Source organism: Stegostoma tigrinum, chromosome 22 (assembly GCF_030684315.1).
Source record: "Stegostoma tigrinum isolate sSteTig4 chromosome 22, sSteTig4.hap1, whole genome shotgun sequence".
Taxonomy (NCBI): Eukaryota; Metazoa; Chordata; class Chondrichthyes; order Orectolobiformes; family Stegostomatidae; genus Stegostoma; species Stegostoma tigrinum.
The window spans coordinates 35,693,433-35,812,439 of NC_081375.1; the positions used below are offsets into that span (position 1 = coordinate 35,693,433).

Genomic DNA, 119,007 nt, shown 5'->3' on the forward strand with positions numbered 1-119,007 from the left:
AAGTCACATCTCATCCTTCGTCGTTCTAAAGAGAAAAACCCTAACTCTCTCAACCTTTCCTCATAAGACCTTCTCTCCATTCCAGGAAACATCCTGGCAAATCTCCTCTGTACCTCTTCCAGCGCTTCCACATCTAGCAACATGTAATTCTCCCCTGGCTCAACAAAGCCAAGGCACAGGTCTGCAATGTGGTGGAAAAGTCCTCATTTGCTTGGACTTGTGCAGCTCCAGGAACACTCAAGAAGCTTGACACCATCCAGGACAAAGCAGCGCGATTGGCACCACATCCATGAGCATTCATTCCCTCGTCACTGACACCCAGTAGAAGCAGTGTGTACCATCTACAAGGTGCACTGCAAAAATTCCCCCTTCTAGAAGGATAGGGCAGCAGTTACATGAGAACACTACTACCTGCAAGTTCCCATTCAAGCCACTCACTATACTGACTTTGAAACATATCACTGTCATATATCTGTAGTCATATTATATATCAGTGTCTCTAGATCGAAATCCTGGAACGCCCTCCTTAACAGTATAATGGTGTACTTACATCACATGGACTGCAGCAATTTAAGGAGGCAAATCATCTTCTCAAGGGCAACTAGGGATGGGCAATAAATTCAGACAGTAACACCCATGACCCTGAGTGAATAAAAGTAAATATTTTTTAGTCTGTCACTAGGTTTATGCCATTCAATATTTTACAATATTTCCTCCCTAATTATAATATCTTTACTATTCCCATTCAGACACATAGCATTCATTAAGAAATATGCTAATTTCTTTATCCTCCACACACTTTCCTTTTAATCCCTCTGATAGACCTTGCTTTCCCCTTGGTTACCCTCTTTGTCTTTTGATATGGCCCTGCAGAAACTGGAATATAAAAAGATATTTGAACTCCCAGTGACTGAATTAAACTAATTGCAGCACAAGTTTCCAAGTTTAAGACTTTTACTTTAACAGAAATAACTAAATATATTGTGTACTAAACACTATAGGCAACTAATAATCTCCAGAATTAACTATTCTCATCAGTATCTTAATATTGATCAATGTTTCCATGCTATATCCATACTTTACTGCACACTGTCCCTGAAATTGCTGCCTATTCAGGAAACAGTCTGAGGTCAAACTAAATTCCAACAGATTCAGTTCTCCCAATTTGCTGAGTCTTAATGTCTGTCATTTGTCAAAAATTGTTACCCTCCCTCCACCATCTTCCAAACCAGCAGCAGCACAGGTCACCCCATCAATCCCTTTCTCCAGATCCACTGGAATAAATCTGAGTTCAAATATTCCTGCTGTTCCCTTGCATGGATTAGAGGACCTGTTGCCATCGGCATTCTGTCTGATAGAAATAACAGCAGCTACAAGCAGCAGGGATGAGGTTGTTTTGTGTTAGCTCTTCATATTCTCTGAGACACAAGGTCTGCAATAACAAGGACATCTGCTGCTTCAGTTGTTGAACCTGGCTGTTCCTAGTCTCTAAATGGGCAGGCCAGAACAGTGACCAATGAAAATTAATTTGAAAAGTGTGTAGTAATGCATTTTGGGAGGATGAACAAGACAATGGAGTACATGTAGAATGGTAGGACCCAAGGAAGTAAAAAGGATCGGAGGGACTTCGGTTAACCTGCCCACAGATCTTTGAAGGCAGCAGGACACACAAATAAAGGTGGGTACGAATGCACATGGGATTTCTGCCTTTATGAGTCAAGGCATTGAATACAAGGGCAAGGAGGTAATGATGGGCCTGTGTATAACTTTAGTTAAGCTACTGTGTACAATTCTGGTCATCACACCGTAGGAAGGATATAATTGAACCAGAGAGGGTACAGAAGAGATTCACCAGGATCTCACTAGGGCTGGGAGCAATTTAACTATGAAGAGGGACTAGATAGGCTGGGACAAAAACAGAAATAGGTGGAAACTTAGCAGATCTGGTAGCAGAAGTGAAAGCAGAGTCAGCATTTTGTTCCAATGACCCTTCTTGAGAACATTTCCAGCACAGATGCTGCCAAACCTACTGAGTTTCTCCAGCTATTTCTGTTTTTGTTTCAGGTTTTCAGCATCTGGTGTTTTTGTTTTGGTCTAGGTAGGCTGGCATCATTTTCCTTAGAGAAGAGCAGGCTGAGGAGGGATCTGATTGAGGTGTACCAAGTGTTCTGAGGGACATTGGCAGTGTAGGTAGGGGAAAATCTTTCCTCTTCATAGAGAAGTTAATAACCATAGGCACGATTTTAAAGTAAGGAGCAAGAGGCTTAGAGGGGAGATGTGGAAGAAATAATTACCCAAAAAGTTGTGGGTATCCAGAATTCACTGCCTGAAAGGATGGCAGGGGTTTATAAAATATTTAAAATCTATTAGAATGAGCACATAAACTGTCATAACACACAGGGCTATGAGCCAAATATCAAAAAATGGGATTAGAATAGATGGATGTTTGATGACTAATGTGGACATGATGGGCCGAAGGGCCTGTTTCTGTGCTGTAAAATCTCAGACACCAGTCTACTATGGCTAAATCATATCTTAGTATATCTTTATAACATTGACATTTCCACAATTGAATACTTTTACACTTGGTTTAAATTGATCCTATTTCCATTCCTGCATTAAATGTAAGTGAATTATGATCAATATCAGCGAAATGCTCTCCCACTGATACCCCTTCCACTTGTCCAACTACTGTCCCAAAAAAAAATCCAAACATGTCCTTTCTCTTGTGGAGCCTGCTATGTACGTACTAAAAATATTCTCCTGAAAGAATTTTAAGAATTCGGGGCCCTTTCGACCTTGCTTCTCTGTCAGTTGATATGATGGTAACTGAAATTTCAAGCTATTATTATCCCAATGGCTCTGAACTTCTCAAAATTGTCTGTCCTATTTACTGTTCTAGCTCCCTCTGACTGTTGAGCATATGTAGTAAACTCTTAGCAATATGACTGCTCCTTTTTCTACTCTACTGTCAATCTAAATGGCTGATGCCATGATCCTCATAATATATGTTCAACCTCATGAGTGTAATGGTTTTTTTTAGCCAACATCATGACTGTCAGTTTTTGTTTTAAATTGGCCTTTTTAGCTCTGCTGTAAAACCTATACACAGGAATGTTGTTCCTCCAATCCAGCCTGTTAATAATCTATGTTTCAGAAATTACATATATATATTTAAGCATATATTTGTTTTCTGTCTTCCAGGTCTGGTTTTGCTTCTCTCTCTTTTGAATCTACCCCCAGCTTCCTATTCTCCTGATTTGCACATTCCACTAACAATACTAAAACCTCCCACAAAGATTTGAATTCAGGTTCCATTGAGGTGCTTCTTCCAGCAGAACCAGTTCCACTGCACTCAATGTGAAGTCCCCACCCCTACACCTCCCGCCACTGCACCATCTCTCCAAACTATTTGCACTGTTCCTATATCCACAAGTGCATAGTCCTGGGACTAATTTCTGGATGAATGCCACAAGGGTCACTGTCTTTGCTAGTATCTGGAAGGGTTTGCCTGCAGCATTTTATTCGTCTTTTAATCTGTGTTGTTGGTGCCAACATGGACCATTACCTCTGATTGTTTGTACTTCCCTTCCCATAGTTTTCCTTGACCTCAGAACTGAGGAAGTAAACCGCCGTATTGGATTCCCCTCTGTGCACATAGGCATGTCTATCTGTGCCTCTACCTATTGAAACACCTGTCAGTATTACTTTTTGTAACTCTTGTCCTTCCCCTCCACTCTCTGTGCAGCTTTTTTTTAATCCAAAGGGTGCTGGGTTTCTGGAATTCTCTGCCCAGTTTGGTAGCTAAGACAAAAACTTTCAATTCATTTAAAACGGAATTTGGATCTGTACCTGGAGTGCTGTTACCTGCAAGGCTACAGACCCAGGTGCTGGTAAGCGGGATTATAATTGACAGCTACTTTATTCAATGGCACAGATGTGACAGGCTGAACGGCGTCTTCCTGTGCTGTAAGTCATCTGTGCAGGTTGACCCTTTGTCTTCACTTGGGTTTAGCTGTGTGCCCCAAGGGAACCATCACAGTTGTTTAAAACTGAATATTGGTTGGAGGTTCCTGCCCAGCCCTCTGTTTGGCAGTCAAGCACTCCCATGCAACCTACACACTCACAACATGCATGGTATCCACCAAATGAAATGAACATCCATGTAGCGCTCATCCTTGTGGATATACCATCAGGTTGCCATTTGCTTCTGGAGCTCTGAAACCCAGACTGAGGCTCCTCCAGCTGATGACTCTTCCTCAATATCTGGTGTCTAGGATTTCAGGAACATTCTGGACTTCCCACGTGTGACAGAATGTGCATTTGATGGGGCTATGGTGACCTGCTATGCCTCCTGTTACTCAAATAGTCTCTAAATCCTCCAAGAAACAACAGAAAGACATGCCTTTGTCCTTTGGGCTCTCTAGTTTGGCCTACTGTCAGGGATGCACTACTTATAATCTGCTGCAGCTTGAAACTCTATTGTTGAAGTCTCTCAGAATCATTTTCACTCCCGTCCAAGTTATTTAATGATGTAACCCCTGTAAACGTGTTGGTGTCTAGTACTATTTGCCTTCAACCTCACCCTGCACTCAGACTGATTCCCTGCAGTTGTTGATGCATGTTAGCCTTTCTTTCCGATTCCCTTCAGGCCTACACATTCTCTGAGTTTCGAAGGTTTTGGAGTAGATTTGTATCTCGGGTTGTGGATGTTGTGGTTGGTTGGCTCGCTGAGCTGGTTTGTTGTTTTTCCTGCTGTGTAACATCATCAGTGCAGCCTCCAATGAAGCGCTGTTGTGTTTTCCAGCCTGTTATTTAAACTCTGGTGTCTGTTGAGCTGGATTACCTCACTCCCAGTTTTCCTTCACGATAGAGTATGTATGGAGTCCACCTCTATGTGTTTATTGATGGCTTTCTTCATGGAGAACCAGGCCTCTAGGAATTCCCATGCTTGTTTCTACTTTGCCTGTCTTGGTGTTGTTCCAAACGAATTGGTGGTTTTCATTATCTATGCGGGTGGAGATGAGTGAGTATTGGTCGTGTATTTTTTGTGGCCAGTTGATGTTCATGTCCTCTTGTGGTTAATTTCCTTCCTGTTTGTCCAAGGTAATGTTTGTTGTAGTCTTTTCAGGGAATCTTTTATATGACATTTGTCCTGCCCACAGTGAGTAGTGGGTCTTTGGTTCAGGTGAGCAGTTGGCGTAGGGTTGATGTCAGTTTGTGTGCCAATCTGATGCCCAGTGGTCATAGGAGTCTTGTGGTCAGTTCAGATGTGTTCTCATTGTAAGGTAATGTGATGAGTGTGTGGGGGCATGTAATAGGAAAGCTGACAGACTCAGAGAAAGCTGTTCTAATTCACGGACTCAACTACAACCACAGAGATGCTAACAGGATAGAGTTCCTAGCGACACTGGAAGACCATCGGCATCAATGCAGAAACACAACAAGCCATAAGACAGATAGCGATCCTGACACTGACCAGAAAAAGCGAACTTAACACTCTCAACGCATAAGAAAGGAAGGCGCCAGAAGGACTGAAAAAGGACAAGAACATCATAATACTACCAGCAGACAAAGGGCGCATGACAGCAATACTAAATAAACAGGACTACCTCTCCAAAGCACATGCACTATTAGCCGACGAGAACACATACTAGCAAGTGTAGGCTGACCTGATGCCATAACTAGGCAACAACATTCTCAACGCACTAAATAGACTCAAACAGACCAGACAAATCAACAAAACAGACTACCTAAGATTGAAACCCAAAGGAACCAACACTCCCTGATTCTCTGGCCTCCTGAAGGTACACAAACTAGAAGTACCCTCAGACCCGCAGTCTCCCTGCCAGGAGCGCCATCACATAGATTAGCCAAAGAGTTACAAAGGAGACTAAAGCATTTCATCGGCAGGTCACCCCACTCAATCCACTCAGTCCAAGCGTTCCTCAGTTCCATCAAGGACATAAGAATAGATGATGACAAGACCACGGTATCGTTTGATGTTACTGCCCTATTCACATCGATAGACATACCACTAGCAAGGGAGACACTGGCGACACTACTAAAACAAGAACAAGACCCTAGTGACACCATCTCCACGGACAACATGCTGAAGCTACTGGACCTAGGCCTCATCACCTACTTCACCGTTAAAGACCAAATATATGAACAGATCAATGGGATATCCAGGGGATCACCTGTCTCTGGACTAATAGCTGAAGTGGTGATGCAGAGACTTAAAAGAATGGTCCTTCTGCTAATCCAACCAAAACTATGAATAAGATACAACACCTTCATCATTATTTAACAGACCAAACCAGAGGGGACACACGAGCTAATGAACAACACCCTCACCGGGATCAGGTTCACCAGAGAAGAGGAAATGAACAAACAGCTCCCATTCCTGGACATCATGGTAGAATGCAAGACCAATGGGGAATTCACAACAAAGGTACACAGGAAAGCCACACACACTGATCAAATACTGAATTTCAGCAGCAACCACTCTAGTACATGCAAACAAAGTTGCGTGAGAACATTATTTAAACAGGCAACAACACTGCAGCAGCACAGAGCTGACAAAGAAGAAGAGCACCTCTTCCAGGTATTGAAAGACAATGGATACCCGAAATACTGGGTCAGAAGATGCCTATTACGCCAATGACACCAGGAAGATACTACACGCCCTGACACACTCATCACACTATCTTACATCAGGAACACATCGAACTGACCACAAGACTCCTAAGAGAACCGGGCATCAGAGTGGGATACAAACCCACATCAACCCTATGCCAACTGCTCACCTGAACCAAAGACCCACTCCCCACTATGGACAGGACCAGTGTCATATACAAGATTCCCTGCAAAGACTGCAATGAACATTACATTGGACAAGCAGGAAGGAAATTAACCACAATAGTACAGGAATGTCAACAGGTATCAAAAAGACATGGCCAATACTCACTCAATTCCATCCACATGGATAATGAAAACCATCAGTTCAATTGGGACAACACCAAGGTCCTGGAACAGGCGAAGCAGAGACAAGCATGGGAATTCCTAGAGGCCCGATCCTCCATGAAGAAAGCCATCATTAAACATTTCGAGCTGAACTCCATATACACCCCAGTGTGAAGGAAAACTGAAAGTGAGGTAATCCAGCTCAACAGACACCAGAGTTTAAATAAAAGGCAGGAAAACACAACAGCGCTTCATCGGAGGCTGCACTGATGATGTTACCCAGCAGGGTAATGAAACATCTGCAGAAACAACGAACTAGCTCAGTGAGCCAGCCATCCACGTTCTCTGAGTTTCCTCTCTATGTCAACACAACAAAGGTAAGAAAAGGTGTTAGTCAGTATTTGGAAGATTTTTGCACACTAAATTCTAGTTTGTGCGCAATCGTATCACTTCCAATACTATGAGTCAGCCTTTTGAGTAAATTACTATCATTAATGCAGATAAAGGAGATATTTATTGTACAGCTGGATAAAATAAATGATTTCCAACTTGTGGAGTAAGATGTGCAACGTAACCCAGAAAGGGTTATTTTGTGGATTTTCTGTGGATTCTTCATAGTGTTTATTAGAATATACTTACAAAGCACAATTACAAAATTCCTGCTTAGAATATCCCTTGTTATAGCTTTTTAAGCTTCTTAAACAGATCCACAGGATCAAGAATGACTTGCTTCCACTTCATCTCAAAGGGCTCTGAGATGGATAATATACTGCATGCAGATCATGCATTACATTTAGGGCAGGTAGTGTTTAAAGTGCCAGAAGACTGCATTGTGTGGAGGTTTGTGCATTCTCTCCAATGTATCAGCATCATCTCTGCACATTCCCATTCAAGCCTCTCAATATATCTGGCTCCTACCACTATTTTGGCGAGCCACGAGCCAGGGATGCTTATAAGTCTGTCAGGATGTCTTATCTCTTCAAGGGATGTTTTTAGGGCATCTCTACTGTCCTCCTGGGCGCCTTCTCCTATGCCTAATTCTAATCTGAGAAGTTGATTCAGGGGTCTGGTGTCAGTCACATAAATCTCCTGCCCAGTGGATTTGATTTTGAATGGTTAGCATCTTGATGCTAAGCATTTTAGTCTGCGTGACGATGCTGTTGTTGGACCATCTTTCTTATCACCAGATTTGGAAGTTCCTAAAGGCGCTACCGGTACTTCTTTGAAAGGCTTGGTTTAAAAACGCTAAAACTCGCTAGGCTTGGTTTAATAAGTAACTCATTGCATACTTTTTTTGGTTATAATGTTGAGGTACATTCAAAATATAATGAAAATTTTTCAGCCACAGGTTTCATTTTACTACATAACAACCTTTAATTATCTGCTCTCCACAACAGCATGCAAACTAAAACATCCATTGCAAAAATTGATTCATATGAAAAGCAAGTACAACATGATTGGATCAGGACCGCAAAACTCCACTCCTCTTTCTGTTATTTCCAGCCTCCACGCCCCCTCCCCGCTATTTCCTGTAGAGAAGGCTATATATGTTCTCAGTTCCTGTTTGCTCTAAGTGCGTACATATCAGACAAACTTACAAACCTTGGATTTCAATTTCTGCCAGCATCTTTTTTGTTAAAAGAAATTCAGTATCTTCTTAATCAAGGATGTGGTTAAACTCCAGCACTTGGGGTCTCTACAACTGTCTGAACATATGTTGCAATCAAACAGAGCATTAGAGAGAACTGACCGACTGGGAATGGGAAGTCTCCTGATGTTTTCAAAGGAAAAGGTAACTTTGACATACTCTTTTCTACAGTTTCTTATTACAGTGAATGATTTAAGTTTACAATAATGATAAATCAATTGCTGGTGGTTGGTGTTCTTGCATAAATGTGTTCAACCAGCTGCATTTCTATTCACCTGTTAATCTGTGATTATCTGCAAAACACCATCTAAATACACTACTGAACTAAGTCATTCTGGAAAATTTGGTAGAATCTTAAAAGACGTTGCACTGTAGAATTGATAATCTTACAAAATTGCCTGAATTTAGTCCAAAATATAAATATTTTTATTTAGTTTGGCACCTTGAAGCATCATTTTAGACTTGCAACCCCAGGCAGTAGGAAATAGGCTCAGACAATGAAGTGGAGAAAAGGTGTGCTGGGTTCATAATACTTTCATTATCAGGTCCTAAACTTTAATCCTGCCTGGTCTGAAGGAATGAGAACATCATTTCTCTATCTATAATCATTCTAAATGAGGGAATCTCAGTTTAAGACGTATAGGTATGAAGGTGTTGATGTGCTGGAAACTGCGCATTTTCATTGCAGTCAGGATGCATTTGTCTCAGCAGCAGTCAATCATTGAATTCATTGCACGAAGCAACCCATAATTTACCACAATTTTGCACACAATTTGTTAGTCGTGAATTTATGTGTTATAAAAACCAAATAATGACCTATCAGTGGGTGCTCTTCCTAGATAAGTTCATTATATGTGGTCTGCCTGAAGGGAGTTCCTTGTCTCATTGTCTGTTTTTGTCCATGGTGGATTGCTATTGCATCAGAGAGAATGCAAGGTGGCAAATCAACGTCCCTATTGGTGTTGCATCTGAACCACCATTTAGCCAACTAGTCAATCATGCTATCAGCATTCTGCCCAACATTTACTGAACTAGATCAGCAATTGGTTGATTTTAAGATTGGCTTCATATAGTCTCAAGAGGCCAAGTAGCATATTCATTCTCCACACTGACAACCCTCATTTTGAAACTCGGAATGAAAGTGCTGCCATTATGACAGAAAACAAAACAAGAATGCTCTGTTCTGCCCAGTTAAATTGTTATGATTATTAATGTGTTTGTAAGTTGGAAGATCATATTGTGGTTGTACGGGATGTTTGGAGTATTGCGTACAGTTCTGGTTGTCCTGCTATTGGAAGGGTGTTATTAAATTGGAGAGGATGCAGACAAGATTTACAAGAATGTTACTGGGACTGGAGTGTTTGAGTTAGAAGGAGAGGTTGGATAAACTGGGGCTTTTTCATTGGAGCATAGAAGGTTGAGTGATGACTTTATAGACTTTTATAAAAAATATGAGGGGTGTAGATAAAGTGACTAGCGAAGGTCTTTTTCCTCAGATTGGAGAGCTCAAAACTAGAGGGCATAATTTTAAGGAAAAGGGAGAATGATTTAAAAAGGAGCAAATTTTTCACAAGATGGTTGTTCGTAAATGGAATGAACTGTCAGATAAAGTAGTAGATGTAGGTATAGTTACAACATTTAAAAGACATTTGGACAGGCACAAGCATGAGAATGGTTTAGAAGGATGTGGGTGAAATACAGACAAATGGGACTAGTTTAGTTTGGGAAACTTGGTAAGCTATATGACTCTGTGAGTCTTATTGTAAATTATTTTGTGAAAAAAGCCAATGACTATAGGCAGGAGAGATTACAGCAATATTTCAGTGACTAGTGTATCATCCCCATTCATTGGAATAATATTCCCAGCAAATACTAGAGAAATGTATTTTGAACATTAAATAGGAAAGTGAGGATGTGTGCTGTTTGAAAGTTAAAGTTAGTTATTTCCTGAATGGTTGACATATTTCTGCACAGGTACTGGATCTTGAAATAATTTGGAAAGGCTAGTGAGGGCTGTTCCTATTCTGTTTAGCAGAGACCATGGCTGTGACCCTTTGCACGTAAGATCAGAGAGTTTTCAGTGATGAATTGACTCTTGTTAAAGGCAAACTACTGAACACAATTAGACCAAGAAATAATTCGTCCTTTGGAGAGGCTGTTGAAGGTATTCTTTGATTGTGCAAAGCAAAAAAGTTACTAACATATCAAGATACTGGATTTATCAGTTAGATAATCATCACACAAATATGCAGATGCATGTCTATAAAGTAGACCAGATGCAAAAATTTCATGTGAATGTGACCAGAGACACATTTGAGGTGCCTTGTTTTGCATCTACAGTACACTGTGATGGCTAATGATAAATTGGTTTCCTATGTGATCTTATACTTTGTGACTAAAGAGTAAACAGTTGCTTTGACAAATCAAAGTGAATTTAAGTGTTGATTTTGGGAACAGAAGCAGCTGCATGAAAACACATGCTATTTCCATCAGCCTTGGCTCTTTGGTAGTGTCATTACCTCAAAATCAAAAGCTATGGGTTCAGATTCCGTTCAGCAGATTTCTTTATAAAACTTAGTGCTGGTCTGAAGAGGTGTCATTTTGCTGGTGGTACATCTTGGCTAAGTTTCTAAATCAAGGTTCCATCCATTTTCTCAGATGAACATTAATGATTCCATGACGTTATTTCAAAGAAAAGTAGGAGGGTTATTCTCGGTGTCCTGGCTAATACATTTCCCTCAATATTATTTTAGCACCGTTTATTATCTGATGGATATTATATCCCTGTTTGTGGAAACTCACTATGTACAAATTGACTCCCAACATTTCCCATATTGCAACAGTGATTACACTTCAAAGGTACTTCATTGTCTGTGGTGGTGAGAAGCTCTGTATAAACACTAGCCTACATTTCTTAATTTTCTTTCAGCATAACAGTGAGGAATAAGTTTTTAAAGTTCTAGCGGAGAAATTTTGTGGCACCTGCGCCAACATCTTTGATAAACAAATTTGTGCCAACTGGGCTTTGGGATAGACCTATTCTCTACTGTCAATTGCAACACGTATCATACATTTTACTTGCCTCTAAAGCATTGGGAATTCAGTCCAATGTGAATGGCTGTCTCCCATTGATAGCATGTCTTCTGTGCTGCCAGAGTACATCAGGATGGTGACTTTGCAGCTGAGGCCATGAGGTAATTGACCATGAATATTATAAGTAATTTTATTATAAAACACAAAAATCTGTGTAGACATGTTATGTCGCACCTCTGGGGAAGGTAGGATTTGAACCCAAACCTTCTGGTCCAGACGTTGGGACACTACCTCTCTGTCACAGGACATTTTTATCTCTGCTGCAATGTCTGCATTGGCAACCTTCCATCCTGATGCTGACGCTACTTACAGATCACTAATATAAAAGTGATTGAGTTCAGTAAAAGCGACATTGAAATCAAGTTGAAGTGAGTGGAAATAAAAGTCAGGGAGTTAAGTCATAGCGTCATATAGCACGGAACTAGACCCATAGGTCCAACTAGTCTATGCTGAACATAATTCCAAATTAAGCCAGTCCTATACCTGCCTGTTCCTGGCCCATATCCCTCCAAACCTTTCGTATTCATATGTTCACCCAAATGTCTTTTCTAACGTTGGAATTGTCCCTGCATTCACCAATTTGTCAGGGAGTTCTTTCCACATGTGAACCACCCTTTAAAACTTTTTAAAAACCTCTCTCCTCTCACCTTAAGTCTTGAAATTTTCCATCTTAGGGAAAAGACAACCATCATCAACTCTATCTCTCCCTCTCATTGTTTTATCAACTTCTATAAAGGCCACCTTTCAACCTCCTATGTTCCAGCCTTTCCTTATAACTCAAACCTTCCATATCCAGCAACATAGTGGTAAATCTCTTCGGAACTCTCTCCAGTTTGTTAATATCCTTCCTATAACTGGGTATAGTGCTCCAGAAGAGGCCTCACCAATGTTCTGTACAACCTCAACATAATGTCCCAACTCCTACACTCAAAGGACTGAGCAATGAAGGGAAGGGTGCTAAACACCTTTTTAGCTATCCTGTCTCAATGTGATGCACACTTTAAAGAATTATGCACCTACACACCTAGGTCCCTCCATTCTACAACACTACCCAAGGCCCTACCATTAATTATATAAGTCCCATCCTTGTTTGTTGTGTCAAAATGCAACACCTTGCATTTATCCAAATTGAACTCCATCTGTCAATTATCAGCCCATTGACCCATTTCATCAATGACACTAGTAACCTCCCAAAAGCCCATAAATGAGGCTGCATTAGGAGACTCTTTAAACAAGCCACAACACATTGCAGCAACCCAGAACTACACAAAGCAGAACAGGAGCACCCATACGGAATCTTCAAAAGAAATGGATATCTGAAAAACACAATCCTCTGTTACCTCCACGGCAGAACACACTCAGGAAGACACAATATGACCAGACTCACGTATCACTCTACTGTACATCAAGGACATTTCAGAGATGACCGCAAGACTATTCAGATCCTTAGATATCGGGGTAGCCCACAAACCAACAACCACTCTACGACGGCCACCAATGAATGTGAAGGATCTCATACCCAAAACCAGCAAAACTGGTGTAATATACAAAATAACATGCAAGGACTATGAGAAACACTACATAGGCCAGACCAGAAGAAAACTGACAATACAGATACACGAACATCAACTGGCCACCAAGACAGAAGACCAATTTTCACTTTTCTCACTATACATGGACAATGAGGGGCACAAATTCAACTGGGATAATACATCCATAATCACACTAGTTAAATAGAGACGGAATTCCTGGACACCTGGTATTCTAACCAGAACTCCATCAACAAGCACGTTGATTTAGACCCTGTGTACAAACCAGTGAGAAACAGAACTGGAAATGGTACCAAGCATGCCAACAAGCTGAGGCATATAAATGACAATCAAGATAGAAGAGCGAAGCTTCACCAAAGATGATGTTACTCAGCAGGGTGACAAAGCATTTACAACCAAACCCATCGACTCGGTGAGCATGCCTACAAACTCATCCACAGCCCGAACTACAAACCTTCTCAAAAATTTTAAGCTCCCTTTGTAATTTGAGAAAACCTTCTTCACTGACTACAATGCTACCAATTTTTGGTGTCATCCACAAACTTACTAATAATGCCTTCTATATTCTCATCCAAATCATTTATAAAACTGGCAAACAAAAGTGGACCCAGAACTGATCCATATGGAACACCGCAGTTCAAAGGCCTCTAGTCTGAAAAGCAACCTCCACCATTACACTCTGTCCTTTTAAGCCAATTATGTATCCAATTGGCAAGCCTACTCTAAATCCCATGTGACCTAACTTTACTGATTAATCTACCATGCGGAACCTTGTCAAAGGCTTTACTAATATCCAAATAAACAACACCTATGGCTCTGCCATCAAACACCTTTTCAGTAACTTCCTCAAAAAGCTCAGATCAAGTTTGTGAGATATGATTTTCCTTGCACAAAACCCCTAATCAATTTTTGCCTCTCTAAGTGTCCATGAATCATACATTTTGTAATCACCTCCAACAGCTGCTGATTCATAATGTTCCATTTTGTCTTTTCACACAAAATTAAAGTTGTCCTTTGGAGAACTGTATGCAGTTCTGGTCGCCCAGTTTAAAGGAAGGATATTAAACTGGAGAAGGTTCAGAAAAGATTTACAAGATGTTCCAAGGAATGACAAGTTTGAGATATAAAAATCGACTGGAAAAACTGAGATTTCTCACTGGAACATGGGAGGTTGGGGGTGATCTTAGAGATTCATAAAATCATGAAGGACATAGATAAGTTGAATAGCAAGGGTCCTTTTCCTAGGGTGGAAGGGCGGATTAGTTCAAAACTAGGGTGTCTATTTCTAAAAGAGAGAGGAGAAAGATTTAAAAAGGACATAAAGGTAACTTTTTCACAGAGCATGGTTCGGTGTGTGGAATGAACTGCCAAAGGAAGTGGTGGATGCAGGTAGAGTTTGATAGTTAAAAGACATTTGGATAGGTTCATTAATAGGGACGGTTTGGGGGGGATAGGATCCAAGCGCAGGCAGGTGGGACGAGTTTAGCCTGGGCACTTGGTCAGCATAGACTCGTTGGGTTGAAGGATCTGTTTCCACTCTGTATGATTATGTGTCCTTTCAATTTCACGTTCCCAAACTATATCTGCAGTAGGTGTGAATTCAGGAAAGTCACTAACAATTGCATCACATGGAGCTTTGCAGAGATCATATACTGTTTATCAGAACATTATGAACAAGAGGTTTTTGAAATGTTTCATTCTATGTTTACAACTCTAGCATCAGATTTCTCCTTCATTATGTCACAGAAAGACCTCTTCACCTGTGGCTATTTCTCCTGTACCGCAAAGTCATTGTTGTGACCAGCCAGCCTTTGTCTCCTTATCAAAATTAATGTCAAGCTGCAACAAGATGTAGATATCACAGCACTTGCCTGAAAAGTATTGCCAATGGTCACAGAACAGCGAGACTTCAAAGGAGTAAAATTCTTTGTGGTGACAAGTCTTTTATTGTTGACTCCTGGTGTCCTTGGAGAACGCAAAGAAACCTTTGGAAAAATTGAGTGTCAGAAATGTTTGATGTTTGTAAGTTGGCTTGATTTTCCAGATGCCTCCAGTTTCAGACTGAAATGAGCATGATAGATCGAAACCCAGAGCAGTAGTTATTGAAACTACCACTGGAAAAGCTCTGACAGCTGGGTTTGAGACCTGCAGGGCCCTGCTATTTTATTCCACAATGTTGCACATTGAGAAAATTGTCAGTTTCTCCTCCATCATCCTCACTGAGTTCAGATAGCTCCATTTTAACCTGTTGACCCCATGATTAGGGTTATGCTGCCTGCAAGTGGTCCTCTTCTTTCAACCCCTCTATGAAGAACTAGTTGCTCCATCTTGAAGCAAAAAATACCATGGATAGTCAGGCAGTGGCTGCCCAGACCTATATGCATATAGTTGTGACACATTGGTTCTTATTTGAGAAGGTGGATGAATTATAGGTTTCTAGAATGGTTACAACACTGAAAGAGGCTATTTAACCATCATGTCAATGCTAATTTTCTGCAAGAGATTTACCTACTGCCATTCCACCAACGCATGATTTTATCCTGAAAGAAAGCACAATCTTGTTTATGGTATCTTAAATTTATACTGATGTTGAACATCCCTCCAGTGTCTGTTTGCAAACAGATCATGAGATTGTTTGGAAAATTGCTGCTAGATTTAGTTCACCAACAAGGGGAATGAGTCTAAAGCAAATTGATAGATTAGAGCCCAAGGTGTCTAAAGTCTCAGTCAAAGCCTGCATAGGGAGATTTGTTCTGGATTGTGAGACCTCAACCAGGAAGAGGTTTCAGTGCACTGGTCTCCGAAGTGAGGATGCTCCACATTGTTGTCCAAAATCTTTATCAGTCCATCCTGCAAAGCTATGAGCTCTCAATGTCTTTAAAAATGCTTCTTTGTAAATTGGTTGTTTGTTACACTGAAAAATTGATATTGAACTAACAAATTGTATTTGTTGAGCAGGTACTGTGTTGTTCGAATTCTTGGGTTCTGTAGCAAGACACAATTTTGCTAGCCCTCCCAGAAGAGGAAGAAACTTGCTGGGTTGGGTAGAGTTGCCAAGGGAGGTCTGTTTACATTTGGCACAATTTAATAATGTTGCCTTACAAGGTACAAGTTTATTGCGTTTGGTTTCAAAGTTGGAGCATTCAGAGGGAACATATTGAGGGATGTTGGCAACTGTTCATCTACTTTCCAAATGTGCAGATGTTTTCAGCAAGTTACTTTTCTTCCATTTTCATGAGTGCTTTCTCTTCCACAATCTTGTTCTGTATTTCAGCCAATGGTCGTCGGAACAGTTCAGTAACTAACTTTGTGAATTCATTTGTGTGCGCTGGTTTTTGCCAAAGTTGGAGGAAGGTCAATGGTGGCAATAGATCATTGTTGGTCTGTTGATTCAAGGATGATGTTGACTCAGGGTTACAGCTTACTTCATGTGACAATTAAGTTGATTCTCAAACCCCAGGTCCCAGAACGTCCCATGGCATAGGGATCCGGGCTGCAGGATTTATTTCTTTTCTTTCTTTCTCTGCTAGTGTTCTGCCTCATCAATAGAGAGTGCAGGAGGGCATGCCAGGAGCAGCACCAAGCATAACTGAAGGTCAGGTATCAACCTGGTGAAACCACCAAACAGCGAAAGCAGCAAGAGATAGACAGAGATAACAAGGTGTAGAGCTGGATGAGCACAGAAATCCAAGCAGCGTCATAGGAGCAGGAAAACTGACATTTGCAGTCTAGACCCTGCTGTGTACATCCAGCTCTACACCTTGTTATCTCAGATTCTCCAACATCTGCAGTTCCTACTATCTCTAAGTGATAGAGAGAGCTGAGCAATCCCAAGACCAACAGATCAGTTCTGTGCTCTGCAGTCCTGCCACATCCAGTCATGAATGGTGATAGATAAGTAAACAACTCACTAGAGGAGGAGGCTCCACAAAAATTCCCAACCTCAATGATGGAAGAGCCCAGCACGTCAGTGCAGAAGATAAGGCTGAAGCATTCGCAACAACCTTCAGCCAGATGTGCGAGTGGACGATCCATCTCTGCTTCCTCCAGTGGTCCCCAGCATTACTGATATCAGTCTTCAGCCAATTCGATTCACTCCATGTCTTATAAGAAATGATTGGAGACACTGGATACTGCAAAGGCTATGGGCCCTGACAATATTCCAGCAATAGCACTGAAGACTGGTGTTCTAGAACTTGCCACACCCCTAGCCAAGCTGTTCCAGTACAGTTATCTACCCGACAATGTAGAAAATTGTTAAAATAGGTCCTGTTTGCAAAAAACAAGTCAAATCCAACCCAGCCAATTACCGCCCCATCAGTTTACTCTCAATCGTCAGTAAAGTGATGGAAAGTATTATCAACAGTGCTATCAAGCAGCACCTGCTCAGCAATAACCTGCTCAGTGACGCCCAGTTTGGGTTCCACCAGGGCCACTCAGCTCCTGGTCTCATTGCAACCTTGGTTCGAACATGGACAAAAGAGCTGAATTCCAGATGTGAGGTGAGAGTGACTGCCGTTGACATCAAGGCTGCATTTGACTAAGTGTAACGTCAAGGAGCCCTGGCAAAACTGAAATCAATGAGTATCAAACTGTCCGATAGTTGGAATCATACCTGATACATAGGAAGATGGTGGTGGTTATTGGAGGTCAATCATCCCAGCTCCAGGACATCTCTGCAGGAGTTCTTCAGGGTAGTGTCCTAGGCCCAACCATCTTCAGCTGCTTCATCAATGACCTTCCCTCTATCATAAGGTCAGAAGTGGGGATGTTCACCGATGATTGTACAATGTTCAGCACCATTTGTGACTCCTCAGATACTGATGCAATCTATGTCCAAATGGAGAATATCTAGTCTTGGCCTGATAAGTGGCAAGTAACATTTGCACCACACAAATGATTATCGCCAATGAGAGAAAATCTAACCACCGTGCCTTGACATTCAATGGTGTTACCATCACTGAATCCCCCACTATTAACATCCTGGGTGTTGTCATTGATCAGAAACTCAACTGGACTCACCACAACAACAGAGGGGAGCGGGCCAGAAGCTAGGAATACTGTGGCAAGTAATTCACCTCCTGACTCCTCAAAGCCTGTCCACCATCTAGTAGGCACAAGTCAGCAGTGTGATGGAATACTCCCCACTTCCCTGGATGAATGCAGCTCCAACAACACTCAAGAATCTTGACACCATCCAGGGCAAAGCAGCCCGCTTGTTTGGCACTACATCCACAAGCATTCACTCCCTCCACCACTTCAGTAGCAGCAGTGTGTACTATCTACAAGATGCACTGCAGAAATTCACCAACGATCCTCAGTCAGCACCTCCCAAACCCACGACCACTTCCATCTAGGAGGACAAGGGTATCAGACATACGGGAACACCACCACCTCCAAGTTTCCCTCCAAGCCACTCACCATCCTGACTTGGAAATATTTTGCCGTTCCTTCACTGTTGCTGGTTCAAAACCCTGGAATTCCCTTCCTAATAGCATTGTGGGTCAACCCACAGCAGGAGGACTGCAGCAGTTCAAGAAGGCTCACCACCACCTTCTCAAGGGCAACTAGGGATGGGCAAGAATTGCTGGCCAGCCAGTAATGCCCACATCCCACAAGTGAACAGAGAATAAAAAGAGATTGTGACTCAAAGCATAGTGCAACTTGGATGGACAAGTTGTAGCCAGCTCCTCCCATCCGTTAATGTCAATGCTGCCACGTTCCTAGAAAAGCGTGATTCATTTGCTTTATACTCCCTTTGAACATTAGCCATTTGAGAGTTGAGACAACAGGACCTGGCAGTGAGATTTCTTTTACCCATTCAGATACAGGGCAAATCTTACATAACTTAAGATGGCTAATGGACATTTATGTAGTCGTAGATTTAGGTCCTTAATATCAATTATGACATGTCATATAAATGAGATAACTACCAAATTGGGACAGAAACACCAGACATTGTCATCTAGAAGTTAAGTGTGATCTGTATATATCAGTATGCTGTAGTTTGATTAACTGAGATTATCCAACCTCAATCCATGGACTTATTCCTGAGCAATTTCACAAAGGAGTGTATATTAAGCCAGATTGTAATTTTGGATAGGAAACTACACAACCCAAATAACAAAAATGCACCATTCTTAATAAAATATTATATCCATGAAAAAGGAAGTTTTCTTATAACTTCCTCTTGGAACAAAGGACACTTCTTCTTTCCAGCTAGCAGAGTACTCAACAGGCTCTGTAGTATACAAAAGCAGAAGTTGGTGTGTGTACAAAACAAGTATTAAAGCTGATTCCTTTTTGTTGTTTTACTTTAACAAGTTGTGTTGATTTCAATGTTTTCACGTTACCACCACCAGGAGAGGTGGTCATTTTAATCATTATCCACAAGGGGCCTTCACAATAGCATAATTAGCCAGCAAGAGTTATCAATAAATCTTTAATCTACAAAGTGAATCTTGAGTAGGGTTTTAACAAGAATAGGGAAATGAAAGAGTTAGCAAGACAATTGCAGGATGTATGGCCCAGGCAGCTGAAATTATTGCCATTACATTGGATCAAATGGAAGGGTGCAAGAAGTTATAGCCAAAGAAATTGAGCGTTTTGGTGAGTGCAGTAAGTGTCATTGCTCACTAGGGGGTTGGAAAGATAAGGCTATAAAAACATCGAACTGTGAGGATGTGAATTTTATACTGAATGATTGAGAACCAAAGTGAGTGAGTGCTGTTAGGGGTTTGGTGGGTTTGGCGGGGAGGGGCAGTGTTCAGTGGGCAGGACAAGGATGAGTTCATTTAGTGTGATCAAAATATGATTGGTAGTGTTTGGGATGAAATTAAATCTTTCACACACAATGGATGAAATACCAGCCTGAGGATCATTAGAATACTTGAGGAGGAGCCCTACGAGATGATTGGATATATATGATGGATGTCATATGACAGCGATAAAAGAAAGGCATTTAAGGGAGATAATCCATATGAAAGATTGACAAAGATGAAGGGAAACTGCAACACCTATTAGAGGATGTCATGAGTATAGCTGCCTAATGTATTGTGTGAAGAGGAGAAACCCAACTGAAAAGAGGAACACAGTGTCACAGGAATAGGCATGGATTTGGGAGAATGACAAAATCTTTGAGGGTTTCAGGGTGAAAAGAAGAGGATAAGGATTTGTATTCCCTTAGATTTCTCCAGCCACTGCATGAACCTCCAGTGTCTATGTGTGACTGCCTTTGGAGAAACCGCATGTGAATGTGTCCTCACGCTGATAAATGTGCATGGGCCATCAGCTGGGCAGTCACACATCTTAGTGGGAACGTTGATTGGGATGGAGTGGTAGCTTTTATAGACAATGGTACCAATAGTTGGTTTTATGTGTAAATGAATCATGGCCGGTATTTTAAAAGGGTAGAGAATGGTACCCAAGAAAAGGAAAAGCATTTCTAATTTCAGTAGGCATGATGGTCATAAAGGAAGCTAATCAATAGAAAGACGAAAGTTAGAGACATGAGAGTTTGAAACACCTTGCAGGACAATGTTTTTCTTGAGTAACAGTTCAGAAGAATGAGGTATATAAATTGATTGAGGTATATAAAATTCTAAAAGGCGTTGATAAAGTGGATATTAGATATCAAACAGTGTTGTTCAGTCTAGAACAAGAGATTTTAGATATAGAGTGAGAGGCAGTAGGTTCAAAGCTGAGATGAGGAGAAACTACTTCTCTCAGAGGATGGTGAATCTGTGGAACATACTGCCCCAGAGTTCAGTGGAGACAGAATCAATCAACAGATTCAAGAATGAAATGGATGTGTTTCTGATGAAAGTGGGATAAAAGGCTGTGGGGAGCAGGCAGGAAAGTGGAGTTAAGACTAGGAGAAGATCAGCCATGATCGTGTTAAATGGCGGAGAAGGCTCAGAAGGCTGAATTGCCTACTCCTACTCCTAAATGATGCTGGAATGCCAAGGGGTTGTGAGATGTGGGTGGTAAGGGATACAAGGAATTGTTCAAAAGGTTGTTTTATATGTGACTGAAACCATTAGAGTAGGGCTTTTGAGATAACAATATCAAGGAGATGGCCATGGTTATAGCTTTACATAGTTTACCTAGAGGGAGAGGCTAAGGGAGGAATAAAGCCCATTAACATAGAATAATTGACTGCATCCAAGCTCCCCATGTTTCCAACTTTCACACACCATCACCAGCCAATTTTTTTTTCCAGTATCTGCACTCCTTTCTCCCGCCTTGTTTTTCAAGCACACATCCCAGACACTGTTGACTGAAGCCAGCTGTATAATCCTGGCCATCCAAATGGCCTGGGAAAAATAATAAGATCTTCATTGAAGGTGTATAGATCCCAAACGTCTTGCTCCTGTTGAAAGCCCACACAGGAAAGGTTCCCATCTTATCATTTTTTCATTCTTTGATTTTATTTTAACTTTACCGTTTTAATTTTTTATCATAATGCATCAAATTCTTCATTACAACAAAATTTACAGAACGCACCACAATTCCATGAAATAACCTTGTTCGTTCGGTAAGTTGAAACATATTTTGTTGTAACCAGTTATTTATATTTCCTCTAACCTCTCCGTAACTGCCATCCCTTTCCTACCCACAGTTCTCTCTTTGGTCCAAGAAGCCTTTGTGTCGAATACCCTCATGGCCTGCCCCAGAGGGGTGGCCTCGATGAAGCATGTAGTCTTCCACTATGGTGGGGGCTATCCTGCCATTGACAAAGTACCTGTGGCCTTTTGCAATTGACCCTAGTTGGGGTTAAAATTATGCAAATTGGTGGAAGCCTACACTCCATTTTGCCAGCAGCTGGAACCTACATCAATGACAAGATGGTGTTGCAACTGCTTCCACGTGCTCAGCCCCAACCACACCCAACTATTTGATCACCCTCCTGCTTTGCTTCCATTCTCTTGTGGACCTTTGTTACTGCAGACTGTGTAACATAACACCATTATTTTGTATCTAAATTGGAAAAGACTTAGGAAATTAAATGAGTTGTTAGATGAGAAAACCAACCATAAGTGATTGTAAAGGTGGAGGACGAAATGTGAGCTGTTTATTCAGATGGATTCATACAATATTGCATTGACATTGAGTGCAAAATCTGAAATTACTCCAAAATCAAGATGATTTTCATCAGGGAGAGTGCGACTCTACTTCATTCTAATGTCAGCTCAAGATCTGCCCTGGATTCAGGCTGTATTTACTCTATTGTATCCAATGTACCCTCAGTTAAACTTCAGTGATTGAATATCTGCTTGTAATCTGCTATTTACTCCAACTTTCTTTTAGGTCATACTGATTTTTCTTTCATTTTTTCTCAAGGTGCAAAAATAACCTTAAAGAATATTGAGTCATGTTGCACCAGGACCTTACAGAGTGAGTTATTTCAAGGAGTAAACTTGAAACAATTCGCCCTCCTTCATAAAATATTCCACAATTACATGGAAAGATGTTATACAGTACAGGGCTACATTTGTGAAAATTTGTATCAACTTGCAGTAAAGTTACTTTCTAACTGCAGTAACAGTGTAAGAATGTAGGTAGAATATATAATTCAAAATATTTTTTAGTCACATTACATGATTAAACCTTCAAGTTGTACAACTGCATGATCTATCAAAGCATCTTTCACACATATTGAAAACAGACTGTTGCTCGACAGCAAAATGTTCCTTCAGACTAAATGAAACTAAATGAGCGAATCATAGAATCATGCAATACAGAAGAGACCCTTCAGCCCATTGAGTCTGTACCACTTAAAAAATACACCACGATCTACACAAGTTCCATAGCCTTGAATGTAGCATTGAACAACATTTACAATTATAAGATAATAAAATGTGAGGCTGGATGAACACAGCAGGCCAAGCAGCATCTCAGGAGCACAATTATTCTGTTTATTAAGAAACGTGGTTGATAGATTCTGTTCAAAATCTAATGTAGATAACACATATAAATTGACCACCAAAAATACTTCAGGTTATGTTGTGACCATAGGAGTAGTGGCATTAGTGTTGGTGGCCTCCTCTATCCTCAGTTATAACAATAGCAATAGGAGTCAAATTAGCTGAAGATTGAGTTCCATGAGGAGGCGTTCAGGAGGAACAATTAAAAAATTAAGAAATTTTTGTAATGGACACTGTATATGAATGTTGCAGATCAGAATTTTTATTACCAGCACCAGTTGTGAAATGCAAACCTTCCCGCATATTTGAATTCTGGAATTGTTTCTCCGTTACATTTTTTAAAAATTTTGTTCAGAGCAAATTGATCTTTGCTAAGACTGGTATTTCATTTCTGAAACATACGCCCACATCTAAATGCAGTAGTTCAGATGGGGTCTGGCCATTAAACTCTACGTAATGTAATTACAGGTTCCTTCACTTTTTCTTCAAAGAAATTGGAATACTGCCAAATCTTCAACAATTCATTTTGTTTATATTTTATATCTGTGTATGAGTTTATTTTTAATGATTTGTGTGCACAGACACCTAAATCTTTTTGATCCATTACTATTCCTGATGCCTCACCTTTATGAATATGTTGTGGTTTGTTTTTGTTCTATATTAAGTCAGTGATCTCATGCTTCCACTCAGTGTACTTCTGTTAGTGAAGATTTGCCAACTTCCTTAATGAAATAACCCCAGTGGCAGGTGTCCTGTCATCAAGTTACCCTTTCTTTACACTTGAACAGTCCTTGACTTCTGTATTGCCTCTTTAGAGCAATTTATCACACAGTGTCAGTATCTCTGATACGCCCATTTTTTCTGATAGCCAGGGGTCCCTGATTGGGCCAGATTAACAGACCCAATCAGGGAACTTATTCTATGAGGTCTAGCTGGCTGACCTTGTTACAATAACTACATCCCCCATTAAGCCCAAGGACATAGGTCAGTCTTTTTTCTTGGCAAGCCTCCTGGGGCATTTTAGCACTGGGTCAGATACTTCCGACTCAGTGTCCAATATAGATAATGTGTAGTGTGTGGGAGCTTGCCTCCTGTGCCAGGAACACCTCAGTAGAATTTCAATGTCTTCCTCCAGCAGGAAAGCCATTGAAGTGGATACATCCATCACATCGATCTTTGTGAAAGTTTGCCCCTGCTAGCTTTGCGTATAAAGCCTCAATTTGAAGGATTGGGTATTTATCCAGCTGCGACAAGCAGTTTACCGTTTGTTTAGAATCCCCACAAAGGCAAGCTGTGATGATGTGTTTCAGAATCAGTACAACTGGTGCTGCCCATTCTGCACATTGGACTGGTTTGATGATGCCTTCACTTTCCAGCATCCTGATCTCTGCCTCTACTTGTAACCGTAAGACAAATGGCACTGGGTGGGCCGTGCAGAATTGTAAAATTACATCCTCGTCAACATGCCTTCGCTCCTCTGATAGTCCGTAAACCTTCCTGGGAGACTTCTAAGTATTTAATTTGAATATCACTCAGGCAGACATTTTCTAATCAAAAAAATATTGAGCAATGTACGTGAATCTCTCACAACCAATTTCACCCCGTCAAGCTTGGGCCTGAGCCTTTTACTACAGGCAATGGTAATTGAACCAGCTGCTTCTCACAAGATACTGTAATCAAAGTTATACCCTTAATCTAAGAACCTAGAAGAGAAGGTTCCACGGTCTAGGTTCTCAGCCTAGCCAAGGGGAAAAGTGTTAGTATCTGGTACCTCAGGGAAAGTTAGGCTCCTAATAACCAAAAAAGCCGCAGGTATACAAGCTGTCAGGAAAGAATTTTCATCTGCCCCAATGTCATTTGCCTAGAAAAAAATCAAGTATTTTTGCACAAAAAATGTGCCTAGTCTTTGATTGCAGGATCAAGCAAGTCACGCTTCCCAAACGAAGGCATAATGTAAGAAATGCTTACTCCAACTCAAAGATGACTGTTGCAAACAAGTTTCTTCAGGATCATGCTTTACTCTAATCACAACTTAAATAACTCCACAGAGGCTGGTATCCCATCACCAAGTCACCCTTTATTTACACATGAAGAGTCCTTGACTTATTACTGCCTCTTCACAGTCAGCTACCAGAATGCCAATATTTCTGACCCACTCCCTTTATCAGTCTACCAGAGCTCTCTGATTAGACCAGATTAACGGCCCCATTCAGGGAACTCATATTCTATGAGGTCCGGATGGCTGACCTCGTTACCATCACTACACTTAATCTATTTTGTCCTCTCATAATTTCTATCTTGCATAAATACACTTCATTGTGACTACAAAGAAAAGGTGTTTGGGAAGGACCCACCATCCATGGTTAACTAAAGAAGTTAGGAAAATGATCAAACTGAAGCAAAAAGCATATCATTGCACAAAGGTGAGGGACCTCAAAGGTAAAATCAGATGATTGAATAGAATATAAAACAGAACATAAAATATAAACAGAAGGAAATGAAACTAGAAAATCTATCAAATGAGACATACAACCTGCCGTATGTTTCAAAATGGAAGTCCAGTATGACCAATACATTTATTTTCAGAACACGCTAAGATTCTAAATCTTTTTCATCTAGGCAAAGAATGAGGGAAAGATTTATTAGGAGATTAAGTATAGAATATGACTATAAGAAGCTAGGTAGAAATATAAAAACAAAGAGCAAGAATATCTACAGGTGAATGGGAAGGAAAAGAAGATGCAAAATGTTGCTGATAAAGTGGAAGAAAAAATATCAGGAAGTGAGCATCTTAATCCTTTAAAACTTTTCTCATATCCCAACACATGATGTGCTGCAGCAAAGGAGTGAGTCTCTAGCTTAATAATAACCAACAAGCTGAGTCCTGAATGGACTTTTTTTCTAGATCATGGATCAGTATCAAAGCTCTTCAGTCATGTAACATTCAGTCATGCAACATTTGTCATGTGTGATCATGAACAACAGACAACTAATCTGCAGGGGAGCCGACGCATCCCCATCATTGAGGAAAGGAGACCCCTGGGCATTGGCACAAAAGGCAAGGTTGAAGCATGTAGCCAGAGATACTAAATGAGTGATCAATCTCCACCTCCTCCTGAAATCCCATTCCCTGCCCACCTCTACCCCCACCCTGTGATCATCAATCATCAGCTAGTTTGATCGACTCCAATTGGTTTGGTTATGATCGAGGCTGGAGGAAAGCACCAACGCTCCGTCTCCACTACTCCAGTGTCACAACAGAAAACAACAATAATTTATTCTCCTACAAAGATGACAAATCATACAACTTTCTTATATCAGGTTTTAAATTTATCAACTATGTTTCGTAAGAAGCAAAATTATGAGTTTATTATCATGACAAAACCTCTTCAATAAGGATACACTAATTGGTGTGGGAGTATATAAGCTTATCCCTCTAAATATCCACAAAACTCACACACACTCTATTTTTGAAGACACAGGGATAAACGGTAGACTGTTCCAAGTCTGAGTACTCTGATGTTCTGGCACGTGAGGTCAACTTATGAAGACACAGTTTGCTCAGGAAATACAACCTATTCTTTTAAAAGAATAAATAAGCTTCAACCTGAACTTAATCAAAAGGGTTTTATTCTCAGAAATGAGAGAGATCAGCTGCGCAACCCTGCTCCTGGCAAGCTTTCCTCTAAAAGAAATTGTTGGAGAATCTCAGCAGGTGACTGGACTTGAAACATTAACTCTGCTTTCTTCCCATAGATGCTGCCAGACCTGCTGAATTTCTCCAACAATTTCTGTTTTTGTTTCAAATCTCCAGCATCCTCAGCTCTTTGTTTTGTTTCCTCCAACCTATTTTGTTTTAAGTAAACTTTCGGCTAACTGAATCAAAATAAAGCAAGAGTGTTTTTTTCAAGCCAGATACTTCTCACATCAGTTCCATTGGGGGTATACAATAAACAGAGAAATTATCCATGATGATGCTGTTTCTAGGCAGCCTTGTTAAATAAAAATCATCAATATCCACACTGAGCACTCAGTGATCTCTCCTGAAGAAATTGTCTGCAAACCTTGAAATAAATTCCCTCTTTCAGAATTTGAGTCCTCTATGAGAATATTCAGAAGTGTCTGAGTGCACTGGTTGTAGTTAAGGCCACAAGGTCTGACAGTATTCCAGCAGTAGTGCTGAAGACCTTTGTTCTAAACTCACAACTGGGGATGTTTGCTGATGATCATAGACTATATAGTTCTATTTGCAACTCCTCCGATACTGAAACAAACTAAAACTGCATTCAACAATATCTTCTCAACATTCAAACTTTGACTGATGAGTTGCAAGTAACATCAATGTCACATATTAGCAAGGCAATGACCATTCCAACAAAAGAGAAGCTAACCACGTTCTCTTAACATAACAGCACTATTATTGCTGAAACCTCATTTATCAACATCCTGGAGCCAGCGCTGGCCAGAAACATGCAACAAAGCACAACTATCTTCCTTTATGCTGGGTGTGGCATCAGACAGAAATGAGTTTCACCCTGATTAACATTGAGTAAATTTTACTAGGGATGCTTGATGCTAAGAATAGTCAAATTCTGCCTTGATGTGAAGGGAACCAGATTTATGTAGATCAAAGGTTGGATATTCTTTAGTAAATAACTCACTTTCTAACTCCTTAAAGCCTGTCCAGTATCAACAAGGCAGGTACAATGGATTGCTTGCTAATTGGCTGAATCAGAGCAGTTCAAATAACCATTAGAAACCCTGATAACATCCAGTATAAAGCCACCTCCCGGATGGGCACACAATCCATCATTTTAAGAGATAGTAGGAACTGCTGATATTGGAGTCTGAGATAACAAGTTGTGGAGCTAGACCTGCTCCTCTGATGCTGCCCAGCCTGCTGTGTTCGTCCAGCTCCACACCTTGTTATCCATCATTTTAACGTGTACTTTCTCCACCATCAGCACGGAACTCACCAAGTCTCCTTTGATAGCACCTTTGAAACTGCACACTCTGACTCAAACATTTGGGATCACCACCAACTGCCAGATCACCTGACTTGGAAGGTTTTCAACACTTCTTCATTGCAGAGGACTCAAAATGCTGAAGTAACCTCCCTGACGGTGCTATCATTGTACCTGTAGCATATGATCTCCAGGAGAGCAACAAGACCATCAAGTACCACCTTCATTAGAGACCAACAATAAATTTTGGCTTTGTCAATGATGGCCACCAATCGTATATGAATAAAACGCAACTTGTTTGTCAATAAATTAGTATCACCAGACAGGACCAGAAAAGATAAAGTTTTCAATAGGAATATGAATTTTTAAAAAGCCTGTTGGGCTATATCTTATTGTTGCTACACAAATGCCAATCACGAGCCGATGTTGTTTTTCTGTCTGCAGCTTACATTGTACATTTGGATGTTAACATAAAAACCACATGAGCGAAATAGACTTTAGTCATTTTGAGGAAATTAGTACATATCCTCCAAACAAAGGAAAAACCAGTCTGTCAAGATTGTGGTAATGGTCAGCAACATTTGAGATGAGTCAGTTGATTGCCAAACATGTGGGATGACCCTTGTACCTTTGAAACTTTAGTGCTGTCCGTTATTCTGAACCATTTTAACATCCATTCGTCTTGAAAATAAAATGCAACAGACAACTTGGATTCCTTTTGAATATCTGTGTTCATACATATAGTCTGAGGAATATGACTGGGCCTCACTTGCATCGGAGATTTTTTAGATTTAGGTTTTATTGTCACATGTATTCGAGTATGGGGTACAAAAGTGGAGTGAAAAGTGTACAATGTCACCACACTAGGTACTGTCTTAGGTACAAAATCTTCATTACAGAAATAGAAGAGTAAAGTATAAGCCTTTCATGAGGTAAAGAGAGAACCTATTACCTTATGGAAGTTAAGCTCAACACAGAATCAAAGCTCAACTGGTTAGAAATGTCTTCCTCTGCATGTGAAACTAGCAAGATTACATGTAAAGAAGCAACAAGCTGCAGTCAGCATCATCTGTTCTTGAGTTGTGCTGAGATCAGGTGATATAGTAAGATTTGTGTTGTCAGCATAATTAGAAACTATTACTTTAAACTCAACATATTCCTACTGTGAACAAAATAAATAAGTAAAATTATTCAGTAATTTAAACTAATGGGTTTCAAATGAATAGAAACAGAGACTGTTTGCTTCAGAGATAATGAAATGTCGAATGAATTGTTTTGTACAGGTGGAGGTGAAGTTTTTGTGGGAAAACTTAAGTTTTATTATTACCGTAAAACCTTTCTCAGTGACACAAAATAACCCCAATATTCTGTCATGATCATGAAGGCATTGTTATGGAATTTATCTCTGATAATAACAAGGGAGCTTCCCAACCAGGTACTTTTGAAAAATGAAATTATTTTGACTGACAATCACCTCCTTTAATTTTGCACTGTCCATTTTTTTTTCATTTTAAACTTTTAAGTCTAAAAAGGTTGCCATTTTTTCTTTATTCTTTCATGTGACTTGATTGTCACTGGCAAAGTCAACATTTGTTGACCATCCCATTTGCTCCTGAACTGAATGGTTTGCTAGGCCATTTCAAGAACAGTTAGGAGTCAATTGCATTGTTGTGGCTATGGAGCCACATGCAAGATGGCAGACTTCCTTCCCCGAAGAACACAGATTTATGACAACCAATGATCATGGCTCCATTACTGAAGCTACCTTTCAATTCCAAATCACCCGCTATGGTGTGATTCGAACCCAATTCCTCACAGCATTAGCCTGGATCTCTGGATTAGTAGTCCAGTGATGTTACCATAACAATACTATCTCCCTAAGGATGTTAAGGCTTTACTTTGAAAGGAAGCTAAATTGTCATCAGTGAAGGTACAGTATGAGCACTGTGGGATCAATAAGTCAAGGTCAAAAATCATTTGCTACCAGGTCACCTGATGAAGAGCAATGTTCCGAAAGCCCGTGTTTTCAAATAACCTTGTTGTACTGTAACTTGGTGTCATGTGATTTTTGACCTTTCCAACCCAGTCCGGCACTGGCACCTCCACATCAGGTCAATAAATCAACAATTCTTCTCAACCAATGTTCCTAACCAAGTCATCAACATTATTGTGTTTAAATGGTGTTGTTAAAATTATCTTATTGGATAGATCAAATCATAAATTTCTAACACTTATCAACATCTTTTTGCAAAAGTTTGAATTTTAAAAGGGGTCATCCTGTACCTGGTCTTATTGAGGAACTGTGATACAATAGAAGCTGAACAAAGTCTTGTGGGAATTGTGCATGCTGCTTGGGTTTACAGTTACTTATATGATGATGAAATGTCATTCACATCCAAACGTACAACTATGTTAAATGCAGAATATTTCAAGAATTTCAATTCTTAATTTACAACTATATTGTGGGTGCATTTCTTCATTATGGGCTAAGTTTAGTGATATCTGGTTAGAAATTCTTTAGCTAATAAATTCTTTGATTGCAGCTCTAAATTTGTGGGAATGAAATCAATGGTTTGCATTGTCCTGTTTGTTAATTTCTATGTGATGCTCACCTTAAGATCAAATATGGAAAAACATCTGTCCTTTTCTATCCTACTTGGTCATGGTTTTTTAGTACCACTGCCATCTCCAGATCAGCAGATGGTCCTGAAAAAGGGAGACAGGAATGTGATAAAAAAAATGGACTTGCCACCCAGGAGGGTCTTTCTCTATGGGCAGTGGAGTCACTGGACCCAGTGGTGCCCATCTTGTTAATTATGTCACAAGACTGAGATAGTTAAAAGTCCTGCAGTATAAACAAAATAAACATTCAATGTCTATCAAAACAAAAGAAACATTCTCCTATTTTGTCACCTTGTAAAGAAACCACAAAAATTCTATGAAAAATATAGGGGAATTTATTCTCTTCACAATTACAAATATAATTATTTAAAATTATTTCTTTATGTATTTTACCAAAACACTAAATTTTTCCCACAGTATTTTCTAAAAGAGACCAATGTTATCAATAAACCGTCTAAACTACAACAAATCCACACTCTTCATGTGTTTAACTGGTGAGCCACTGGACAAAATACTGGTGTACTGAAGATTTTGGGGGAGCAAGACAATTTGGACAATAACATCTTATTTTGGGAACAAAAGCAGAAGTTGCTGGAAAAGCTCAGCAGGCCTGGCAGCATCTGTGAAGAAAAAAATCAGAGTTAATGTTTCAGGTCCCTTCCTCAGAACCTGAGAACCTCAGAATCCAGTCACCGGACCCAAAATGTTAACTCTAATGTTTTCTTCAAAGATGCTGCCGGACCTGCTAAGCTTTTCCAGCAACATCCATTTTTGTTCCTGATTTACAGCATTCGCAGTTCTTTCGGTTTTTATCGAACATCTTGTTTTGATTGCTTGGCGCTACGTACTCAATCACCAGAACTTGTGTCAAATTTAATTTTGATAACTGCAAGCACAGATTACACTTGTCCTTCTAACTATTGAGGATAAACTTGCACAATGCTATTTAACATAATTTTACAGTAGCGTTTATTTTGGTCAAGTTCAGATATGTAACACACGTCTAGTATTGGATGATTTTTCTCCATTGTTGCAATTGTCCACATGTTGAAAGGAAGTTGAAAAAAGTGTATAAATAATGATGCAATCATTTATTGCAAAATAATTAATTATTTGAATGGCTACTGGCACTTCTATTCATCTTCTCCTATTATATGTCATACATGCACCAAGAGCCTTTGTAAAACTGAAAAGGAAGAGCAATCTTGGTTCTAAATTTCTCAGCCAGTGCCAATACAAGCAATCTGCCCACCCCAATTGCAGATTTAATGGCATTATTGTATGATTCAAGTGAGTAAAACTCACCAAAAATTATGTGTGTACTTTCACAAAGGTGGCACAATTACCAATTTTTTTGAAAAAATCATTCCCATGATGTGGGTGTCACTGGCTAGGCCAACGTTTATTACCCACAGGATAGTTGAGAGCCAACCACATTGCTGTCAGTCTTGCATCACCTGTTGACCAGGTGAGGGCAATAATTTCCCTCCTGAAAGGGCTATGAGAGAATCACATGAGTTTTTACTGACAATCAGCAACAATTTCATCTTCATCATTAGATTCTTAATTCCAGAGCTCCACTGAATTCAGATTCCACCATCTCCCATGGTGGGATTTAGACCTGGGATCACAGAACATTTCCTGAGAAGCAATGGTCTAGTGGTATTATCCCTGTACTGTTAATCAAGGGACCAAGGTAATGCTCGGGGGATCCACGTTCAAATCCTGCCACAACAGATGGTGGTATTTGAATTTTATTTTTTTAAAAACATCTGGAAATAAGAGTCTAATGATGACCATGAATCCATTGCTGATTGTCAGAAAAGCCAACTGGTTCACTAATACCTTTTAGGGAAAGAAATTGCTATCCTCATCTGGCCTGGCTTACATGTGGCCTCAGACTCACAGCAATGTGGCTGACTCTAACTGCCCTCTGAAAAATTAGGAATGGACAATAAATAGCCTGGCTAGTGACACCTACATTAACTGAATTAGTTGTTAAAAATTACCTGGGTCTCTGGAATGCCAGTATTGTGCTGTTGTCTCCCCCTTTTTTTTAATGAAACAAAAGTGCAATACAGCAGATCCAGAAGATTTGAAGTAAAAACAGAAGATGTTGGAGAAACCTGACAGCTCTTCCTGAGAGAGAAGAGAAATCATGCTGGACTCGAAATGTTCATTCTGTTTTTCTCTTGGTGTAGTCACCATAGATTTTTGTTTAGATGTGGATGTTGTTGGCAAGGCCATCAGTTATTGGCCAGCCCTAACCACTCCTGATCTGAATGGCTTACAAGTCCTATTTCAGAGGGCAATAAAGAATCAGCCACATTGCTGAGAGTCTGTAGGCCAGACCAGGTGAGGATGGCAGGTTTCCTTCCCAAGTGAATAAAATAGTTTTCCTTTAAAAATTTATGATGACTGAAAATTTGCCTTTAGGCTAGGTTTTCTCACTCCCAGATTATTAGTAAATTCATATTTTACAATCCACTATGGTGGGATGATGAACCCACTTCCCCAGTGCATTACTCGACCAGAGATATTACCAAAAGCCAATGTCTCCACCTATCTTGGTCCAGCACTTTCTGTTTTTAAAAACTGAATGAAGCGCAGTTGGTGTAAATCAGAAACCAAAACAGAAATTACTGGAAAAACTGAGGAGGTCTTGCAGCATCTGAGCAGAGAAATCAGTGTTAAAGTTTAAGATTGAGCAACCGTTCCTCAGAGCTGTGTCTGCTTGTTCTATCTAACTTATCCATTCACAAATGAAGAAATTAACTCTAGTGAGGCAAATAACAGGTTCACCTATGTAACCTTTTATTCGGACATTGTGTGCCCAGCACCATGACATCATACGCGCATTGGCTGTGCAAGACTTCACTTCCTGACTTTCGGAGCACTATTTGAGATTATGAAATTGAGGAAATTTCAAGAAAACCCTTTCTAGATGAGAAAGACTCTGAAAAACTGAGTCTAATGAAGTGGGAAATGAGCTTTAAAAGTTGAAGCTTTTGTGTTGTAAGTATTCCCGAGAATGGCTGTCAATGATCTCTATCATTTTTTCAGTCTTGAGAGGTCATCTTGGCATAATTCAACCAATAAGACTGTAATGAAATGTATAAATTTTCCTTCTATTTTAAGGTGATGATATAAAATGCAGCATACCTCCTGTACAGAGGATCGCATCCATCATGCCCTGGAGAGATGTCTACATGGATTGGATAGAACTGTTTCGTCTAATTGGAAGGGTGAGTGATTTTGTTTCAAATTAATTTCTTTTGTATTGTTTATTCATAATTTTGAAATTCTGCTTTATTGTTTGTGTTATTTCAATGTGGATCTGTAACAGTTTAGGTGAGAGTGTTGAACATGATAATGAGGATCATTGCCAGTGATTAGCATTGAGCCCTTCTTGATTAGAATATCATACTCTTGTGAAACTGGTATTTTTGAAAACTCAGAAATCAGTTTCTCAATTGCTAAGAATCATAAACTCATCATGCTATTGAACTTCTCAAAACCATAAACATGTGCTTGTGTTGAAATTTGCTGATGAGATTTAGATGTACAGCAAAGCTCCGTGTAACAGCCTGAAATGTTCCTACATCCTTTTTTGAGATTGACAGTGTGCCAAGCATGAAGTCATTCGTGAAAATTTACCCTGAGGTAATTTTTTTCAAAATATTTCGAATATAGAGTCATATAACCATAAAAAGGAGTTCATGCAGCCTATCATGCTTTTGTCAACACTTTAACAGCTGTCCGTTGTAATCTCACATGTCAGCTTTTTAGCCATCACCCTGCAAATTAGTCATCTTTAAGTACATAGCGTCATTGAGTCATAAAGCAGTTTGATAGATCTTAAGAAGGCAAAAGATTAGGATTTATACCCTTAAATTCCCACACTTAGCTCAAGACCTAGAATTACACTCTCAGCAGCTTGCACACTGTGCTGGGAGCACTTAAGGTCCTGCTTTTATCTGTAGACCTACCTTGCTTCAAAAAACTAGCTCTAGTGAGTTCCAATGGAACCTTCTTTCACCACCCTTTTGGCTATGCATTCTATATCTCACCTCCTGTATGAAGAAGATCTCCTCATATCCTTTTTAACTCTTTTGTCAATTATGTTAAATCTATGAACTCAGGATATCAACTCACTTGTCAGAGAAAAACATTACCCCTGATGTGCTTGATTAAGACCCCCGCTAATTTTAAAAAATTTTTCTTGATGTTTTAATTTCCCTTTAATGAGGGCAATCCCACCTTTTTCTGTCTGTCTTGATAACCAAAGTTCGTCATGTCATGTCAACCTGTTTAAACTTTCCCAATATGTGCTCCAACGCTTCAATACCTTTCTTAACATGTGGTAGCCAGGATTCTATATAACACCTGAGGTGAGACCTGACCAGTCTTTTGTAAATGTTAAACTTGGTTTATCTTCTCTTTGTATTCGCTGCCCCCCTTTATAAAATCGTGTCCTATACAACATTTCCAGTTCCTCAACTCTAAACGAATAGATTCAGTCTTTGAACCCTTCAGTTCTATGTTTTGATAGGACAGTGAGTATATTTTATGGTATTGTGAAATAGAGAACTTCAAAATATTATTATGAAAATTATCGTTTAGGAGAGAGCGCTGATGTTACTTACATTTACTATGCGTTCCTGGACAGGTGGCCAATGCATTATTCAAACATTTTTATTTGCATACGTAAATTTGGAGAGCAATAACATCATCCTTTGTCAGTACTGCCTCACTGCCTTCCTTGACTCCCGGTTTCCTACTCCTCATGAATGTACATTGTAGCCAGAAACATTTAGTCCTGATCCCAGATAACAAAGTGTGAAGCTGGATGAACACAGCAGGCCAAGCAGCATCTCAGAAGCACAAAAGCTGATGTTTCGGGCCTAGACCCTTCATCAGAGAGCGGGTCTAGGCCCGAAACGTCAGCTTTTGTGCTTCTGAGATGCTGCTTGGCCTGCTGTGTTCATCCAGCTTCACACCTTGATATCTTGGATTCTCCAGCATCCGCAGTTCCCATTATCCCTAGTCCTGATCCCAGTTCAGGCTTACATAAAATCTCTGTTGGTTGCTTGAGCCCTTGGAACAGGGCTTGAAGCCACAAACTACTAGCTCAAGAACGAGCATGACCATTGAATCAAGGTTGATTCAGGGCAACCTTTTGAAATTTGAATTTTCAGATTTAGGTCTTGAGTGGCATGTGGTGAGCACACTTGCTGTGTTTCGTCAAGTTATAAAAGTTTTGAATGGCCCATAAGCATATTGGACTCTTGTGCAAATGAATTTACAAACTTTTACAACATAAAAACACTAATAATGGCAAGTTATTGCAAGTAGGAATCACTGCATACAATATTTGCCATGAATTTACAATTTTTTATTGATAAATGGACTAATGTATCATTTTCTAAAATAGCTTAAAGAGAATTTTAAAAATTAATACTTGTCATTACATAATTAATAATTTATTAACAATTATAATCAACCTAGGTTTCTGCATTAATGCCTTCTCTGAATGCTTGCATATTTACATATGCAAATAATATCTTTTAAATTGCATAATGGCCATTTGTGTGGGAAGGGACAATGAATGCAAGTAATGGTGACATGATAACTCAGTGGTTAATGCTGCTGCCTCACTGTGCCAGGATCCTGGGTTCAATTTCAGCCTTGGGTGACTGTGTAGAGTTTGCACATTCTGCATGTGTTTGTATGGGTTTTTACTGGGTGCTCTGATTTCCTCCCACAGCCCAATGATCTGCAGGTTAGGTGGATTGGCCATGCTAAATTGCCCATAGTGTTCAGGGAAGTGAGGATTAAATGGATTAGCCATGGTAAATGTGGAATTATGGGGTAGGGTAGGGGTGCTGGGTTTGGATGGGATGCTCTTTAGAGGGTTAGTGCAGATTTGATGGGTCAACTGCCTCTTCCCACACTATAGGGATTCTATACTTCCAATCAGTAATTTCCGTAACAACATTTTGAAATACCCTATTTCACACTGGTATAAGAAATGCGTGCTGGCCTTTTAAAGAAGTATTCTCCTCTCAATGATTAAAATTTATTTGCAATTTCTCTAAAATTGAAGAAACCCACACTTTAACATTATAAAACAATTTGGATGCTGGGAATCTGAAGAAAGTGCTAAAAATGTTCAATCGCTTTGGCAGTATCTGTGGAGATGAAAACAAAGTTGTAAGTCTAATGCAAGGTCATTGTTTGGGACAAGTTACAGTTATTGACTGCCAAACAAGATTTGCACAACTTTGTCTCAAAGAAAGGTTTTAATGTAGACGTTAAACAAACAAAAGCCCACATAATTATTGTCCACGTTTACTTAACACCCTAAAGCAGCTATACTGTGACATCAGGAATGGCAGGAAGGAAATCAGTTCACAATTTATCTGACTGTACATGTCTGGAGAGCTTCGATCTTGTTGCAGCTTGTAATAGTTTAAATAAATGCAATTTGAGCTGTTTTACATAGGTAAAGATTTATGAAATTAGACAATCTTCTCAGTCATTGTTCTGCTTTCATTGCCAATCTTTCTACAGTGACCTAGAATTCAATTGCTCTGAGAACACTTTTCACTCAGATCTGACTGAGATTAGATTTTTAATATTTCGAATACCAAATACGGTTTAAAGGAGTTTCACTTTTGATCCTTTTACCTTTTATAATCAATTATGAGATGAAAGTTGAATTTGTTTTGGAATCTATTTGTACAACGTCCTGTTGAAAGCATTATCCAATGTAGGAATGTGGGAAAATGAACTTTTTTTCAGGTAGACTAGTGTGAATAAAACCTAACATTTTGACCTAGTCTTAAAAATTTAGCTGAACCATTGACTTCTTGATTTTGCAGCAATCAAAATGTTGTAGAAATTGTGTTCAATCACTTAAGGTCTTAATTTGTATCCCCTTATGCCGAGATGCGGGCCTTGTGCTTGTCTTCATGTATAAGAAAGAAAAATGTTCATTTAAATTGTATATTTCTGGATGTCAGGGTGACCCAGTGCTCGACAATCAATGAAATAGTTTTAAATCACCACACTGAATTTTACCAGCAGTTGGGTGTATCATTTTTGTTGAGATTCTTGGAGGATTTCTCTCCGTGAGCCCATTCTGGTTTTCTCATGCGTTACCCAAAAATCTCCACATTACCAATGCACCACGCCTCAGTGATGTCTTGCCAGTCCTATCTTTGCTCTCATCAAAGGCAGGAGAACTCACTCCTGCCAGGATCACCCAGGATTCCCAGTGCCAGCAGAATATTTAAAGACCAAATCAGACAGGAACTGCCCTTACTGTGCACGTAATCAAAAAGAAATACTGGCCAGAGCATCTTGGTGTCATGGCTAACATTTAATTGCAAATCCCAAGTGCATATTTGTAAATGTACGACATGTTAGGGACCAAGCTGCATAGTTTACCCTCCTTAGTGTCATCCTATTTCAGAATTCTCTCTAAGGAGTGCTACTTTTTCCTCAATTCCCAAGGTAGCCCAATGTCTTCTCGTTGATCAATGTGTGACCTTCACATGACAGAAAGCCTTCAAATGGTTGAAAATTCACTTTGATATAACAGCAGCTAAAGCAAAGAATATCAAATAAAGCAAAGGTGTTTTTGTCTCTGGGAGCAGACAGAGACTGCTTGCCTTTTGAGCATCAACAAACCTGGAGTCAATGAGTGATCATTGCATCTAGAGCAATTTCTATTGGAGATGAGAGGTGATTAACTCCAGTGTGACTTGTTTTGCTGGATGCTGCAGTGATCATTCCTTTAGTCCTTCAACACACCTCTGCTACCACCACCGCCCCCCACCCCACGCTCCATTCACCTGTTTCTGACCTAGAATCAAACTTCATCTTTAGCAGGCCCTTCAAATCCATGATATCCCAGTGGAAGGATATATCAATGCTCAGTCTCAGTGAAGGAATTTCATAATAGAGTCATCAGCCATGGTTTCAGAGGGTAGCCTATATCTCTAAGGAGCATCCTTATAAATGGAACCTGCAATTGACAATTTTCAAGGATATAGGCATCATGACAGTTCCCAGGGCAGCTGGGGCAGACTCTGAAATTGTGGTACCAATGGTCATGGATAACTTGTACAATGATGCAATGAAGTCCCTTTCTATGGACGCAGTCTGTTGGCTTTTGATGTGGTGGTCTCAACACAATGTATGTATCCAGCCTATGGTGCCCTGCCCTAGGCAAAATCTGCTGCCTGGGCTGTAGCATTGACCTTATCACAGGGACATGAGATAACATAGACTAATCTCACACCAACGGCACCAGTAACAGGCTCGATCCATTTGCGGGTTGATGATTATGAGATCCTACACAGATTCCCAGAGGATCCTCAGAAGCAGCTGGCTGTATAAAAGTGTTGTGCAGTCATCACCTTGACAACAATTGGGAGAGGATGGCTACCCTCCCCATCATGTCACCAGTCCTGCTCCAGCGGTCAGCTTAATTCCATGACAGTGTTCCAGGATATTGTCAATCCACGGTGACACCAAGCCTCACTTATCTGGAAGAAATGGTCTCAAGGGCAATGTAGTCTGAGACTCCTGTACCTCTAGCACGTTCCAAGATGAGGCCTTTTCATATGGAGGCTGTTTCACATCCACTGGAACATGCTGCTGGTCCTAGGCTTATTGGAGCATCTGTTTTACTTCAATTCCCTGCATGTCATAGCACCGCAGCAAGCATGATAATAACCCCTGATGTGATAATGGGAACTGCAGATGCTGGAGAATCCAAGATAATAAAGTGTGGAGCTGGATGAACACAGCAGGCCAAGCAGCATCTCAGGAGCACACAAGCTGATGTTTCGGGCCTAGACCCTTCATCAGAGAGGGGGATGGGGAGAGGGTTCCGGAATAAATAGGGAGAGAGGGGGAGGTGGACCGAAGATGGAGAGAAAAGAAGATAGGTGGAGAGGAGAGTATAGGTGGGGAGGTAGGGAGGGGATAGGTCAGTCCAGGGAAGACGGACAGGTCAAGGAGGTGGGATGAGGTTAGTAGGTAGGAAATGGAGGTGCGGCTTGGGGTGGGAGGAAGGGATGGGTGAGAGGAAGAACAGGTTAGGGAGGCAGAGACAGGCTGGACTGGTTTTGGGATGCAGTGGGGGGAGAGGAAGAGCTGGGCTGGTTGTGTGGTGCAGTGGGAGGAGGGGACGAATTGGGCTGGTTTAGGGATGCGGTGGGGGATGGGGAGATTTTGAAGCTGGTGAAGTCCACATTGATACCATTGGGGTGCAGGGTTCCCAAGCGGAATATGAGTTGCTGTTCCTGCAACCTTCGGGTGGCATCATTGTGGCACTGCAGGAGGCCCATGATGGACATGTCATCTAAAGAATGGGAGGGTGAGTTGAAATGGTTCGCAACTGGGAGGTGCAGTTGTTTATTGCGATCCGAGTGGAGGTGTTCTGCAAAGCGGTCCCCAAGCCTCCGCTTGGTTTCCCTAATGTACAGGAAGCCACACCGGGTACAATGTATACCACATTGGCACATGTCCCATGTGTCGAAGTTCTTCAAGGACCGCAACCTTCCCCCCACAGTGGTCGAGAACGTCCTTGACCGCGTCTCCTGCATTTCCCGCAACACATCCCTCACACCCCACCCCCGCCACAACCGCCCAAACAGGATCCCCCTGGTTCTCACAAACCATCCCACCAACCTCCGGATGCAACGCATCATCCTCCGACACTTCCACCATCTACAATCTGGCCCCACCACCCAAGACATTTTTCCATCCCCACCCTTGTCTGCTTTCCGGAGAGACCACTCTCTCCGTGACTCCCTTGTTCACTCCAAACTGCCCTCCAACCCCACCACACCCGGCACCTTCCCCTGCAACCGCAGAAAATGCTACACTTGCCCCCACACCTCCTCCCTCACCCCTATCCCAGACCCCAAGATGACATTCCGTACTAAGCAGAGGTTCACCTGCACATCTGCCAATACTCCACTTTTGGAGTATTGCATACAGTTCTAGCTGCCTTGCAGTAAGAAGGATATTATTAAATTGGAAAGGTGAAGAAAAGATTTTCAAGGATATTACCGACACTAGTGAGTTTGAGTTCTAAGGAGCGTCTGGATAGGCTGGGACTTTCCACCTTGGAGTGTCGGAGGTTGAGTGGTGACCTTAGAAAGTTTATAAAATGACAAGGGTCAGCGATAAAGTGAGATGGGAAAGATTTAAAAGTGACCTGAGGAGCAAATTTTTCACACAGAGTGTGGTGTGTATATAGAATGAATTACTAGAGGAAGTTGTACATGCAGGTACAATTACAACTTTTAAAAGACAGTTGGACATATATATGAACAGGACTGGTTCAGAAGGAGATGGGGCAAACACAGGCAAATAGGACTAGTTAGTTTGGGAAACCTGGTCAGCATAGACAAGTTGGACAAAAGGGCCTGTTTCTGCCCTGAAACAGTAACCACTGACTTCATGACCCAATGCCTCTAGAAGCTTAGGAAAATTACAGGGAAAATTATGTGTAATGGATATTGAATGCCATGTCAGTGGAAGCATTAGTCAATCAAAAGAAAAGGAAGGAGTGTTGAAACAGGAATAGCCCTTTACACCTGCTCCAACATTCAATTCATTCATAATTTAACTTTATTTACCTGCCTAGGTTTGGTAACTATTAAAACTCTTGCCTACTGCAAATGTAACAATTGTATGTTTTGATAGTTTCAATTTATCTAGTTTCACCAGCTACTTCTACAGGCGGAGAGGGTTCAGATTTCCAGCAGCCTTTTTGTGAAGAAATGATTTCTGGCATTAGCTCTGAATGGCCCGGCTCCAACTTTTCATAACGCCATTCAGCCATGTTCCTGGCTCAGCAGAGAAATAATTTATTGCAACTCAACCCCATTATTTATCTGATAAATGTTCTGGACTCAAGGAGCTCAGTGAAACCATAAGCAAAACGTATGGGAAACTAGGACGGGGATGAAGGATCTTAGTTTTTTGTTCCCTTTATTTATTGAGGGTGAGGGTATCTCTGGCTAGGCAATATTTCTTTCCCATCACTAATTGCCCAGAGAGCAGTTAAGAGTCAACCACATTACTGTGGGTCTGGAGTCACATGTCGGCCAGACCGGTTAAGGATGGCAGTTTCCTTCCCTAAAGGACATTAGGGAACCAGATGGGTTTTTCCAACAATTAACAATGGGTTTGTGGTCATCATTAGATTCTTAATGCCAGACATTTTATTGAATTCAAATTCCATTGTCTGCCATGGTGAAATTCAAACCCAGGTCCCCAGAACATTATCTGGGTCTCTGGATTAACAGTCCAGCGATAAAACCGCTAGACCATCGCCTCCCCTTTTACCTGTGCCTCATTATAAGGGAAATAGCTAGCCTTCTTTGCCATGTTCATATAGCCTAGTCAAAACTGGTAATTTATCATGTAAAAACAACCCTGAATGCAAATCTCTATCCTGCCACACCATTGCATAATGTGAATGGATTGCTGTTCTGTAGAATCAATGAAAAGGAAAGTTCAACAGGAGTGGGAGCAAATATAGGCTTAAACAGATGTTACCAAAGGTAAAGTTAGAAATACAGGAAATGAACAACGGTTCTTTTAGCAGCTGAAAGAGAAAGATGGTTGGAATATTATTCTTGTCCTCCTCCAACATGGGGTAATCTTTTCTCTCAAATCCAACTTGCTCTGCACTTCCAGAGATAATGGGAACTCGATGAAGTGCCCAGGCCCAAAACGTCAGCTTTTGTGCTCCTGAGATGCTGCTTGGCCTGCTGTGTTCATCCAACTTCACACTTTGCTCTGCACTTCCAGAGCTGTTTGCTCTGTACTTCCGCTATTTTGTTTGGGCTGGAATCTAAATGACATTCTAATGTTGTGTTCTCTGTATGTGTCTGAACTGTTGGTGCCAGAGAAAAAGCAGGTTAATTTCTGAATTGCGATAACAACATACACAATTTGACTAAACATATCCTGTTCTTGTTTAGATGTTTGCATCAACTGCTTCATTATGCAGCCCATCCTTTGTTCTTTGTGTCCCTCTCAATGGGCTCATTTAGAAACTGGGAAGAAATAAAAATAAAACTTCTGCATCATTTGATCATGCATGCTTTAAATAGCATTGTGTTCATCAAAACTGCAACTAAGAAAGAACATAAGCCCACATTGTCCGATGGCCATGCAGTCACTATTTCAGCGTAGATGAAAGTTGCAAGGAGACCCCACGGAATCCCCATCACAGCATACTCCAAAGGAATTGACGGAAAAATTGTATTTTCTTTCCTCTAGGCAACTCCTCTCCAATAGTTAAATTGGATATTTTGGAGGATTCCAATAAAATTAAGTAAAATAGTTACGCAGGTAAGTTGAGATTATTAATCACATTGTATAACTCCCTGAGAAACAGTCCAATAGACTCCATACATACCCAAAATACACCTCCATCAGACCTTGACCTTACCCATCACCCTCCCCCCAAGCCAGGATCTGACCCCTTACTCCACCATGGACTCCATCCCAGTAACCCCTACTGCTGAAACCAACACCCCCACCCCTCTCTGGACCCAAACTAAACTATCCGCCACTGGACCCAAAACCCCCAGACCCAAGGCTCACCTTCTCCAACCCCAGTTAGATCTGAATCTCTCCCAACCACCCAAAGCTCCACTATACATGCATCATTCACCTAGTCCGATTGCCAAGTTGCACAGTGGCACCCCACGTCATTAGCCTCCCTCTTGACATCGTACCCTGCTCAACACCCGCCCCCCAGGTACCTTAGTCCCTACCCAGCTGGAAGCCTACTCAGCTAGCATCTTAGTTACATGGCAACCTGGCACCTTAGAACATGCCACCCTACTTAATGGCACTGTACAACCATACTCATCTGGTACTCCACCCTCCAAGCACACTATGATTATACTTTCCTTACATGTACTGTTTAACAGCAGCCGTCAAAGCGGCCACAAGCACCTTTAAATTTCAGAATACAGTAGCTGAATGCTGTGAAAAAGAGACATTGTTCACCTTCCCCTGACAGCCATACACTCTGAAAGAACTGGCAGAAAGGAAGTACAGCTCCCCTTTTCTGAGGGAACCCTGATCAGAGTCTCTTGTCAGAAGTGTGGAGCTCTGTTCTTTTGTTCAAGAAAGAAGGAATGGAGTGATATTTGTACGAGATGGCACCCATCAGAACTCTGGCCAAATGGTTCTTAAGACAGATGGGTAAAAAAAAAGTTTGATATAAATTTCGTACAGATTAATTTCAAACATTATGTGGATATGAGGTAATATTAATAAGGGCATTGCAATAGTTTATGTATTTGACCTGTGTAAAAAACAAATAGAGAAACTTAAAGAAATTATTATTAATAATAACAATAATAATATTTTGGCAGTACAGATTTGAGTAAAGAGATTCATTTTGCCAGCATTTGTACGGTTCAAAAATTTGTGAAAATCCCAATTCAAAAGGAAAGCCAACATTTATATTGCATGAAAAGAGACTGTTGATTGGTCGCATTTGGACTTAGAGATGTATCCATGGAGGAGGCACTGATTAATGATGATTGACAGTTAAATAACAAGCTTAATTGAAATGTTAAATCAAGTAGATTGACTCTGATTGGTTTGGGCATTCCCTAAGAAATGAACCAGTGAACAAAAGCCTGTCGCTTATTTTGTTGAGTAGTAACAGACATGATGAATGTAGATGTTCTTTCTGTTTACAAAGCACAGGGCCCTGTATATTATTATATGTGCCTTACAGTGCATATTTGTCTGTATTGGAAGCTATATATTTTAATATAAAGAACACTGTTCTTTCAGTCCATTCAACAATCCCCTCTAATATAGTATAAATCTTGTCTTTTGTTTTGAATAGGTATGCAATTGGCATTTTTAAAAAATAAAATGTCCTTGAAAAGTCTCGAGTATTGTAAACAGATAGAATCAAGCGTCTGCCAGAGCAAGTCGTAGCTGCCAGGTACAGTTACCACATTTAAGAGTCATTTGGACGAAACATGAATAGGAAAGATCTAGAATGTGACTGGCCAAACGCAGGCAAAGGGGACTGGTTTAGTTTGGAAAATATGGTTGGCTAGGGCAAGTTGTTTTCATGTTATATGAATTTGTGATTCTGTAACTGAATGATTCCACAAAGCAGATATAGGACATTCAGCCTATCAAGTCTGCACTGACACTTCAAAGAGCATCGCACTCAGACCCATCCTACACCCATAAGACCATAAGACATAAAAGCAGGAAATAGGCTATTCAGCCCATTGAGTCAGCTCCACCATTCAATCATGGCTGAAAGGTTTCTCAAAACCCTATTCTCCCACTCTCTCCTCATAACTTTTGATCACCTTGACAATCAAGAACGTATCTATCTCTGTCTTAAATATGCTCAATGACCTGGTCTCCTCACGTATCTGTGACAATGAATTCCATAGATTCACTATTCTCTATCTGAAGAAGTTTCTCCTCATCTCCATTCTAGAGTGTCTTCCCTTTATTCTCAGGCTATGCTCTCGGGTCTTTGTCTTACTTGTTAATGGAAACATCTTGCCAGCATCTACTCTATCTAGCCTGCTCAGTATTCTGTAAGTTTCAATTAGATAACCTCTCATCTTTCTAAACTCCATTGAGCATAGACTCAGAGTCCTCAAACATTCCTCATATGTTAAGCCTTTCATTCCTGGGATTGTTCTCATGAACCTGCTCTGGACCTGCTCCAGGGCCAGTACATGCTTCCTGAGGCATGGGGTCCAAAATTGCTCACAATATTCTAAATGTGGTCCAGGCGGACCCTTATAAGGCCTCAGAAGTACATCCCTGTTTTTACTTTCCAGTCTTCTTGAAATAATTCACTTGAAATGCCAACATTGTATTTACCTTGCTAATTAACAACTCAATCTGCAAGTTTACCTGAAGAGAATCCTGGGCTAGGGCCCCCAAATCCCTTTGCACTTCAGATTTCTGAATTTTCTCCCCATTTAGAAAATAGTCAATGCCTCTGTTCTTCTTATCAAAGTGCGTGACCTCACGCTTTCCCACGTTGCACTCCATTTGCCCACTCTCCTAACCTGCCCAAATCATTCTGCAGCCTCCCCACCTCCTCAGTACTACTTGTCCCTCCACCTGTCTTTGTATCACCTGCAAACTTAGCCAGAATGCCCTCAGTTTCTACATCTAGATCATTAATATATGAAGTGAAAAGGTGTGGTTCCAACACTGGCCCTTGCCAAATGCCTCTAGTCATTGGATACCATCCTGAGAAAGACCCTTTTAACCCCACTCTATGCTTCTGCCAAACAACCAATCTTCTATCCACGCTAGTACCTTACCTATAAAACCATCAGCCCTTATGTTATTCAGCAGCCTCCTGTCCAGCATCTTATCAAAGGCCTTCCGGAAGTGCAAGTAGATAGCATCCATTACTTTCTCAAAGATTTCTAACAGATTTGTCAGGCATGACCTCCCCGTGATGAAGCCATGCTGACTTTGCCCTATTTTAACAAACATTTCCAACGTTCAGAAATCTCATCATTCTCAATAGACTCCAAAATTTTACCAATGGCCTAGGTTAGGCTGATCGGCCTGTAATTTCCCGTCTTTTGCCTTACTCCCTTCTTAAACAGGTTTGGTTACATTAGTGATTTTCCAGTCCTCTGGGACACTCCCTGACTCTAGGGACTCACCGCTACCACTTCCACTATCTCTTCAGCTACCTCCTTCAGAATTCTGGGCTGTAGCCCACCTGGCCCACTTGACTTATCCAGGCCTTTCACTTTCTCTAGCACTTTCTCCTTAGTGATGGCTACCACACTCACCTCCCAACCCAGCCCTCCCCAATCCCCTGAGTCTCTTGAACTTTTGGGATATTACTCGTGTCTTCCACCGTGAAAACTGACATGAAGTATTTGTTCAGTCCCTCTGCCATTTCTTTGATCCCTATTAGTACTCCTCCAGCATAATTTTCCAGCAGCCCAATGTCTACTTTTACCTCTCTTTTGCCCTTTATATATTTAAAGAAACTCTCGCAATCTTCTTTTATATTACTGGCTAGCTTACCCTCATTTTAAATCTTCTGCCCCCCATTTCCTTTTTAGTTGTCCTCTGCTCGTCTTTGTAGGCTTCCCAATCCTCTGCCATTGTGTATAATGCTAAGTATTTACTGATCAAACATTCATGATACTCCAATCAAGCCGAAGCCACGGTGGGTGTAAGATCTGGAGTTTGTTAAGTGGATGACATACACACACTTTTGCACTCACATAGAACTGATAAGTATGGTATTTCAAATCATTTTTGCCAAATGTTACACACATTGTTTACAAAAACCGCTATTTGAAGTGAGCATCCTCCCCACTTCTAAGAACACATATGGCTCTACATAGTATCTTTCACTATCTTTATTTCCACCTCCTCCTTGGAGCACTTAAATAAATGAATATGCGCCCATGCTAGAATGTGCTGAAGACATAAATTCGACTGGAGGGCAAGAAAGTCTTCTAGAACATGATTTCTTTGCTTTATTTGCAAAAATTTTTGATTTCCCGGCAAACTGAATGCTGTTAGGACTCATAATAATGACTTACTAATGCTAACACTTTATCCAACAACTGGTCTAAAGAGACTCTTTCAAACCTGTCATTGATTCAACCTACACATTACTTCTTTTTTGAAACATTTTAAATATAGCCACTTTACTGGTGTTACTCAGATATTTTCTTCTTATCAGAACAGCATAAACTCATAGGTGTCTAACTTGGCTTGCTGCCAGGCTAGGTCAGAGGGTTATGGATTCAAGTGCAACTTCAGCAACTGCAATGCTAATTAGAGCAGTCAAGATACTTAAATTTAAAAACAAGAGAGCATTGCAATGAAGACTGCAATTGACACCTCTTTTATCAAAGCAGATGAAAAAGATCCCATGGAAGAAAAAGGAAACATTCCTAGTGTCTGACCCCGCAAATGATATTATTCAGTCATAATGTTATTGCTGTTTGTAGGTTCTTTCTGTGTCCAAATTAACTGCTAATTTCCACTACATTCCAATCGTGTCTATTCTTTGAAAATACTTAATTGACTGTAGAGCTCTTTTGTGAGGCTGTGAACAACTCTATATAACTGCGAGTTCTTTCTTTTCAAACAGTAATTTGGATACTGTATGATTATAAGTGTTAAATTATACTTTTTTGTTCCTTACGTACATTCATTCACCCAATCAATTTACATTCCATTGAGTAATTCACTGGGAAAAGTCCCTGCCCCGAACATGATGCCCTTTGCCATTTGCAACCTTTTAAAGGGAAGCGTTCAACACAAATGACTTACTTCATTGTGTAAAAGAAAAACTGCTTTCAGAAGGACGAATCTATATAAAATTAGTTCTAAGCTGACAGTAACACAGTCTGTAAATAGTGCCTTGACAGTACACGAGACAGTTTTGAAACTGCAATAATTACTCAGCAATAGAAAGATTGGTTTAGATTCATACATCTGGGTGGAAAACGGAACTAACATGAAATGCAACAATTTTCAACAACTAATGTTCTCAAAAATCACAGAGTATTATTTCTACACGACATTGCAGTAAGTTCCAGCTTTCACTTATTGTGCCATGCCAAAAAACACAGAATTAATCTGTTCTGAACCCTTGACATTTAAAAGTAGGAGTTTCCCCAACTTTTCTTAATCATTCTCAAAGTTAAAGCATTTCAAAAAAATTCTAATTCATGTTCAAACTTTTACTGTTTCCTATTTGTTTCCTATTTCCTAGCAAAATCGCATAGGAGCATCATAGATAATATTTGTTAAAAACAGTTCACATTTATAAATTGTGAATTTTATTTTTAAAAAATTCCAAGTCGATACACAGGAGCAGTATTAGCCAGCAATTGTCACAAGGGTGCATAGAGAAATATTAGGGCAGATGACCGAAATCCTGGTCAAAGAGATAGACAAAATTACAGAAATAGGGAAGAGAGCTGAGTCTGGGTTGGAAGCTCTTCAGAGGATCAGTGTAGGCTTGATGGGCCAAATGGCCTCTTTCAGCATCGTAGGGATTCCATGATTCTGTGAAAAGGTGTCTTCAGGGATAAAAGAGAGGCAAAGGGATTTAAGGACGATATTACAGAGCTTCAGATACCAGGTGTCTGAACACATGACTACCATTGGCGCTGTAATTAAGATTAGAGGTGTACTAGATGCCTGAATTCATTCATGCTTTCTCTGCTTGTTGCTATCCAGTGACAGGCACCTGGAAAAGCTACATATAGAGATCATGTGGACAGTTTGGCAATTATATACACCTTGTTGAATAAATTGACACGATGAATGGAAAATTGAATCAGACAATGTACAAACCAGGCTGCTAACTGATCCAGTGCCAATCATTGTCCATCTGGCAGGAAAAATCTTGCATTCATCCCTTTACACAAATATATTGAGTTCTTCTACTGCTACTTTGTCAACCAGTCCTGGCCTTCTTTTTCAGCTGGTCTCTGTGTGAACCGTTGGAGCTTGGAAGAACTCGTGAGCAGAGATCCCCACAGCTTTTTAATCCTCATCGAGAAGATACTGCTGAAAACTCAGGAGGTAAGGGACAAGGGAAAATAGACCACCTCAGCAGAGTTTACAAACACTTTCCTCTGTTTGAAGTTGATTGGTTTGGTTTGTGACAGGAATGATGCATGTTTTAGTCAAAAAAGAACAAGCATTTTAAAGATAACTTTGTGAATGTATGATATACAATATTTTTCAGCATACTTTTGTGACCAGAAGCATTATTAGACATACTCAACTGCTCGGGTTTGTAATACACAAATATGAGATTGAATAGTTCATGAGTGCATTTTTAGGTTAGTCAAAATGTGTGCATTTGTTTCATATTACAATAATATTGGGATATCCTCATTGTGAAAGTGTTGGGAAAATATTGAGTTTGCTCCCAACAAGAGCGACTCCTTGCCTCTGATTGGCCTCTGTCCCTGGTGCCTTTGTTCTATGGGGAGGTCGTATGCCCACTACCCACTTGGCATTGGCTTCAGTAGGCCTTGCCTTGAAGATGCCAGCATTGGCTGGCTCTCCAGACCGTTGTGAGATATCTGTCACCACAAGCTTCTGATGCTTGATTCTGTGATTTGGAACTGCGTTGAGCTGCCCTTCTTTTCCTGGACCGACTGATTCATTGCTTTCAGCCTTTCTTCAGATTCCACTCATTTTCCCTCATTTGCTTCTTACTTTACAACAGCTTCCTCCATCTCTTCTTTGGTCACCTAGAGCTACTGTTTAAGTTTTTATTCTTATTCTTTACTTCCTTATCGCACCTTTTTCTTTTAACATAGAACATAGAACAGTACAGCACAGTACAGGCCTTTCAGCCCACGAAGTTGTGCCAAACTTCTACCCAGAGCCCAGGGTCTATCTAACCTCCACTGCTACCTTATACTACCATCCGTATACCTATCTAATAGCCGCTTAAATGCCCCAATGAGGCTAACTCCACTACCTTCTCTAGCAATGCATTCCATGCGCCTACCACTCTCTGAGTAAAGAATCTACCTCTGATATCTCCCCACTATCTACCTCTTTTGACTTTAAAACTATGTGCCCTTGTAAAAGCTATCTCCACCCTAGAAAAATGTCTCTAGCTGTCAACTCTATCTATACTTATCTATTTCTATCTTCTCTATCTATAGGGTGGCATGGTGGCTCAGTGGCTCAGTGGTTAGCACTGCAGCCTCACAGCGCCAGGGATCCAGGTTTGATTCCAGCCTTGGCTGGCTGTCTGTGCTGAGTTTGCACATTCTCCCCGTGTCTGCGTGAGTTTCCTCCAGGTGCTCCAGTTTCCTCCCACAGTCCAAAGATGTGCAGGCTAGGTGGATCGGCCATGCTAAGTTGCCCATAGTGTTCAGGGGTGTGTGGGTTATCGGGGGGTGGGTCTGGGTGAGATGCTTCAAGGGGCAGTGTGGACTTGTCAGGCCAAAAGGTCTGTTTCCACACTGTAGGTAATCTATCTCTGATCATTTTGTACACCTCTATCAAGTCACTATCAAGTCACCTCTCATTCTTCGTCATTCTAGAGAGAAAAGCCCTAGTTCTCTCAACCTTTCCTCATAAGATCTTCCCTCCATTCCAGGCAACATCTTGGTAATGCTTCCGCAGCTTTCCAGTAATGAGGTGACCTGAACTGGACACAGTACTCCAGATGTGGACTATTCTCTCTCATCAGTTTGTTTCCGAGTTCAGAGACATAGGGTTGAAAATTCACCTGGCCTGGCCTGCAGAGATGTAGCCCACAAGTTTAAGTGACCCAGAAACTAGGATCATTAAAAGCTCCTAACCAAAATAATTAGATTGAGCTGGATGTACTTCCACGTAGACACTCCTCTGACCAGGGGGAAGTCTTTTTAAGCCTTTCTCAGTGAAGTGAATCCCACAAGAGGGAGGCGATTGCCTGCAGAGTCAAGGGAGCAGTCCTCCTTCCTCTCGATCCAGTGCAAAGCTTTATAAAATACTTTCAAAGTTACCTTCACTTGATGGTTACTGAAAGAGCCATCAAGGAACAAGCCCCACACTTTGAGAACGCATTGTGACAGGGGCACTTCAGTCAGGCATTAGTACGCAGATAAACATATTCAAGAAGCTTAACTCATGAGGAGCAAAGTGTATCAATAAAATTATCATTGAAAACTAAAATATCCAGCATGAACTACCTGCTTTGAGACACAGCTGAAACTAACAATTTTTATCTAGATGCCTGAGTGGATTAATTCATCGTGTACTGGAGATTATTCTTGGTCAGTGTTTGGTTTGAATTTATCAAATCAAAACCAAACTAAGAAATAATGCAATTTAATATGTTTTGTGCAGTTTGTGAAGCAAAACGTTTATCATGTTTAAGTTGTTATGGATTCTAACGTCTGATATTTGATTTAAAGCCTGACTCTGTGCTGACTTCTCTGGGCTGAAGCAGGTTGTAGGGCAGATTCAACACACACAGCTTTTATCTAAAAATGCAAACTAGTTGCAAATTTGCAACCCTGATGTGATGATCACTGTGAAACACAAATGTGCCTCCCTGTGAGGATAGTGTGATGATTCTTTGTAAAGATATCACCACAGAATGCTAACTTTATATGGTGTGTAGTTGTTGTTGAGATCATAACCACAACAAGAGAAACAATTAAATTTGCAAATGCCCAAGGAATATTGGCTGTAGGTCCCTTCTTTGTTTTATCTCAGCTTAGTGTTGAGAATAAAACAATGAGAACATACATTCCAATAAATTGGCCATATCATTGGATATGTTTCTCTGACCATTCAGAAATGATGCTGATTGTCCATTTGAGGGGATGCCAGTGAATCGAAATATGAAGAGGCAATATCTTTTATGTAAAACACAGACTTATTTGTTTGATGTTCAAAGGTGGAGTATTGCTCAAAAAAAAATTAACCAAGCATTCATAGTTGATCCCGTTCTGATAAACAATGTAGAATTCACGACATTGGCAAAAGGTAGCAAACAAGCAAACCTTTAATTATAGCTCACTGTTGATTTCACCCAGGACAGCATTCAGAATGGTAAAAGGTTGGGATCCTCTTTCTAGAACAGAGAAACTGAAAGGAGACCCAATACAAGTCTAAAATTATGAAGTAGTTTGATGGAGTAGATGTAGACAGAACTCAAGACAAAGGTTCATAAGCATGGGATAGTCACGAGAGCAAATCCAACTAGAAATTCAGAAAAACGTTTTTTTAATTGAAGCAGAGTGCTGTGAATATGGAACTTGCTACTACACAGAGTAATTGAAATAAATACACTTACGGGAAAGTTAAGTACAAGAGAGAGAAAGGCAATATTGATAGATTTAGGTAAAGAAGGATGTGTAGGGACTCATGTGGATCATAAGTACTTACTGAGACCAACAGGGCTACATGACCTGTTCCTGGTCTGCAAAGTCAATGTCATTCTTTGTGACACAGTTGCTAAGTCACCAGTTAAGGTTTCTAGCACCCTATTGTGTCTATCAAATTTTTTCAACGTTTTACCATCTTGGAAAATGAATCATTACTGTCTCTCATTAAGCCCAGCCAAAAACAATGTTTGTATGGATGACAAGGTCAAAGGATGCTATTAGGATGGATTGTGATGCTTTCCAGGTTAGAATGGTCACCAAAGTCTCACACAAACCATTTGCATTAGATCTCAGAGAGTTGGTGTCTTTGGTAAAACTATGTTCATGCATTTCCAACTTCAAATCAAGGGTTAAAAATTTGCTGAGGAGCATAGTCAGAAATCAAATCAATGCTTTTAGTTTAAGGAATAATAAGTTTGAAAAGTATTAAGTTTTCAATCTAATTTCTGATGTTATAGTTGTTACAATTACCATTATACAGAATTTACGGAAGGAGAACAGGCCTTTCAGCAGGTGATATGCCATTCATGAGCTCCATCTCTTTAATCATTTCCCACTCGCAGGCAAGAGAGTAAATAGGCAATCTCCTTCTAGACTCTATAACTGGTTACTTAATATTTGTAATGAATGCTGCATGAGTGAAATCCCAAGATTTATTTGTATTGTTTCTGCTTTTGTTGGTTATTGGCCTTCGAGAAATTTTTCTCTGTTCACTGTCGTATTCAAAACCTAGGTGTATTTTTCTTTACAATGAACCAAGGAAGTCCCCCTCCCATTCTGTGGTAAATTGCATACATTGAACCTGCATCCTGTTGCTTTCAGGCAGAATGTATCATAGTACCAACACACTAACCCTACTTTAGTGTTTTTTAATTTCCAAAAAAGTCATACTTTTGTTTGATGAGCTAAAACAAAAATAAATACCAAGTTACTATAAAAAATTTATCCTGGTGTAACATTGAAAATCAAATTTGAACACGTGTTACTGACCTGTTTGTTTTTATAACGTTGTACAAAGAAATGATAAATCACTTTTAAGGATAATGTGATGTCTGACGTGTGTGAATTATGTTTTGCAGGTGCAGGAAATGTGTCAGTATGACTTATTGGTGCCACTGGCTTTAATGTTTTATTCTGCTACTCTACGAGTAAGTATGAGTAATCATATGTAATAGAAAAGGATAATTGTTCAAATGGTGTGATAGTACACTATCACATTTAGAATGTAGAAGTGATTTTTATAAGAGATCTTCCAGAATCATTGTGAAATTTTAACTTTTGCTTGAGTAAGCTCCTTAATGGAAAAATAAATGCAGCTATTTTCACTGCACAGTGTGTTTTTTTTGTCTATAAAAATAAGGAGGTTATTTGAAACCATTGGCTAGGCTTCAACTGAAGAATTTTTATAATTTTGATCACTACACTTTACATGATCATGGAAAGTGAATTTCTCCAACCTTTCAAATGTACGAATCTCCTTGTATTTAAATCGTTAGTGAGTCATTTGCTCCTTTTACCAACATTCTCAAGCCCTGCCAGCCCCTTCTCTTTAAATTCTCTGTTTCTTTGCTTTTGAACCCATGTGCATCCTTTGGTGATCCCTCCCTATCATTTCTGATTGTGCTGTCAGTTGTTTAGATTCAGTTTACTACCCTCAATGTGATTGTCTCCTTTCCCTGTCTATGAACCTCCTCAAATCTCATTACTTTCACTAAAACTAGCCTTTCTTCTTTGCCTCAGCTTCTATTTTCTTATTCCTGTTGTGTGCTTTTGACATTTTTTTCTGTATTAAAGTGCTGTATTAATGTTTTGCATATTAATCCCTAATAAATGATCCCCACATGGAAGGATTGTCTTATAAGTGTTCGCTAAACAGATTAGGGCTCTATTCATTGGACCTTAAAAGAATGAGAAATGATCTCATTGAAACATATAGGAATCTGAAGGTATTTGTCAGGGTAAATGCTGACAGGATGTTTCCCCTCATGGGAGAGTCCAAGATCAAAGGACATATTCTCAGAATAAAGGGCTACCAATTTAAAGCTGAGATGAGGAGGAATTACTTCTCTCAGGGACTTATGAGTCTTTTGAATTCCTTGCCTCAGACAGCTGTGGAGGCAGCTATGCAAATTTAAGGCTGAGATAGACAGATTCTTGATCAGTAGGAGAATCAAAGGATAGGAAAGTGTGCATGAGGAATGTCAGATCTTCGATTGAGTGGTGGAGCAGGCTTGAGGGGCCAAATGGACTAGTCCTCTTTCTTTTTCACTTGACTTATGGATATATTCTCATCTATCAAGAGCAGTACCTGATAGATGTTATGCCTGTATCACTCTTGAACATTAATTACTGACAGGCACTTGAAGACACCCAAGAATAAATAATTTGATCTTTAAAATAAGCGTTATAAAATATTCAGGAAATTAAGATAATTTTCTAATGAATTGAAGTTCCTTTAAGGCACTATTTTTTCGATAGAGTAGTTTAGTCTTTGCACACTTACTTAATCTGTTCTGTCATGGTTTGTAGACTCCGTATTTTCCACCGGAATGTAACCTACTCAAGAATGCATACAGTATCTACCATGGTCTTCTGACGTGGCCTGTACCATATTGTAATATTTGCAAGGACCTTCTAACATTTATCCAAGATGAAATGAAGGCACCAGGTAGGAACATTTTACAGTATAGTTCTATAATTACATTCTTTGAGGAGTATACTTAGAAAAAGGTTTTATATCTGTAAAGTGCCTCTTCTGCAAGAACAAAGTTATTTTCCTTGCAATACTTAGCTGATCAAATGTTAAACACTGTAATAGTCAAGTACAGCAGGTCATATTGTTTTCGTGTTTTACATGGTTCAGTTTAAAAGACCAGATAAGTAGTTTTTATGGCTTTGCTTTCATAATGTCCTGAAATATGGCAAATATAAAACTGTTCAAGACTTTGCCTGCTGAAGGACCAGTGCTCCGAAAGCTTATGATTTCAAATAAACCTGTTGGACTATAACCTGGTGTCATGTGACTTCTGGCTTTGTTCGCAAAAGGCTGAGGGTTTGCATTCCACACAGAAGTCTGGAGCTCTTCATTTGCTTTACCATCTCCTCATACAACGCACATTAGCATGGAAAATCAAAAGTGTCTTTGTATTGTTCCACTGAATGTGGACTTTGAAACTCAAGCCAGCGTCTTTATAGGTTTTTGAACATATTGTTGACACAAAGTGGTTTGTCTGTTCTTGTAGCTTGGATATCCCCTTTTTGAATATTTTCATGAGCTCATTTAAATGTCTGTGTATGTCAATTCAGAAGTCTGTGGTCTTACGGTTTGAATTTTGTTGGTCTGCTCTAGAAAAGACATTCATTCGAAATAAATATAGTAAATGCTCGTGGTTACTTTTTATGTTAATGCAATGTGTTAGCCAAAATGAGATGCAGCAAATATTTTTAGCCCTGTTTATTTGTCCCAAGAGGGTTTACTAATGTTAATGCTGAAGAAAGCATGAAGAAATTGAATGAGCAGAAGGCATCTCTCTTGACTTTGATTAATAGACCATGGTTTGCCTTTTATACTGGCATTGATTCAAAACAATTTGTTCAATTCTCCTGAGTGAGGTCAGCAATTGCATTATTTAATCACAGAACAGTATGACATGCAGGGCCCTGTGGTTCAAGGTGCTTCTGAATCTTAAAAAAGACTGTCCAATGATTACCACATCCTGCTACCGAGCCTGCAATTCTTTTCATTTCAAATGTTTATCCAACACCCTTTTGTCATTGCTATTGAATATATGTCTGCTACCTTTTCTGATAGAGCACTCTAGATTATTGTAACTCGTTGCATAAAATAATGGTTTTGTGTTTGTCCTCCTTAATGAACTGAAACTTTTCCATGTGCATATTATTTTGCCTCCCTGTTAGTAGTTTCAAACTCTTCTCCACCATTGATGTTTAATTAATTGGCCTGAACTAAGTCATCTCCTGACACCTTTTATTGAATAATTTTCTAAACGACATTTTATCTGCCATAAATCTCCCATTTAACTGGTTTGTGACCCCTGATATCTGTTACTATTCTCCTGTTTTGTACATTTGCAGGTTTCATTTCATCTCCAGGCTTTGAGATTATGTCCTGTACACTCAGTTTGAGGTCAAAAAGAGAAGTGATCCCAAACCTGCTCCCATGGGGACCTCAGTAATACTTCTCTTCACTCTGAAAAACAACTATTTGTCTACTCTCTGCTTTCAGCCCCTTGGGCAATTTCATATCCACATTGCTACTGTGTCCTGGATCCCCCTTTAAGTTTCAATTTTACTAAAAAGTCTATCGATCAAACACCTTTTTGAAAATTCACATACACCTCATCAACCTTCATCCATCCACTTTGTTACTTTACCAAATAACCCAGACATATTAGTCAAACATAGTTTCTCTTTAAGATATCTACACTGACTCTCATTTATTATCACATCTTTTCCTAGTTCAAATCGAATTTGGCCTTTATTATTATCTCTAAAAGTTTTGTACCATTGATGTCAAACCGTTTTGTTAAGTTGATCAGTCCATTTGATCAAAATTGTAGTCTTTACAATTTTCCACTCATCTGGCATTAATCCCACATTTGAGAAGGATTGGAAGATTTGTTTATTCATTCTCAGTAGGGATAAAGCTAATAAGCCAAGTATTTGCTATCCATTCCGAATTGCTCTTGTATAGTGTTCTTGAACCACCTTCTCAATTACAGCTATGCGGCTTGCTAGTTAATTTCAGAAGTCAGTTAAGAGTCAACAAAATTACTATGGACCTAGAATCACACATAGACCTGACTGTGTAAGAACAGCAGATTTGCTTCCCTTGATATTAACAAACCAGTCGTGCCCTTCTGACAATCCACTAGTTTCATGGTCACCATTACCAAGAGAGGCTTTTTGTTCTGAAACAAAAACCAAAATTGCTGGAGAAACTCAGTAGGTCTGGCAGCACTCATGGGAGGAAAGTAGAGTTAATGTTTCAAGTCCAGTGACTCTTCATCTGAATGCGTACTAGCTAGAAAATCTGGGATGTGTACTGAAGCCGAAATGAGGGGGTTGGCTGAGCTGGGAAGGGGTGAGGTGAATGGATAGATGGGGACAGAGCCGAGAGAGAGAGAGAGATGTGAAAGGGATGGGTAAACAAGGAGATGATGGACAGCAGGGCAGAAGAAAATCTGAACAAAAGACAATAAGAACTACGAGTGAGAAAATGGGCTCCCTGCACTCAATGCAACCCACATAATGTGATAATGGGCCTAGGATTACATGGGAATGGGTGACTGAGCTAAAAGAAGCCCATGTCCTAATAGGGCCAGGTGTGGGGTGGGTGACAAGACAAAGAAGGATGGAATTCGGCTCTAAAGTTATTGAACTTGATGTTGAGTCCCACAGGCTGCAGGTTGCAAGTGGTACATGAGATGCTTAGCTTGCACTGAGGCTCTATGGAACGCTGCAGCAGGCCTGAGACAGAAATGTTGGCATGGGAACATGGTGGCATGTTGCAGTGGCAGACAACTGGAAGCTTGGGGTCATTTTTGTGGACAGGGCGTAGGTGTTCAGCCAAGCACTTTTAATTCAACTAGATTTTACTGAATCAGCTGAATTTAAACTACCCAGCTGCTGTGATGGGATTCTGATTACTGGGTGGAGACATATAGGAGCCTGAGCAATATTAGGCTATGATGAGATGTGTGGCAAGATTGGATGAGAAGCCAAACAAGACCCATCCCAGCTTCAGGAGCGTCTGCTTGATCTTTGATGCTTTTTACAATTGGCCTGGAGAGATAGCAATTGAGAGGGGTAGCTGCTTGTCCAATCCCTTGTTGACAGTTTGCCTGGATAATATTCAGCCTCCCATTTTACCAAACTTGTGAAACAAGTTTGACACCAAGAAACCTTGACATGGAATCTGGGGCAGCTATCTGGTGGATTCACCTCACCATTTGCTCTAAACAGCCGCCAAGTTGCCAGTGACCAATCCCCAGCCCAGGGCATGATGCATGGGCGTGAGCCACAGGCACACTTTCTCCAGCATCAGGCAACTCCTCACCACCATCCTGGTACCTCTCCAACACACTGGCCATGTGCTGAACCATGCACTGGGATTATAGGGCATACTGGTAACTCCTAGTGAAAGACTACAGTGAGGAATTTGTGCACACAGGCTCATGGACTGGACCAGGTTACATCTCAAAGCTCGCTCTCTTAGCACCAACCCGCATGTAAATGGCATCCATGCTTAGTTTTGCCTTTCCTTGCAATTAGCATACGACCAGACAAATTGCCTTGTTGCTTAGCTGTTCTCCATCTGTGGGGGCACACATCTTGCTGTACAGCAGAGTGTTGTGTTAATCTCAAAGTCTTAGAGTTTTCGTTCTCACTGAAATCCAGGGAGTGTCCCATTGGATTACCTCCCAATAGGTCAAGGGATATCACAGTCCATGAATTTGTCAAAGTTGAGTGTCTGGGTTTTATCAGTCACCAGTGTTTGTATCTGCAGTTCAGGGAGTGAGTCAGTCCTTTGACTCCACAGTTACCAGTTCAGAGAGTGGATTATTACAGCACAGGAGACAGACTCCAATCTGGGGATTGACCGTCCTTATCTCAACATGTCAGTCAAGGGCCTGGGTCACATTCACTCCATTGGGCCTGTCAACAGGAATTAAGGGAAAAGATAGAGGTGTGGGGGGAGGGGAAAGAGCGGCTGTTGTTGGGGACTGAGCCTCACAGCTTACTCTCCAGCACTGGGGCCTTCAGCTCAGGGGAGTTGGGGATAGCAGTAGTTGTCACCTAGGCCTCAAGGTGCCTTCAAAAATGCTTGTTCCCCTCCCTCCCACTGCATCTTGGTGCATTTCCTTGTCCTGCAGCTGGAGTGAGAGGAGCTCAATTGACTGTGGAGACTTTTAACTCTGGAGGTTTGGTGGGGTGGCCCAGGTGGGCTGGGAAGCTTGTGTCCTGACATGCACACACATGTCAAGTGTCATCTTGTCAGAGACAAGTTGACTTTCCTGTGCTCAAAAATCCAAGGTCCAGGAGGAGGTGGGGTCAGGCAGGGTGGAAGTCAGGTGTCCTGAGAGGAGATTTTGGGAGGGGCCTTTGTGTGTGGATCCTCCTCCAGCTGGCTGACTATTAGCATCAGCCTATCGCCCGGTGAGGAAGGGGCACCTGGAAAGTGAACCAGGGTCCCTGTGTTTCTGTCGCTATGCCTTTGGTCCTGAGGTTGAGTGGAGGGGAAAATGGAGGGTAAGTGTGTGTGAAAGTTCAGCAGCTCCTCACTGTTAATGGGAGAGTGGCAATGGAATAAAGAGTGGTATTTACTCTTCAGGAGGATATTTCTACATTCCTGGAGGACTGCTTCTGGGCTTCTCTTGTGAGGGCCCAGATTCTCTCCTTGTAGGAGGTGAGCATCCGAATGTCAGGAATACTCCATCGTATGATCTCTGGTTGCCTCCTTCTGGAATGTCAACTCCTGTAACGTCACTGAGCAGTGGGGGTATGAGATGTCAGCAGGTGACATGGCTGTTAGTGCTTGTGCAAGTCAAGGGGTAAGATGTTGAGGTGTCCCGAGGGACTGAGGATGCAGATAAGGTAGCTGCAGTAGGAGTGCAGGGGTATCAGGATGAGACCAAGTGAGGGAAGGTGTTGCAGACAATATTGAGAGTGGTAGGGTATGAGCCTTGATGGGCAGTGGGCGCTGTAGCAGAGGAGATTCTGAGATACCAGGGAGAAGAGTGTGATACTTACCCTGGTTGAGCAAGAGAGAAAAAGTCACTTTATGGCACTGCTCACCATTCTGTTGCACCATGGAGACAGCACTGATTTGCACCGACCAGGCTGGCAAGGTCTGATGTTGCTGCTGCCTTTGCTCACCCTCTGGGATGAGTACGTGCTTCCTCTGGACCAGCCCATCCTCCAGGTCCCTGTCGGAGGAGAGTCAGAGTGTTATCTTTCCCTTCTCCGCCATTGTACTGACTCCAGCCAGCTTTGGAATGCCAGAGCCTGTCCAAGTACTTTTAAAGTTGCTGCAGACCACATGAGAAGCCCATGTTTCAGTGGATACTCACAGAATGGCACATTGTTCCAGGAACAGTGCGATGTAAGGTGGGGCAGAAGTTGGAAGCGAGACACACCATGGTGGAGGGTGGTAAATAATTAATACGGCAAGTAAGGTGGGATAGGCCGCATGGTGAAAAGTCCTTCAAAAAGCTCAACAGAACTCAGACTTAGCCAAATATATGATAATAAAATGTGAGGCTGGATGAACACAACAGGCCCAGCAGCATCTGAGGAGCACAAAAGCTGACGTTTCGGGCCTAGAAACGTCAGCTTTTGTGCTCCTGAGATGTTGCTGGGCCTGCTGTGTTCATCCAGTCTCACATTTTATTATCTTGGATTCTCCAGCATCTGCAATTCCCGTTATCACTTAGCCAAATATATGTAAGATTCAGCCCATTGTTTGCAGGCCGCTGGATTATTAGCCTGATGGCATTTTCTTCACCTGTGGGGTGTGGGCATTGCTGGCTAGCCGGCATTTATTGCCCATCCCTGTTTACCATTGAGAAGGTGGTGGTGAGCTGCCTACTTTTACAGCAACAGTCTGCCTGCTGTGGGTTGACCCACAAAGCCATTATCACTATGGTTACCACATCCCAAATAATGATTGTGATCTAAGCCGCTGCATCTTCCACTTTAGCAACTGGGTATGCAACCTATATCATCTGGGTGATTGTTTTGCATTGAGTATTTCCAATCATTTAAGCATCTCTTTTTCATTATTTTATCAAATCAAAATTTCACGACTACGTCTGCCCTTCCTCTAGCCTTGGCAATAACTCTCTGTTTTCATGAAAACAGAAGCAAATTCCTCATTTATTGTCTCAGCAGTTATCTGCCTCCACAAGAAGATTAATTTTTGGTCTGTAACCATCCACATCCTTGCTTTGATTCCCCTTTTACAAATGGACTTTTGGGTTCCCTTTTATGTCACCCACTAATCTATTTTAATGCTTTGCCCCCTTGTTTCCTTTCTCAGCACCCATCACATTGTGCTTTGTGTATTTAACTTGATTTCCTACTGAAGAATGAATCTGGCATTAATATAAACTTCCTCTTTCTATTTCATTTTAATAATTAAGTCTTTAGTTACCAATGTAGATTTGCTTTTCAAATGGGAATGCTTTAAGTCTGGGCCCAAACTAAAGGTACAGTCATTATAGCCTTACAGGCCTACCCTCTTCTAGACAGGGATGACTGGCGATGGTTACCACTCCTCAGGCAAAGGGAGATGTTGAGGAGGAAAGTCCTTCATGGTAACCTCAGCCAGTGCAGGAATTGAACCCATGCTGTTAGTATCACTCTGCATCACAAAACAGTTGTCAGCTAACCAAACATTCATTTACTGACTTACCTACTAATCCATGATTCTAATTCATCAGGATCAGATTTCCTATCAACTCCCTGAAACCTGGCATCTTCCTGATGAAGAGATAATGGGAACTGCAGATGCTGGAGAATTCCAAGATAATAAAATGTGAGGCTGGATGAACACAGCAGGCGAAGCAGCATCTCAGGAGCACAAAAGCTGACGTTTCGGGCCTAGACCCTTCATCAGAGAGGGGGATGGGGAGAGGGAACTGGAATAAATAGGGAGAGAGGGGGAGGCGGACCGAAGATGGAGAGTAAAGAAGATAGGTGGAGAGAGTATAGGTGGGGAGGTAGGGAGGGGATAGGTCAGTCCAGGGAAGACGGACAGGTCAAGGAGGTGGGATGACGTTAGTAGGTAGATGGGGGTGCGGCTTGGGGTGGGAGGAAGGGATGGGTGAGAGGAAGAACCGGTTAGGGAGGCAGAGACAGGTTGGACTGGTTTTGGGATGCAGTGGGTGGGGGGGAAGAGCTGGGCTGTCCAAGATAATAAAATGTGAGGCTGCAGCCCAATGGTATCAATGTGGACTTCACCAGTTTCAAAATCTCCCCTTCCCCTACTGCATCCCTAAACCAGCCCAGTTCGTCCCCTCCCCCCACTGCACCACACAACCAGCCCAGCTCTTCCCCCCCACCCACTGCATCCCAAAACCAGTCCAACCTGTCTCTGCCTCCCTAACCGGTTCTTCCTCTCACCCATCCCTTCCTCCCACCCCAAGGCGCACCCCCATCTACCTACTAACGTCATCCCACCTCCTTGACCTGTCCGTCTTCCCTGGACTGACCTATCCCCTCCCTACCTCCCCACCTATACTCTCTCCACCTATCTTCTTTACTCTCCATCTTCGGTCCGCCTCCCCCTCTCTCCCTATTTATTCCAGTTCCCTCCCCCCATCCCCCTCTCTGATGAAGGGTCTAGGCCCGAAACGTCAGCTTTTGTGCTCCTGAGATGCTGCTTCGCCTGCTGTGTTCATCCAGCCTCACATTTTATTATCTTCCTGATGAATATGTTTTACAATTGTGTTTTTACTTGTCCTTTACTCATTATTGTTCTGAGCTTATTGGTGTTGTGACCACTGTTCCCAAATGCTTCTGCATGAGTTCTCTGTCTGAACACAGTTCCTGATTCATAGCACCACAATATCCACCCTGGGAGGGCAATGAGTGCAGGACCTTCCACCCAGCCAGAACTACAATCAAACACTGAGTTGTAGGAACCAATTGGGTCTGCATTGCCCTTGCTGCTCCATGAGTTTGAGCTGCTGTGGCAGCATGTATATTGACCTAACCTTAACTCTAACACACTATGGAGCTGAAGGAGCTCCGCTGGCCAGGCAGTATTGGTGGAGCAGGAAAGCTGACATTTCAGATCAGGACTCTTTTTCAGAAACTGCATGTTTTCTTCAGAAGGGCCCTGACCCAAAACGTCAGCTTTCCTGCTCCTCTGATGCTGCCTGGCCTGCTGTGTTCATCCAGCTGCACACTACGTTATCTCTGACTCCAACATCGGCTGTTCTTACTATCTCTCTACATTTAGGGGCTTGTTACTAGGGATTATGATGGTAGAGGCTCAATTTCTTTTCATCACATGGCTGATGAGGAATTTCTTTTCTTTCTGCCTGCTGTAGGTTAAGGTTGGTAGAATTTAACAAGGTGATACTCAACCTGTTTGTCCACACTATGAACAGACTTTCTTGGCTATTAAGTCCTGGAGTGGGCCTTAAACCTTAGTTTAGAGGCAGGAATGCTATCCACTGCGCTTTGAGATAGAATACTGTGTAATATAGTGCAAATAAATGGCTTGCATTGTGATAACGTTGAGTGAAAAATGCATTGTTTAGATCTTCTTATGGTTCATCCAAAGTTTTACTATCTTATTAAATGGGAACAGAAACAGACTTTGATCGAAAGTGTCAAGCTCTTGGGTGGATTTTGCTTCATAGAATCCCTACAGCATGGAAACAGGCCCTTTGGCCAAACAAGTCCATGCTGACCCTCAAAGCGTCCCATCCAGACCCATCCGCCTAATCTACACAGCCCTGAACACTGCAGGCAATTTAGCATGGCCAGTCCAACCAGCCTGCACATGTTTGGACAGTGGGAGGAAGCCCACAGAGACACATGGAGAATGTGAAAACACCACACAAACAGTCTCCCAAGGCTGGAATCGAAGCCAGGTCCTTGGTGCTGTGAGGCTGTGGTGCTAACCACTGAGCCACTATGCCGCCCCTAAATTTTGCTCTGGATCTTTTGGAAGGTTCACCCAGGTTGATTCCAACTTACTTCATTGTGTCCTTGTGAACAGAGTGAAAGACATAGCTCACCCGAAGCTTAAACCCATTCTCCACCATGCAGCTGGTTTGTCGAAAAGTGCACTTTGAGCCCTAATTTAAATATTAAAATGGGAAGCAGAAGTGAAAATTTCCAAGCAATTGAAATTAGAAGATGTAGACAATCTCAGTCAATGAATAAACAATAATGTAACGCTAAGGGGAATTTGAAGTCCTTTTTATTTTGCAATTCCGGCAACTGAAAATTTGCTTCTGTTTTGTTCCTTTCACTATCCGGGTAACTTCTTGGCTGGGTATGTTCTAAATACAATATAATAATTTTATTAAAGTTTGTGGAATTCTCAATCCAACTGGGAACCTGGCAAGACTATCTGAGAAATGCAATGCATCGGGATTCAGGAATGTAAATTGTAAATGTCGGCACAAATCCCAGACTATTTTGCTTGGTTACCTTCAACACAAGAGAAAAGCTTTAGAGAGGTTTACTGCCTTAACAATTCAAAAGAACCTTGCAATTAACCTTGCAAAGAACTATTCTTCCCATCCAGACCTTGCTGGTATTTAGAAAGATTTATCCAATTCTCCCACCACTTCTCTTTGCACAGCCCTGCATATGTTTCCATTTTAATATGTAGCCAGTTTCCTTTGCAAATTTACATTAAAACAGGTTGACCAACCGTCTCTGATTTTCCAGTCCTGTCTTGTAATCTCAAGTCCCGGGTCAGTCCTTCCCACGATGTGTGTTGTCCTAGATCTCTTCCATCTCTTCAAGACTTATTTCTATGCCTGTGGCAGCAGCTTGATGGTCCAGGAGGTGGGTTCCAGCCTGGAAGCCTCAGAATACATTTGCATCATCTGGCTGTGGGCCACGACACACTCCCATGCCTGACCTTCACTCCCTACCCCACGCTGACCTTCACTCCCTACCCCACTCTAACTTTCATTCCCTACTCCCATCTCTGACCTTCACTCCCTACTCCCGACATTCACCTTCATTTTCTATTATCACCCTTGACCTTCAACCCCACTCCCCATGCCTGACTTTCACTCCATGGTCACACCAACAACTCCCATGGCTCCACAATTTCCCTTATGTTGTTCGCCCACAGTTTAGGTGCCCTGCATTTAACATTGGCCCCTCTATACTTTCAGGATTGCAGACCGTACCAAATGATTGTATTTAACTATTTGCCCACATCTCTCCCAAGTGTTTTTTATAAATGACTGAAAGTTGTGTACTCTGGTTAGTGACCATCTTGCCAGTGAAAGGTATCACACTATCTGTTCCAGTTAAACCCTTCATAAGGCTGAAAGCCTCCTCTCAATCTTCCCATAATCTAGTCAGTTCCAAGCTCAAGAATCTTTGCTTCTCCAATCTCTCCACAAGGTGAAGTCGCTCAATTCTCTGTTTTCGAGAACCTACTTTAAATTCAATAAAGCAAAGAGAGCCAATTTTGGTGCTGCTTCTATACCTTCTATTTGAAGATGCAAAGTCAATGAATATCTAATGACTTTTATTTGATTTGTGATCATTACAGTTTTATTCATTGCTCACAGTTTCTTCTGTCCTGGATAGTTTCACAGGCACTAGTCCCCATCCAGAACCTTACCTTTCTAAAGTGTGATCCTTGACAGTCAGCATGCTATTAAACTGCTGTAGGAATCACAATCAATTCCATTCTGGTCATCTCCTCATTTCCAGAATTTCTTGCAACGCAAGACACTGGATAACTATAAAGAGATAAAATCTTTCTATTCCCTCTTCTGGGGTACTGAGGCCAAATTTCATATGCTTACTGTTGCTCTGATTGAGATGAGCCCATTCAATATGGGCAATACTATTGAACCTTGCATGTCATTGGTCTATTAGATTTAGTTAATCTTCAGCCACCCCATCAGGCTCTGTGCTTTTAAATCCTTCAAATATTCAGTGGGATCATTCAGGAAAACTGTGCTGTGTACTGTTGGATTCCTTTGTTTGTGGTATGAAAGATTGGGTAGCAAAGATCAGTTTCTTGTAACACTTTCTTTTTGAGGTTGATAAAGATGAGTGAGATTGATAGAGATTTTCCAAACCTGAAATGCCATCAGGCTTTTCGAATCAAACAGAAACCCTGGGATGATGGTCCCATGACGTTGTACTCATTTCCCAATTTACATAAAATGTAGACTACATGGAGTTTCCTGCACATTTAACTCTTTAATGTATTGAGACATTGTAGTCTCTCTCCAGTGAAACCATGTCAACGTGTGATATTAAAACAGTAAATTGTTCATAGAACGGAGTCCAAATTAAAGAATTTCACCCTGTCTCAGGCACACTTTTAAATTTTTAATTGTTTTGCATTTTCCACTACACATCTTAACTCCACATTTCTTAAAATGGGCTGGGTTTTACAGAGTGTCACATTCTCTACCTATCCCCCACCCCCAGCTTGTGTAAAGGCATGGGAAGGAGTCTGCCATTTCACTCTGGAGGGTCCTGTTCCAGGAAGAAGGTTCCACTTCAGAGAACTGCTGGACCATCAGGTCAGCCAAGTGCTGTGCTCAGTAGCCCCCCATCAGATCAGCCAAGTGTTGTGCTCAGTAGTCCCAGTGACACCAGGTTTGAGCGGGACTACAGCCCCTTAATGCGATAAGGTAAGAGCAATGGAGCCAGTCAAGGCAAGAGGAGGGCCTGGCTGGAAGACCCCAGCTGGGGTGGGATGCAGGGAGTGTGGGGGTTAACACCCATAAGTCATCAGTCCTCCCTAAAGCAGGTTTCTACCACATCCCTGCCCCACCTCTTTGCCTGATACCCATGCCCCCTGCTGCTGTTAAAATAGCAGCAAGAAGTTGAATGCAGGACTTAATTGTCAATTAATTGGCCTCTTAAGAGCTTCACCAGACCCAACCTGTGGGCATCTCCACTTAGGACACAGGTTCGGAGCGAGGCAGGAAAGCAGTGGGAGGAGTGTCTCTGCTGTAGCCCAATGGAGAAGTACATCAGATACCATGTTATGTGTTGGTGAGAATATTTCTAAATCCTATATTGGATCACTACAATAATAATTATCACAATGATTTGCATTTTTATCCATTGAAAATCAATTGTTTTGATTAAAATCCAAATGTCTAATTAATATTCTCCCACTTAAAATTTTCACAAATCAATTTGTAAGGTTTGTCACCCAACTGTGCTGGAAACAGGAGGCTGTTCCTGAACATTACAAGTCATGAAGTCTTGACTAGTTCACATCAAGGTGCTAACACTTCATGAAAGATGACAGGCAGAGACATACAAGAAATTGTTGATGTCTGATTCTACAAAATGGACGTCATCATTAGTAATGCTCGGATCATCAAGTTCAAAATGACTGCAAATTGTGTTGTTGAGTTTTAAAAAACACAATCTTGCTTGGGCTTTTTTTCTCCGTTAGTCTGGATTCAGCAAGTCTTCAGAACACATTGATCATTTTAACCATCAGTAGATAGAAACTGATTCAGGGATGCACTTTCTGGAGTTCTTGCTTTGATGCTATTTTCACTGGATTAATCAACGCACACACTTACAGGGGAAATCTAATTCACTCAAATGATGCAAACCTGATAGTATGACCACAGACAACCCGTTGTCATATCTGAAATAGGCACAAAGTGGCATTGTTTCTCATGAAAATTGGCAGATGGAGTTCAGTCTGGATAAATGCGAGGTATGCATTTTGCTATAATAAACAAGGGTAGGGCTTATACAATTAATGGTAGAGCCTTGTGTAGTGTTGTACAACAGAGGGACCAAGGGGTGCAGGTACATAAATCTTTAAAGTTTGTGTCACACATAGACAGGATTGTTAAAGAGGCATTTGACACACTTCTCTTTGTTGCTCAGTCCTTTGAGTATGGGAGTTGGAACGTTATGTTGAGGTTGTACAGGACATTGGTGAGGCCTCTTCTGGAATACTGTGTCCAGTTCTGGTCGCTCAGTTATAGGAAGGATATTACCAAGCTGGAGGGAGTTCTGGAGAGATTTACCAGGATGTTGCCGGGTATAAAATGTTTGAGTTATAAGGAAAGGCTGATAGACTGGGACTTTTTTCACTGGAGCATAGAAGGTTGAAAGGTAACCTGATAGATGTTGATAAAATAATAACAGGTATAGATAGAGTTGGTGGTAGTTGTCTTTTTCTTAAGGTGGGAAATTTCAAGACCTGGGACACATTTTTAAGATGAGAGGAGAGAGGTTTTAAAAAAGACATGAGGCAATTTTTTTACACAGAGGGTGGTTCACATGTGGATTTGGATGGATACATGAATAGGAAAGGTTTGGGGCCAGGAGTACGCAGGTGGGATTAGTTTAGTTTGGGATCATATTTGGCATGGACTGGTTGGACCGAAGGGTCTGTTTCCATGCTATATGACTCTATGGCTCTATGTCTGGTTTAAGTTGAAACAAATGCAGAAAGATTGATGTAAAATTCATGAATGTCGTAGCAATGTGTTTGCTTTATTTAATTTGAATTATTTTATGTAGTTATAAATTACTATAAACAATGATAAGAGATAATGAGAACTGCAGATGCTGGCGAATCCAATATAACAAAGTGTGGGGCTGGATGAACACAGCAGGCCAAGCAGCGTCTTAGGAGCACAAAAGCTGATGTTTCAGACCTAGACCCTTCATCAGAAGCTTTTTCTAATGGAGGGTATAGGCCCAAAACGTCAGCTTTTGTGCTCCTAAGATCTGCTTGGCCTGCTGTGTTCATCCAGCCCCACACTTTGCTATCTTATAAAAAATGATATAAGCCTTTAGCTGTTAATCTATAACTGTGCAATAAGAATTGATCTCCCTGAATTTATACTGCAGAATTAATTACAGCATGTGAAGCTTTGAATTGTTATTATTTCTAAAGAAATTTTAATTTCCAATTGACAACCTTTGCTGTTTGAAGGATAAATTGACCTAGAAAATATCTTTCATTATAACAAGTTGTTTCACCTTATAGGAATCTCGTTCCAGAGGTTGGTGAGAGCAGAACAAGGGTTAACAACCAAAAACCTTCAAAGCAAAACAATGTAAGGACCAGATAAGTGGAGAAATTTTCACATTGTCTTTTATCATTTCATCCAAAGTATAAACAGATTAATCATATCTCGTTCTCAGCCCTGTCAATTGAAAGCAAGTGGAAGGAGACGCTTGACTTGCTGATTCTAAAAATAAGCAAAGCCAAATGAACCTCTTGACACCAAAAGCAAAGTTTTTTACAACATTTCAACACGTTTTAAATTTCAAAAATAATGCAAGGAACTCTTATGGCATTTGTTTACACATCACCGTTGCTGTCTCTGAAACTCACACCAGTCAATGGCTGATATGCTGTCTCCTTGTTCCTGAGGATCAACCAGAGTTTCTGAGCTACAGTAGAACAGTTGAAACATGTCGGCCACTGGAATTCCCCCACAGCTGACCACAGGCAAGCCATTGTGTATTGGTGCCAGTATCCAGCCTGATCATTGGGAAGGGTCAGACACAAAGGTCATTTAAGTGTAAAACCTCCACTTCATACAAAAAGAACAATAATTGCAATGAACCAGCATTGTGACAATCCCAAGCAACGTGTGTTCAGCTGAAAAACAAAGGAGTAAATCATGGCAACAAAGTGTGGAGCTGGATGAACACAGCAGGCCAAGCAGCATCTCAGGAGCACAAAAGCTGACGTTTCAGGCCTAGACCCTTCAGCAGAAAGGGGGATGGGGAGAGGGTTCTGGAATAAATAGGGAGAGAGGGGGAGGCAGACCGAAGATGGATAGAGGAGAAGATAGGTGGAAAGGAGCGTATAGGTGGGGCAGTGGGGAGAGGATAGGTCAGTCCAGGGAGGAAGGACGGGTCAAGGGGACGGGGTGACGTTAGTAGGTGGTAAATGGAGGTGTGGCTTGAGGTGGGAGGAGGGGATAGGTGAGAGGAAGAACAGCTTAGGGAGGCGGGGATGAGCTGGGCTAGTTTTGGGGTGCAGTGGGGGGAGGGGACGAGCTGGGCTGGTTTTGGGATGCAGTGGGGGAGGGGGAGATTTTGAAGCTTGTGAAGTCCACATTGATACCATTGGGCTGCAGAGTTATGGTATTATTATGTCAAATGATATACAAAGAGAGTTAAACGCTAAATAAAATTTTGGAAGAACTGCAGTTGCTATTGTCATTGCCTGGAAGAAATGTTTCCACACTTTAGGGATTCTGTGATCTACTGCATTTGCTATGATACAGTTACCAGCATAGCCGGATAACATTTGATTTTTTTCAGAAAATGCTACATTGCATACAAATAAGTGTTCCCATTTTGCTATTAATTCTGTGTGCCAGCAATCACCCGTATATTAAGTTATACAGCAAGACACTGTAAAATATCATGCCAATATATATTTATTCATTCAATCTGTGTAAAAGTGTGCAAAATCAGTTCCCAAAAAATGCGTGTTTATTATGACTAAATTTAGAACATAGAACATAGAACAGTACAGCACAGAACAGGCCCTTCAGCCCACGATGTTGTGCCAACCATTGATCCTCATGTATGCACCCTCAAATTTCTGTGACCATATGCATGTCCAGCAATCTCTTAAATGACCCCAATGACCTTGCTTCCACAACTGCTGCTGGCAACGCATTCCATGCTCTCACAACTCTCTGTGTAAAGAACCCGCCTCTGACATCCCCTCTATACTTTCCTCCAACCAGCTTAAAACTATGACCCCTCGTGTTAGCCATTTCTGCCCTGGGAAATAGTCTCTGGCTATCAACTCTATCTCGGCCTCTCATTATCTTGTATACCTCAATTAGGTCCCCTCTCCTCCTCCTTTTCTCCAATGAAAAGAGACCAAGCTCAGTCAACCTCTCTTCATAAGATAAGCCCTCCAGTCCAGGCAGCATCCTGGTAAACCTCCTCTGAACTGTCTCCAAAGCATCCACATCTTTCCTATAATAGGGCGACCAGAACTGGACGCAGTATTCCAAGTGCGGTCTAACCAAAGTTTTATAGAGCTGCAACAAGATCTCATAACTCTTAAACTCAATCCCCTGTTAATGAAAGCCAAAACACCATATGATTTCTTAACAACCCTGTCCACTTGGGTGGCCATTTTAAGGGATCTATGTATCTGCACACCAAGATCCCTCTGTTCCTCCACACTGCCAAGAATCCTATCCTTAATCCTGTACTCAGCTTTCAAATTCAACCCTCCAAAATGCATCATCTCGCATTTATCCAGGTTGAACTCCATCTGCCACCTCTCAGCCCATCTCTGCATCCTGTCAATGTCCCGCTGCAGCCTACAACAGCCCTCTATACTGTCAACGACACCCCCAACCTTCGTGTCGTCTGCAAACTTGCTGACCCATCCTTCAATCCCCTCATCCAAGTCATTAATAAAAATTACAAACAGTAGAGGCCCAAGGACAGAGCCCTGTGGAACACCACTCACCACTGACTTCCAGGCAGAATATTTTCCTTCTACTACCACTCGCTGCCTTCTGTTGGCCAGCCAATTCTGTATCCAGACAGCTAAGTTCCCCTGTATCCCATTCCTCCTGACCTTCTGAATGAGCCTACCATGGGGAACCTTATCAAATGCCTTACTGAAGTCCATATACACCACATCCACAGCTCGACCCTCATCAACTTTTCTAGTCACATCCTCAAAGAACTCGATAAGATTTGTGAGGCATGACCTGCCCCTCACAAAGCCGTGTTGACTGCATTTGATCAAGCCATGCTCTTCCAGATGGTCATAAATCCTATCCCTCAGAATCCTTTCTAACACCTTGCAGACGACAGACGTGAGACTTACTGGTCTATAATTGCTGGGGATTTCCCTATTTCCTTTCTTGAAGAGAGGAATTACATTTGCCTCTCTCCAGTCCTCAGGTACGACTCCAGTGGAGAGCAAGGATGCAAAGATCCTCGCAAGTGGCGAAGCAATTGCATTTCTCGTTTCCCAAAGCAGCCAAGGACAAATCTGGTCCGGGCCTGGCGACTTGTCAATCTTAATGTTTGACAAAATTTTCAGCGCATCAGCTTCCTCTATCTCTATCCATTCCAGCATGCACACCTGCTCTTCAAAGGTTTCATTCACTACAAAGTTCATTTCTTTCATAAAGACAGAAGCAAAAAACTCATGGAGGGCTTCCCCTACCTCCTCAGACTCCACACACAAGTTCCCTATGCTATTCCTGATCGGCCCTACTCTTTCTTTGACCATTCTCTTATTCCTCACGTAAGTGTAAAATGCCTTTGTGTTTTCCCTAATTCGTTCTGCCAAGCCTTTCTCGTGCCCCCTCCTGGCTCTCCTCAGACCATTTTTGAGCTCCTTCCTTGCCTGCGTGTAATCCTCTCTAGCTGAACTTGACCCTAGCTTCCTCCACCTTATGTAAGCCACCTTCTTCCTTTTCACAAGAAGCTCCACCGCTCTCGTCATCCAAGGTTCCTTTATCTTAACCCTTCTTGCCTGTCTCAGAGGGACATATTTACTCATGGCTCGTTTGATTTTTACGATATTTGATTGATAATTAATCATTTCTCCCATTTGCATTGCATCTGTTTAGAAATAACCTAAATTTATATAATAGAATGTCTCTCAAATGCACTTAACTTGCATTAATTTAAAATGAAATTTAGTCTTTCTTCTCCTGTAGATGTGGATGGATAAGCAATGTTCCACGAACAGAAATGAAATGAATGACCAGTTTACCTATTTTTTCATCTTACAAGTGAAGAGAATGGGAAACCTTTAAAATCGTGTCTAAATTAGCAAAACAATTCAGCAAACAATTCATCTAACAATATATTAAAAGGAAACCTGTTACATAATGACCATTATTATATAACCAAGGCCTCGATGCAGCCAACCAACCTCACTGGGGTCTCTGAAACTATCTCAGCTACATCTGTATTGCAGTCTAAAAAATAACACCCCAGATCAGGATGCTGTGAAAATGAGAGTATTCTTGTGGTGCCCCTACCCTTAGACTAGGAGGCCTGGGCTCATCTGCTTCAGAGGTGCGTGATGGTAACCTTGAAGAGTTGATTAATTTTTTTTCTAAACAATGGCTCAAACTGTTGGAGAGTATTCACTGACTTGAAGCAAAGCCTATCAAGCCCCCTCTAATGTGAGGCTGGATGAACACAGCAGGCCCAGCAGCATCTCAGGAGCACAAAAGCTGACGTTTCGGGCCTAGACCCTTCATCAGAGACGGGAATGGGGTGAGGGTTCTGGAATAAATATGGAGAGAGGGGGAGGCGGACCGAAGATGGAGAGAAAAGAAGATAGGTGGAGAGGAGAGTACAGGTGGGGAGGTAGGGAGGGGATAGGTCAGCCCAGGGAAGACGGACAGGTCAAGGAGGTGGGATGAGGTTAGTAGGTAGGAGATGGAGGTGTGGCTTGGGGTGGGAGGAAGGGATGGGTGAGAGGAAGAACAGGTTAGGGAGGCAGAGACAGGTTGGACTGGTTTTGGGATGCAGTGGGTGGAGGGGATGAGCTGGGCTGGTTGTGTGGTGCAGTGGGGGGAGGGGACGAACTGAGCTGGTTTAGGGATGCGGTGGGGGAAGGGGAGATTTTGAAGCTGGTGAAGTCCACATTGATACCATTGCGCTGCAGGGTTCCCAAGCGGAATAGGAGTTGCTGTTCCTGCAACCTTCGGGTGGCATCATTGTGGCACTGCAGGAGGCCAATGATGGACATGTCATCTAAAGAATGGGAGGGGGAGTGGAAATGGTTTGCGACTGGGAGGTGCAGTTGTTTATTGCGAACCGAGCGGAGGTGTTCTGCAAAGCGGTCCCCAGGCCTCCGCTTGGTTTCCCCAATGTAGAGGAAGCCACACCGGGTACAGTGGATGCAGTATACCACATTGGCAGATGTGCAGGTGAACCTCTGTTTAATGTGGAAAGTCATCTTGGGGCCTGGGATAGGGGTGAGGGAGGAGGTGTGGGGGCAAGTGTAGCATTTCCTGCGGTTGCAGGGGAAGGTGCCGGGTGTGGTGGGGTTGGAGGGCAGTGTGGAGCAAACAAGGGAGTCATGGAAAGAGTGGTCTCTCTGGAAAGCAGACAGGGGTGGGGATGGAAAATTGTCTTGGGTGGTGGGGTCGGATTGTAGATGGCGGAAGTGTCGGAGGATGAAGCGTTTTATCCGCAGGTTGGTGGGGTGGTGTGTGAGAACGAGGGGGATCCTCTTGGGGCGGTTGTGGCGGGGGGCGGGGTGTGAGGGATATGTTGCGGGAAATGCGGGAGACGCGGTCAAGGGCGTTCTTGACCACTGTGGGGGGAAAGTTGCGGTCCTTGAAGAACTTGGACTTCTGGGATGTATGGGAGTGGAATGCCTCATCCTGGGAGCAGATGCGACGGAGGCGGAGGAATTGGGAATAGGGGATGGAATTTTTGCAGGAGGGTGGGTGGGAGGAGGTGTATTCTAGGTAGCTGTGGGAGTCGGTGTGCTTGAAATGGACATCAGTTACAAGCTGGTTGCCTGAGATGGAGACTGAGAGGTCCAGGAAGGTGAGGGATGCGCTGGAGATGGCCCAGGTGAACTGAAGGTTGGGGTGGAAGGCGTTGGTGAAGTGGATGAACTGTTCGAGCTCCTCTGGGGAGCAAGAGGCGGTGCCGATACAGTCATCAATGTAACGGAGGAAGAGGTGGGGTTTGGGGCCTGTGTAGGTGCGGAAGAGGGACTGTTCCACGTAACCTACAAAGAGGCAGGCATAGCTGGGGCCCATGCGGGTGCCCATGGCCACCCCCTTAGTCTGTAGGAAGTGGGAGGAATCGAAAGAGAAGTTGTTGAGGGTGAGGACGAGTTCGGCTAGGCGGATGAGGGTGTTGGTGGAGGGGGACTGGTCGGGCCTGCGGGACAGGAAGAAGCGGAGGGCCTTGAGGCCATCTGCATGCGGAATGCAGGTGTATAGGTACTGGATGTCCATGGTGAAAATGAGGTGTTGGGGGCCGGGGAATTGGAAGTCCTGGAGGAGGTGGAGGGCGTGGGTGGTGTCACGGACGTAGGTGGGGACTTCATGGACCACAGGGGAGAAAATGGAGTCCAGATAGGTGGAGATGAGTTCGGTGGGGCAGGAGCAGTCTGAGACGATGGGTCGACCAGGGCAGGCAGGTTTGTGGATTTTGGGAAGGAGATAGAAACGGGCCGTGCGGGGTTGGGGAACAGTGAGGTTGGAGGCTGTGGGTGGGAGGTCCCCTGAGGTGATGAGGTCATGAATGGTGTTGGAGATGATGGTTTGGTGCTCGGGTGTGGGGTCATGATCGAGGGGGCAGTAGGAGGTGGTGTCGGAGAGTTGGCGTTTGGCCTCGGCGATGTAGAGGTCAGTGTGCCATACTACCACTGCGCCACCCTTGTCTGCGGGTTTGATGGTGAGGTTGGGGTTGGAGCGGAGGGAGAGGAGGGCTGCCCGTTCTGCAGGGGAGAGGTTGGAGTGGGTGAGAGGGGTGGAGAGGTTGAGGAGGTTAATGTCTCGACGGCAGTTAGAGATGAAGAGGTCGAGGGAAGTTAGGAGGCCTGGGGGTGGTGTCCAGGAGGAGGACTTGTGTTGGAAGCGGGTGAAGGGGTCAGTGGAGGTAGGGTTAGGTTCCCGGTTGAAGAAGTAGGCATGGAGGCGAAGACGGCGGAAAAACTGTTCTATGTCCAATCGTGACTGGTATTCGTTGATGTGTGGTTGAAGACGTCACATCCGCCTCCGCCGGCCACACCACTTCCGGAACCGCTGCTGCAGTCACCGCCTCCACTTCCAGTCACAACACCTCACACACCACCCTCACCGCAGCTGCTGCCGCCCTCCCCGATCCTCCAACCGCCAACGGAACCCCGCCCACGGCCCACGCCGACGGAACCCCGCCCACGGCGAACGCCAACGGAACCCCGCCCACGGCCGACGCCGGCGAAACCCCGCCCACGGCCCACGCCGACGGAACCCCGCCCACAGCAAACGCCGACGGAACACCGCCCACGGCCGACGACCTCATCGCTCCGCCCACAACCTCCACAGCCAGCAACCCCAGAGGAGACAGCCGCACTGAGCCCTGCCGCATCTTCACCTTCCCCCCAGACCCCCCCCCGAGGACGAACGGTCAGTCCTTAGTAAGGGGCTCACCTTTGTCCCCCTACAACCACACATCAACGAATACCAGTCACGATTGGACATAGAACAGTTTTTCCGCCGCTTTTGCCTCCACACCTACTTCTTCAACCCATCGTCTCAGCCTGCTCCTGCCCCACCGAACTCATCTCCACCTATCTGGATTCCATTTTCTCCCCTTTGGTCCAGGAACTCCCCACCTACGTCCGTGACACCACCTGCGCCCTCCACCTCCTCCAGGACTTCCAATTCCCTGGCCCCCAACACCTCATTTTCACCATGGACATCCAGTCCCTATACACCTGCATTCCGCATGCAGATGGCCTCAAGGCCCTCCGCTTCTTCCTGTCCCGCAGGCCCGACCAGTCCCCCTCCACCGACACACTCATCCACCTAGCTGAACTCGTCCTCACACTCAACAACTTCTCTTTCGATTCCTCCCACTTCCTACAGACTAAGGGGGTGGCCATGGGCACCTGCATGGGCCCCAGCTATGCCTGCCTCTTTGTAGGTTACGTGGAACAGTCCCTCTTCCGCACCTACACAGGCCCCAAACCCCACCTCTTCCTCCGGTACATTGATGACTGTATCGGCGCCGCCTCTTGCTCCCCAGAGGAGCTCGAACAGTTCATCCACTTCACCAACACCTTCCACCCCAACCTTCAGTTCACCTGGGCCATCTCCAGCACATCCCTCACCTTCCTGAACCTCTCAGTCTCCATCTCAGGCAACCAGCTTGTAACTGATGTCCATTTCAAGCCCACCGACTCCCACAGCTACCTAGAATACACCTCCTCCCACCCACCCTCCTGCAAAAATTCCATCCCCTATTCCCAATTCCTCCGCCTCCGTCGCATCTGCTCCCAGGATGAGGCATTCCACTCCCACACATCCCAGATGTCCAAGTTCTTCAAGGACAGCAACTTTTCCCCTGCAGTGGTCGAGAACGCCCTTGACCGCGTCTCCCGCATTTCCCGCAACGTATCCCTCACACCCCGCCCCCTCCACAACCGCCCCAAGATGATCCCCCTCGTTCTCACACACCACCCCACCAACCTGCGGATAAAACGCTTCATCCTCCGACACTTCCGCCATCTACAATCCGACCCCACCACCCAAGACAATTTTCCATCCCCACCCCTGTCTGCTTTCCGGAGAGACCACTCTTTCCGTGACTCCCTTGTTCGCTCCACACTGCCCTCTAACCCCGCCACACCCGGCACCTTCCCCTGCAACCGCAGGAAATGCTACACTTGCCCCCACACCTCCTCCCTCACCCCTATCCCAGGCCCCAAGATGACTTTCCACATTAAGCAGAGGTTCACCTGCACATCTGCCAATGTGGTATACTGCATCCACTGTACCCGGTGTGGCTTCCTCTACATTGGGGAAACCAAGCGGAGGCCTGGGGACCGCTTTGCAGAACACCTCCGCTCGGTTCGCAATAAACAACTGCACCTCCCAGTCGCAAACCATTTCCACTCCCCCTCCCATTCTTTAGATGACATGTCCATCATGGGCCTCTTGCAGTGCCACAATGATGCCACCCGAAGGTTGCAGGAACAGCAACTCCTATTCCGCTTGGGAACCCTGCAGCGCAATGGTATCAATGTGGACTTCACCAGCTTCAAAATCTCTCCTTCCCCCACCGCATCCCTAAACCAGCCCAGTTCGTCCCCTCCCCCCACTGCACCACACAACCAGCCCAGCTCATCCCCTCCACCCACTGCATCCCAAAACCAGTCCAACCTGTCTCTGCCTTCCTAACCTGTTCTTCCTCTCACCCATCCCTTCCTCCCACCCCAAGCCGCACCCCCATCTACCTACTAACCTCATCCCACCTCCTTGACCTGTCCGTCTTCCCTGGACTGACCTATCCCCTCCCTACCTCCCCACCTATACTCTCTCCACCTATCTTCTTTTCTCCATCTTCGGTCCGCCTCCCCCTCTCTCCCTATTTATTCCAGAACCCTCACCCCATTCCCCTCTCTGATGAAGAGTCTAGGCCCGAAACGTCAGCTTTTGTGCTCCTGAGATGCTGCTGGGCCTGCTGTGTTCATCCAGCCTCACATTTTATTATCTTGGAATTCTCCAGCATCTGCAGTTCCCATTAACTCGGGGTCCTTAGATTGTTTGTCTCAATCCTGACACCTACTGGCAATAAACTGCATTACTCCATAGGTCTGGCAGCTATGCAGAAAAGTGTGCAGAAGTGTGCAAAAACAGTTCCCGAAGAATGCGTGTTCATTATGACTAGATTTGATTGACAATTAATCATTTCTCCCATTTGCATTGCATCTCTTTGGAAACTTTGGCAACAGAAACCGAGTTACAGGAATTTTTAGCTGAGGTGGATGGGCATGGAATTTAATACTGTTGTTGCGTGTGTTTGCTTCCTATTCCTTCCAGCCCTTAGCCACTTTCCAGAAAGTGTGAATGAGAAGGTGGGAGAAGGGCAGGTCTATTGGCCTGTGAGCATCATGCAGCAAATTAAAGGTTGATTGCAGGAGACTGAGATTTCCCAGTTGGCCTCCTGTTGCCTGTGGGTGTCAGGAACAGTTTCACTGCCTGCTGGTGGCCTCCAGAGAAAGAGGCAAACACCCCTCCCCACTAACCCAACCACTCAGTCCCCTTTTTCTCACACTCACACACAGATGGACACATACACCTCCACACACACAGGCAGACACACTAATACACGCACAGACACAGATATATAAACACATAGACAGACAGACACTGATACACACACACACACACACACACACACACACACTCTGAGGCTTCAAAGGTCACTCTTACATCTTACATTTTAAAAAGTTGAAGAGTGGATGCATCCACTTTAGGATTCCCTTTCTCCCCATAACATGCCACACAATCCTGCAAAAAGCTCCAAAGTGGAGACTCTGCAGATGACTCTGACTTTAAAAGGTTGCTTGCCTTCTTTCTTTTGTCTTTACACAGGAAGCCTGCCCTCTGCTCTTTAAGTGATCCAACTGGGCAAAATAACAGGGAATGACTGATTTCTGGCTTTTTGGCAATGGGCCCTCTGGTAACTGGATTCATCTCAATGGCTGGGACTCTTAGATCATCATTAAGTTGCTACTTTAGGGCCTCGCTCGGCAGCGGGACGGGAAGGCCGATCATGGGTCTTCCCCTTCTGGCCTTAATCCAGGCAGAGGCAGAAGGCAGTGAGGCCTGTGGACTCCACCATCCCATCTCCAAGCTCAGCACTTTCCAGAGCAGATGTTTGGTGAAAAGACGGAATGTTGGCCCACTGTGAGACGCCATCCACAAGAAACCTGGAATGTCGATTATCCCTCCCTTCTGAAAACAAGCAGTGCAACCAGATTTGTTGCCAAAACAAAGGAAGTAGGGCTGAATTTAATCTTCAAAGGCTTTACGGTGAGCAGTGATTGTGTTTGCACCAGTGAGTTTAAACTTGCTTCTTCTTATTTTTCTTACTTTTTAGAACGGTGCTTTTATTGAATCCCACTGAAGTATCCAGTGAGTTTCTGTCAGTTGCCAAGAGAATCAGCAACAACAAACAGTCTCCAGGAACCTCTTACGTCTCCCTGGTTAAGCACATGTACCAGGCTGTTTTTGGTGTCAAATATAGTTTAAATGACATTCAACATGTTCTTGAGGTAAGGAAATTCCCCATTAATATGAAGGAATGTGTTCTGATCAACAGTCAAAGCTCATGAATTAAAGGGACAATATCCAAATAGATACAGAGCTGACCAAGTGACAGATAACAGGGGTTGATGGTGCTTTGCTAATTACTTTGGGATGCCCACAGATCCGGACTTGGAACACTGTTTTCCCTGATCTCTGTTACGGATCTGGAGTCGGATCTGCAGAGTGCAATTTCAGAATTTAGAGGTGGTGCAAAACTTGAAAGCAGGATCATTTTAGTATCACAAAGGCGGGTGCAACAGGCAGACAGGTAGCAGATGAAACATAATGCAAAGAAGTGTGAAGGAATCTATCTTGGTTGGCAGAATGAGGCGATGCAATAGAAATTGAAGGGGGAAATTTAATGGCCTCCCCGAGGCAGTGGGTAGGGACACAGAAGATGGATTTAATTGTGTGAGAGAGGGCTGGGTGAAGACCTCACCATCTTCCTGCCTGGATAACCTTCCCACTTCACCACTAACTGAGGCCTATTTTCAGGCCTCACCTGGCCTGTTTGCTTGCTGGTTCCCCAAATTCACTCGTTGTCAGTCCCTGAGTGCCTAATCAAGGGACCTAGAATCAGGAAGCTGGGGAAGGGGCCCACTGAAAGCCATCCCCCTACCCTTACCCGTGACTCCCTCCTCCTTCCTTTCACAATCTTCAGCCCACAGTTCCCAAGCTGCTATGAATGTGGCCTGGAACCCTTGCTGATCCCAATCCTCTGCTGGGTGCAATATCAACAGCTAACACCATTCCACCTGGTGGCATTGACTGCAATGAGTCGATGCTGGCCTCTAACTGGCCATTGAATTTTACCTGCATCACAAACAAGCAATTCAGCCAGCTGAGCTACTTATGATTAATAAGTCATAAGGAACCTATTATGGAAAGTAAGTTGAGAATGTTGCAGTGAAACTCTATAAAACACTTGTTCAGCCTCTCCGGGTGTAGCGGGTCCAATTCTAGGGACCACTAGTGTTGTGTACGCTTTCAAAAGGGTGCAGAGTGGACTGTACAGGGTTTGTGATCACAGCTACCTAGTATAGACAATTGGAAATTGGTAGATGTTTTCTAATAGTTTATTGAGGAGTAGCAGTTGAGATATGGTACCTGCGTTTATTAAAGCAAAGAAAGGAAATATACACACTGAAGTGGGACAGATAAGAATTCTTTATTGATCCTGAATCTGTTCTAAAATGGAGGCGTAAAGGCAGTGCACTGCCACATCCCTGATGTCTTGCAGTTTTTCTGTGATAGTCGTTAGCGGTTTCCTCGCAAACAGTCTTTGTTCTTCTCTCAGGCTGATGTAGGGGAACTTCCTTCAGGGTGATGGTATGGTTCACCTCTCTGGATCTTCTTGCCCTGTCCTCCCCTCTGTCCTTATTTTGGGGACTGGGCATCCTTGCTGCCTCTCCCTATTATCCACTGGCTTGGGACAGCTCCTCAGGGCACAAATGCCTGTTGTCCTTTTGCCCATCTCCATGTGAAGATTAGTTTTCATTCCTTCTAAGAACAAAACCTTCTTATTTTTCATTATACCACATGGGGTAAGTTGGTATCTGATAAATCTCTGATATGAATCGTAACCTCAATGATTCTTAGAACCTCTCCTCCAGTTTCAGAAACACGTGAACTGTTTATATTTGCATAAACCCAGTTAATTCAGATCTCACTGCTGCACAGAAAATAGCAAATATGGAATGCTAAGTGAACAAAGATTTAATGGTGATGTCAATTTCCCTTAGGTTTCACAGGAATAGTTCTGGGGATCACAGACTCCAGTGACAGGGACAAGTTGCAAGATTGTTCTCCTGAGAGAATTAAAGACTGAGAGCAGATTTGATGGAGGTGGTCAAAATCATGAGAGATCTCAACAGAATATACAGGGAGAAGCTGTTCCCCTTGACAGGGGGTCGAGAATCAAGAGACAATGATTGGTAATGAAGGCAAAAGAATTAAAGGTGTCAGGAGGAAAAATTTTGTTTTTAAAGCAATAAATAGTTAGGACCCAGAACGCACTGTCTAAGAATTGCATAATTTTCTGAAGAGAAAGAAAATGCAGGGCTATGAAGAAAGAGTAGGGGAATGCTTGGCTTGACTGAATTGGTCATGAATATTGCGAACCAGAATGGGCACATCAAGCTGAATGCATCTCATGTCCTGTAGCATTCTGTGGTTCTTCAATGATTAAATTATGGTGTTTTTAAAAAAACTCAACTCTTGAGGCCAACAGCAAAATTTCATTGTTACATGTTTTATCCAACCAAAGAATTTAATCACAATTCCTTAATTAACAGGATATTGAGTCAGTTCAACATTTACTGTGTCTCATGTTACTCACTGAAATACCAACGATCCAAACAAGAACAAAAGTCATTCATTTGTGTTAGCCACAAATCCAGGGCATTGTTTCTTGTCTTGATGTGAGCGAGTCTCCAGCTGTTTAAAAGTCACATGTACACAGACTTTGCAGTGAGTCTGAAAAAAAGTTATAAATTTTGTCCAAAAGAAATAAGATGAATTTATACAGCACCTTCCTTACCCTGTAGGCATCCAAAGTTTTTCACAGCCAATTGGTGCTCTTACCAGTGTATGCCTACCTCATATTCTAGGCAAGATAATAAAATGTGAGGCTGGATGAACACAGCAGGCCAAGCAGCATCTCAGGAGCACAAAAGCTGACGTTTCGGGCCTAGACCCTTCATCAGAGAGGCTCTCTGATGAAGGGTCTAGGCCCGAAATGTCAGCTTTTGTGCTCCTGAGATGCTGCTTGGCGTGCTGTGTTCATCCAGCCTCACATTTTATTATCTTGGAATTCTCCAGCATCTGCAGTTCCCATTATCTCTCATATTCTAGGCAATCAGGCAGCTAATCTGCACAAGACAGGATCCTGTAAATGGCAATGTGACAGATGACCAAGTAATCTATTTCACTGCTGCCAACTGAAGGAGAACCAGTGGCCAACACCTTGGGAGTAATTTCCTGTTTATTTTTGGATAGCGTTAGAGGACCTCTTACATCTACCCAAACTGTCAGATGAATTTTGCCATGACATTAAATAGTTTTAAATTCTACTGCTGCTCAAAATTACAAATACACGCTAGAAGTCTACGATAAATCTGTTCTGCTTTTTCTTAGTCCAAAGCTGCAGATGAACTCCTGGACATCTTCTCAAGTTGTTCGGATGCCATGGAGATCGCAGCAACCATGGAGGATCCTGCTGTAGCCAAAGAATATTTAGTGAGCAAGTTAGAGGAGATAAAGCAGCAGTTTGGACTCCTCCCAGAAACAGGTATTATTTGTTTGTTCCCGTAGAATGTCAATGTTCCAAAACCTTTTCTGAACAGAGATCAGCAGAAATGCTGAATGGCAACACCCTGAAGACAAAACTTAGACTGGGATTACAAAGGAGGAGGCCAACATCTGAATAAAGAAAAAGATCCAAAGAATTCCTGATTGGCATTACTTTACCGCGAGCATTAATATGTTTCATAATGAAAGGCTAACAGTGGGTGTGAATATCACACTGGTTCGAAAATCCAGGCTAGGATCAAACATTAAACTGTCTTTGTATCTTCAGGTGGTGGTGGACCTGAGGTCTACTTCCAATGTTTGTAGTGTTTTTTTCATCAAATGGTGCAGTTTTCCAAGGGTTTCCCATTTTTGTGAGAATGTACGTTCAGTCTTTGCTGATTAATTCATGGTAATGGAACCACTAACAAAACATTTTAAAATTTTTGTATGGGGTGTAGATGTCATTGACAATCCCTAAATTGGTGCCTGTCCCCATTGTTCCTTGAACTAAATGACTTGCTACCCCAATTCAGAGGGCAGTAAAAGGCGTAGATATAGATCTGAAGCCATACTTATGTCAGACCATGTAAGGATGGCAGATTTCCCTCCCTAAACTGTTGTCAGTGGTGGCGAATGGGTTTTTATGACAATTGTTGGCAGTTTAATTGTCACAATTACTGAGTCTAGTTTTCAATTCCACATTTTATATTAATTATACTGCTCTAGTAGGATTTAAACCCAGGTCCTCTCTCAATATTAAGGCTGGTTTCTCTGGATTACAAAGCTTGTGACCTTATCATAACTCCATCTGCTCCCCATTCAGGTGATTTAATTTTTAAACAGAAACAAAATCTGAGAACCTTCTGTTATTTGCAATACCAGATTCAGATTCCAGTTCCTCTCATATATTTCTTTTTCATTTGTTTTTCTGCTGATCATTACTTCCAGGTTTCATGTCAAATTTGATTTGGTTTGATTTATTCTTGTTACATGTACCGAGATACAGTAAGCAGTATTGTTTTGCGTGCTAATCTAACATATCATTCCCTGGGTAAGTACATTAGGGTAATAGAACAGAATGCACAATATGGTGTTACAGCCACAGAGAAGGCGCAAGGAAAGATCGAGTCTTGTATATGATAGGTCTATTCATAAGTCTGATAACAGCGGGGAAGAAGCTGTTCTTCAACTGATCAGTTTGTGCTTTGCAATGTTTTGTATTTTCTGCTCGACAAAAGAGGCTGGGAGTGAGTATAACTGGGGTAGGAAGGATTTTCGATTATTTTGGCTGCTTTCCCAAGGCAGCAGGATGAGGCAATGTAAGGAAATGGCACCAATTTTCTGTTGTTGTAGCTTCAGTGTTTATGGTGCGAAATAACTCCTTTTAGATATTTCTGAAATGTATTGGTGAAAACCTTTCTCTAGTCAGTTTCAATACCAAACCTGCAGTTCAAATCAGTGTCATGTGATGTTCGCATGATGTCATCTGTTCAGCATTGTAATAATACTGGTGAGATTTTATCTGGCACATACATAAAGAAACAAGGCTTGTTCAAGTAAAAATTATAACCAATGGTACTGTCAGACGTCATTTACATTTGAGTCCTTGACAAGTGTTGGGTTAGATGTCCTCAGCTATTAAAATGCAGCAATAAGGATACAGCAATTGGTTTCACTCACCCCAGGAAAGAGGAGTGAAAGCCAGAATTCTGGGGGCCGATCCAAACTTGGAATGTGAAATTTGGAAAGTACTTGTTGTACAAACAGATGAGGATATGGCCGGAAACAAGGCCAGGAATTGCTGGGAAAACTCAGCAGCTCTGGCAGTGTCTATGGAGAGAGAAAGCAGAGTTTAACATTTCAAGGCCAATGACCCTTCTTCAGAACGATTTCTTCTGAAGGGCCACTGGACTCGAAATGCTACTTCTGCTGCCTGTCTCACCAGATGGTGCCTGACCAGCTGAGTTTCTTCAGTAAGTTCTGTTTTTGTTTTAGGTTTCAGCAACCACACTATTTAGATTTATTTTAGATGACATAGCCAGGCTTGGCTGTGATCTCCATACCGTCCCCCAACGCCAAGTGAACAGCTTGTTAACACTCCACTGCCTAGAATCAGATGTGATGAATTGCTACCTGGGTACAATAGTGGCAGATAGGGATGGAGCAAGGATTTACTGACTTCAGGAGAGAAGGGTTTGGAGCAGCTCTATTGCTTAAAATGTGGAACAGTCTTTCACTGTAGCTTCAGGGGCCGTGTAATGACAGATTGATTTTTTTTGACTCAGCAATTGAATATTAAACAATATCATGAGGCTGTAATGCACATGTTTAAATGTTGCATGCTGTGTTAGGTATCAGCTTTGTTACTGTGTTAAGACTGCCTTAGTTCATCATATGCCAGTTTTCTCTCAAGCTGAAGATTTGATTTCACTTTAGTCGTACATTTATGTTGTTGATATACATACAGAGGCTATTTCTGACTCTCTGCATTGAGACCACATTGATTTGTAGGAACAGCTGAAAATGCCATCCTGCAATGCACTCTTTCCACATCTATTTTGCATGAATTTGATGCGCTAGGTTTTCCTGCATTCAGCAATAGCAAGTAAGAACAACACCTGTGTGAACTTATGTAATGAATTATTTGAAATTCCCAGTTGTGTGAAAACAAATTAGGACTCAGAAATATGTTATGGATCATTCATAATGTAGTGTTCAAAATGGTAATTAAGAAGTAATTTCTGTAATTTAGTGGAAGAGGTAATTAATTTCCTTTTAAACTCTCTTAAACAAGGTTAAAGTTATAGCGATAAGTAGGAACTGCAGATGCTGAAGGATCTGAGAGGACAAGGTGTAGACCTGGATGAACGCAGCAGGCCAAGCAGCATCTTAGGAGCAGAAAAGCTGACATTTTGGTAATGATACTAGTCTAGGCCCGAAACGTCAGCCTTCCTGCTCCTCTGATGCTGCTTGGCCTGCCCTGTTCGTCCAGCTCTACACGTTGTTATGTCTAAAGTTATAGCACCTGACATTACCCTGAGCAGCCACAAGAGGGTGCTGGTATACTACACCCTTGAGTTGCTTATTAATCCTGCAGCTGGGAAACAGTTTCACTTCTCTCAAGGGTTTGAAACTAGTTTCAATAGAGTTGAGAATCAGAAAGTACCCGAAACCGGGCATAATTTCAACATTGTCCAAGTATGTCATGGTGACAGTTGAGCACCATGGCACAGTACACTTATTGGTCTGAATTGCAATCAATTTTGGCCAGCAGCCTCAGACCTCAAATATACCTGGGAATGGCCACGAGGTGGGAGCTGGGGCTATGGGCAGCTGCGTTTGTTCTGGTTGGACAGCAGCCTCCTGCTCCATTTCTGTTCCCACACAAAAGTAAACAAAACACCACAAAGGTTTGAGGCCTCATTTTGGAATGATCAGGACAAAAGAACTGAGGGCATTGTTGCAAAGTTTGCAGGTGATAGAAAGATAGGTGGAGGGGCAAGTAGTATCGAGGAAACAGAAAGGCAGCAGAAGGCTCAGACAGGCTAGCATCCTTCTAAACTCCATTGAGTACAGACCCAGAGTCCTCATCCACATCTCATATGACAAGCCCTCCTCCTAGAATCATTCTTGTAAATCACCTTTGCACCCCACCCCATCAATTCCAGCACATCCTTCCTTAGACACAAGGTTCAAAACTGCTCACAATATTCCAAGATAACTCTGATGCTGCCTGGCCTGTCATGTTCATCCCACTCTACACCTTGTTATCTCAGACTCCGGCATCAGCAGTTACTACTATCTCACAGTATTTCAAATGCAGTTTGACCAGACCCTTATACAGGGTCAGCAGCACATCCTTACTCTTGCATTTCAGCCTTCTTGAAATGAATGCTAACATTGCTTTTACCTTCCTAACTGCCTACTAAGCCTGCATGTTAACCTTAAGAGAATCCTGAATTAGGACTCCTGAGTCCCTTTATGCTTCAGATTTCTGAAGCCTTTCTCCATTTAGAAAATAGCTCACGGTTCTAATCTTCCTACCAAAGTGCATTATCTCATACTTTCCCACATTGTATTCCACCTGCCACTTCTTTGCCCACAGCGTTGGTCCTGGGAGGCGTGGCCAATCATGCAGGAGCTTTGGGCAGGAAGTTGTTGATCCTGATGTTACCTCATGGGACCAAAATTCCAGATGCCTTTTGGGAACTGCCATGTCCCCGTAAGCTAGTGGAATCTTCTGGATTTGAAGCTGGGCCTGTTGTCACTTAATCTCTCTGACCCTTGTGGGCATCCTGTTAGCTGGTGCACCAAGTGGCGAAACACAGACCTCCAGTGGCCCACAAGTCAATGATACCATCCTCCTCCACACCCATCCACCTCCAGGTGCCTCTTCTGCTCCTGGAGTCAGGATGGAGCATCACAGGGCACTCTAAGGGTGCACTGCTGCTCCAGTCACCCTCTGCTATTGTCTTCAGTAACCCCAGCCATATAAAATGTGCTAGGCTTGTAAATGCATTGCTGTCAAGAGTCACAATCCACTTTTAATCCTCCGCCAGCTGACTTCTTTGTTTTCATGTCGCTGGTGAGATTTCACTTCTCATACAATTCTCGTACAATTAAGAGCCATACCGCCTTGGACCCCACTCCCAGGAGGAAACTTGAGTGGATTTTACTCTCTGATTCTCACCGCCTTTCTTCCTCCCCATTCTCGGGTTAGCTTTGGACAGAATTTCACCTGTGTAAATCACGTGAGCCAAGATTAACATTAAGGGAAATTGTTTCATTAAAGTCTCTAAGTGTCGGCAATGAGATGAAAATCTCTTGTTCTGAGTATAGAAGGTGGAATTTTAAGTTGCAATCTTGGGGAGAAAGGCCACGGATGTATTCAATTTTGTATAAGGCTGAATGCTTTATCCCCATGAAGGCTTCTTCACAGCAAATGACTTACAGAAAACTTAAACCTGGCTATCTTCAATGAATCTGGCTTTTAGCCAACCCTTCCTAGAACCTTTATTCTTAGCTCCGTGGCAATTTTTGTCTGATATTTGTCAGTGAATTGTCTAAGACATTTTTTTCTCAATTAATGGCCTTTTTAGCGTTGCAGCTGCTGCTGTTTATTTTTGATCCTCTGTAAGGAGGGGATGTACCTGCCAGTCTTCAGTGTGTTAGTTGCTACATGTGTGGCTGCAATCTCATAAAGTTCCACCCGATGATTCCATTTTACTTTGTGTTAAAGTGGCACTGTCTTTGTGAGAGTAGGCATTTTGAAGGAACGTTACTTGGAACCCAGATAACTTTACAATTTAGCATTTAATTGTCACTTCTTATTATGTGAAATAAAATGGCTAATGCCCTCTTGCAATCTTCACTAGGCCAGAATGTGACAGCGAAGCTGCAAACAATTCCACTGCCAGTCGCCAATTGCTATAGCTACCATTGGGACAAAGATAATTTTGGTAAGCAGACAACAAAGAGATGATCTTGAATCAGAAACGTTAATCAGAGCATTAGTATGCCTTGCTGTGACCGAATGTTGTTATTTTATTTTAGATGTTTTACGTGAAGTTCTCCTGAAAGAGTGTGACATTCCTGACACAGCATTACTCCCCTTGACTGACAATATTAATGACGAAGAGGAATTTGAAGAGGAAGGCGAGAAGCATTTAATTGAAAATGAGCGAGATTCCATGGTATCTACAATATCTACAACCTCAACAGATTACATGAAATCATTTGTCTCAAATCTCTCAGACTGTTTGGACAGTGGGTATATAGAAGATGGGGATGAAAGTTCACCCGAGACAACATGCATGTCTGAACAGAAAGAGGAAAAGCACAGTGGAGTAGGAAAGAAACTAACAGAAAAAATATCGAACTTCTTTAGAGCCAGGAATAGCCTTACAAACAAAGCTGACCCAAGATACCATTTAAACAAATCCTCCTCAAACCTAAGTAAAAGCAGCTACACCTTGTCATTGAGTAGCTTACCGCTTCGCCGAGCAGAAAGCCTGGGCTGCACTGAGGTCAAATGTAAGCTTCCCATGAAGTCCAGGCGCTCAAACTCCCTGCCACAGCACTGCACCTTTAATCATCGCTTTGAACGACACGTAGAACAAAGCACGTGCTTCAAAAGGAGACCTTATCTCAGCTTCGAGGATGAGTGTAAAACCATGACACTGCGAATTGTTGCTTTTGGTACTGACAAAGTTCTAGGAAAAGTTGCAAGAGCCTATAGCCATCTCAGGTAAGAGGCCTTCTCAAAAATCCAATCTGGTCGTTAGTTATAGACAGCTAAGAGGAGCCAACAACTTAGTCAGAACTACAACTAAACACGTCACGGTCAGTTTGGTTCTCAGATCCTGGGATACAATATATGCCAGCTGCTTTGGAAATACTAAATATTCTTACTGTTTAATCAGGTATGTACAGCAGCTAGCAATCCACAATTTGTCAATTATCATTCGGTACACTACATCCCTTCAGCACTGTGACGTGCACCATTTTACAACAAATGTACAACATATATACAACAAGGAAGAATGTGCAAAAAAAACTTGCACAAACATTATCAGAAATGCAGAGGGTTACCAATCAATCCAGACATTCAAATTAGGAGCCAAGTAGGTCATTCAGCCTCGAGGCTGCTCTGCTATTCAATAATTTGTTCAACAAACAAATGAATATAATAATGTTTTGTTTGTGTTTTGAATTCTACATTCCCCTCTTTCCCAGGAAACGTTTGATAAAGTCCATTACAAATTAAAGCTTCAGGGAGAGGAGCTATTGTAACGTGTTAGATTAATGTTTGGCTAATGGCCAGAAAACGGTGGGAATTACTGGATCATTCCCACAATGGCAAGTTGTGATTACTGAGATACTGCAAACATTAGCACATTCCCCACCCCGAGCCGTTCACAACATTTACCCATGATTTGGAGGTGAAGACCTAATGTACTATTTCCCAACCTGCAGATGGTACAAAGCTAGGTGAAGATGTAAAGAGGCTTCAGAAGGATTTCAATACGCTTAGTGAATAGGCAAGAGTGTGTCAGATCGAAAATAATGTAGAAAAATGTGAGGTTATCCACTTTGGAAGGAGGAATAGATTTTCAGGCTATCTCTTAAATGGGAAGAGGCTGGAAAGTGCGGATGTACATGTGCTCATTGATAAATTTACTGAAAACTGTGTAATTCTGATTAATCCACATATTAATACAGTTAACAGAATTTAGGCTTATACATGTTATGCACCATATCCCTTAGATATGAAAACAGGCACATACAAAATGTACAGTAAAGTAAGTACCATGTGATTTTATTCAAGAATAGGAGATGTAGTATTAAGAAAAGGAACAATGGAGTTATCTCTGACAAGGCTTTTCTCTGTTAAATGCTGTGGATATAACAAGGAAATTAGTGTTGATGGTGGATGTTGCTTTGGTTATTCTATATTCATCCTGATGGGAAAACCTTCCAAAGAACTTCAAGATCTCCATGAATATCCTTCCTATTGGTCATCCACCTTTGAGATCCAATCGTCTATCTAAAGATTGGTCAGTTGGGGAGAAAACACACGCTCAAGTGAAACACACAAACCGAATTTTGTCATTAATTTTCCATTATTGTAGTTTATTCAGGATTATGAGGTAAATTGATTTTGATTGTTTATGTTTGTACATAAACAAGTTAGAGAGAAAAATACTTAATTCAGAAGTGGATGGCTGTGGTTCATTGTCTTCTGACTGTTTCTTAGAGGTTGGCTTAAAAATGTCACCCAGTTTCCATTGCTTTGCCCTTTTTCTTCTTTCATGAAGAAGCTGTTCATCGGGTGCCAAGTAAGATCTTATTACATGAACTGCTACCCTGCTGGGATAAGATCTTATTACATGAACTGCTATAGCTGCATTATAATCGTTGTTTTCTAAGAGCTGCCTCTCAATTTTCCACAGCATAGAAAACAAAATAGAAGTGGAAAGCTTTCGTGGTGCTGCATCCTGGAGCTCATCTTCTTCATCTTCAGCTTGCACTTCCCCCTCAGGGACAGGCTGTTGTAGTTCAGCTGTAGAGAGGCTTTCACAGTGGGACTCAAGTGACTCTTCAACATCCTCACTGTCCCCTGCTTCAAATTCACAACTTGCTTTGCAAGATCACTACAATGTTCTTTGATTCTCGGGAGCTCCTCAGATAGATCAAAGCTTTTAAAATCTTGAAAAAATCTAGGAGAAGCTTCTGCCAAACTGCATGCAAGGAATTTTTTATTGACATCGCCTTAGGCCTCCATGATAATGTCAATTGCATTCTTGAATGTTAAAGCTGTTCCAAAATTGAAGAACACTGACCTTATCCCCCTCAGTGGCTGCAAATGTGCACCTTAAATAATAAACGTTAAAAACTGCCAATTACACCCTGGTCCATGGGTTGAAGGAGAGAGGTGTGTTTGGGGTAGATATAGCACTTTCATGTTTTCAGAAAGCTCACCAGTTGTTGGAATATGGCTTGGTGCTTTATCCAGGATGAGCAGAGTCTTGAAATCCAAATTTCTTTTCCCGCAATACTTTCTAAAAACATCTTTCAAAGCAGCAACAATACGGTCAGAAAAATATTGTCCCATCATCCAACCTCCTTTGCTTGACCTGAAGTAGATGCCTAGAGTACACTTAAGGTAACCTTTCAAGGCTTGTGAGTTGGCAGAGTGGGACACCACCAAGGCTTAAGCTTTAAGTCTTCACTGGCATTGGCACCCAGCAACACAGTCATATGACCCTTTGCCACCTTTGTTCATAGAAATGGGCCACATTCACAGAAACGTAGGTTCTTGATGGGAGATCGTAGGAACTGCTGATGCTGGAGAGTCTGAGATAACACGGTGTAGAGCTGGATGAACACAGCAGGCCAAGCAGCATCAGAGGAGCAGGGAAGTTTGTTGGCTTGCTGTGTTCACCCAGCTTCACACCGTGTTATCTTAGGTTCTTGATGGCATTTGTTTTCACTATAAACCAGTCTCATCCAAATTGAAAATTTAATCCAAGTTGTAGCCTTCTTCATAAATTAATTCTTTGACAATGGGAGGGAATGCCGTCTCATGCTCCTTGTCTGCACGGGCAGCTTTGCCACATAACTTTACTGTATGAAAAGCATAGCAGTTCTCTAAACCAGCAAACCAGACACTCCTAGCAGTAAAGACAGGCACATCTGCAGGATTTTCAGCTTGTTTTGTTATATCTTCATAAATTGATAAGGCTTTCTCTTTTATGGTGCGAAAGATGGTCCCAGATTAATTTTATGTTTGGTCTTCTTTCCACACACTTAGAAGCTGCTCCATCTCCTCAAGTTCCTTTGTCTGTGACCTCACAGATTTACCAGTACTCAGGCTTATCCCAGCAATACAACTTGCTTTAATCTTTTCCGTATTGTCTCTAATAGCGTGTAAGGCAGAGCCCTTTATTCCTGTGATGTGAAATATATCACATGTTCACACACACACACACACACACACACACACACACACACACACACACACACACACACACACACACACACACACGTGCTGCTGAGCAACGTTGTTTTTGTGCCTGATTTACAACATTCGCAGTTCTTTCGGTTTTTATTCACATGTTCTCTCATTATGCTCAAAACGCTTTGTAACATCTAGCTTCTCTTGGAATCTTATCGCCTTTCTTTTACATTCACTACTCACAATTTTATCACCAGGACCCTTCTTGCCTACTTTCTTGTCAGCTTGTCCTCGCATTTTTGTGGGTAATATGGCAGAATTTGCAAAAGGAAGAGAAAATCACGGAGTACTGTGCCTCTCATAGATGTTGGTGCGGAGACTCTTTTGGCACTATGCTCAGGAGAAAGCCCGTGAAACTATCATGTGATGTTGATGCGTATTCTTCCTCCGCGCACCGATGGAATCACATTATAGCCAACACAATTTTGTGTTTTAGAAATGGCATTCCCCTATTCATCAATCACATTTTAGCCAATTCGCTTTGTTGGAACACGTGTTATAGCAGAACCGACGAGTATCATACTTATTGACAATCCACTTTTCTTTTAGACAGCTCTATTTCATTGGAGCCTTCTTTATTTTCTTAGAACTTTTTGCATTTTCGTCTGAGATTGACTGACTTACACAGTGTAAAAGCGAACCGTATTGATATTGATGATATGACTACATAGATTCTTCATAGTTAGGGTTACAGCATGTTCATATCAAAGTACAAACAGAAAATATTGTTGAGTTAATATTTTGGAGATAATGCATACCTGAGAAAATAAAACCATGCTCTATGTTAAAAGTCACAGTAGTTAATAAACAAACTAAAAGTCACAAACTAGACTAGAATCGAAGCAAAATTTTATGCTCACCCTTCACAAATTAATAATAATCATTTCTTCTTTCAGATTACAAGAGAGTAAATGTCCCTTTCTCACAAAGTACTTCAGGATGCAATTTTTCTATATTCCTTTACAAAGAGACTCACTAAGAAGCCCGGTACAGTTTACAAACCACTCCCCAGATAACCAGCAGAGACCATCAACACAACCGGTAACAATTTGTTTTCTTCAATCTAATTAAGTGTAATAAAAGATTTGACTTGAGAGTAACTGGTGCAGCAGTTACTGATGATAGCCTGGCATTTGACAGTCAATATTTAAATTTCAAATCAGGTATTGGCATCTCCATTCAAACAGTATAAATGTTGGTTTTTCCCCAACTGGTATTCTTGTGACTTAGCCTGATGAGTGTAATTTGAAAAGCTTTGATTAAAAAAGAACTCAATTAAAAAATGAAAAGTACTTGTTAATTTTGAATGTTTACTAGTTCATCATGAGGTTATTATTACTTTAGGACCTCAGTTCAGTCGAGACAGCAGACAAAGATAGTAGCAATAATATTGCACGTTATATTGGAATGTTGGATTCCTGGTATGAACGAAATGTTCTGGACTTATTGACCTTACCAACAGGTCTGCTTTGCCAGGTAAGTGCAAATATCCTGGGTACGTGTACTTAATATCAGAATTACTTCCTGTGTCATTCTTAGGATTTTATTGTTCTTTCCTTCTCATTTACATTCCTTTTTTCTGAATCTGGTTTCTTCTGCAATGTGGCAACCTGTAGTCAAAGAAGAGCTACTTCTTTCGTATATTTTCTTGAGTTCCTTTTACTTGTATATTGCTTGCTGATTTTAAATTATCCCTGTTCATACATGGTAAGTGCGGCAGAGAGATTGAAACTGGAATGAATTTATCTACAGTGACATGGCAATAGTTTGCATACCAAATGTGGTGCAAACCAAGTGGCCAGTGGAAGGAACACACAGCTACCACCAATATCTTTTAACAATTATCTCTGCCCATAATATGTCTGTTGCAATTATCTTACAATAGTCTGATGTTTCATTTTGATTCTCTTCATTATTTCATATTTTCTCTCCCAAGGTGCCTTTCTCAATGTCATGAGTTCAGTTGGATTGTGATATTTTGCCTTTCTTGGAAATTGCCCTCAGGCCTGAAGCATGTCATTTCGTTTCCCCCTTACACAATGATAGCAAAGATAGTAGGAACTGCTGATGCTGGAGAATCTGAGATAACAAGGGGTAGAGCTGGATAAACACAGAAGGCCAAGCAGCATCATAGGAGCAGGAAAGTTGACGTTTCGGGCCTAGACCCTTCTTCAGAAATCTCTGAATGTTCTGAATGTAGATATGGCCAAATTGGGAAAGCATGAATGTGGACTGTAGTCCATTGGGGATGATCTGGTTCCATAGGCAGGTACTAAGAAAGGTGAAATTTCTGAAGAGGGGTCTAGGCCTGAAACATCAGCTTTCCTGCTCCTATGATGCTGTTTGGCCTGCTGTGTTCATCCAGCTCTATACCTTGTAATAATAATGATAGCAAAGGCTGGTAACTGAGTATTTGTTTTTTGATAGTTGTCTAACAAGCTTTAGAAAAAGCACATTGCATGTTCTCCACATCTATGAATGTATAGAATCATAGAAACCCTACAATGCAGAAAGAGGCCATTCAGCCTATCAAGTTTGCACCGAGCCAGCAAAGATCATGCTGCCCAAACCCACCCTCCCAACCCTATCCCCGTAACCCTGCAGAGGGTTTTTACCATGGATAATCCTGGTCCCTGCTCACAAAGTGGGTATTAGTTTCCCCTGTCTGCCATGTCTGGGGCAAATATCAGCAAATGTGCAGGGAAGCTCTGGGCTAACAGAGCTTTTAAAAATATTGCAGGCACAAGTGAATTCCAGGAAAGGTACATGATATGAAGGGGTGTGAATTGGACATGAGAGACACCATGGGGCATGATGGGTAATGTTGCAAGTTCGGTCAGACTAGGCCTTGCAGCAAGAAACACTCCAAAAGTAATTGACACAACCTACATTTAGCCAAAAAAAACTAATGGTTTTTAGCATTTAATGTATGCTGTTAAGCCAAGTACTGCTTCCCATTGAGACTCACTAGTACAAGGCTGGCCAAACATTTGTGTTTCAAAAAGAGTTATTTGAGATAAATGATAAACCTCACAAGTTACTAAAATTTATATGGGAAACTTATGAATTACTGAGAGTTTATATTTAGATACTACAGTTGACTTACAAAAATATATGTTTAAAATGAAAGAAAATTGATCTTTACTTCAATGTGACACTTTACATTGCGGGCTGCCTACTAGTGCAGTGTAATCTACAATTGGCAGGGCTACCCACTTCATGTTTGCAACAAGTGAGTAAAATTTTAATAAGCCAAGTGTAACAGAGACTTTAGTTGCCCTGATATACCACACCATTCAGCTACCTGGTTATAGGACCTAAATCCTGTGATCCTATTAGTTATTTTTGCAAATAATTAATGTGAGCAGTTGGCAGATGGCACGCTACCAGTCACTTGTGATCAATGTAAACCAAAGAAGGCTCCCTAGCCAATGTAGAAAGTTTGATTCGTGGCAGTGCAGTCAGCTGATCCGGTGTGTTCAGCAGCACATTGAGCAGTGAATCTCCTCAGTGACAAGAATGGTGAACAAAAGGGAGTGAGGAAAATTTCAGTAGGGAGACAAGTAGGAACACAATTACAGGCAGAAATCAAGTTATCAACAATTCAGAAAATTTTAGCAGAATTATTTCTTTATAATCTCACTGTTATCACTTAAAGCCTTCTGTATTGTGCTACTAATATATTATTTTGCTTACTTTATAGGAACCTTCTAAGTCTGAGAATGAGCCTGCTGAAAGAATGCAAGAGAAACTTTCCATCCTGGGTGACCTGATCCTTTATTACTGCCGGAATGCTACCTATCCAGTGTTGGTCCAGCTTTACCAAGCGGAGGTAGATCTACATTCTAGGGTCATCACATTTGCCTTATTTTACTGTCACTATGTTATTAGGGTAGTGAGGTTAAATTTAGAGGTCATTGGCTGACTTTATGTTATGGTGGTCTGTAAATGGAAACAATCCACATGACTATTTTAATCAATTTATCTGCATTTCTGTTGTATCTCCTCAGTTGTTTACTGGCTTTCTGTTCCTTTGTGCAGGATTTGTTGGTTTCTTTGTGGTTCATTGTGACTTTTCCCAAAGAAAATCTTAGACTATTGGGAATTCCTGGGGTTATCACATGGACAAGTTTCAGTAGCATTTCCTGAATTGCTTAAATTGACAGGGTGTTGGGTCTCTCGAGTTTTGTGTTATGTGAATAATCAAGGGATTTATTTGTGGATAGAAGGAACATTGCATTAAAAGGTGATTGTGCTGTGGTCAAAGGATCCACAAGTCCTGACTAGAAATTCCACCATTGATTAATAGGCCTATCAACACTATCTAATCTGTTTATAGTCTAATCCACAGTCAATTGAGGATGACTTTCTTCCATTTTGGTGTGTGGTTCCTGAGGTGGCTACATTGTCCAATTTTGGATCTGCAGATCCTGCTACAACTGGGGGAAAGGGTATATTTCTGAAGTGAGGTGCTGCGATGTTCATGTTTTCAAACATCCCTTCTGCTGCTTGTACTTGTCCTTCACCTGGGCTTGTTTGATATGTTGGAAATTGTTAGTTGTTTCATGGACCTCTGCCCTCTTGGTAACTACGGGCTCAGAGTAGAGACTTGTTTCTGAAGTCTTGTGTCAGCATGGGCCATACGAAACACTAGTCTGTTTGGGACCAGTCATGTCAATATTGGGGACGTTGGCCTGTGAGAAGACATTGGTATCAGAGCACTAATTTTGCGAGTGAATTTGTAGGATGTTATACTGATAATGTTTCTCAACAGATTTGAGGAGTCTGCTGTATATTGTCCCTAACTCCAAATAATTCAGGAGGGCTGATGAAACTGTTACCCTGCAGTTCATGAGCCTGGTGTCACGTTTGAGGTCTTTGACATCAAACACTCTGTTTGTTTCTCAGTCTGCAATAACACAATGTAGGCGATGCTGAATTTCATTGTTGATGCCTGCGCTCACGAACAGACAGCTCCCAAGTCTGGGAATTGATCCATATTGTCAAGTGGCTCAGTCTGGATCTCAACAGGCATGAGACAGTGTTGTGCAGCAGGATGAGCTGATTGATGACATTTGTCTCTGACAACAGTTCCTTCCAGCAATGGCTTATTGTTACTCCGTGTACTCACAAATGCTATTTATGATTGTTTTCAAGATCAGACGAGGTGCCATGCATATTCTGTTCACTGAGTGTTGTCAGCTTGTCTAGGAGGTGCTGAGTGAGCAGGTTATTCAGTTATGCTGGTTTTGGACTGAGCTAATGGAGATGGTGGACTGGAATAGTTGACGGTCGGTCTAACAGTCATCAACTGCTGTCATTGGCACGGGTAGTGCCAACATCTTTGTCATTTTTTTCTCAAGTGGTGACTTAGTTGAACAGGTGCCAATGTCTGGTTTGACAGAGCTGCCTGAGACCTTACATATGTCTGTCTGACAGAACAGTGTGTTTGTATGATAGGTGCTGATTAGGCATCATGTCAGGAAGTTAACTTGGTTGCTATTTGTTTTCCCTACACTCATTTGCCAATCACACTTTCCAGAGGTTTACATTAGACATAACTCTGGCATTGAAATCACTGAGGAGAATTGGTTTGTTTCCTTTTGAGACAGGAGACAATTATCAATCAAGGCTGAAGTAAGGTTCCCCTTTGACCTCAACCATTACTTCTAATATTCCGAGGATTTAGGGTTCATATATTGTTTCGAAAAAACTAGTTGCCTATATCTCAGCGCCCTTTGGAAGGATTGAAGCCTCATAACCCTTTGGTTCACCCTATTCCAGAAGCAGTGCATATGTGTCCCACTAAGTAATCCCATAGTGAAGTGATTTATTCTAGATGGCCTAGTGATCTATTCAATTGTCTAAGTAGTCACAATGCATCAAAGCCTCACTACCACTTTCCCAACATAAATAGGGACAAGCAATAAATGAGTCCAACAGGCCACAACCAAAACTAATCAAAATAAATAACAATTGAAGAGTCAGCCCTTTGATTCTACTTTCCTGAGCAATGGAATGTTTTCAAGGCTGCATTAGATTAATTTTTCATCAAAGGGGAATCAAGGGTTTTGGAAGGCAGATAGGAAAGTGGATTGGAGACACCAAACCATGCATGGTGGAGTTCTGAGTAGCCTACTCCTCTTCATAAGTCCTTTCCTTCACGTTCATGCACATTTGAGTTGGCGGATTGTGAATCAAGCAAAACTCAAGATACAGGAGCGCATATTCTATTCTGACTCTTCAGTGCAAAGCAGAAGGATTTCAGCATTGTCAATGATGCTGTTGTTTGGATGAGAGTTCACACTGTGTTCCCAATTGGCTGCTCAGGTGGACGTAAAAAATCTTTTCACAATATTTGAAGCCGAACAAAAAGGGTGTCCAGTTGTCTTAGCCAACGTTCATTACTCAGCACGATGCCTGTCAGTCAGCAAAATCTGTCACTTACCAAGTAAAATGCTGCAGCTGCTGAGCCATTATGAAAGTACAATGCTCAATACTTCCTTTATCTGAAGAACTCAAACTGCAGGAAGAATAAATGAACTCATGGCCTGAAGTAACTTCCCCATCCTACGTACGATAAATGACTGGTCAAATTATTTTAGTTCATGAAAGTGACAGAAACTTTGTTCAGTAGTCTTTACCATCATGCCAAAATAATTAGTTGCTTGATCAGTCTATATTGAGCCTCTGATTAATATATACAATGTAATCAAGTACCCACAGTACTGCCACATTCTTCTTCCTTGGTCAGTTTGCATAGCAAGCAGGTAGTATACAAGAGAAAACTTGTTTACATGCACAGAGCATGGAAATAAAACTGATGAACTGCACATTGTTTTAACAGCTAACCCTGGCAGGGGGTGAGAAACGATCCGAGGTCTTTGTTTATTCACTCGAACTGGGACAATCTGCCGCCACAAGAGCAATTAAAGCTTCAGGTTTGCTTTTCTCTAAGTGAATCCAGTAAAAATGATTTCTCCTATCTTCCCACAAAGCTCGTTATGGTCCTATCTTGAAAGATGTTGGCACCCAATTATTATTTTTTTGACACATTAACCAAGGAGGAGTTCTTGCACTGAACTTCAAGCTAGCCCAGTGGTTTGAAGAAGCATGGAATGTCTATCCTCCACTTCTGCTGAACACGGCACAATACACAATGCTGCACGATGCTCTTTTGCCATGTTTTTAAGACGATGATAACTTTTCAGCTAAATGCAAAATTGTTATCCAATCATGTGCCTCTTTAATTTTATGATTTTTAGAAACAAAAATATGCATTTGGAAATGTAGACCAAGTTTAAATTCTTTCAAGCAGCATTACAATAAACTTTACAAATTAAACTTTAAACTAATCAGAATGTTGATTGACATGGAGTTGGAGCCAATTTGCTGAGGCATGCTTGTTTCTATTCACAAGGGAAAACCATGTGTTAAACAGGACAGCTGAGGTGTCGCTGGGTGTAACTGTACATTTTACAGAAACTCAAAGAAGTGCATTTTGGTTCATGAGTTAACACCACATTATTAAGTTATGCTTGTACCAATCGTGACCTTCCATCTCCATAATTCCCTGAATGTTGCAGAACTGGCTCCACCATTGTCTTAGATCACATTACTAGACTGACACAGCGGGAAAGTTTACTAAATGAATTACATTTTAATAAAATCTGTACAGTGGATAAATAGATCAACTTAATGTTAGATTTGTGGATTCTAAAACTTATACTTAATGGTTCTTTTTTATTCAATGTAGGACCTGGGAGTAAAAGGCTTGGCATTGATGGTGACAGAGAAGCAGTTCCATTAGCACTGCAGATTGCCTACTGCAAGGTAGGATTCAATGTGTACTGCACTGCCACATGATAATGCTGCTATAAGCAAATATGTGTTAAAGTTTAATAAATGGATGCAGAACAATACACAAACAGTATAGTACGAGTTACATTGCATGGGGAGAACATTTTTATTCACACATTGGGATGTGGGTATTGCTGGCTGGCCAGCATTTATTGTCTGCATCTGGTTGACCATGAGAAGGCGGTGGTGAGCTGCCTTCATGTGCTGTAGGTTGACCCATAATGCCATTTGGAAGGGAATTCCAGGATTCTGACCTAGTAAATCTGAAAGAATGGTGAAATATTTCCAAGTCAGGATAGTGAGTGGCTTGAAGGGGAACTTGCAGATAGTGTTGTTCCTATGAATCTGCAGCCTCTTGTCCTTCTAGATGGTAGTGGCCTTTGTTTGAAAGGTGCTGTCTTAGGATTGTTGATGAAATTTTTCAGTGCACATTGTAGATAGTACACACTGCTGTTACTGAGTGTCGGTGTTGGAGGGAGTAAATGTTTGCAGATGTAGGGCAAATCAAACACACTGCTTTGTCCTAAATGGTGTCAAGCTTTGAGTGTTGTTGGAGCTGTACTCATCCAGGCAAGTGGAGAGTATTCCATCCCGCTCCTGACATGTGTCTTGTAGATGGTGGACAAGTGTTGATGAGTCAGAAGGTGAGATACTTGCTGTGGTATTCCTTGTCTCTGACCTGCTCTTGTAGCTATTGTATTTATATGCCTGGCCCAGTTCAGTTTCTAATCAATGGTGACCCCCAAGATGTTTATAGTGGGAGATGGTAACACCTTGATTGACAAGGGGTGGTGGTTGGATTGCCTCTTATGGGAGATGGCCATTGCCTGGATTTGTATATTGCAAACGTTACTTGCCATTTGTCAGCCCAAGCCTGGATATTGTCCAGCTTGCATTTGAACGTGGACCATTTCAGTATTTGAGGAGTCACAAATGATGCTGAATATTGTGCAATATGGTGCAATTATTGACAAATGTTCCCATTGTTTAACCTTATACGGGGGGAAAAGTTATTGATGTAGAAGCTCAAAATAGTTAGGCCTGGGACACTACCTTGAGTAATTCCTGAAGAAATGCCCTCGAGCTGAGATGACTGACCTCCAACATCTACAGCCATCTTCCTTGCATCAGGTATAACTCTAGCTAGTGGAGCACCTTGCCTCTGACTCCCATTGATTCCAGTTTTGCTCGAGCTCCTTGATGCCAAACTCACTTAAATGTGTGCCTTGATACCAAGGACTGTCACTCTCAACCTCACGCTGGAATTCAGCTCTTTGCCCACGTTTGAACCAAGGCTGAGTGGCCCTAGCAGAACCTAAACTGGGCATCACTGAGCAGCTTATTGCTGAGCAGGTGCTGCTTGATAGCACCATGATGATATCTTCCATTATTTTACTGATGATCGAGAGTAGACTGGTGGAATGGTTAACGGCTGGGTTAGATTTATCCTGTTTTTCTGTGTACAGGATATACCTGGGCAATTTTCCACTTTGTCAGGTAGAAGCCAGTGTTATATCTGTACTGGAAGAGCTTGGCTGTGGAAGCAGCAAGTTCTGCAGCACAAGTCTTCAGTACTATTGCCAGAATGTTTATAGGGCCCATAGCCCTTGCAGTATCCAGTGCCTCCAACTGTTTCTTGAAGTCATGTGGAGTCAATCAAATTTGGCTGGAGACTGGCATCTGTGATATTGGGGACCTCTGGAAGAGGTCAGATGGATCATCCACTTGGGACTTCTGGCTGAAGATTGTTACAAATGCTTCAGCTTTCTTTTGGACTGATGTGTTGGGCTCCCCTATCTTTGAGGATAGGGATATTTGTGAAACCTCCTCTTCCGGTGGGTCAGTTAATTGCCCACCACCATTCATGACTGATGTGGCAGGACTGTAAAGCTTAGATCTGTTCCATTAGGGGAGTAATCACTTAACTCTGTCTACCACTTGCTACTTATACTGCTCGGCACAGGAGTAGTACTGTTTGGCAATTTCACCAGGTTGACACCTTGTTTTTAGGTATGCCTGGTGCTGCTCCTGGCATGCCCTCCTGCACTCTTCATTGAGCCAGGGCTCATCCCCTGGCTTGATGTGTAGGAGTATGATTCTGCTGCTAAAGGTCCACAGTGCCACGTGGATGCCGAGTCTATGGTAACTAAATGTGTTTTTAGTCTGCCCCATTTATTGCAATGATAGTGCCGCACAACATGATATAAAGTATTAACAATAACAATGTGAAGGTGGGACTTCACCCTGTCAGTCACTCTTAATGTTATAGACAGATGCATCTGTTGCAGGCAAATAGCTTGTTCGGCCATTTCAGAAGGCATTTGAGAGTCAATCATTTTTGTGGTGGGCCTGGAGTCACATGTAGGCCAGGCTAGGCAAGGATGTCAGATTTCCTTCCTTGAAGGACATTGGTGAATAGGATGGTTCATTCTGACGGCCTACAGTGGTTTCATGATCATTATTAGATTCTCAATTATTGAATTCAAATTCCACCACCTGCAATGGTGGAATTCAAAATTCGGTCCCCAGAACCTGGATTAATAGCCTAGTGATAATACCACTAGGCCATTGCCTCCCCAATATTGTATGATATTGACAAGTGGATATTAATTAATGACTACGCCTAATTTATTCTATTCTGTAGTTTCCATAAAAACCATGACAAAAATATTTAAAAATCACAGCAGTATTTGCAGTTGTGGTAACTGTTGAAATATAGCAATCACCACAGTTTTCAAAACAAGTCAATCCAGAAAGTGAGAAACTAGGAAGAGGAAGAAAGTTTAGGGAATGTCACTGAATGTTTAGTTGAAAGTAGGTTGACTGGAGTGATTTAGTACGGTAAAGGCTTTGGGATGAGAACTGTAAATAATTTGGATGAGAAGCCATTTAAAGATTTGACACATCGCACAGCCAGGCAGGTTTGTAATCCTAGCCGTATATTTGAGGGACACTGAGGTGGACAGTGTTTTTGGAGCTCCTAATAATCCACAAGTAACTTTGAAAATTTAACCTGCCAGAAGTTATCTCAAGTAAGATCATAAGCTATACATGATGTTTAAGTAACTGCTTGCATCATCACTGTAAAGATGGAATTCGTTCAAAGCCTTAAAAATGAACCCAGTTTAAAACTAAATATGGACTAAAACAGAAGTTGCTGGAAAATGTCAGCAGGTCTGGCAGGATCTACAAAGAAAAAATCAGAGCTGCTCTAAGGAAGGGTCACCAGACCCAAAACATTAACTCTGATTTTTTTCTTTATGGATGTTGTCAGACCTGCTGAGCTTTTCCTGCAATTTCTGTTTTTCTTCCTGCTTTACAGTATCCTCAGTTCTTCCGATTTTTAAAACTAAACATATCTATTTGGAATGAAGACTTACGACAAATTATGAATCATCTGCTTCTGATAAACAAAAGTTCTTTGTTCTTTCTTTTATGAATCAGCATAACTCTGTTGGTGTCGAGAGCTGTCAGGTGTTATGAACAGGTGTTATTGTCACTGCATATTTAACAGAAATGTATCTCTTCATAATTTCCTTTCAAATCTGCAAACTTAAAAAGTTATTCTTTAAAATCATTCACACTCCTCTATTTTTTAGTTAAGTGCATGGGGTTTTAAATTGAATAAACATATTACACAACAAATTTAAAACCCTCTATCTAAGTTGCACATTGATATTACAAAAAATGGAGAGCAGGACTTGTCATCTTACATTCTAATAGTAATTTATCTTCCATTAGGCCACAGTCAGTAGAAGAAACCAATGGAATAATGTAGAGAAGAACTGTACATCTGTAAACCTTAGCAAGGCCTGCAACAAATATGATGAGCTGGGTAAGATCTTATTGCGTTGAGATCAACAATCTGGGCTTGTTCTTCCTTAGTCACTACTTCGTTAGCTTCTGTAAACACCATTTATCAGTGTATTGACAAATTTGCACTATTTCATTATCTAAGAGTTTGTGCAATGTTTATAGATTGTATACAAAAATAATACTTTTCAAAATACATTCATTAAAATGGCTGGTGCCATGCAACACTTCACACACTTGAAATATAAACAAAAAGTGCTGGAGAAACTCAGCAAATCTGGCACATCTGAGGTGAGAAAATCAGTTACCATTTAGAGTACCATGACGCTTCTTCAGAGCCTGAGTTAACTGTATTTCTCTCACCACAGACAAGCCAGGACTAATGAGTTTTTCCAGCACTTGGTTTTTATTTCAGATCTCCAGCATCCATAGTATTTTGCTTTTATTTCACATGTTTGAGTTGCAACACACCAAATATCACTGGATAACCATTTGAAGGAACATAAGGCTGAAGCAAAAAAGTAATTGCCATCTTTCTGTAATTCACATTTGACATTAATTACCTTCTTGGCAGCGCCTGATAAGGAGGTGATGGCATTGTGATAATGTCTCCAGATCAATAATTCAGAACTTCAGGCTAATATTCTGGGGACATGGATTTGAATCCCATTATTGTAGATGATGAAATTTAAATTCGACAAAAACCTGCAATAGAAAGATTGCCTACTGGCAACTATGTAACCACAGTTAATTGTCATTAAAAACTGATGTAGTTCACAAATATTGTTTTTGGGAAGACAGTCTGCTGTCCTTACCTCGTCTGGCCTATGTATGACATCCATTAAACAGTATGAAATAAAAATATTTCCTTAGCTGGTGTGTGAGGTATTTCTCATTAATCTGTTCAGGGTACTATTATATATTTCTGGAGCAGGTAGGCCTTAAACCTGGGCCTTCTGACTTGAAGGTAGGGACACTACCATCGCATCACAAGAACCCCATTGAAGTGCATAATAAAGTTAGATTGACCATCTCACTTAGCCGAGACATAATATGCCAAAACATCACGAAGTCCTGAGTTCAATTCCAGGCGTGTGCCGTGTCTCAGTTGGATATTTCATTTCTTGTGTTTTCTGAACAAAGGCAGGTCCAAGTGAATGCCACAGGTAAGACAAGGAGGCAAGCTCCATATCTACCCCAGCTGGAATGGGGATTCAACCCAATGCTGCTGGCACCAGAGCCATCCGGCCATCTGGTCTTCCAAGCAGCCAGTATTACTCTGGCAACATGTACTTCTCATAGATGAGTTGTAGCCCGGAGTTGTAGATAGTAGAAGCTCCAATTTTTTTTCCCATTAGATGGTTAATCAGGAATCTCTCCTTACTCTAACTGCCTACCAATAGCTGATGTTGGAAGGAATTACAATTTTGCATACAACCTGTTTGGCCACTTCCTTGGCCTAGTGTTGGACTTGAACTCAGTGCCTCAATGTCAGAGTTCAGTGACAAGACCTACTGTGTCTGAAAATCATCTTCAGTTGGATACATTAGCACCAAAGCTTTTGGTTCTACTACTTCTAGGGTATGCTGTGGAAGTGCTGGAGTTGGACTGGGCTGGACAAAGTCAGAAGTCACATGACACTAGATTACAGTCACTTCACCTGACAAAGGAGCAGCATTCTGAAAGCTTGTGATTTTGAATAAACTCGTTGGACTATAATCTCTTGTCCTGTGACTTCTGACTACTTCTAGAGTAGAAATGTGATACAACATTTTTCATAAGACTTATTCCCAAGCAATGTCCTTCAGTCTCTGCAGGAAGATGCATGAGAGTGAGTATTAGGGATTCAGCTTGTTGCAGGTTATATCATAGGCTTTTCGACACATCATCTACCTTCACTGTTAGGAACAACAATTTGAGTAAATTACTGGATGGCTGAAGAGCCTGAGCCAAATCACTTCAGGATAATCAGAAAGAAAAATTTTGTTAAAGGTAACCTGAATTAACTATTTTGAGCAACACTGCGAAAAGAAATTGAAGGATAAATCTCTAAGATAGTTACAAAGATTGTTTTTCTTCTCTTATTTTAAAATCCACAGAAACTGTGCAGATCTAATGCTTAAGGATAAGAGGAGACAGAGACTAATGCTTTAAATGTTTAATATGGTTGTCTCACTTGTTTATATTTTTGCTTTATAGTAGTCTTAGAATAGTTACTTTTCAAAATCATAAGCCACATTCATAAAACTATGCTACTTAATGATTTGGTATCATCGTTTCTTGGGCACCTATACAAGATAACTGGTGTGTTCTAAATTATAAATCTAGATCTTCTGAGTGCATTTTAATCATAATATTACGTTTTTCAGAATTCAACACAGAATACCTTCATCTTTCAATGACTGAGGTGGTGAAACGACAGAACTCTAAGTCTAAGAAAGGTTATAATCAAGTGAGTAAGTGATAATGGGAACTGCAGATGCTGGAGAATCCAAGATAACAAAGTGTGAAGCTGGATGAACACAGCAGGCCAAGCTGCATCTCAGGAGCACAAAAACTGATGTTTCGGGCCTAGACCCTTCATCAGAGAGGGTCTAGGCCCAAAACGTCAGCTTTTGTGCTCCTGAGATGCTGCTTGGCCTGCCGTGTTCATCTAGCTTCACACTTTGTTATCTTATAATCAAGGGAGTACACTTGTTTCAAGGCTAAAAGCTCAATGCAGAGTAATTTGACATGGTTGTGCTCCTGGTGAAGTCCATTCACACACTGGGGTCATAAATAGAATCAGAGAGTCATAGAATTTTATAGTACAGAAGGAGGCCATTTGGCCTGTCATGTCTGGAATGGCTGTTGAAAGAGCTACCCAGCTAGCCCAACTGTCCAGTCCTAACTCTGTCACTCGCTCAATTCATCACTTTCAAATAGATATCCAGCTCTTTTTTGAAACTTTCTATGGAAACCACCTCCATCATTTGGAGTGGCACAGGGATTAGCATTGCTGCATCACAGTGCCAGGGACCTGGGTTTGAAGCCAGCCTCAGGTGACTGACTATGTGGAGTTTGCACATTCTGCCCGTGCCTGCGTGGCTTTCCTCTGGGCCCTCTGGTTTCCTCCCACAGTTCAAAGATGTGCAGATTAGGTGGATTGGCCATGCTAAATAGCTCAAAGTGTCAAGGGATGTGCAGGCTAGATGGATTAGCCATGGGAAATGCAGGGTCACAGGGATATGATTGGGTAGCGGGTCTGGGCGGGATGCTTTTCTGAGGATTGGTGCAGACTCAATGGGCCCAATGGCCTGCTTCTGCACTATAGAGATTCTAGAAAATCTAGGTAATCTCCCAGATTGTGCATTCTAAATCCTAATAACTCTCTGAGTAAAGAAGTTGCTCCTTATCTCACTTCTAGCACTCTTGCTGACAGTCTTGAAATGGCGACAAACTAATGGAAACAAATTAAACTTCTTTACTCTGTCAAAATTGCTCATAATTTTGAACTGTTCAACACTGTCCCCTTTTAATCTTCTCTGCTCCAAGGGGAATAAGCCCAGTTTCTAATCTTTCCTTGTATCTAAAATCCCTTGTTCCTGGTATCATTCCCGTAAATCTCTTCAGAGCTTTAATATCCTTCCTTAAGTAAGGTGTCCAGAACTGAACGCAATTCCCCAACATGACTAATGATATGTAGGCATGTAGTATCACTTCCTTGTTTTTATAACCTGTGGCTCTATTTATAAACACAAGGATCCAAGAAGCTTTGTCAACAATTGTTTCAACAACTCTCTGAAGGCCACCTACAGAGAATTATGCATTTGAATCCCAAGGTCCCTCTGCTCCTGTATTCCCCTCAAAGTTGTACCACTGAGCCTATGTTGACCTTCCCACATTTCTTCTACCAAAATACATTTCGTCACGTTTCTCTGCATTGAAACTCATTGGCCGTTTGCCAACCTGTCGATGTCCTTCTGAAGTTGCTCAGAGTCATCCCCAAAATTCACTGTTCTTCCTAGCTTAGCATCATTCACAAATTTAGGAATGTTGTCCTCAACACCCATCTCCAAATCATTTATATAAATTAGCAAAAGCAATGATCCCAACACTGATCCCTTGATAACATCGGTTTCAACTCATCTCTAATCTGAGAAATGCCATTCTGTATCTACCCTATGTTTTCTATGTTTTATGCAACTTCTAATCCATGCTACCAAGGACCCATCAATCCCAAATATTTCTAATTTACTAACTAACCTATCATGTAGCACCTCAAATGCTTTCTGAAAGTCCAAGTATACAACATCCACAGCACTACCTTCATCCACTGCTGTCACCTCAAAGAACGCAGTTAAATTTGACCTACATGACCTGCCCTCGACAAAACCATGTTAAGTCTAGTACTGACTTATATTTTTTCCATGTATATTTACCTTATCCCGTATTATGACCTCCATTAGTTTTACCGCTATTGATGTCAAACTGACAGGTCTGTTGTTTCCTGGGTTATCCCTTATCCCTTTCTTAAACAATGTCATCACATTTGCAATCCTTCAGTCCCCTGGGAATAAATGTTGAGGCCTGGAAAATTTTTTGTCACTGGCTCCGCAAATTGCTCCCTTACCTCTCTCAGCAATCTAGGATACATCCCATCTGGATCTGGCAACTTCTCTACCTGGAGAGCTGCCAACTTCTTTACCTATCACTATACTGCCCAGTCACTCAACATCCATGTTTTCAACCAGGCCATTGTCACCATCTTCTAATTTGGTCAAAACAGAAGTAAAAGTGCTTATTTACTACCTCTGCCATTCCCTTTTTTTTCAGTGAAATGTTTACAGTGCTTGTTCCTTACGGGTCCTACTCTATCCTTTTCCATTAATATGTTTGAAGGACATTTTATTATTGTTTTAGCGCAGCTGGCTATCCTTTCCTCATGCTTCCTCTTAGCCTTCCTTATTCCAGCCTTAGCCTCTCTCCTGCAATGTGAGATACACTTCCAGATTTCTATTGCTATTGTTATGCCAATATGTTTAATGTGCTTTCTTTTACTTGTTTTCTCATCAATATCCTTAGTCATCCAGGGCACTCTTGCTTTGGATAACCCTAATTATTTCCCATAGGTATGTACTAGTTTGCACCCTATTCATCTCTCTTTTGAAAGTCTGTCATTTTTCATCCGTCAATTCATCGACAAAAATGAGTTTCCAATCAACCTGTTCCAGTTTAACTTTAAGACCCTAAATCTGCCCATTTTCAGTCTGAGATCTTAATCTTTGACTGATATTTATCCTTTGCCAACTTAATATTGAACCTTCTTATATTATGGTCGCTGTTTCCGAAATGTTCCCCACTCTGACGTTCTCGACTTGCATCATTTCCTGGGACCAGATCTACCACATTATCCTCCCTTGAAGGACTGGAGGTGTGCTGTTCTGGAAACTTCTCCAGTACACACTGTAGGATTTTTTCTCCTTCTGTGCCCCACACTCTAACTTTTACTCAGTTTTCTCTAGGATAATTGAAATCCCCAGCAATCACAACCCTACTTGTCCTGCAGGTTTCCATAATCTTCCTACAAATGTTCTCTTCTACTTCCTCCCCACTATTTGGAGGATTGTTACAAATAAACTGTCCCCTTCATGTTTCTCACTTCCAACCATATAGATTCTAATTCAGGAAATGCATCCCAATCAACAGCTATGATACTATCTTTGTCCAAGACTGCTACACCTCATCTTTTTTTACTCATCTTGTTTCTACTAAACACCTAATAACCCTGGACATTAAGTATCCAGTCCTGTTCTGGCTTGAGCCTCATTTCTGCTGATGCCACTATCTCATAATCCTCCTGGAGCAATGTCTGCTTCTAGCTCCCCCAATTTTGTTAACAATACTTTATGCATTTACATATGTACTATTTAACTGTTCTTATCTCATTTTTGCCCTTTAGGAAGCAACCATTTTTTTGTTCACTGTCAACAGTGAAGCCTCCTCTCACTTCCTTTTCACTGTTCTCCATCTCCTCTCTTTTGCCCTCCCCAGTCCTTCCAAAACTAGGCTCCATTAGTCAACCCAAACCCCCTGCCTTAGGTTTAAATTCATCCCCACTACACTATTACTCTCTCAGCCAGGACTTCCATTTCGGCTCAAGTGAAGCCCATCTCTTCTGAGCAGCTTTCTCCTTTTCCAACAGTGATCTCAATGTCCCAAAAATCTAAACCCCCACCCTGATACACTGTCCCTCAAGCTTTGAATTCACCTCCCTGATCTGTCTTTGCCTAACTGGTGAAGCTTGTGGTGTAGGTGATATTGCCATAGAGGTCCTGCATTTCAACCTATTCCCTAATTCTTGAAACTAATCCTGCAAGTCCTCCAGGCTGCACCTCCTTATGTCATTGGCTCCCATATGAATCACAACCATTGATTGTTCACCCTCCCTTTCCTGAAGTTTATCCAACCATTGCATCATACAGCATGGAAACAGTCAAACCCAAACTAAACTAGTCACACCTGCCTGGACTTGGCCCACTTCCCTCCATACATTTCTTATTCATGTACTTTTTGAAATGTCTTTTAAACATTGTAACTGCACCTACAATCACCAGTTCCTATGGAAGTATTTGCCACACATGAACCACTCTCTGTGTTAAAACAATTGTTCCTCATTTTGCCCTCTCAATCGTCAAAAAAAAATTGCAATATGTGGTCACAGTGAATAAAGCTCCCAGACAGAGCACAACAAGGCAAAATTGTCCCTTTAAAGTCATCTTTAATTTGATTAATGAAACTACTTTGAAATGACCACTACGTGAGTTGATTGTCAAATCTAATTAACGCTCATTGCCAATATATATTTAACTGAGATAATAGAAACTGCAGATGCTGGAGAATTCGAGATAACAAGATGCAGTGCTGGATGAACACAGCAGGCCAAGTAGCAGCATAGGAGCAGAAAGGCTGATGTTTCGGGCCTAGACTCTAATTATTTGGATTACTGGCAGAGATTGAAGTACTGCGGTTTTAGTCGTACCTGTCTCTGTTAGTGGTTGATTGTGTGCACACAGTGTCAATTGGCTTTAGCAGTCAGCTGTGAGTTTGCAACTTGTGTTGCATATCTTTTTGCCTATGACTGCCACAGCCAGAAACGTGTGTTTTTGTTTTTATTTTCATTACCTCAGTACTGGCATCCTGTTCTGTTGAGCCCAACACCCCTCAAAAGCATACAGTAACCATTTTCTTCATTTTGTGGACGTCAGCCAGTCGTGATTTCTCAATACGTGCCTTGTTGATTCACATCACTGACAATCTGTGGCTGTATATATTCATGGTCTGACATTCCAAAGATCAGAGACTTTGTCTCCTTTTTCCAGTTGTTGATGCTGAGTGTAATTTGCAGTTTTAGTTTTCAGGGTCTTTCTTAAATTTTACAAGCACTCATGCTGTCACGAGTTCACAGCTGAATTTTGAATTTAGAAATTGAAGATTGTATCCTTCAAATCTGTCTTAATTACTGAAGTCAAGAAAAAAATAAAAAGGAAGAATATTTTAATAGTGTTAGATGAAAAAGGGTGGAACTAAGTTTGTGTTGGCCAGGAATATTTGCTTTGCTTTGTTGAATTGTATGGCCTGTTTCAGTGCTGTAAGTGCTTTGTCTGGAGCCTTTAAATTGTTTGTTATTACAATGAGCATTATGGAGTTCTCTTAAGAATAAATTGTAGGGAAATATTACAAAGAAAGGATACCTTTTAGAACTGGCTGCTTCCAGAGAAAACAATGCGTAGAGCCGACTCTGATCCAACCAGAGATTGGAATAGAGATAGTAGGAACTGCTGATGCTGGAGAATCAGAGATAACAAGGTGTAGAGCTGGATGAACACAGCAGGCCAAACAGCATCAGAGGAGCAGGAAGGCCGACATTTTGGGCCTAGACTCTTTTACTCTTCTTTCACTTCAATATTGCGTTCCAACTGACAAAATGCAATTGCAGCTATATAAGTCAGGACTTACATTTTTTGAATGTACCTCTGAAGTGAGCAGAAATATTTCATCCTGTCTGCTATAACTGAATCTGAGCTCAGATATTTGAGGTGAAAGCACTCAGATACCTACATTTATCTTTTTCTCTAATTTACTCACACTTCCAGAAGGAGGTGTTGTGTATTGATAGAGTTCATACTTCCTTCCCAAACATAGGACCAACCTGTTGCTCTCTTATTTGGTGTTAATTAACACTGGATGGGCAGTAGACAAAAACAATGGTGTCTCACACTGTACATAACTCAAAGGCCAAAATCTTCCCTCAGTTAGAATAAGCATGATTCACTTAAACGACCAGCATTCAAGTTTATATTGGTCAGTCAGTCCAAAAATAGTTTTGTAACTAATGCTTAAAGTAAATCAGTGATGAATCCATCCCTGAAATCCCCAAATGCCTGGGAAAATTCAATCTTGGGCTGACAAATCAGAGAAAAGTTGCCCCTGTAAGTTAAATGGAAGGGAAAGGTAAGGGGCTGCACTTCTAATCACAGACTGATTCTCTTGGTTCTAGCTGCTGATAGGCTGATTAGTGAGTAGAGCTGCAACAGAGGATTGAGAGTGGGGGAAGCTATGAGAGTGGTAAAAAGAGGAAGGCTGCATGGAGAGGGGGCAGCTGAGGGAAGGCAGACTGCAAGCAAGTGTAAAAAATTTCACGCCCATCAATAAAGTAACACAGCTAATTAGGAAATAGGGAAACTTGAAATCACTGAAGTAATTACTTACAAATAATTGTGGAAACTCTAGCTTAAATTTGCTCAGGATTATATGAGTGGATGCTATTGTAATGAACACTGCGTCGATTGTTCAATTTAAATCTGAGATTACAGTATAAAGGATAGTAACTGCCTAGTTAACATATTCTGGCTCTGTGAATGCATGATGGAAACTCATTAGATGTGACCCCCATCAATCTGGAAGGTGTGTTTAGAGTGATGGTCTTGGGTGTTGAATGGTGTATCAGTTATTTTATTGTTAATTTGTGTTAGTTCAAGTACTTTGGTGCTGAGGAAATCAATACATTCCTTATGCATCGTAGCTTTATGTGTATTGGAGGATTGCTAATTATGAGATTATGGACGAATTCTTCCAATGCAGCTTCTGTGTGAGCCCAAATACCCATACCTCAACACAAATATGAATGTAATGTTACTACATAACTACATCAACCAATAAAGGAGTTAGTAAGAATCAAAAAGTAGCCCTTCAAATCAAAAGTAACCTCTAAGAGGAGACTTTGGGAATGGAAAAGATGTGCCCTTATTGGAAAGGAAATGAGCTTTGAGCATAACATTTAATGCTGAGTATACATGAAGTAGAATGTTTGACGAACCAACATACTTAATGTCAATCTCTTTCTGTTGTTCTAGCAAATAAGTGTGACTAAAATCAAGATTGACAAGGTACAGATAATAGGGGTTAATAATACCACATTTGCTGTTTGTCTGGACCAGGATGAGCAAAAGGTTCTTCAGAGCGTAACAAGGTAGGAGAATTACTTCACATTTTTCACCATTTATTGCATCTTTTGCAAATGTATTTCAAAATGAAAAGATACCACTGCAGAAACAATAGTCTTCCTGTAATGCATTTTAAAATTTTGTATGTATGCATCACTCAAACATGTTCGTCAGAAACATCTCGAAGCATTTCAATTAAGTAAAATTAATTAATTTTAGTAGTCTTTCTAATGTGTGGAAGCAACTGTTTGCCATTTTACAAGCAGCAAGATCCCACAAACACAATAAGATGAGTTAGTTTTGTGTGGTGCCGATTGAGGAAACAGTACTGACTAGGATAGTTGAGGACTCCCTGCTGTGGGGTTTCTGATATCTTTTTAAAACTGTGTTTACACAACAACCAGCCAGCAATACCTCTGGTAATGTAAAATCTCTCGATACTGAACTACAGAATCAATCTCATTTAAATGTTCAAGAGCTGGGGTAAGATTTGAACCCATAACTTTCTAGATCAGCGTCAAGAGAGCCAGCCACTGAGTCCAGCCCATTATCAGCTTGTATGGTCCTTTATTCAATGAAGTCCAACTGTCTGAAAACTCCCTAGTAGGTGCTATACATGCAAGCCATTATATTTTGTGCAGATCAATAAACTACATCTGCTTTTTGCCCATAATCTTTCTGTTCGGCATATGGATATTGCAAAGTATCGCAAACCATCCAGCCAACTGAGTTATCGATAGAATTGTGCTGTGCCTTTTGGCACATCAAGTCTGCATCGACAAGTGAGAAACGCCTGAGCTTCAACCTAATCCTATTTGCCAGCACTTGGCCCATAGCCATGAATGTTATGATGTGCCATGTGCTTAGCCAGGTACTTTTTTAAAGGATGTGAGGCAACTCGCCTCTACCACCCTCCCAGGCAGTACATTCCAAAATGGCACCACTCTCTGGGTTAAAACAAGCTTTTCCTCACATTTCCCCTTAACCTCCTGTCCTTTACATAAAACCCAGGTACCCTTGTGACTAACCTTTCGACTAAGGGGAGCAGCTGCTCTTTATCCATTCTGGCCATTCCCCTCAATCTTGCACACCTCAATCAGATCGCTCCCTTAGTCTTTGCTCCAACAACCCAAGCCTCTGCAACCTTTCCTCATCAGTTAAATTTTCCATCCCAGGCAGCATTCTGGTGAATCTCCTGTGCACCCCCTCCAAAGCAATCACAACCTTCGTAAAAACCAAAAGAACTGTGGATGCTGTCAATCAGAAACAAAAACAAAAATTGCTGGAAAAACTCATCAGGTTTGCGGCAGCATTTGTGGAGAGAGAAATCAGACTTACCGTTTCGGGTCAAGTGAACCTTCCTCCTTTCAATGAGTACAAATCATTGAAATATAATTGTTACAATGGCATTTCCTCTGAATATCTCTGTAGGCGTGCATTCAATTTTAAAATCTGCTTTGGTTTTTTTTAAAATAAACCAATATTATGCCTAAGGAAATAAGAGACAATTAGAAACACGTAAGCAATGAAGATGCTACGGTGTATCCAAAAATGTAAAACTCATCATAATTCAAGGTTTTGGAGTAGATCTGTAGCTCAGGTGTTGAGGTTGGTTGGCTCGCCAAGCTGGTTTCTTGTTCCACGGACATTTTGTTACCGTGCTGGGTAACATCCTCAAAGCAGCCTCCGATGAAGTGTCGGTGTGTTTTCCCACCTGGTTTTTAATCTTTGGAGTCCGTTGCAATGGATTGCCTCACTTCCATGTTTCCTCCATAGTGGAATGTATGTTTATCATAATTTTTACACATTATGTATCCCACTCCAAAACCATGTGACAATTCAAACTATTTTAAAAATGATATAGGGTCAATAAAACATTCTAAGGAGGCATTATAATCTTTGGGAAAACTATTAAAGTTTATATATATCATAGCGGCTAAAATTTGTAGATTATTGATTTAAAATAGGTGAGCAATGATTATTGCCTAAACTGATTTGTAGAAAATGTTTCTGTTTTTCCCAGTATTGATCCCTTGATATTTAAAAAAAAGCTTGCAATTATATTTTTTTTCTATAGATGTGAGGTGTCTGTGTGTTATAAGCCTGAGAACAGGCTGCCTCAGAAGTTGAGGAAACATACCACTCTCCAGATGCAGCAGCAGTCATCAAAGTTCTACTCACTCCTCTGTCTTCCAATCATTACCTTCAGTGGAGCTGTGCCATAGGAACTGCAGATGACAATACATTGTCCCTATTGCACTACTGGCTGAAAATATTGTTGCACCAAAACAAAGGACTTCATTGCATTGTTTTGCATTGGCACTAATTGATTATTATCATATAAATCTAATTTTACCTTGGAGATCACAAAATTCCTCAGATGACACAGCAAATGTGTAGTAAATTGTGATCTAAATGGGACAAACAGTGCTTTGTAGCCATTGCTAATAAAATTGCTAGGGAGGGAAAACTCAGATTGATTCTGAGGCAACGTAACAAAGTGTGAAGCTGGATGAACACAGCAGGCCAAGCAGCATCTCAGGAGCACAAAAGCTGACATTTCGGGCCTAGACCCTTCATCAGAGAGGGGGATGGGGACAGGGTTCTGAAATAAATAGGGAGGGGGGGAGGCGGACTGAAGATGGATAGGGGAGAAGATAGGTGGAGAGGAGAGTATAGGTGGGGATGGGATAGGTCATTCCAGGGAGGACAGACAGGTCAAGGGGGCGGGATGAGGTTAGTAGGTGGGAGATGGAGGTGCAGCTTGAGGTGGGAAGAGGGGATAGGTGAGAGGAAGAACAGGTTAGGGAGACGGGGACGAGCTGGGCTGGTTTTGGGATGCAGTGGGGGGAGGGGACAAAAACCAGCCCAGCTCGTCCCCGCCTCCCTAACCTGTTCTTCCTCTCACCTAACCCCTCCTCCCACCTCAAGCCGCACCTCCATTTCCCACCTCCTAACCTCATCCCGCCCCCTTGACCTGTCCGTCCTCCCCGGACTGACCCTATCCTCTCCTCACCTCCCCACCTATACTCTCCTCTCCACCTATCTTCTCCTCTATCCATCTTCAGTCCGCCTCCCTCTCTCTCCCTATTTATTCCAGAACCCTCATCCCATCCCCCTCTCTGATGAAGGGTCTAGGCCCGAAACGTCAGCTTTTGTGCTCCTGAGATGCTGCTTGGCCTGCTGTGTTCATCCAGCTTCACACTTTGTTATCTTGGATTCTCCAGCATCTGCAGTTCCCATTATCTGTGATCGTTGATTCTGAGGCAACTGGTAGCTATTTTTTTTTGGAACCATTTCAGATCATGGAACTTTACATTGTCAACTTAGCAGAAGCTATCATTAGTCTTAACTTATGAATTCAAATGGTGCAAATGTAATTTCCTGCAGGTTAACAGTGGCATGTCCTTTGTGTCTGCTGCATTGTAGCACAGAATGAACATCCGTCGCAATGTTAAGCAGGTGGCCTGGAAAGCATAGAATTTAGTTTAAGTAGAAACTTGAAGCAATTATTGGGGTGGGGGTGTTGGAAAAGGGTGCTTCTTTTAGCCTCTCGTACCTGCAAACTAATGTCTGCAAGAGAAAATATAACAAAACCAAACTATTAAACGGACTAAAAGATAATTAACTACAAACTAACATAAAAGCCAAAGTTTTTTTTTAATATTTTTACATTAGTAAGATGGGGAATGGACCTATAAGAATTGAAAGCCACCTAAATAAAAATGAGAAAGGAAAGGAGACCATGGCATAAAATAAACTAAAGGAAAACATATGTGGTCAGTGAATAACATGTTATAGGGCATAAAGTTTAAAATTAAACTGAGTTAAACTATCTGTGTGCCATTTCATACTGTGTCCATAATGAAACAGAGAAACAAGAGGCAATAATATTATGAAGAAATAAATGTAATTGGAATTATTGAAGCATGGTGACAAATATCAGATCTCTATGTGTTGCATGATAAAACATACTTTACTTTAAAAAGTTAGAGAAAAGAGGAGATGGAGTGGAAAATGGATTATAATACAAGTATGTAAGATATTCCATTTTACTACAAAAAAAGTAAATCACATACTTGGAAAACAAAAACCTAAGTATGTAAAGAAACAAGGGAATCTGGGAGCACAAATCTGAATCTCTCAAAAACAAATGACACAGACTAACAAGACTACTGCAAAGAAGTCAAACTAAGAACTGGAGTTAATTTTTAGAGGGACAGAATTGAAATGTAGAAAAGATATGTTCTCCTTGTATCAAGATTACACCTCCACTTGGACTACTGGTAAACATATTATTCAAAGAACTGAGGAGGCTGCAAAATATATTTACAAAAATTTTATCAGAAACACAAAGTTGTGCTTGTGAGGAAAGGATTGATTAGCTTGCTTTAAAAGACGAAGGCTGAGGGGTGACCTAACAACATGCTTTTAACCCATGGATGTTTTTGTTGGTGTACACAGCGCTTTAGAGTTTCACATGTGCAGAATGGCAAAACTTGAGGTCATAAATGTAAGAATTTTACCAAAATATCAAACATATAATTCAGAAGAAATCTCTTTGCAGTAGCGAGAACAAGATATTTACTACCAGAGGGAATGGTTAAGGTGAATAGCAATGATTCATCCAAGGGGAAGCTAGGTAAACAAATGAGAGGAAAAGGACTGGAGATTAATTCTGACAGCATGGAAGAATGGGACAAGTCTCAAGCATAAAGTAAATGGTTAACATGGGCTGTTTGAGCCAGCCAGTCAGTTATTATTTTGTATGTTCCATGAAATTCTGTGGAAAATTCTG

The 119,007-nt window shown here is 41.7% G+C and overlaps 1 protein-coding gene across 2 annotated transcripts; it reads left to right on the forward strand.

Annotated features, from left to right (window-relative positions):
• The first annotated feature begins 8,554 nt into the window (after positions 1–8,554).
• Positions 8,555–116,716, forward strand: pik3r5 (phosphoinositide-3-kinase, regulatory subunit 5). Of its 2 annotated transcripts, XM_048555320.2 has the most exons (19): positions 8,555–8,758; positions 33,908–34,014; positions 49,299–49,399; positions 53,802–53,870; positions 55,252–55,390; positions 69,446–69,515; positions 80,035–80,209; positions 83,379–83,532; positions 88,910–88,993; positions 89,088–89,781; positions 93,948–94,092; positions 94,396–94,527; positions 96,755–96,883; positions 99,899–99,992; positions 100,808–100,884; positions 104,653–104,746; positions 107,094–107,176; positions 114,120–114,235; positions 116,287–116,716. In XM_048555320.2, the coding sequence occupies exons 2-19, from the start codon at positions 33,921–33,923 to the stop codon at positions 116,432–116,434; spliced, it is 2,598 nt and encodes an 865-aa protein (XP_048411277.2). In that variant the 5' UTR covers positions 8,555–8,758; positions 33,908–33,920; the 3' UTR covers positions 116,435–116,716. The 2 variants fall into 2 exon arrangements, with proteins under 2 accessions (XP_048411277.2, XP_059509534.1); XM_059653551.1 differs by lacking the exons at positions 8,555–8,758; positions 49,299–49,399 and having other exon boundaries at positions 33,970–34,014.
• Positions 116,717–119,007: the final 2,291 nt, after the last annotated feature.

Coding starts and splice junctions, on each gene's coding strand:
- pik3r5 (XM_048555320.2), top strand. CDS start 33,921: ATGCAGCATACCTCCTGTACAGAGGATCGCATCCATCATGCCCTGGAG. Junction 49,400..53,801: donor TACTGCTGAAAACTCAGGAG/GTAAGGGACAAG, acceptor TATGTTTTGCAG/GTGCAGGAAATGTGTCAGTA. Junction 80,210..83,378: donor ACATTCAACATGTTCTTGAG/GTAAGGAAATTC, acceptor GCTTTTTCTTAG/TCCAAAGCTGCAGATGAACT.